The sequence below is a fragment of the Plecotus auritus genome (assembly GCF_963455305.1).
Source record: "Plecotus auritus genome assembly, chromosome: 3".
Classification (NCBI taxonomy): domain Eukaryota; kingdom Metazoa; phylum Chordata; class Mammalia; order Chiroptera; family Vespertilionidae; genus Plecotus; species Plecotus auritus.
Window position 1 is genome coordinate 179,636,752 of NC_137772.1, and position 144,179 is coordinate 179,780,930.

Sequence of the window (144,179 nt, forward strand, 5' to 3'; positions counted from 1 at the left end):
AGATGGATTGAAGAATTAAATGGGCCCTGGCAGGGTACCTCAGTTGGTTAGAGTGTCATCTCCATAGCCAAGGTTGTAGGATTAAATCCCTGGTCAGGAAACATATAGGACTCAACCAGTGGGTGCATGAATGGGTGGAACAACAAATCAATGTTTCTCTTTCTCTGTCTCTAAAATCTATCAATGAAAAAACATTTAAAGAATAAAAAAGAATTAGCCCTGGCAGGTGTGAATCAGTTGGTTGGAGCGCCATCCTTTATACCAGAGGATGGCAGGCTCCATTCCCAGTCAGGGCACATACCCAGGTTTCAGGTTCGATACCCAGTCGAGGTATGTAAAGGAGGCAACTGGTTGGTGTTTCTTTTTCACATCAATGTTTCTCTCTCTTCTCTCTCTCTCCCTACCTTCCTCTCTCTCTTCAATAAAAAAAATATATTTTTAATGAAAAATAATAATAATTAAATGGGAAGAAACCTAAGCCATAAGAAACTAAGGCCAAATTCTGGTAGGTATTATATCTGTGTGGTAAATTAATTTGTAGGTCTAAAAAACCTCAATTTTTTTTTCCAAAAAATTTTATGACTATAAAAATAGAAGGCAAACCAAAAAATAAATCAAGAAAAATTAGCTATAATTATGAGTTTTGAAATACCATCTGTCTCCTCATTCCCACAGTGAGAGGAACAGGAATAGAGGTGATTGATAGCTGCTCCGGTATGGGGTTAGTATAATAAAATACTTTGTGCCTATCAGCTTGTGCTTTGAACATTCATTGCCCAGAGCTCATTTCTGCAAAGTGTGCAAAATATGAACAGATACCATTTATTGAGCACCTATTATGTGCTAGTATTTTGTAGACACTGAGCCACTTGATCATCAGATGGGTATCATTACCCAATTTGGCAACCAGCTAGGAAGATACACGCACAGTTTGAGCTGCATAATGATGCATAAATAAATGTCAGGTAAATTAGACAGTAAGCTTCAGGACTGATCACTGGCCCTGGTTCTTAGTTTGGCTTGGATGAATAAGATTGTATTGTCGACAAGTTATAATACCTGATGAACCTTATTCCCCACTCTTCTAAGAGATAAAATATAAGTGACCCTACAAAACTGACTGGGGCCAAAACCAGAGACAATAGGCATATTTAAAGAGGCCTGTACTGAGATTTTAATTTAAATTCAGTTTATTATCCATGGGAGTTTCTGATCTCCTGCCAGAGCCAATTACAAATCTGGTGAGGTGGCATGTCCATCAGGAAGCTGGAAGAGGTGCCAGTAGGTCCTGTCACAGTGCTACCAAAGGGGTTAGGACCCAGTGCCATGTATCTGCAGAAGGATGACCAAATTACTTTTTGCTGTGGCTGTTTAACTAACTCCTAGTGTCAAAATATTGTCATCTATGGATGAGATCCAAGGAACATTAAGGATGGTAAAAAAAAAAAAAAAAAAGTTACTCAGGCAAGGAAATGTCAAAAGAGAACCCAATAATTTTGAAGACCATTTGTTGTTTCAGGGTAGACCCTATCAATAGGAATAGAAGGCTGATTTCAGAATAAATAACTTACTTTCTAGCAAGGTAAGATTTGTTCATAGATGGTTTTATTGCTTCTGTTACAAGTTTTTTCTACTTATTCAGAAAATAGTTTTGATCCTATTACAGAAACTCATACACAAGAGGTCTGCTAGTATCAGACCAGATTATATGGAAAGCTTTGAAAACCCACAAAGCTCATTTTTTCCGTTAGTGCGCTGCTGGAGGCAATGCTTCCAGCTGCCCTATTGGGTAACTCAGACGGGGAGCCAATGCAAGCCTACAGGGTGAAGCTGGGTTGGCAGCAGGTGTGGCTGAAGCGTAGGCTGAATCCTCTTTGGGATGTGATTGGTCTTTGTTCACAAAGCTGTCCCTCCTTCCTGGAACCACACAGAAAGGGCCTATGGGACTCCTAGAAACTTCCAGGTGATCTGAGGTGATTCAATTCTCCTTTTACAGCACCAATTCCTTCTCCAGCTTCACTTTCAGAGCAGAGAAAGAATTTTTATTTTCTCAGTTCCACAGGGCAGGTCACAATACAACCTGTTAATGTGTCCCGACTACCTCAATACCATTTTGGGAACATTCAATCTATCAACAGTGCCCTTGGAGCTCACAAACCTATTAAAGAGTAAGCTGATTCCCTTGACTCTCTAAACACAGGGCAGTGGTTCACATCTGAAGGCAGAGTGGTCTGGGACCTGTCTCACCTCCTAGCCTTCCAAAGAGGGGTGTTGCAGCATCAGGGAACATTTTATTTTATTTTTCAGCTACAGATTGCATTCAATATTATTTTGTACTAGAGGCCCGGTGCACAAAATTCATGCATGGGGTGGGTGTCCCTCAGCCCAGCCTGCACCCTCTCCAATCTGGGACCCCTCGAGGGATGTCCGACTGCCCCCTAAATGGGCAGTTGGACATCCCTTTCACAATCCAGGACTGTTGGCTCCCAACTGCTCGCCTGCTTGCCTTCCTGATTGCCCTTAACCCAGGGGTGGGCAAACTTTTTGACTCGAGGGCCACAATGGATTCTTAAACTGGACCGGAGGGCCAGAACAAAAGCATGGATGGAGTGTTTGTGTGAACTAATATAAATTCAAAGTAAAGGAGCGGAGGGGAGAGCAAGAGAACCCTCCGCTCTTTCGGCTCCGCGGGCCAGATAGAACAGCTGAATGGGCCGGATCTTGCCCGCGGGCCGTAGTTTGCCCACGGCTGCCCTAACCACTTCTGCCTGCCAGCCTGATCAACCCCTAACCACTCCCCTGCCAGCCTGAATGATGCCTAACTGCTCCCCTGCCAGTCTGTTTGCCCCTAACTGCCTTTCCCTGCAGGCCTGGTACCTCCCAACTGCTCTCCCCTGCAGGCCTGGGTTCCCCGCAACTGCCCTTCCCTGCAGACCCAGTCACCCCCAACTTCCATCCTCTGCTGGCCTGGTCACCCCTAACTGCCCTCCCCTGCTGGCCTGATCGCCCACAACTGCCCTCCCTTGCAGGCCTGGCTCCTCCCAACTGCCCTCCCCTGCTGGCCATCTTGTGGTGGCCATCTGGTGTCCACATGGGGGCAGGATCTTTGACCACATGGGGGCAGCCATCTTGTGTGTTGGAGTGATGGTCAATCTGCATATTACTCTTTTATTAGATAGGATAGAGGCCTGGTGCATGGGTGGGGGCCAGCTGGTTTGCCCTGAAGGGTGTCCTGGAATAGGGTGGGGGTTCCCTTGGGGTGTGGGGCGGCCTGGGCAAGGAGCCTGTGGTGGTTTGCAGGCTGGCCACGCCCCCCGGTGACCCAAGCAGAGGCCCTGGGATCTGGGATTTATTTATCTTCTACAATTGGTAGTGGAGCCAAGCCTCTGCTTGCTCCGTGGCGGCAGCCATTTCTGTTGGGATTTATGTATCTTCTATAATTGAAACTTTGTAGCCTTAAGCGGAGGCCAAAGCAGGCCAGGGCTGCAGAAGCTTGGCTTCCTCCATCGCCGCGGGCAACCCTAGCCTCCTGCTCTCTCCAGCTTCGTGGCAGCTGCCATTTCTGTTGGGCTTTATTTATCTTCTATAATTGAAACTTTGAAGCATTGAGTGGAGGCCTGGGCTGGCAAGGGCAGGCGGATAGCTTGGCTTCCTCCATTGCCAGGGAAACCCAAGCCTCCCTCCTGCTCTCTTTGGCCGTAGCCATCTTGGTTGCGTTTATTTGCATATTTGCTCCTGATTGGCTGGTGGGTGTGGCTTGTGGGTGTAGCAGAGTGATGGTTAATTTGCATATTACTCTTTTATTAGATAAGACTAGTTTCATGTGTACAGCATAGTGGTTGGGCAATCATATAGTTCACAAAGTGATCTCCCTATTATTCAAGTACCCGCCTGGCATCACACAGTTATTACAATATTATTGACTATATTCCCTATGCTGTACTTTACATCCCCGTAACTATTTTGTAATTACCAATTTGTACTTAATCCCTTCACCTTTTTCACCCAGTGTTGGGGAACATATTAGAGTCAAGCATAGAGAATCAGCTTTGGAGTCAGCTCTGGATTCAAGTCCTAGAGGTGCCAATTAGAGCTGTGTGAACTTGGGATATGTTCCTTAATCTCCGAATCAGGTATTAGAATGGTCTGCACTTCTTAGGAATGTTGTGAGGATTAAATGAGAGACCATTTGCCACCTGTATGTCCTCCTTGGCACCTGTATGTCCTCCTTGGAGAATTGTCTATTCAAGTCTTTTGCCCATTTTTAATTGGACTGTTTTGGGGGGTTTTTTGGTGTTGAGTTTTATAAATTCTTTATAAATTTTGGATAGTAACCATTTATCAGATGTATCAGCGAATATGTTCTCTCATTAAGTGGGTTGTCTTTTGTTGATGGTTTCCTTTGCTGTGCAAAAACTTTTTAGTTTGATGTAGTCTTGTTTGTTTATTTTTCTTTTGTTTCCCTTGCCCAAGGAGATACATCAGATAAAAAAAAAATGTTGCTATGATCAACATTCTATTGCCTATGTTTTCTTCTAGAATTTTTATGATTTTGAGTCTAATATTTAAGTCCTTAGTCAATTTTGAGTTTATTTTTGTGTATGGTTTAGTACTCTCCCCCTCTTTTTTTGCACGTATCTGTCCAATTTTCCCAACACCATTTATTGATTAGATTATCTTTACCCCATTGAGTGTTCTTGTCTCCTTGGTCAAATATTAATTGATCATAAAGGCATGGTAAACACACACACAATATACAGATGATGTATTATTGAATTGTACACCTTAAATGTATATAATTTCATTAACCAATGTAACCCTAATAAATTCAATAAAAAATAAATGGGAAACTATGTGGAAAGTGCTTACTCTATTACCCATCTCTCAATAAGCACAAAGTGGACAGTTGTCATCATGGCATTCTTTTCCCCATTTGAGACCACAGCAATTGGGTTTAAGAGCTGAGCTACTTACTGTGAAAACAAGTTTCACCTACAAGTAGTCAAGGAGAAAAATGCACATGAAAGTTGTAGAGAGCACCTGGGAAGGCACATGAGCATTTCTTTAATTATTGTCAGCTGAATCCAGTGGCCATGTTCTGGAAACACACCTTGCCAGAGGCAGGTGTGTTGTCAGCTTGACCTTCAGCTCAGGCGCCAGGGGGTGGGTTTCATTCTCTAAATCCAGCCAAGCACCAGGAACAAAAGCGATTATCCGGGCCCTCCCAGAAGTGACGATTACAAAGAAGCCACAAGAATGCACATAATCTCCTTTTCTTGGGCTTTAGTAAAACTTCCTGGTTTTTGCTGTATAAAATAAACGTGCTGTAGCGGCTCTGGGTAACTGTCTCTCCATCAGAGGACAGCTGTCCCACCTGGCCCCAGCTTTTTCCTTCTATCTCTGTGTCTGTCTCTTTCTTTCATTTTCTCAATCCCCAGCAGCCCCTACTCAGGAACGGGACCACTCTCTAGCCACACTGGATGAGGAAAAGAGAGAAATATTTACAGGAAGTACTTGTCATAAACACTACCTCTTCCCTCCTTACCCCCAATTCTCCACATAGTGACAGTTCTTCATTTCAGCCTCCAGGTTGACATGTATATTGCAGTTACAGGTTGGTTGTCAACTAAATGGGGGTGGAGATGGGGGTGGAGATCCTTGTAAATTCTAGGCCCAAGAATGTCTAGTTGCAAATGGTTATAGCATCATGGTTAAGGCTAAGCATGGACTTTTTGAACTGAGACCTGAACAGGAATCACTTCCCTCACTTCCCCTTTCACCACTTAGTCTTAAGTGATACCGCCAATTTAGCCACTTAGAACTTGCTTTCTTGTTTATACAAAAAGGATAGTACTTAATTGAGTTGTTACAAGGATTAAATGAGAGAATATTTATATCTGAAGTGCTTAGCTGGCAAAGAGTAGAAGCTCAATTCATCACTATTGAATCCAATTCAAAAAATGCCAGGTAACTGCAGTTTTTTGGTGCACTGAAACTAGCAAGTAAGTTAAAACTATAATCAAAAGATAAGCTCTGCAAACCAACATTAGTGAATATACATTCTGCTTAATAAGGTAAACATTTCAACAGGCTTATGGACCTGTGCCCATAGTTTACCTACTTTGCCTATTCAGACTTCTTAGTTTTTTCATAATTATGGTGCCATTCAGGCAAGATGCACACTACTTAAATGAGTCATTTTATACTAAATGAGCTGCTTCTAGGACGGAAAGAGGAGAGGGGGAGAATCAACTTTTTGATAACCTGTAGAATATTACTATGATGTGGGTCCCCTTTTTTTTAACTAAGTGGGGAGACAGGATAAGGACAAAAGTGGGTGAAGGAAGCAATAACAGTCAGACAGAATTTGATGGCAGGTCTGTCTGAGATAGGCTGCCCATCATTTTACCCCCTTCTGTTGGCAATGACTGTTCAGTTTCTCAGGTTTATTCAAAAGTATTCCTCCTAAATGGGGTTCTCAGGAAGCCATTGTTGAGCTAAAGAAGATCATTTACTGCCATTCCACGGCAACAGGATTTTAGTTATGAGGGTTGTGAAATTTGGCTGTCCTCTCGCTTTTCCAGTGGTGCTAAAAAAAAAAAAAAAAAAGCATTAGCCACTCCATTACACTGACTACTGTCTGCCCGCTTGAAACACCCCAGGTGGATTAATTTATGATTCACCTTCCCTTTCCTGTTTTGATGGAACACGGAGACTGAACCATTCCTGTCAATAAAAGCTCGAGTTTCCACCCCGCAAATTCGCTCTATGATGACAGTCTAATTGATGGCTGACGCGCAGGTGGAATTTCCTGTCGCCATTTTAAGGAAACACAACTCCCCTGCAAGGAAGTGCCCAGTCAATGAAAAGGTGCTGAAACAAAGAGTAAGCAAAAGGGAACCGGGCCCAGTTGTCCAGTCCCCTCCATCCTGCTCCCTCGCTCGCACCGCTCCACGGATGTGAAGCGCCCCTGCCCAGGTCCCTCCAGCGTGTCCAGCGCGCGGGGCAGAGTCACGTGGATAGCCAGGCTGGGGACCCGCGCGCCCCTTCGCGCCCAGGCAGGTGCGCGCTGCAAGCTCAGCAAATCCTTTCGGTCTAGTCAACACCCAGTCCCCAAAGCGAAGCTTCAGAGCACTGATCTCCAGCGCTGCAGGTCCCGGAAGAGGGGAGGCCCCTCCCACTGCGGGTTAGAGACAAAGGCTTTCCCAAGGTGCCCCGCTACCAGGACACTTCGGCCCCCTTCACGCCCACCTAGGGGGTCTTGGTGCGGGCCCCGGAGCCATTACACTGCTCCAGCGCCGTCCGCAGCTCCAGGGGCTGCGCGAGGACCAGCCACTCCCGAGGCTATCCTCCACCTGCGCCCTTCCCACAATGCAACTCCCCTCCCTTCGGCCCGGTTGGCTGGACTCTGGCGCGCCCTCCTCTCTTCCTCCTGCGCCCACCTGACCTCCCCATTTCCATACCCATGGGTTCCCAGTCTCCAGCCACCGCCACAGCCAGGTTCTGGACTCGCTGCCGGGCTCCAGGAGGGCGTGGGGGCAGGTGTCCAGGTTGCGCGCAGCCTCTGCTCCCACTGCTACCGTCGATGCGCCCGGCATATGTGTACCCCGCAACCCCTCCCTCAACCCTTTCCCGATGTTCAATCTCCGCCGGCCGCGGCGAGAGGGAGGCAGTGAAAGGTAAAGAATTTTGTTTACTTTATCTTATCTGGGCAAATCCTGAACTTCTTAACTCCAGAGATTAAAAAGCAACAATAGAAAATGGAGCTTCAGGAAAAAAGCAAACCCTAACTGAAAGAGTAAAGTTTTTTTACAGCTGTCCATTTTATCTTAAATCTCCAAGGTCTCCCAGTGATGGGAACGAGACCCTTAAACCTGTCCCAGGAAACAGCACCAAGCTAAGAGCAGAAAGAGCAAATAGTGCTCTGACAGGTAAGAAAAGCAGGACATGAAATTACCGGATGGGACTGTTGACTGAAAACTTAGGCCCTGTCATTAAACGTGTTATTAACGAGCCCTGTTGGAATTTCCTGGCGACTTTGTCCTCTCTTCCCCCCCTCACATGTGTAACCCCCCGATGTATGGTTTTTGCCTATATATACTTGTAAGACTTTCTGCTCGGGGTTCAACCTCTCACTCCATGTGAGTTAGGAGTTGAGCCCCAGCGTGCTGGAATAAAGCCTCTTGCTGTTTGCATCAAGTGACGCCTCCTGCGGATGATTGGGGTTGCCGTCCATCCATCCGTGAGATAGAGTAAGGGTCTCCCTCTGGGGGGTCTTACATTTTTGGGGGCCCGTCCGGGATCTGACGACCCCCCCTCATCCGCGGAGTCGACCTTGGAGGTAAGAAGGGGTACCCCGAGGTTGTCTGTCTTTGTCTTGTGTTTTGCTAGTGAGTCTGGTCCTGTGTGCGCGCTTTCGGTTTTGCAGCCGTTCGGCGACTCGTGAGAGTGGCCGAACAGTGGTTGGTAGACGTGCCTGGAGGGCCACAGGTTGCAGCCCTGGGGGACGCCCCAAGGGTGGAGGAGAGCTAGGGACGCCTGGTAGTCTCCTACTGTAAGGGCGCTGATCGGGTTCTACTGTTGGATCAGAGATTGTCAAAATCGCGCCCATCTGATTCTGTTGCGTGTTTGTGGCGGACAAGGTGGAGTAAGTGGGTCCTTGTGTCTGTAATATTTTTGTTATTTGTGTTTCTGACGACGTACGAACTGACGATGGGACAGACTATGACAATCCCTCTTAGTCTGACCTTAGACCATTGGACTGAAGTTAAAGGAAGAGGTCGCGACCTATCAGTTGAGATCAAGAAAGGTCCATGGCGGACCTTCTGCTCCTCAGAATGGTCCTATTTAATATAGGATGGCCGCCAAAACCGGTTTGGCTCAGTGGATAGAGTGTCAGCCTGCGGACTGAAAGGTCCCAGGTTCGATTCCGGTCAAGGGCATGTACCTTGGTTGCGGGCACATCCCCAGTAGGAGGTGTGCAAGAGGCAGCTGATCGATGTTTCTCTCTCATCGATGTTTCTGACTATCTATCCCTCTTCCTTCCTCTCTGTAAAAAATCAATAAAATATATATATAAAAAAATATAGGATGGCCAACAGAAGGAACCTTTGACCTATCTGTTATTTTTGCTGTTAAGGAGATTGTTTTTCAGAGAGAACCTGGAGCCCATCCGGATCAGCAGCCCTACATCGTGGTCTGGCAGGACCTGATGCAAAATCCACCCCCCTGGGTTCAACCTTGGGTTGTAAAACCCAAGCCCCGGTCGGCCACTCAAGTTCTAGCCGTCCAATCTCCCAGTTCTGGGGAGAAATCCAGTCACTCGGACCCCCCCAAGAAGATTTATCCAGAAATCCAGTCTGACCTCCTTCTCCTTGACTCACCTCCCCCGTATCCTCCTGCCCCGGCTCCCGTAGGGAGTCGGGAAGAGCCAGAAGCACCGCCGGCTCCTGCAGCTGCCCCCTCTGCTCCCCCTAACGAGTCTCTGCCGGGGCCTGCGCAGGGCACCAGGAGCCACCGTGGAATGACTCCCGACACCACCGTCGCCCTCCCCCTGAGGGCTTACGGGCCCCCGCCGGCGGCGACGGATGGTGGACCGGCTCCTCTTCAGCCCCTCCAGTACTGGCCTTTTTCCTCCGCAGATCTGTATAATTGGAAGACTAATCATCCTCCCTTTTCAGAGGACCCCCAGCGCTTAACCGGGCTGGTGGAGTCTTTGATGTTCTCTCATCAGCCCACCTGGGATGATTGCCAGCAGCTACTACAGACCCTTTTCACAACTGAGGAGAGGGAGAGGATTTTATTGGAGGCAAGGAAGAATGTACCAGGAGCAGATGGACGACCCACCCAGCTCCCCAACATCATCGAGATTGCCTTCCCCCTCTCCAGACCTGACTGGGATTTCAACACGGCAGAAGGTAGGGAGCCACTGACAGTCTATCGCCAGACTCTAGTGGCCGGCCTCCGTGGGGCAGCGAGACGCCCCCCTAATTTGGCTAAGGTAAGAGAGGTTATCCAGGGGGCCATGGAACCCCCGTCAGTATTTCTTGAACGCTTAATGGAAGCTTTCAGGCGCTACACCCCGTTTGACCCTACCTCTGAGGGGCAAAGGGCTTCCGTGGCCATGGCTTTCATAGGGCAGTCAGCAATAGATATTAAAAGAAAGTTGCAGAGAATAGAAGGGTTACAAGACTATACCCTGCAGGATTTAGTTAAGGAGGCAGAGAAAGTATATCATAAGAGGGAAACTGAGGAGGAAAAAGAACAAAGAAAAGAAAAGGAAAGAGAGGAAAGAGAAAGCAAAAGGGATCGCAGGCAGGAGAAGAACCTGACACGGATTATGGCCGCAGTAGTAGGTGAGAGAGGCCAGGAACAAACCCAGGGCAGGGCTAAAAAGTCAGGTAACCTGGGCAACTGCACCCCATTAAACAAAGACCAGTGTGCCTACTGCAAAGAAAAAGGTCACTGGGCTAGAGAGTGCCCTAAGAAGAAGAAGAACGGGTCCTCCAAGAAAGTGTTAGCTCTGGAGGAAGAAGAAGACTAGCGGGGACGGGGCTCGGAACCCCTCCCCGAGCCTAGGGTAACACTAAAGGTGGAGGGGAAGCCAGTTGAGTTCCTAGTAGACACTGGGGCTCAACACTCGGTCCTACTCGAACCGTCTGGACCCGTCTCCCACAAGAAATCTTGGGTCATAGGAGCCACAGGGCACCAACAGTACTCATGGACTACCCGAAGAACGGTAGACTTAGGAACGGGACGGGTAACCCACTCGTTTCTAGTCATCCCCAAGTGCCCTGCACCCCTACTTGGGAGAGATCTCCTAACCAAAATGGGAGCCCAGATTACCTTCACCCCTGATGGCCCGGAGGTGACCCAAAGCAAGAGAATGACTACCACCCTGACCATACGCCTAGATGATGAACACAGACTTTTTGAGGAACAGGGAGCAGAGAAAAGTCACATAAATGACTGGCTGAACAGGTATCCGGGAGCGTGGGCCGAGACAGCTGGAACAGGACTAGCTGCAGAAAGGCCACCCGTAGTCATAGAGCTGAAGGCCACTTCGACTCCTGTGGCTGTACGCCAATACCCCATGACTAAGGAGGCCCGGGAAGGAATTAGGCCCCATATCCAGCGCCTCCTTCAGCAGGGCATCCTAGTGAAGTGTCAGTCGCCATGGAACACTCCTCTGTTACCTGTTAAGAAGCCTGGCACAGGAGACTATTGCCCAGTACAGGACTTAAGGGAAGTGAACAAGCGGGTACAGGACATCCACCCCACTGTACCTAACCCTTACAGCTTGTTGAGCTCTCTCCCCCCGGATCATATTTGGTATACTGTCTTGGATTTAAAGGACGCTTTCTTCTGCCTATGACTACACCCTTCCAGCCAGAACATCTTTGCATTCGAGTGGAGGGACCCTGACTCTGGGACTACAGGACAACTGACTTGGACCCGGCTACCCCAGGGGTTCAAGAATTCTCCGACCCTCTTTGATGAAGCTCTTCACCAAGATTTAGCCCACTTCCGTGCCAGCCATCCCCAGGTAACACTTCTGCAGTATGTAGATGACTTACTACTGGCCGGGGCCATAGAGGAAGAGTGCCAACGAGGCACGGGACTACTGCTAGAAGAACTCGCCCGCTTAGGATATCGGGCCTCCGCCAAGAAGGCCCAGATCTGCCAAAAGGAGGTAACGTACCTGGGGTACGCCCTAAAAGGGGGGCAGAGATGGCTAACGGAGGCCAGAAAACAAACTGTGACTCAGATACCCGTTCCTCGCTCACCCCGCCAGGTGCGAGAATTTTTAGGGACTGCGGGGTTTTGCCGCTTGTGGATCCCCGGGTTCGCTACCCTGGCAGCTCCCCTCTATCCTCTGACTAGAGAGGGTGCCCCGTTTGAGTGGGGTAACGGCCAACAGCAAGCCTTTGATGACATCAAGAAGGCATTACTGTCAGCCCCGGCCCTGGCATTGCCGGACGTAGCAAAGCCCTTCGTCCTATTTGTGGACGAGAGAAGGGGAGTAGCCCGAGGGGTGCTGACCCAGCCTCTAGGGCCATGGAAGAGGCCGGTAGCCTACCTCTCCAAGAAGCTAGATTCCGTTGCTAGTGGTTGGCCTGCCTGTCTGAGGTCCGTGGCGGCAGTGGCAGTATTAGTGAAAGATGCTGACAAATTAACTATGGGACAGAAGCTAACGGTCATTGCCCCCCACTCCTTGGAGAGCATCATCAGACAGCCCCCTGATCGGTGGCTGTCCAACGCCCGCATGACACACTACCAGAGTCTCCTACTGAATGAAGACAGGATCCAGTTCGGGCCGCCTGCCATCCTCAACCCAGCTACCCTACTACCTGACACGTCCACCCAGGAGAGTGTGTGTGCTGCATACCTGTCAAGAGATACTGGCAGAAGAAACGGGGACCCGAAGGGACCTCCGAGACAAGCCCTTGCCAGACGCTCAGCTGACCTGGTTCACTGATGGAAGCAGCTACATAATAGAAGGTAAAAGGGTGGCCGGGGCGGCGGTAGTGGATGATGAGCAAATTATCTGGGCAAGCAGCCTACCCGAAGGGACGTCGGCTCAGAAGGCCGAGTTACTAGCTCTGACTCAGGCTCTGCGATTGGCAGAAGGGAAGAAGATTAACATCTACACTGATAGCAGGTATGCCTTTGCTACTGCCCATGTCCACGGGGCCATCTACCGGAGGCGGGGGCTACTAACCTCGGCAGGGAAGGAAATCAAAAATAAAGAAGAAATTCTAAGCCTGTTAGAGGCCGTTCACCTTCCTAAAAAAGTGGCCATTATTCACTGTCCTGGACATCAGAAAAGAGGGTCCAGGGTTGCCGGAGGGAACCAAAGGGCTGACAGAGAAGCCAAGCGAGCGGCTCAGGGACTCAACATCCTATCTTTGTCTGGGGAAAAACCCGGGTCTCACCCTGAGGATGCGGTATATCCCTCTATCAGGAACTTTGAATATTCAGAATCAGACCTTGAGAGAATGGACAGATTAGGATTTCGCCTGGAGACTCCAGAGGGGATCCGGGAAACTACAGAAGGAAAAAGAATCCTCCCTGAAAAGCAGGCTATCATTTTTCTTAGACACCTTCATAAGCTAACTCATCTGGGCCCAAAACATTTAAAAACTATAGTCCAGTCTTCACCGTATTATATCATGAAACTAGGGGAGCTCGAAGATACAACTGTAAAAGAATGCAAGCCTTGCCAGATGGTGAACGCCCAGCCCAGCAAGCTATCTCAGGGCAAGCAGCTCCGAGGAGACCGCCCTGGGAGTTACTGGGAGGTAGACTTCACTGAGGTAAAGCCAGCCAGGTATGGATACAGATACTTATTGGTATTCATAGATACATTTTCAGGATGGGTTGAAGCCTTCCCTACCAAGAGGGAGACTGCTCAGGTGGTGACCAAGAAAATACTAGAAGACATCTTCCCGAGATTCGGGGTGCCCAAGGTAATCGGGTCAGACAACGGCCCTGCGTTTGTTGCCCAGGTAAGTCAGGGACTGGCCAAAATCCTGGGGCTTGATTGGAAATTACATTGTGCTTATAGGCCCCAAAGCTCAGGACAGGTAGAGAGAATGAATAGAACTTTAAAAGAGGTCATGACTAAATTATCCTTAGAGACTGGCATAACAGACTGGACAGTCCTCCTTCCCTTTGCTTTGTTTCGGGTACGCAATACCCCTGGCTCCCTCAAGCTAACTCCTTTTGAAATTCTTTATGGGACTCACCCCCCACTCATTACCATCCAGCACCTCCCTTCCCCAGAATCTTACTCCTCTCAATCTCTGTACACCAGATTAAAAGCCCTTGAGACTGTGCAAAGGGAAGTGTGGAGTCGGTTGGCCGAGGCCTACAAGCCAGGAGAACTGCAAGTACCTCATCAGTTCCAGGTCGGAGACTCGGTGTACATTCGGCGCCACCGTGCGGCCAACTTGGAACCGAGGTGGAAAGGACCATACATAGTGCTGCTCACAACACCGACTGCAGTGAAGGTCGATGGTATCGCCGCCTGGATCCACGCTTCACATGTCAAGCCCGCGCCACCACCAGACCCAGCGTGGAAAGTGGAGAAAATGGACAACCCCCTCAAGGTCCGCATTCACCGTGTTCCTGCTCCTGTTGGCGCACCTCCCCCCGATAAGTAGTCCTAACCCTCATGCCCCCCAACGACTAACATGGCAGGTCCTCTCCCAGACTGGAGATGTAATATGGAGCACCACCAAGGAGAACCCCCTTTGGGCCTGGTGGCCGCCCCTAACCCCAGACATTTGCGCCTTAGTAGCTGGATTAGACAATTGGGATATCCCCACCGTGACCTCCGAGGAGGCCCGCAACCCTTGGGTACCCTCAGACAGGCCTTTTGGGGGAGCAGAATACCGCCTTGTCGAGGGGTATGACCCAGGCTGTAGCTACCCACGCTCCCGTGACACTTTAAGCCAGGCTCCTTTCTATGTCTGCCCCCGGGATGGGAGGTCAAGGAACGAGGCAAGGAGGTGTGGAGAAATAGACCATTATTATTGTGCAGAATGGGGCTGTGAAACTACTGGAAATACTTATTGGCATCCCACCTCCTCGTGGGATCTGATAAAGGTACAGAAAAATCTTACGGCCACCAACTGTAACAGTCAAGGGTGGTGCAATCCTCTAAACATCTCCTTCACGGAGAAAGGAAGGAAATCGCGGGAATGGATTAGAGGGAGAACTTGGGGAGTACGTTTCTATATGTCAGGTTATGACAATGGATTTACCTTCTCTATCAAGCTTAAGGTTGAAACCCCGACCGCTGTCCAGGTAGGGCCTAACCTAGTACTATCTGAACGACAATCACCAACCGCCCATATCAGACCGCCCGTTCCCCGAGTCACAACAAATAGGCCCGATAATACAGCTCGGCTCAACCCAGTTACTGGCCTCCCCAGTCCCCGGACTGCAAGCTGCAGCCGCCACCCACTGGGGCCTCCTGCTGCCTCGGTCCCCGGCCTAGTAAATACACCCGAGATACTGAGCACAGGGCAGAGACTCCTTAATCTGATACAGGGAGCTTTCAGCGCTCTCAATGCTTCCAACCCTAACCTGACTGAGTCTTGCTGGTTATGTCTAGTGTCAAGCCCTCCCTATTACGAGGGGATTGCTTTCTCAGGGACCTTTAACAATGCCACCTCCCATGACTCCTGTAGCTGGGGGTCAAACAGTAAACTTACCCTTACAGAAGTCTCTGGGCATGGCACTTGCTTAGGTACAGTTCCTACAAACCGTAAGCATCTGTGCAATCGGACCATAGGAAGCCCCCAAACAACTACCAACTACTATCTGGTCCCCCCCGTAGGCGGATGGTGGGCCTGCAGTACAGGGCTGACCCCATGTGTTTCCTCATCGGTGTTCAACACCGCCAAAGACTACTGTGTCCTTGTACAGCTGGTGCCCAGAGTTATCTACCATGAGGCAGGCTCTTTCGAGGCTGAGTTCGACCTACGACCCCGTAGACAGAAGAGGGAACCGGTCTCGCTCACTTTAGCCGTCCTGCTAGGTCTGGGGGTAGCGGCCGGAGTAGGAACAGGGACAGCCGCGCTCGTTCAGACTCCTCAGTATATCGAGGGGTTACGGGCAGCTGTAAATGAAGATCTAAGAGCAGTAGAGCAATCAATCACAAAATTGGAAGAGTTGCTGACCTCTTTATCCGAGGTGGTACTACAAAATAGGCGGGGCTTAGATCTCCTGTTCCTCAAGGATGGTGGATTATGTGCTGCACTAAAAGAAGAATGTTGTTTTTACATAGATCACTCTGGTGTAATAAAGGATTCCATGTCCAAACTTAGAGAAAGATTAGAAACAAGACAACGAGATCGGGAGGCACATCAAGGGTGGTTTGAAAGTTGGTACAGCCGGTCCCCTTGGTTCACCACCCTCATATCCTCCCTGATGGGTCCCCTTATTATACTACTTTTAATTCTCACTTTTGGACCCTGCATCTTAAATCGCCTAGTCACCTTCATCAGGGAGAGAATAAGTGCTGTACAGGTACTAATGCTCAGGCAGCACTACCAGTCACTCCGACAGGGAGACAGCCTCGGGGAAGAGTATGTAAAGACAGAAGTTCCATGATTGGAACTTAACAAAAAGCAAATGGGGGAATGAAAGGTAAAGAATTTTGTTTACTTTATCTTATCTGGGCAAATCCTGAACTTCTTAACTCCAGAGATTAAAAAGCAACAATAGAAAATGGAGCTTCAGGAAAAAAGCAAACCCTAACTGAAAGAGTAAAGTTTTTTTACAGCTGTCCGTTTTATCTTAAATCTCCAAGGTCTCCCAGTGATGGGAATGAGACCCTTAAACCTGTCCCAGGAAACAGCACCAAGCTAAGAGCAGAAAGAGCAAATAGTGCTCTGACAGATAAGAAAAGCAGGACATGAGATTATTGGATGGGACTGTTGACTGAAAACTTAGGCTCTGTCATTAAACATGTTATTAACGAGCCCTGTTGGAATTTCCTGGCGACTTTGTCCTCTCTTCCCCCCCTCACATGTGTAACCCCCCCCCCCCCATGTATGGTTTTTGCCTATATATACTTGTAAGACTTTCTGCTCGGGGTTCAACCTCTCACTCCATGTGAGTTACGAGTTGAGCCCGAGCGCTGGAATAAAGCCTCTTGCTGTTTGCATCAAGTGACGCCTCCTGCGGATGATTGGGGTTGCCGTCCATCCGTGAGATAGAGTAAGGGTCTCCCTCTGGGGGGTCTTATGGCAGCAGGCTCGGCCACTAACAGAGACACCATGTGAGGGGCACTGCTCACTGGTACTCAGCTTTGGTTAAAGAGCGGGCGCGCGCTCGGCCACCAACAGAGACACCATGTGACGGGCACTGCTCACTGGTACTCAGCTTTGGTTAAAGAGCGGGCGCGCGGAAGGGAAGGTAACGGCGCGCTGGACAAGGAGGAATGGCTTAACTTTCCATGTTAAACCTTCACAAGCCATGGATGAGCGCGGGCGACGCAGCTCCCAGTAGGAGAATGACGAGGATTCGAGACCCTCAGCTCCCGAGCGTGTCGCAGTAAGTGCGAGGCTGGCGGGCAGTGTGTGTGTGTGGGGGGGGGGGGGGGGAGGGGGGAGGAGGAAGGAGGGGGAGGCTCTGATGCAATCCGCCCCTAAAGGAGGAGGAGAGCTAGGGGAGCGCGGGCTGAGGCAGCCTCGCTGCTGTCTGAAGGTCGCCGGGAACCGCCGCCCTTCACCTTCCTCGGAAATCTGCCATACCACCCAAGGCTCCCCGCCCAGCCCTCGCAGACAGAGGCTACATTTTCCCGGGTGAGGCAGCTAGACCTTGACACAAAGGACATCACACCGCCGGGGATAAAATCCGGAAGGGAGGACACCTTGACTTCTCACCCTGTGACGCTTTTCTCTTTATTGCCCAAGGTAGGGTGATTTTCCTGGCTCGAGAGAGCCCAGGGCGCGGCAGCGGGAGGAAAGGGATGTTGGAGATGTGCGGGGAGGAGGCGGTAACATAGAAGTCCTCCGTGCGGGCCTGGAAGGAAGGGGTGCGCGGCTGTGCCGGATGCATTTGGTTTTTGCTTTTGGGAAAGGAAAAGTCCAGGTCTCCTGTTGTTCCCAATGCACGTGGCAGCGAGAGGAGGCTCAGAGGTTCCTGATTTCACCTTCCCGTGGCGGTGGCTTACTTTTTGGTTCCGTTTTCACGGTGGGAGCTCATGGCACCCGACCTGGTTAAGTTACACGAGGGTCAGGGACCCCTCAGGTCTGTAGGGAGAGCGCAGCCGATGTGAGGGCGCGACTGCATACCCGAGGAGTGTTTGCATCCTGGGCATTTGAGCAATTTCCTGTGTCCGTAGGGCCCAGAGGAGCGTGTGTGATGTCCTGAGGGTGTGCGTGCGGCCGGCTGGGTTTCAAGGACTGGCCTCGGATCAAATTCGCCGCCCCTTCCTCCAGCTCTACCGGTCTCAGTAACGGAGAGGAGTAGGAGGATGCCGGGGGAGATTACTAAAGGATGCTAGCCGTGATCACTGTCTTTTCCCTCCCTGAAGAGGTTCTTTCCCAAATCAAGGAGGGGAAGGAGAAAAGTGCTGTTCTGGGTACCAGGGTCGCTGGAGCTGACGAACAAAAGGCCACCACTTGCGCGTGGCCTGGGTTCGGACTGTCTCTCTTCCACTCCACCTCCTTGCCCCATCCCTTAAAATGTTGCCACAAAAGGCCTTTAAACTGGCCGCGGTGCCGGGAGGAAAGCGCTCCACAGCCCTAGCGTGCGTCCCGCCCCCCCCCCCACCCTCCCCATCCTTCTACCAGAGTGTCGGGCTCCTCAGCACCCACTAGGACCCCACACCATTTGGGGATGCCTGGGCGCTGCTCCCCTGCGGAATCTCCCGCCCTTGGGTTTGGGCAGAATTGTAGTCAGAGAAGGTGGAAGTGCATATGGCGGCAAAAGGAATTTCGCGGTAACAGCGTCCCGGCGTTTCTGGTGCCTTTTACAGGCTGCCTTGAGCTGGGGAGGGTGGTGCTACAATTGAGAGTCCTTTGTGTCTCGCTCTGCGGCACAGACCCAGTTTTTATCGTACCTATGGATTTGACATCTCTGCGGTGGGTTAAATTTTTTTTTTTTTTTTTTGATATAAGGGGGAGGAGAGACTAAATCTACCGTTTGCAGACTACAGGGCCCAGCAAGGCTGTAATTTGTCACCTTGATGGAAGAAATTGTGCAGTAACTCGTGCTTGTTCTGACGTCAGAAAGACAACGGAAAGAAAACCTGAGCTAGGTGGCTGGCTGCCCTCATTGTTACCAAACATCTCACGCAGGGTTGAGACCCTTGAAATCTATGTGAAACAGTCAGTCCCTTGTGGGCCCCCTGGATTTTGGTTCAACCTCAACCTCAAATGGCTTTGCTCTTCAGTCACTTCAGTTCTCGGTATGTCCCTTCGGCATCTGGAAACCCACCTAGTTTGGTTGGAGGTCTTAACCTTGATGAGGTTTATTTCCTTTAAAAACACACACCACATATTCAATAAATACTTGGGGGGGGGGTTGTTTTGTGGCTGGCGGCAGCAACTAACAAGACACAGTTCCTGTGAGGCTTCTATTCTGGGGGCCAGGGAGGAGACAGTCAATATATGCATGTATAAACTACTTCAGATATTTGTAAGTGCACTGGAGAAGTAAAACAGGGTCATGTGGTAGGGGAGGGGCTTGTGGTAGATGACCCTCTAGGAGTGCCTGTGTGAGAGGGTGACATTTGTCCTGAGACTCAGAGGCCAGGCATCTTAGTCTATTGCTAGTCCTGTCTTTTCCTCACTCTGGATGGTACTTGAGGCCAAAACCAATCTTACTCATCATTGTTCCTCTAATGACTAGCAGAGTAGCTGCTTAATAAAATGCCCGTTGGATTGAGATCTTGGCCAATCTTCATCTCATTCACCTCTTTATGCTAGTGTTGACCACCCCTTCTTTTCTACATCTCATTATTTGTTCTCCTTCTCCTAAGTTGGAACATTAATCTTGTTCTAGTCTGCTTCTCTCGTTCTCTCTTACCTTCTCCTCACTTCTGAGCAGCTGCCAGGCCCTTGCAAATGCCCCTCAAACCTGTTTTCTCATCCCCAGTCCCAGTGTCCAAGTTCAAGTTCTCTGTCACCTGACCTAGACATGGCGATTCAAGTAGGGTGTTGGGATACAAGAATCATGAAACAAGACATGGAGGTGCCCTGAAGAAACCAGGAAATCCTTCCTCCGGGGAGGAAGATGGAAGCACAACACGTGGTTAAAAAGTGGCTGTTATATTGATGAGATATAATAGCTTTCTAGTTGGTCTTCTCCATATCAAGCTCCCTTAATTCAATCTCGACACTTCCAGGAGATCTGTATTTCTAAAACAATTTGCATTTTTTACAGGTAACTTTAAAATATAGATAGATAGATAGATAGATAGATAGATAGATAGATAGATAGATTTTAGAGAGGAAGGGAGAGATAGAAATATCAATGATGAGAGAGAATCATTGATTGACTGCTTCCTGCACGCCCCACACTGGGGATGGAGCCCACAACTCAAGCATGTACCCTGACCAGGAATCCAACCATGACCTCCTGGTTCATAGGTCCACGCTCAACCACTGAGCCACACCAGCCAGGCTCAGTTTGCACTTTTTAATGACCTTGCTTCTAAAATCTTCAGTGGGTTCCCATTGCCCACAATTGAAGTATAAAATCCTTAGCCAGGCACTCAGGACCCTCCACAATCTAACTCCTCACCTCTCTCCATCTCTTTGTCCCAGTTCACCTTGTACCCTCCCTGTCACTTTTCTGCCTCAATATCAGTGTTGATTCCAGACTGGAATGCCTACTGAAATTCTATATATTTGTGAAGGCCTAGCCCAATGCCAATTTTCTATCTCTTTGAATGTGTTCACTGATCACCTTTTAGCACTTTCATAAAGATTTGTTTACCTTCTACCATTTGCACTGTTGTCACTCCAGGTGATGGAAGGTGGGGGATAAGGCCACAGGCTTTGAGTAAGAAGTAAATACAGTTGGCCCTTGGTATTTGGCATTCTGTATCCCTGGATTCAACCAACCACAGATAAAAAATACTTTTTAAAAATGTTATGTTGTTGCTGACATGTACTATGTAGTTAAGCCTACCATGGTTGTGTCTGTTTTAAACAACACAGTATAACAATTATTTACATATCACTTATAGGTATTAAAAGTAATCTAAAGGTGATTTCAAGTATATGGGAAGATGTGTGTAGGTGATATACAGAAACTATGACATTTTACATAAGGGACTTGAGCTTCCATGGATTTTAGTATCCACAGGAGTTCTGGAACCAATCCTCCTAGGATACCAAGGGATGATTGTTTCAGGTCTTAACTTACCAGCCTAGGGACGTTGGGTAAGTTGTTTAGCATCTCTAAACCTCAAGGGTATTTTTGGGGGTTTTGTTTGTTTGTTTGTTTAATGGAAATAATGATCATAACGATGAAGGTGGCAGTAGTGCTACCCATCTTATTGAGGTATCCTGAAGATTTAATTAAGATAATGGATGTGAAGTGCTTGGCATGGTGTTCCATATATATTGAATTAAAAGGAAATTTGGGTTTCTCACTTATCATAGGGAGTGGGGAAAGTTGATCAGTCAAGTTCCCCTTACCTCTGATATTCTATGACTCTAATAATTTAAAAATGCTTTTCAGAAAATAATATCTGAGGGAAACTGCCTGAATCTTTTCAGTCTCTGGGAGAAGATGCATCTGTGAAGGGTGGTGTGGGGGTGGGGAAAGTATGTGTGTGGAAGTAAGCACATTCAAAATCACATCATAGATCTCAAAAAAACACACCTTGAAGCACTGACCCTAAACTGAGTCATTGTTATACTTACTTTTGAAATTTAAACACATTATATTAATTGGTTTTCTAGGGACCACCTATGTGTTAGGAATTTAGTGATTACAAATGCCCCATGGTTTGGGGAAACTGCAGGCACTGGGGTTGCAATCAAGGGACTCTGCCTCAAGTGAAGTTACAATGTGTCTTTGCCAATAATTAACTGGGTACACTTGGGCAACTCATTTTACATTTTTATGCCTCATTTATCATCTGTCCAAGGCTAATAATAGTATCTGAGCTGCCTAACCCACAGAATTGTGAAGACACAATGAGAACGGAATCTAGAAAATCCTTGAGCAAGTTGAAGGAACTATAATCACCTGAGGTTAAACACACTGCTAATGTTTAGAAGATGGGTTTAGATTAGTGACTTTCAACTCTGCCTTCACATTGGTCTTACCTGGGGTCTTTTTAAAGCTTTGAATGCCCAGACTCCATTTCCAGAGATTCAGATTCAGTTGGCCTGGGGTAGAGCCAAGACATGAGATTAAAAAACAAACACACACAAACTCAACAAACGCCAGGGGTAATTCTAACATGCAGTGGTTTGGAATTAAAAGCCGACAAAACAGTATCAGAAATTACATGAAGACCTCCATATGTTATTTGATAAAATCTTAGTAATGTGAAAGCATGATGACTTTTCCCTTGACTCAACTAAACCAACCAGTTGTTGACATCATGGAGCCACAGCCTCAGGTTACAATTTATAACCTGAATTTCCCCAGGTATAGAAGCCTGTCCAGTGAGTGATACAGCCACAGCAGCATAAAGATTTAATGTGTGGGATCTCAGTTTCCATCTCTTAGGAGTGACAAAGAAGATTGGGAAAGAACGAGACAATGGAAAGCAAAAGGAAAGGGATAGCCTAGGGCCCAAGGTATGGGGGGAGGAGGGGGGAAGAGGGAAGGGGGGAGGGGGAGGAGGGAAGAGGGGAGGGGGAGGGGTCTGAGTGGGAGAGAGATAGGACAGAGTACAGGGAAGAAGTTGTGTTTGCTTTATTGAACTGGTTTTGTTAAGGTTGTAAACTGGTGGCTATAGAACCAAATGAAGCCTGTGAGTGTGTTTTGTGTGACCTACTGTTTTAAAATTGTGTGGAATTAGTTGTCAACATTTAAATATCAGAATTTCATTTAAAATCTGGATCTCTTGCATTTCTTAAAAAAAGAGAAAAAAATCTGGCTTTTTCTTACTAAAATAGATGGGATACATGTTCTCTAGTTGCTTGTGCCCGATCTGCTTTGCTCACTTATTCTGCCTGGGCCCTGGTTGCATTTGTTTTTAACCCTGAGTCTAAATCTATAGGTCTTAATGCACATTAGAATCTTCTGGAGAGCATTTGAAATATCCGTGCTTGGATTCGATCCTAGGTCAATTAAATCAGAAACGTGTGTGTTGGAAGGGAGCTTATCACTATTATTATTTTAAATCTTTCTCTCTTTTTTTTTTTTACTTTTTAATTTTTATTGGATTTATTGGAGTGACATTGGTTAATCAAATTATATAGGTTTTAAGTGTACAATTTTATAATACATCATCTGTACATTGTATTGTGTGTTCACCACCCAAAGTCTAGACTTCTGTCACCGTTTATCCCCCTTTACCCTCTTCCACCTGCCCCACCCCCCTTACCTCTAGTAAACACCATACTTTTGTCTGTCTATGAGGTTTGTTGTTTTGTTTTGTTTTATTTTGCTTAATTTTTCACCTAGCCCTACAACCCCCCTCTCTTCTAACAGCTGTCAGTCTATTTTCTGTATCTGTTTCTATTTTGTTTATTTTTGTTCATTAGATTCCACGTATAAGTGAGATTATATGTTACTTGTTTTTGTCTGACTGGCTTAATTAACTTAGTATAATACCCACCAGATTCATACGTGTTGTTGCAAAAGGTAAGATTTCCTTCTTTTTTTACTGTGGAGTAGTATTCCATTGTATAAAGGTACCACAGCTTTTTTATCCACTCGTCCACTGATGGGCACCTGGGCTGCTTCCAAATCTTGGCTATTTTAAACAATGCTGCAATGAGCATAGGGGTTCATTCCTTTGAATTAATGTTTTGGGTTTCTTTGGATATATTCCCAGAAGTGGAATCACTGGGTCATAAGGCAGTTCCATTTTTAATTTTTGAGATAACTTCATACTGTTTTCTACAGTGGCAGCATCCGTTTTCATTCCCACCAAAAATGCACCTGGAGAGGGTTCCCTTTTCTCCACATCCTTGCCAACACTTGTTGTTTGTTGATATCTATACTAATAAAAGGGTAATATGCTAATTAGACCGGGTTGACTGGCCATCTTCCCGACGTCCGACTTCCTTCCACACAAAGCCATGGTGGTGGGGGGAGAGGCAGAGGCAGTTAGGGGCAATAAGGCCGGTAGGGGAGAGCAGTTATGGGTGAGATCAGGCTGGCAGGGGGTTAGGAGCAATCAGGCCAGCAGGGGAGGGCAGTTGGGGTGACCAGGCCTGCAGGGAAGGGCAGTTGGGGGCGACCAGGTCGTCAGGGGAGGGCAGTTGGGGGCAAACTGGCCTACAGGGGAGAGCAGTTGGGGGTGACCAGGCCCTCAGGGATCAGGCATAAACTAGCAGTCATACATCCCTCTCGAAATCCAGGACCACTGGCTCCTAACCACTCACCTGCCTGTCTGCCTAATGCCCCCAACTGCCCTCACCTGCCTGCCTGCTTAATGCCCCCAACTGACCTCCCCTGTAGGCCAGTTTGCCCCCAACTGCCCTCCCCCGCTGGCCTGGTCGCCCCCAACTGCCCTCCCCTGCTGGCCTGATCTCACCCCCAACTGCCCTCCCCTGCCGGCCAGTTCGCAGTCAGACATCCCCTGAGGGGTCCCGGGTTGGAGAGGGTGCAGTCCAGGCTGAGGGACAGCCCCCCCGCCGCCCGTGTACGAATTTCATGCACCAGGCCTCTAGTCCTATATAATAATAGAGGGATATGCTAATTAGCCCAGAAACCTTAGCAGTCATGACAGGTCGGGAGCGGCCCCCGGCGGAAGTGGCCACCAGCGGAGGCGTGAGCAGGCACACCACACTGCCTGGCCCGGAGGCCGCCTGGCATGGGAGCGGCCCCCAGCAGGAGTGGCCACCGGCAGAGGCACACACAGGCCTGCGGTGCCGCCCGGCCCGGAGGCCACCTTGCCAGGAGGCATGAGCAGGCACACCGTGCCGCTCGGCCTGGAAGCCACCCGACTTGGGAGCGGCCCCCGGTGGAAGTGGCCACGGATGGAGGCGCAAGCAGACACACCGTGTCACCTGGCCCGAAGGCCACCTGGCCTGGGAGCGGGCCCTGGCAGAAGTAGCCACCAGCGGAGGCGCGCACAGGCCCGTGGCACCGCCCGGCCTGGAAGCCGCCCGGCCGAAAGAGTCACTAGAGATTTTGGTTAAATTCAATAGTTAAAATCACTATGCTCTGTGAGAGCTGACATCCTCCAACACTCAGGACCCTCAATCATACAAATTAATAGGAAACAATTGCATAGTGCTTTGACCTAATTGTACACACTTTAGTATCGTTTAAAAATTATTCTACATCCTTCAAGTAAATTCAGCAGCTGACTGAGGAGAGCCTGCGCTGAGAAGCGTGAGGCCCCAGCTCTGCTATCTTGAGTTTGTGGTTTCCAAGGAAACAGCCAGAAGGGATGATAAACCCTCTGCAAACAGCTCAGCCAGCACCTATCTAAGCGGCAGCAAGCGAGGGCTTGGTTTACATGGAGCCTTTTCAGCAGTGAATGACCCCAACCCTCCCTGGATCAGGCAGGTTCCTGTGGAGGGCAATCTCCAGGCAAACAACTGGGGCCCCAGTTTCATCCCTGGCGATCTCATGCGCGTTAGCTCGGGGCATCGGGGAAGGAAGGGAAAAGGCATCATGTGGGGCAGCTATGGCGAGCAAGCAGAAGGAAACCATGTCTGGCAGACACTCCCCTGCCACCCCCTTCAACATGTAAGAAGAATCAAATAAACCAATACAAACACCCCTCCGCCTCCCTGGAGAGATCCGGGACTGAGGGGCATCCAGCCCAGGCATTGCATATCTGCTTCCCACCCCCTTCATCCAAATGGGCAGATTAGGGGGCTAAGGGGAGGAGGAGGAGCCTCTCAGGAAGGGGATCCCTGGAACCGCACCCCTGCCCTCTCTCCAGACCTGACCTCTCGGAGCGCAGAGCCTGACCCCGCCCCCAGCAGATTTGCATATCCCAGACCTTCTGGTGCTTCAGGCACTGGGCATTCCCGCGTCTTTCCTGCCTCCCAGTCATTGACCCTCACTGTCTCCTACCCCAGAAGCACTCCATCCTCCCCAACTTTCTGTCTTTATAGCCTAAATGCATGGTGGGCTTAGTTGCTTCTCCACGGATTTTATTTGATAAGAACCCAGAGAAGTCACTTAGCAACTGAGCTGCTCAGACTTCATCAGGGACAATGAATGACACACCTTGCTTGGCTTTGATAGCAAAGCATTCTTATTATTTTATTTTTTTAAATAGATTTTTATTGATTTCAGAGAGGAAGGGAGAGGCAGAGAGATAGAAACATCAATGATGAGGGAGAATCATTGATCGGCTGCCTCCTGCACACGCCCTACTAGGGATCGAGCCCGCAACCCAGGCATGTGCCCTTGACCAGAATTGAACCTGGGACCCTTCAGTCCTCAGGCTGAAGCTCTAGCCACTGAGCCAAACCAGCTAGGGCAAGCAATCCTATTCTTAAAGACTTGATTTTTGTCATAAACAAGTGGATTTGAATCATATCAAACCAATATACATTTTTTAATGAAATGTCTCTTAATTTCTACTAATGCAATTCTACCTTAAAGCTTATGTTGTATAATCTATACTAATAGAAGGGTAATATGCTAATTAGACTGGATGTCTTCCGGACATCCATCCGGATGTCCTTCCGCACAAAGCCACAGTGGCGGGGGCCGAGGCAGCGGCAGTTAGGGGCAACCAGGCCAGCAGGGGAGGGTAGTTAGGGGCAATCAGGCCAGCAGGCAGGTGAGCAGTTAGGAGCAGTTAGGAGCCAGCGGTCCTGGATGGCGAGAGGAATGTCCGATTGCTGGTTTAGGCCCGATTGTTTGGATTGTTTGTTTTTTGTGTTGAGTTGTAAAAGTTCTTTATAAATTTTGGATATTAACCCCTTACCAGATATAACAGCAGATATGGTCTCCCATTCAGTGGGTTGTCTTTTCATGTTGTTGATGATTGGTTTCCTTGCTGTGTAAAAGCTTTTTAGTTTGATGTAGTCCCATTTGTTTATTTTGTTTGTTTCCCTTGCCCAAGGAAACATATCAGAAAAAACGTTGCTATAAGAAATATCCAAGATTTTACTGCCTATGTTTTCTTCTAGGGTTTTTGTGGTTTCAGGTCTCACATTTAATTCTTTAATCCTTTTTCAATTTAATCTTGTGTGCTGTATAAGAAGGTGGTCTAGTTTCTTTTTTTTTTTTTTTTGCACCTATCTGTCCAACACAATTTTCCAATACCATTTATTTAATAGACTATCTTTACCCCATTGTATATTCTTGCCTTCTTTGTTGAATATTAATGACCATAAATATATGAGTTTATTTCTGGGCTGTCTAATCTGTTCCATTGATCCATGTGTATGTTTTTATGACAGTACCATGCTGTTTTGATTATTATGGCCTGGTAGTATAGTTCAATATCATTTGCATGATTACTCCAACTTTGCTCTTCTTTCTCAAGATTGTTGTGGCTATTCAGGATCTTTTGTGGTTCCATATAAGTTTTTGGAATATTTGTTCTAGTTCTGTTAAATACATCATTGATATCTTGATAGAAATTGAGTTGAATCTATAGATTGTTTTGGGTGGTATGGGCATTTTAATGATATCAATTCTTCCTATCCATGAACATGGTATATGCTTCCATGTAGTTGTATCTATTTCATTTATTTCTTCAGTGTCTTATAATTTTCCAAGTACAGGTCTTTTACATCCTTGGTTAAACTTATTCCAAGGTATTTTATTTTTGATGCAGTTTTAAATGGGATTAATTTCTAAGTTTCCCTTTCTAATAGTTCATATAGTTTCTTATAGTTCCCTTATTGGTGTATGTATAAAAATGCAACTGACTTCTGGATATTTATTTTGTGTCCTACTACTTTACTGAATTTATCAGTTCTAGTAGTTTTTTGGTGGAATCTTTAGTGTTCTCTCTATATAATATCATGTCATCTGCAAATAATGACAGTTTTACTTCTTCCTTTTCAATTTGGTTGCCTTTCATTTCTTCTTCTTGTCTGATTGCTGTGACTAGGACTTCCAGTACTTTGTTGAATAAGAGTGGTGAAATTGGACATCTCTGTCTTGTTCCTGATCTTAAGGGACACACTGTTCATTTTTGCCCATTGAGTATGATGTTGGATGTGGGTTTTTCATGTATGGCCTTTATTATGTTGAACTAGAGGCCAGGTGCACAAATTCGTGCACCAGTGGGGTCCCTTGGCCTGGCCTGTGGGATTGGGCCCAAACCAGCTCTCTGACATCCCCTGAGGGGTCCCAGACTGCGAGAGGGTACAGGCCAGGCCGAGGGACCCCACTGGTGCATGATCGGGGCCGGGGCCAGGGAGGGATCATCTCACTCAGTCCTGATCTGCCAGATCCCAGCAGCAAGCTAACCTACTGGTGGGAGCGTCTGCCCCCTGGTGGTCAGTGCACATCATAGCAACTGGTTGTGTGGTCGGTTGTCTGTCCCTTGGTGGTCAGTGTACATCATAGCAAGTGGTTGAGTGACCTAAGCATATCATTAGCATATTACACTTTGATTGGTTGAACGGCCGAGCAGACAACCGGAACTTTAGCATATTAGGCTTTTATTATATAGGATTATGTTCCCTCTATTCCCACTTTGCTGAGAGATTTTATCATAAATGGGTACTGTGTATATGTACCATAGTTTTCAAATCCACTCATCTGCTGATGGGCATTTAGGCTGTTTCCAAATCCCAGCTATTGTAAATTGTGCTGCTATGAACATAGGGTTGCATATATCCTTTCTGATTGGTGTTTCTGTTTTCTTGGGATATATTCCTAGAAGTGGTATTACTGGGTCAAATGGCAGTTCCATTTTTAAATTTTTGAGGAAACACCATACTGTTTACCACAATGGCTGCACCAGTCTGCATTCCCACCAGCAGTGAAGAAGGGTTCCTTTTTCTTCACATCCTCGCCAGCACTTATCATTTGTTGATTTGTTGATGATTGCCATTCTGACAGGTGTGAGGTGGTACCTCATTGTTGTTTTGATTTGCATCTCTTGGATGATTAGTGACTTTGAGCATGTTTTCTTGTGTCTCTTGGCTTTCTGAATGTCCTCTTCCAAGAAGTGTCTATATAGGTCCTTTGCCCATTTTTTTATTGGATTGTTTACCTTCCCTTTAAGTTGATTGAGTTCCCTGTAAATGTTGGAGATTAAACCCTAATCAGAAATGCAGTGGGCTTTCTTGTTGTTTTGTTGATGGCTTCTTTTGCTATGCAGGAGCTTTTTATTTTGATGTAGTCCCATTTGTTTATTTTCTCCTTAGTCTCTCTTGCCCTAGGGTCTGTGTCTGTAAAGATATTGCTACAACGTATGTCTGCAATTTTGCTGCCTATGGAGTCTTGTAGGATTTTTATGGTTTCCTGTCTTACATTTAAGTCTTTTAGCCATTTTGAGTTTGTTTTTGTGTATGGTGTAAGTTGGTGATCTAGTTTCATTTTTTTTTACATGTAACTGACCAAATTGCCCAGCACCATTTATTAAAGAGACTGCCTTGACTCCAATGTATGCTCTTGCCTCCTTTGTCAAATATTAATTGAGTATAATGGCTTGGGTCAATTTCTGGGTTCTCTATTCTGTTCCATTGGTCTATATGTCTGTTCTTGTACCAGTATCAGGCAGTTTTGAGAACCTTGGCTTGGTAATATAGTTTGATGTCTGGTATTGTGATCCCTCCAATTTTGTTCTTCTTTCTCACGATAGCTGTGGCTATTCGGCGTCTTTTTTTTTTTTGTTCCAGATGAATTTTTGGAGAGTTTGTTCTAGATCTTTGAAACATGCCATTGGTATTTTAATAGATATTGCATTGAATCTATAGAATGCTTTAGGTAGTATGGACATTTTAATGATGTTGATTCTACCAATCCATGAACATGGTATGTTCTTCCATCTGTTTATGTCTTCCTCTATCTCTTTTTTCAATGTCCTGTAGTTTTCTGAGTACAGGTCTGTTACGTCCTTCGTTAAGTTTATTCCTAGGTATCTTAACTTTTTGGTGCAATGGTAAATGGGATTATTTTTCTTAATTTCTCTTTCTGTGAGTTCATTATTGATGTATAAAAAGGCCATAGATTTCTGGGTGTTAATTTTGTATCCTGCTACAATGCCAAATTCATTTATTAGGTCTAGTCGTTTTTTGATGGAGTCTTTGGGGTTTTCTATAGATAGTATCATGACACATGAAAACATGCTCAAAGTCACTAATCATCCAAGAGATGCAAATCAAAACAACAATGAGGTACCACCTCACACCTGTCAGAATGGCAATCATCAACAAATCAACAAATGATAAGTGCTGGCGAGGATGTGGAGAAAAAGGAACCCTTCTTCACTATGGTGGGAATGCAGACTGGTGCAGCCATTGTGGAAAACAGTATGGCGTATCCTCAAAAATTTAAAAATGGAACTGCCATTTGACCCAGTAATACCACTTCTAGGAATATATCCCAAGAAAGCAGAAACACCAATCAGAAAGGATATATGCACCCCTATGGTCATAGCAGCACAATTTACAGTAGCTAAGATTTAGAAACAGCCTAAATGCCCATCTGCAGATGAGTGGATTAGAAAACTATGGTACATCTACACAATGCAATACTACACTGCTATAAAAAAGAAGGAATTCTTACCATTTGCAGCAGCATGCATGAACTGGAGAGCATTATGCTAAGTGAAATAAGCCAGGGAGTGAAAGAAAAATACCTCATGATCTCACTCATTTATGGATAATAAAGAACATTATAACCTGATGAATAAAAAGGTAGATACAGAGGCAGAGAAGTATCGAACAGACTGTCAAATTACAGCGGGAAGGCTGGGGAGTTTTGGGGAGGAGGGAGGTAAGAGATCAACCGAAGGACTTGTATTCCATATAAGCATAACCAAGGGAAACAAGACACTGGGGGTGGGGAGGTGAGGGCATATCCTGGGGGAGTAGGGGAGACCGGGGAAAGGTCAATGGGGGGAAAAAAGGAGTCATATGTACTAGTATTTGTAATACTTTAAGCAATAAAATAAAATAAAATAAAATAAAATAAAATAAAATAAAGAGTGGCCACCATAGTCACCACAGCTTACAAGAACCAGGCCAGGCACTGCTGTGAGTGCTGCACATGGACCCAATCGTGGAATCATTATAACGACTGTATGAGGCGGGTATTATTTTATCTCCATTTTACAGAAGAGGAAACTGAGACGAAGAGGCGTTAACCTACTTGCCCAGGGTCACACAGCTCTTAAATGGCGGAGCCAGAGTTTGCCAGTCGGGCGTGGTTTCAGGGGAATGATGAGGCCAGGAGCAAGTTGTTCAGACTGTTGGCTGTAAAGAGAGGAGGGGCAGGTGGTAGTTCATGGTTCTAGACATGGTTACTTTCCAGATACAGAGCTGAGAGTGACTGACAGAAGTCGGGGAAGCCAGTAGAGATGAAGTGGCGATACAGGGTCTTAGCACACCTGAGATCACTAGCACTGGTTACGGTGTGAGGTTTGAGTGAGGATAGAGAAAACACCTTTCTTCTTAGATGGCTGACTGGCTCCCAGCCTGTCCACCACCAAAGGCCATTTTTATTATTCCCCACCTCCTAAGGGCCTCAGGTTTTCAAAGATTTTTGAGTATCCACTTTAAGTTTTTATTTTAATTGGAGTGTAATTGATATGTAGTGCAACATCCAGGTCTTAACTATACTGTTTAATGAGTCTTGACTACAGTGTTAATGTATTAATTCATTTTCCATTTTTATTCCTTGAAGATATATAAAATTGCCAGTAGATTCTAGGATTATCACATCAAATTAATGCAATCTACAAAAGCAAGCATACCTGACATTTTAGTTAACCTGTTTAGCCTGTTTGAGGTTTCCCAAAATACAGAAAAGCAGCTCTTAGATCCATACCATTACCATCTAAGAGCCTGTTGATTCAAAGACCCCACGTGGGTAAGGAGGCTCAGTCAATTACTGGGAGAGATGGCAGGAGGAACGGGACCCCCGTGGGCCTTAGAACCACTGCCCTTGCTGTCAGGATTGCTTCTCAGAAGTTGAGCTCGGAGAGGTGTGATTTTATTGGTTCTTCAGAATAAAAAACATACAAACTGATTCATAATAATTTAAAAACTAAGTGAATGTGACTGTATACTTAGTGATATTAAAGAATTCTTGTCATTTTTTTAGGTTTGATAGTGATACGGCAATATTGTTTGAAAAAATAGTTTTTCCCTTTTAGAAATATGTGCTGAAATATTTACAGAGATAGGATATCTGGAATCTGCTTTAAAATAATTCTATGTGATGGTGGGGGTAAAATTTCAACCAGACTGGCTTGAATTGATAATAGTTGAAGTTGGTACATGGGGGTTCATTATTCTATTCTGTTCACATTTACATATGTTTAAAAGTTCCTATAATAAACAATTTAAAAGGGAAGAAAAATAAAATTATGAATATTAGTCAGGGTTTAGTATAACAGGCATCTTTCTATGTGTGTTAAACAAAAGGGATTTAACACAGGGAATTAAGCGCCTGTAAAACTGTTAGAAGAAATGACACAGCAGGTCTAGGTCAGGCCTCTTGGAATAATGGCCAGAATACCACCACGATTCAACTGACCTGCTAAGGAAACTGCTACTTGTGCCTCCATCAGGAAGCTGGGAAACCAGGAAGCTGGTTCCTCATTGTCTCAACTGCATGTTCCAGGAACACATCACTTGAGCCAATCTGATTATCAGGAATCCATAGACACAATTGTTGGCTCCAGTGCTGTCTGCTTCACCTGATGGAATTGGACCAGCCAAATGGATGCCTTGCCCCCAGCACCTTGCTCTCTGATTGGTGGAATCTAAATCAGATCTAAAACCCAAGCTGCAGCCCTGACCGGTTTGGCTCAGTGGATAGAGCGTCGGCCTGCTGACTGAAAGGTCCCAGGTTCGATTCCGGTCCAGTAGGGGGTGTGCAGGAGGCAGCTGATTGATGTTTCTCTCTCATCAATGGTTCTAACTCTCTCTCTCTCTCCCTTCCTCTCTCTGTAAAATCAATAAAATATATTTAAAAAATAAATAAATAAAACCCAAGCTGCAAAGGGACATGGGAAATATAGTTTTCAATTCTCCATCCTCTGTAGTACTGGACTACAATGAAGTGGGAGCAACTATTTGAGCGGACCAATCTACCACAAAGTATATGAGCAACTGAAATTGTATCTCAGCTTACTTATCCCCAAAAGTAATTTTGAACAATGTTTAAGTTACATTACATTCTTTGGTTTGGTTTTCCCTGTAGAATCTTCAAATCAGCTCCTATAAACTATAAGCCTCCTATTCCTCAAGGAACATGTACAGTACCTTGCTCTCCTCACTCTAGCTGGGCTCATCTGAATGGTCTCACAAGGCTGTTCTGTGCACATTTGGTCTCTGTGTCTTTGCCTATGCTGTTCCCAGTACTGTACAAGAAATGCCTTTCCGCGCAGCTGGTTTGGCTCAGCGGACAGAGCACTGGCCTGTGGACTAACGGGTCCCAGGTTCAATTCCAGTCAAGGGCATATACCCAGGCTGCAGGCTTGGGCCCCAATAGAGGGCATGCAGGAAGCAGCTGATCAATGATTCTCTCTCATCATTGATGTTTCTTTTCTTTTTTTTTTTTAAATATATACATATATTTTATTGATTTTTTTTTTTACAGAGAGGAAGGGAGAGGGATAGAGAGTTAGAAACATTGATGAGAGAAACATCGACCAGCTGCCTCCTGCACACCTCCTACTGGGGATGTGTCCACAACCAAGGTATATGCCCTTGACCGGAATCGAACCTGGGACCTTTCAGTCAGCAGGCCGACGCTCTATCCACTGAGCCAAACTGGTTAGGGCTCATCATTGATGTTTCTATCTCTCTCTCTCTCCCTCTCCCTTCCTTTCTGAAATCAATAAAAATATATTTAAAAAAAAAGAAAAAAGACATGCCTTTCCTATCCCCCAGTCTAAATCCTACCAATTTTTAGACATTGTGCAGGTCCTAACACTGTAAAATCTTACCTGATTTCTCAAGGCCCCATTTACTTTCCTTCCTTTCCTGCCTCCCTCCTTCCACCCACCCCTCCTTCCGTTGTTCCTTCCTATATGTACATATGTCTGTCTGTCTGTCTCTGAAATCCTTCTGGACTTATTCTTTGTTCTGCCATATAATTTGGTTCTACCATGCAAATGTTTTATGGAATATTGTCACTTTATGTGGGATGGTGTTGCTTGTTTAAATAGGCTGTAAGCCATGTAAAGCCAGACAAGTTTGCATATCCTCTCCTTTGCTACCTAACACCATGAAGAGCAGAGAATAAGTTTATGTATTTTACATTGGTCGTATTAATAACATGTACTAATAAGCATACTGACATAATAATGTAGTGAAGGATCAGAAATGTCTGTGCTGAGTAAATTGTAATTTGTTACCTAATATAAATGTCAAGAGAGCGTAATTATGGTTGTGTTAACATCAAGATCTTCACATGATGACCCCACTCAGCTTTTTAATTAATTTTATAGTCTGATAATTGCTTTGATCTTTCAATGACACTATAATTCTTTGTTTCTTGAACTCCACCTGTACCTCCTGCCTCTGTGCTGTTGATTATCTTCTCATTCACTGAGAAGTCTCAGCCCAGGCCTCAGCTCTGCCTGTCAATCTTCTGTCCACCAAGCAGTGTAACTGTCCAGTAGTAACATGTTGGCTGTCAATTTATGGTATGGTCAAGTGGCTAAACAGTCATTAGAAGTAATTGTGTAGACCATATCTTGTTAAATGAAAAACATGTTTATTAAACTCTATGGTATGATTTCCATTTTTAGAAATGTATACGTATTTTTCATTTGTATTCATTCTTTTCATTTAACAGGTATTTATTGAGTGCCTACTGTGTACCAGGCTCTATCTCTATGTGCATACAAAAACCCTGGAAGCTCATACTCCAATATATATACAGTGATCGTCTCTGCTTGCTAAGATAACAGGTGACTTTTTTCTTTTTACTTGTTTCCTTCTTCATTTGCAAACTTGCTTTTTACAATTTTTATACAAAACCGGTACTTATTAATAAGGAACTGATATGTTTTTTATTATATGTATTTTTTTTTATTGTTTAAAGTATTACAAATGGTAGTACATATGTCTCCTTTTTTTCCCCATTGACCTTCCCCAGGCCTCCCCTACCCCGCCGGCACATGCCCTCACCCCACCCCCCCAGTTGATATGTTTTTTTAAAAGCACTTCCTCAAAATGCTTACAATATAAAGCTATATAAAAATAGGTTTAAAAAGTCTAAAATCCTAATTATAAGTAAAATAGAAAGAGAGAGAGAGAGAGAGAAGAAAGAAAAAAGAAAAGAGGAAAGACATGAAAATCCAACAGTGGCCATTTTTGGATGGTGGGATTCTCTTACAATGTCTGTTCTAAAGACTCTACAGTGAACCTGTATTAGTTTTAGAATCAGAAAAAATATTTTTTTCTTTTTCAAGACCCAGTGCAAATATGACATTTCTGTAATGCTGCCTCAGACCCCTGAATCTGACTTTTCCCAAACTTTCACATCCCTTCCTCACCTGGCGCGCAATAAATATGTACAGTGAGTGGATTGTGTTTTCTGCATGTGGCCTCAACCTTAGTGACAGGTGTCACTAACTTTGTTAACTTTTCCCATTTTTCAGTCTTCATTTTGAAGAATAATTAGATTTCAGATAGTTTATTTCACACCAATAAATATTTATTCTAAAAAAAAAAAAAGATTAGGGCACACACTCTACATGGACAGAGGAAAGACCATGTGAGGACATAGTAAGGAGGCAGCTATCTGCAAACCAAAGAGAGGGGCCTCAGAAGGAGGTGTGGACTTGATCTTGGACTGCTAGCTTCCAGACTATGAGAAAAAAAATGTCTCTTTAAGCCAAAGGGGGGGAAAAGTATTCTATATGATTAACTTAGTACTGGTATTTGCCCAATACTGACATAATTTTAGTGGCCAGGACTTTCTGTATTCTTTTTATTCTTTTCTCTTTTTGTCCATTTTTAAATGACTGGTTTTATGTATATATGTTTATATATATATTAGAGGCCCATTGCACAAAATTCATGCACTGGGGGGTTGGTTCCTCAGCCTGGCCTGCGCCCTCTCGCAATCTGGGAACCCTCGGGGGATGTCCAACTGGTGGCTTAGGTGGGGAGTGGGCCTAAGCCCGCAGTCGGACATCCTTAGAGCTGCCGTTGAGGTGGGAGAGGCTCCTGCCACTGCCACTGCACTTGCCAGCCTTGAGCCCAGCTTCTGGCTGAGCAGCGCTCCCCTGCGGGAGCGCACTGACCACCAGGTGGCAGCTCCTGCATTGAGGGTCTGCCCCCTGGTGGTCAGTGCACATCATAGCGATTGGTTGATTTGCATATTAGCCTTTTATTATATAGAATATACACTGACTGGCCAGATTATTATGCTTTCAGAGATCATAATAATCTGGCCACTCAGTGTATATTGATATGACAGTTTAAATTCAAACAGTAGACTCCCGATTTATGGTTAGTCAATCTTTCCTCTCCTCAGAAAGCTTTTATCTAGTGCCCTGCTTCCTACCAGTTTATGGAGAGGCAAGGGCTCCTTAATCCAGACTGGAAACACCATCCACTGAATCAACTTCCTACCAGCCCTGTAGCATCACTTCAGTAGCTTCTGAGGGAGCCATATAGGAGAGAGCCAGTGCATTTGTGCAGCTTTCACCAAGGGGGACCAAGGGGTAAGGTGATGTTCAGTTGTCTTAATGCAGTTCATCTTTTGCAAAGTAAAGACAGGGGTAAACCTTGCTACTATGTGAAGACACTAAAAGCAATTAGAAGTGGCCCATCTCTCGTACTACTACCCTGGCTAGAAGAGGCAGCCCCAAGCTGCCAAGTGGGGCTTAGACCAGGAGTTCACAGAACTCACATCTCCCTGCCCCGGCTTCCTGCTTTCCAGGAGAGACCCTGCCTGCAGGAAGGTGAAGCTCCTGGAACCTGAGGTATTAGAAAGTATGTATGTTGTGGAAGTTGTAAAGGATCCCAGAACCAGGGGGGTTTCATTCTAGATAGGAGACTGTGTGAATAAAAAGGAGTAATGTGTGGCCTGGCTGTGTGAGAAGGAGAAGAAGAAGAAAATCCTGGGTAGATATCATTCTAGGGTACTTTCTATGGGTCCTGCACATATTATCAAGTAGCCAAATGCTTCTTGAGATATGCAGGATGTTAGATGGGCACATTGGTGTTTTGACACTGAACTGCAATCATCTTATGGAATTCGGGATCAGAAAAATATAAAAGGATCATCCAATTACCATTGGAGGTAAAAAAAAAATCATTGACATTCTGCTTCATTCCATGGTCCCCATCACCTCACTGAGATTCTCCCAGCGAGGCTCCTGCACATATGGAAGCCTTACTTTTGAAACTGCATTCGCCACTCTTGCCACCTACTTTTTTTTTTTTAAATTCTCACCTGAGGATATTTTTTTCAGTTGATTTTCAGAGTGGAAGGGAGGCGGCAGAGAGAAACATTTATGTGAGAGAGACACATCAGTAAGTTGCCTCCCACACCCACCCCACCAGCAACCAAGATACTTGCCCTTGACCGGGAACTGAACTGGCGACCCTTTGATGTGTGGGCCTACGCGCTAACGGTTAGAGTCTAACCACTGAGCAAACCCAAGTAGGGCACCACTTGCTTTTTGATTTGTGATGCTATGTGTCTGAAACTTGGTTCTCTCCTTGTATACTATTGGTGACCCCTCAGAAATTTAAATCCCAGTCATCCACGTGGGGGAAAATGTGAGCTCTGCAAGTCTTTTGTTTCTGATGAGGAAATGTAGTTTCAGAAGGATTAACCTAAATCCCCTGAGTATGAATTTTTAAATCTCTAATTCCCTGACATGGAGTGATTTCATTGCAGAGATTGAATTAATCTCTTGCAGTTGATGGATAAACTGCTAAATTTCAAAACACAGATTTGTCCTTTGCTATTTGACCTCTGGGTTGGGTAGTTGATCCCTCATGATGCCATTTATTGCATTTTTATTCAACTTGGAATGCTAAATCAGAGGTGCATTTGTGGCTCTGTGGTCTGTACCCAGTTATATGGGTGTCCTACGAGCTGACGCATTCAAGTAACCAACTCGCTTTCATTTTAAACACACTGTTTTATAAAACAGTATCTATATTGCCTGCAGCTGACATGGTATTCCTATAAATGTGAGCATAAAGATTGTGGGACATAACTCATTTTATAGTTAAAAATGGAGGGAGATTTATGAAAGGCATAAAATAATAGAGCCTTTATAACTTGATGTACAAAGATCACTTTAATGTACTGAGTAGCAAAATGTAAAAGTTGCATTAACTGTTTGTTTACTTAAATTATCTTAATCAGTTGGTTATATTCATATATTTAACTATATTTCACTGTGTTACGTTTTAGGGGTGTCAAGCTTATATTTTCGCTGCTATCCAGTTGTAAATACGCTCAGAACAGGAGAGTTTGGACGAAGTTTTTGACTACAGGTACTTTATAAACATGATGCATTTCAAAAGTGGACTTGAATTAACCGAGTTGCAAAACATGACAGTGCCCGAAGATGACAACATCAGCAATGATTCCAATGACTTCACTGAAGTAGAAAATGGTCAAATAAATAGGTGAGTGTTTTCCTAACATTTTCTATCCAGTAAAAGAAATGGCTCTAAAATATTCTGATTTTCAGTTACTCTCTTGAATTATTCATTACTAAAGTTATGCTCCATTTGAAGATGTAATTTGAATTTCTTATGTGACATCTGTTGGGCATAATCTACAATAGCAGATGAAGCAAATAGGAAAGCAATTTATTCATCCTTTCCAATCTTTCAATTGAGTCTAATAAAAGTGTATAATACATTGGACCCCAACCAGCCCTAACTTTTCAGAAGCTCTGTGCTTATGAATTAGACAGACTATTGGCCTTTCACCACAACCCATATCTGAATGTGTCCTGTCGTCATCTGACCTCGCCCACATTTTTAATCAAGAAATGGTCAAAGTCCCATTTGCCAATGTTCCCGTGTTAAAACTACAAATGCACTATTACAAGCATCATTTGCAACATGGATTTTAAATAATAATAACTACAGTTGAGCCCAGATGGCTCTATGAGAAACTGTAGTAGAGAAATAGTACACGTAGCAGAAGAAAAAGAAAAGATGCCACGAGTGAGAGGAGGTAGAGAGGCAGGTGGGAAGAGTGCTGGCCTGGAAGCTTTTGGCCTCAGCATGTCTTTCCAACTCTTGGGTTCTGAGTTTCTTAATTTCCAAGAGTAGGGCCCAATGTCTTTATGTTTTTAATGATGTGGGCATTCTCTGACCTACTGAGTTACAGTCAGCTCGTGTGGATCCCGTAGCAGGAAGGTCTCCAGCTTGGGAGCCAGTGGTGTGGCTTGTTTGAAGCATGATGCCTCTTAAAAGGCTTGGAGAAGTGAGGGGAGTATACGGGACTCCTTACTAGAACAGTAACGATGCTACACTATTTTTCTTGGGGTGGAGGGGTTGTCAGAAGGAAATCGGGGTAGAGGGAGATGACAATATTACATCACCTAACCAGGCATCGTATTGGGAATAGTGTCTGATAGTCTGCTCTATGTTCGGATGTAGTGTGTACATAAATAAGTGGAAGTCCAGCAGAGGTGGTAGCTGCCATCATTCACACATACTCAGAAGTTTCAGCCCTGCCTCTTCTTTTTCTCTTCCTTAAATGTTCTTAGAGGTTAAGTCTCTATCCAGACACTTCCTCATTATAATCCCAAGTATCATTTACTGTTTTGTGATATTTCTTATTGTTGGACTCAAGTTTACTTCTTTTACCTTTTCTGAGTCAAATTATTAATAATAATGAACTTTTCTTTTCTTTTAAATATATCTTTATTGATTTCAGAGAGGAAGGGAGAGGGAGAGATAGAAACATCAATGATGAGGGAGAATCATTGATTGGCTGCCTCCTGCACGCCCCCTACTGGGGATCGAGCCCGCAACCCCGGGCATGTGCCCTTGGCCGGAATCCAACCTGGGACCCTTTGGTCCACAGGCTGACGCTCTATCCACTGAGCCAAACCAGCCAGGGCATAATGAACATTTCTTGACTGCCAGCTGTGTTTACATATATTGCCATTTATCCTTATAACAACATCATGCAAAGCATTCTTTTGCAAATACGGAAAATTTTTAAATTTCCGTGTACAAGTAAGGAAACTGAGGCCCAGAGAAATAAAATAACTTGCTCAAGGGCATACACAGGTTCATCTGAAGTTCTAGTCTTTCAACTCTACCCACCTGCCTCTGCTTATAATGCTCAGGCACTAGCTAGTTCAGTTAAACTCTGCCAGTGCTAATTTATGCTCTGTACTCCTGGACTGTTCTGCAGTCACTGCTGACCTCCACTTAATGGTGCATGGGATCCCAACCATTTCACAAGTAGGACACTTTGGTTTTATAACACAGCTTCAATCCCAAAGCAATGCAAACCTTGAAGACCTTAAATTGGGAGTCAGTTTAATATTCAGTTTAGAGTCTGGACTTGATCTTAAAGAGTTTTATTTACTAACAATATTCAGTTTTCGAGGTGATGACCATTCTCACCCCTGCCTTGGGCACCTGGGCACCTTGCCCAGTGAACTCACTTCTTCTGAGACTATGACCAAGGCAGGGAGCTGGTACAGCAGGTTTGCTGTTGGTGTTGACCCCTTGTTTTGCAGAATTTGGCTCCTTTACTGCACATGCGGTGTGATGCATTTATTTCTTCATTTATCTTACCTCCCCTCTTTCACTGACACAGTTCATGAGCCTTTCTTTAGTTTGGCTCTAGGAAAAGTAAAATTAAAAACAACATATTATGCCAAGAAGCCAAAAAGATAACTAAAAATCAGAAAGGATCTCCACCATGATTGCTGCAAAAGCTATACCTAAATAACTCTCATTCTTATTTATTTTTTTTAAATATATGTTTATTGATTTCAGAGGGGAGGGGAGAGGAGGAGGGAGACAGAAACATCATTGTTGCCTTCTGCACGCCCCACACTGGGGATTGAGCCTGAAACCCGGGCATGTGTCCTGACCAGGAATCAAACCATGACCTTCTAGTTCATAGGTGATGCTCAATTTCTGAGCCACACCAGCTGGGCAATACCTCTCATTCTTCTTGTAGCTTTTTCACATTGATGGGAGGAAGGTAGGCTCAATTATATGCACCTAAGGGAACCAGCCCCTGAAACAGGGAACTTCTGTGTAACAGTTCCTCTTTTTTAGGAAGCTAGAGAAAATGTTGAAAACAAATGTTGATCACCTGGCATCTAGCTTACAGCTTTGCCTGGAAACTCCCCTATTCTTAGAATAATGTTTTAAAGTTTAGGCAAAAATAGAGCCATTTGGGCATTAGAACACCTGCCCCTATTCCAGTTCAGTAGGTTTATTTCATGTCATAATTTTTGGGTTATAGTCATAGAAATCTATACCTGGAACAGCATGTTCAAAATGTCCACTTAGACCAGTTCTGCTAACATTTTTTTTGTTTGTTTGTGGTGTGGTGGGAGTGGTGGTGGTGATGGCGGGGGTGGTGGAGTAGTGGGAGTTCTGCTAACATGTTAATGTGCATAGGAAGTATCTGGAAACCTTGCTAAAATGCAGATTCTGATTCAGTAGGTCTGGGAGGGGGCCTGAGGTTCTAATTTCTAGCAAGCTTCCAGGTAATACCCATACTGCTGGTCCCTGGACCACACTTTGAGTAGCAAGCTCTAGACTCTTCCCTTAGGAGTGAGCTTCCTGAGAGGAGGAATCATTTCTATATCTCTTGCACCTTGAAATGATAGATAACAGTGCCTGATATAGAGTGGAAGTTATAAAATATTTGTTAAACGAGAGAGAAAAACAGAGACAGACACAGAAGAGAGAGCCAGTAGTTAAGTGGTGTGAATTTGGACTTGTATTGAATCCTGGCTCTATCGATAGGTCTTGTGTGATCTTGTCCTTTGAGCTTCAGTTCCATCCCTGTGAGAACTGGGATAGTAAAAAATACCTTACTTGCTGGGAGCGTCGGGGAATAGTAAATGTATTACTGTTTGCAGGTTAAGAACTCAGGCTCTGCCATCAGCCAGTTTAGGTTCACATCCTGGCTCAGTGGTTTTGTTATTAGTAATGTTACTTCGGTCAAGTTACTTAATTTCTCTAAAATGGAGCTAATAATAGTACTGACCAATACAATTACTGTGAAAATAGATGAGAAGATCCATGAAGGTGCTTGGCAAGTGTCTGGCAATAGTAAGCCTTTTAGTGTGAGATGAGTCTTTATCAATAAAAATGCATCTTCTTTCTTTGACAGGTACTTCTTTCTTGTCTACACCAAGGAATAATAATGTTTTAGGGTCTGGATGATTGCTGACTGTTGTTACTTTAAAGCTGTTGGAATATTAGTAGATTATCCTAACTGTATCTAAGCAAATATTCACATATTTTCATATTTATTTACTATTCTCATCTCTCTGAGTGGTTATTGTTGTTGTGACCCAGGCAGCATCTAACAAAGTTTGAGAGTCCCTAGTTAAAATTGTTCTTAAAAGGATTTGGGGCAATTCTTGTCACTACCCCCGGCATCAGCATTTATTTATTTATTTATTTATTTATTTATTTATTTATTTATTTATTTATTTATTATGTCCCTGTATATGCTTCAGAGTTCATGTGCTAAATTTATATCACTTGGGAGAATCCTTGAAAAGGTATCCCTTTTCGTCTTCTAATACCTTTTCTATACCTTAAAGAAGAAGATTCCATCACCTTCTGATGATCAGTTCTTATGTCAGAAAATTCTTCCCTTGCTTTCAGAGATCCTGTTACAACCTGGATTTCTCCTGTTTTCAGTAGAGTTTATTCAACCAGAAAGGCTTTGCTTACCTCTCAGTCTTCTCTTTAAATGCCTGCTGTTTCTTTAAATCTTATGTGTTCTCCAACCTCTTTGTTACTTGCTTCTTTCCTCCTGTTCTCTTTTCCTTTTTTATAGAATGTTAGAATTTCAGGAAAAGAACTGGGAAAGGTCCTCTAAGTACAACCATTGATCTCTTCTGTGTTACGAAACATCAAATAGAACACTGTAATCTAGTAAGAATCTGATTGGTAGAGATTAAACTAGGAAGAATATCTTCCTATTGTACAGCCCATCCTTGTTCGATTGTTGTTGATGTTGATTTATTTTTGGTTTGAAATAACTGCTCTATATTGCTCAGCCTCCCTTCACACCACCTCAGTATAACACCTACTCCTTTTGAAGGCTTTGTCTGTTGAAGGTCACCATGACCGCCACTGTAAGTTTTTGTTTGGTTTTGTTCTCAGAACAATTGGCTACCTAATAGTTGACTGAATTCTTCTTTATGGGTACAGACCAACCCAGTGAAAACTCTTTTTTATAATACTTTTATCATCCTGAGACCACATGTCAAAGGCATCTTCTTCCATAGCCTATTTTTAAGTGAATAAAGAGAAATTTAACTCAGTTTCTTTGCCAGAAGTCCGTGGTTTTTATCACACAATTGCATTTTTTTTTAATGGTAAGATAGCAGAAACTTGTGATAAGCTGTTTGACCTACTTATTTTGAGTGGACTTTTCCATTACTAAAAAGGTTGGTTTCATTTTGTTTAAAAAAAGTTTTCAGAAATACAAAGCAGAGATTTAAAGACTAAAGAGAAGAAAAAGTGGAGATATCATAAAGAGAATAAAGAGGATTTCTTTATTCATTCTTACTGAGTGTTTCATTCTTACTGAGCCGGACTTCCCTGCAGCCTAAGCTACTCCCTAATTCCTAAATAGAAGATGCATTTTCGGTTTATGAAAGGTTCCTCTGAGTTGCTAATGCATGGGCAGGTACATTTAAGAAGGAGCTGAGGGGCTGAGAGCACTATACAGCAACTCTGGATGCGAGATGAGCTTAGTAGCACAGTATGTGCCACAGAAAAAGTAATAAGTAGGTCAGAGTCAGGAAATTCAGCTCAAACCAGAGTATCAGAAGGCTCATGGATGAAGCTTCGAACTGGCAGGAGGTGCTGGCTCAGAAGAGGTGCAGGGTCTCTCTCCCCAGCGGAGGTGGATTCCCACTGCTGCCTTGTTTTCCGTCTCTAGGAATGCCATGGTCTTGTCTCAGTCCTCACGCCCTCTTGGGAAGATCATTTTGAGTAGTGGGAGCTGAGATTGGGACATTGAGGCAAAGTCAAATTCAGCCAGCATCAGGAATTGCAGGGTGAGGGATTACACTTGAAATGGTCTCAGTTGGGGAGCCAGGGAAGATTTTTGGGAAAACCTATTAGGTCTTGCTGCAGAAAGTGCACCGGAAGAGGCAGAATCAGGGAGGCTCTTGAGATACAATATATTTTAATGTGCTCTTTGATAGTTACTCATTTCAACAGCCCTGTGAGTCAGTGTCATCATCCCCATCCTGCAGAAGTTCTGCAGGGAAGAGCCGGCAATCATATAGGAGCCTTATTCTTCCTCCCCTCCCCTTCCTTTCCTTTATCTTTTTTTTTTTTTCTCCCTTTCTATTTTATTCCAACTCCATGCACTAGATGCTACTTTAAAAAGACCCATGTCTTAATACACCACCATTACTCGGTTTGATTCTTTCCTCTTCCTCCCCTTTGGATGCACAGTGTTTGACCCTACTGAATGCCTTTCGTGTTACAGTGACGATACCTCTTTCTTCCCGGCCCACCAGTCTTCTGCCACCAATTCTGGGGCATGGGGCCAGGCCAGGGGCTTAAATCTGCTACAGGCGGTTTGCTAGGGTTTTGTTCAGTTTGCTTGAAAATGTTTAGGCTATTCCATTAATTTTAAAATAACGGAAATTCTCTATGGAAAAGAAGCCCCTCCACAAGAAAAGCAAATGGGGGACCTTCTGAATAAATATTTGATTGACTTGAGTTGATTATTAAAATTAGCCTGATTAAATACAGTCTTTTATTTAATGGCTTTTAAAAATATATATATAAATCCTCACCTGAGTGTATTTTTTCCATTGATTTCGAGAGAGAGTGGGAGGCGGGGGAGGAAGGGGAGAGAGAGAGAAACATCGATTGGTTGCCTCCTATATGCACCCCTACCAGGTCTGAGGCACGTGCCCTTGACTGGGAATCTAACCCACCACCCTTAGGTCCGAGGGCTGACATTCTAACGACTGAGCAAAACTGGCCAGGGCCCAAGTGTATTTTTATTTTGGAAATCGATTTCATTTTGGTGAGTCCAGCACCTGCATTTCCTTGGGCTGCCTGTGTGAAAAGGAAGGCTGCTTTTCCTTGCCTCTCTCTAGCCAGGCCTGTGACCCTCAATTCTGTGGAAAGCTCTAAAACGTTAAGGGCAAGAAAAGGGCCAAACACTCTATAACTGCCAGATTGGTCTCCAAAATATTGCTTTCATCATGTCCTTCTCCTGTAATCCTACTTATCAGGCCTCTGGCCTTAAGTGTCTTCTGGCTAATCCCTTCCAATAATGGTTTTCCCTTCTCTGGATTCCTTATCTCATCTCAATTTTGTGCAGCCTGGCATTCCTATTCTGGTGTTAGCCAGTGTGGTCTCTCCTGTTTCAGAGACCAAGGTTTTTTTTCTTCATCTTCCTTTTGGTCTCTCACAGTAACTGGCCAGGTGCTAGGCAAAGGCAGATGCTGAAGGGAGTAAACCACAGATTGGGCAAAGGCAGATGCTGAAGGGAGTAAACCACAGATTGTGCTGCTTATACCAGGTGATGGTCTCAGGAAGTTTGTATACTGCCTGTTTTTGGTTTATTTTGGCAAAATAATGCAAACTTGGAGAGGTAATGCCAGGGAGAAGCCAGACCCCCTTGGATTAAAGATGAAAAAGATAGGTAAATAAAGCCAGTATTGATGATGGTTTCATTGAAAATGGTTTCTTATGAAACATAGCATTATTCAAAAAAGCATGTGAAAATATAATGTACAGTTTAAAGATGAATGCTTCTTTAAAATAGTTCAGCTCAAAGTGGCTTTACATTCATTAGTGAAACACTTATTGTGATTAGTTTGTACTAAGATCAAATAATTAACTTTCTGGAAGAGGAAACAGCATACCTACCATGTTTTACTAATACAAGCAGCCAACAAATGGACTTTGACAATACCACTAATTTTTTTAATGGTGAATTTAAAAATATATATATAGTTTTATTGATTTCAAAGAAGAAGGGAGAGGGAGAGAGAGATAGAAACATCAATGATGAGAGGATCATTGATTGGCTGCCTATTGCACGCCCCACATTGGGGATTGAGCCCACAACCCAGGCATGTGCCCTTGACTGGGAATCGAACCTGGGGCTTTTCAGTCCGCAGGCCAATGCTCTATCCACTGAACCAAGCCACCTAGGGTTTAATGGTGAATTTTTTTTAAATTAAAGATTTAGGCCATAAAGTTCTGATGTTAATGCTAAATATGGTTCTGAGAGCATTCTGAATTCCTTCTTCTGTGTATTTGCAGACAATTTACTCCACTTAGCCTGCCTGAATCTTTCCCATCCCAGCTCAAGTCCCACGCCCCCATGTTGCTCCTACTCTGTGTCTGGAGCTGTAGTGATGATTTCATTCTCCCAAGAGCACCATGAGATAATGTAATAGTGTTACTCTCCTTTCACAGAGGAAACTGAGGTAGCCTAGGGCCTTGTAGCTGGTGAGGATTCAAACTCACCTTCTAACTCCCTCCCTTTCTTAAAGCCCTAGTTCTGCCCCTACCCATGGACTAATGCCCTGCCTCACCACCATAGTTTCCTCTGCTGAACTCCTATAACTCAGTGGCTGCACCCCGTATTACATACCCTCACGTCTCTCTCATCACCTTGTCTGGTGACTTGCATATGGCAGGTGCTGAAGCAATATTTGATGGAGAAAGAGTCGTTTCCTTTTTTTCCGGGGAGAGGGAATTCCTTTTTTTTTTTTTTTTTTTTAAATATGTTTTATTGATTTTTTACAGAGAGGAAGGGAGAGGGATAGAGAGTTAGAAACATCGATGAGAGAGAAACATCGATTCAGTTGCCTCCTGCACACCCCCTACTGGGGATGTGCCCGCAACCAAGGTACATGCCCTTGACCGGAATCGAACCCGGGACCCTTCAGTCCGCAGGCCGACGCTCTATCCACTGAGCCAAACCGGTTTCGGCGGGAATTCCTCTTTAATAACTTTGTACTCCAGGAATGGGAGCTCAGAAGGAATCCTGCCTCTGCTATTCTTTTACATGACAGCATTAGAGTGTTTTTGACATTATCTGATTTGTAGCTAGAGAAAAATCTACGTAAAAGTTAACTTACATTGCATACAGTGTTTTAATGCCTTCAGGTTGAAATGATTTGAATTAGATTGATAAGTTTTCATGTGTAATATGTTTTGGTAAGTAATGAATCACTTAGATAAAACGGTAAGCTTGAATCACTACCATGATGTTAAATGTATTATACATGTCTTTACAGCAAGTTTATTTCTGATCGCGAAAGCAGAAGAAGTCTCACAAACAGCCACTTGGAAAAAAAGAAATGTGACGACTACGTAAGTGTCATTATAATAAGTACGCTTATTTTTTAATCACATAAATTGGGACAGATGTTTTTAATTCATGGAGCATAGTACCAAAGGCATAGCTCTCTATATTCACCAGGATGTTCCTCAGATTCTATGTATTTTCTCTGGAAACCCATTAAAAATCAACTAACCCACTAAGGAAGGTTTTCTTGAATTTAATTTGTGTTGGTTTCTAATAGTGCTTTAAAGGCTTTGGTGTGATTAACAGATTTGGGGACTGTTTTGCTTAGTGTGAATGTCTGTCTCTTTGTTCAGATTCCAGGAACAACCTCATTAGGCATGTCTGTTTTTAACCTGAGCAACGCCATTATGGGCAGTGGGATTTTGGGACTCGCCTTTGCCCTGGCAAACACCGGAATCCTCCTTTTTCTGTGAGTGTTGACATTGCAGCATTTTTCAATTTTAAACTGTGTTTTCTGTATGTTTCTGTTCAAGCACAGAAGAAATTGGAAATATTTTAAAGTAGTTTTTATTTCTTTTTATGGTTTTACTAACTTTGCTAAGTTACCAGTACATACTTTTGTGTTTTTATTTGAATGATTTTCCAAGATTTACCCAATGTTTATAAGAAAGTGAAAGAAGACAATCTTATTAATTACAAATACCAAAATAGGCATTTATAAAAAGAATTAAAAGCATTTTTTTTGGTATTTTTGAACTTTTCACGGGTCACTTTAACTCTGTTAAATGATCAAAATATTAAGAGGTGTTTAATCCAACCAGTCCACCACTGTAGTATTTGGATTGCTTTGGAACATTTACTGTATCCAAAAGTGATTAGACATTGTTTGAAAAATATTCAAGAAGCATAGAAGTTGACAGTGTTTTGAAGCAGAGAAATTAGCATGTACTTTTCTTCAATTCAGTGAAAAGTAAATGGGCAATTTTCTTTTAAAATAAGTTCATCTCAAACTGTTAAGTGGGACTTTGTGCCAGTGTACAGAGGGCTTATTTTCAGTTGGAACAAGATGAAGACATACCATAGCGTTTCTACCAGGAAAATTCTCACCTCTCAAACCTCAAAGGCGTCTCAGTGGTGCTTTGCCTGATAAGACGTGGAAGGAATTCTCTTCTCCCAGGATCTCGCCTTTCCTCCCCTGACCATACTCACGCTCTTCATTGCCTTGCTCAGTAGTCTTCACTGCCAGATCATTCTGATGAGAGCATCATTACTTTGGTAGCAGTGACCAAGAAGACTACTATTCCTAAAAGTGGGGGGTATTTCTTTAGAAAGACTTAGAAAACTGTGATGGATGTGCATTGCTTCCCATCCTTTTACGCATGGATCAGCAATGCACATCCATGCTGCCTCATATTGATCCAGAGCATTAGGGATTAATATTCTCTCACTTTTGTGTGGAAAGCCACCAGAGGTGTCCTTCCTGTGCAATGCATTCAATGCTTTTTCTTCCTTAATGTCACCCTAACTCAGTAGCTTCCTCTCTTTTTTTGCCCTGAATGGCTCTCTCTCTGTGGCCTTTCTGCTTATGGGTATTTGAGCGCAGTGCCTGGTTCTAGGATATAATCACTGAATGGACAAACTATTTCTGTTGTGGTTTTGTTTGTATGTGTGACCCTCTGAGGCTAGCTGCACTTCTGATTTTTAGTGTGATGACACGAAACATAAATGCCTGTGTAGTCTGAAGCAGGTTAGCCACTCTGAACTTCAATTTCCTACACTTTAAAACAAGAAAATTACACTAGAAAAATCTCAGAACCCTGCCAACCTCCTAAACCCTGTGGTTGTGCGACTCTTTTTAGTCATTCCAAAGCTGGAAGCATGTTCAGTTCAGAAATGTGTTTTACATTGATTTCTTTCTTTTTTTAAGTTATTATAATATGTTAAGTAGTTATATGTTAACATAGAGTAGAGTCAACTCTTTAATAATGATAATACCCTGTAGCTCTTACTTTGTGCCAGGTACTACTCTGAGTGTTTTATGCTGAATCCTTACAAGTACGAGACAGGTACTATTGTTAGCGCCCTGTTCCACAGACAAGGGAACTGAGTCATAGGTAGTAACTTTTATTTTGAAATCTTTATTTGTCACTATTCTGGGAATTCCCTTCACCTCTCTTCTCTGCTAGACTCCTTGTTTCCTGTATTTCATTTCTTCCTCTTTCTGTATTTACTTCCTTGCCTTTGTTGTTGAGAAAGGATGAATAGAAATAAAATGTTTGAGGTCTTCATGTCTGAAAATGTTTTTATTCTACCTTCACCTTTAATTGGTAGTTCTGTTGGATATAGAAATTATAGATTGGCAATAATTTTCCTTCCGAATTTGGAGAGTATTCATTGTTTTCTAGTTTTTTTCTGTTGTGAAGTCCTATATACTATAGTACTTCTGATTCCCGATCTTTCAAATATAGCCAGAGTTTTTGTTTTTCTTTTTCTGAAAACTTGTCAAATCTCTACTCCCAATGTTTTGCAGTTTCCAATAATGTGTTTTGATGTGAGCCTGTTTCATCCACTGAGTTAGGAAGTTGCCACATTCTTTTCTTTTTTTTTCTTAAATATATATTTTGTATTCATTTCAGAGAGGAAGGGAGAAGCAGAGAGAGATAGAAACATCAATGATGACAGAGAATCATCGATTGGCTGCCTCCCGCATGTCCCCCACTGAGGATCAAGCACACAACTTGGGCATGTGCCCTGACTAAGAATCGAACCGTGACCTCCTGGTTCATAGGTCCACGCTCAACCCCACTGAGACACACCTGGCTGGGATGCATTCTTTTCTTTTAGAAATTCATGGTCTTCAGTTCTGGGACTTTTTCCTACATTACTGTGTTGATGAATTCCTTCTTCCTCTTTCTCTTTTCACTCTTCCTGGAACTGTTACCAAGATTTTAAACATTAGAGAACTAGCCCTCTAATTTTTATTCTTTTCTTTATTTTCATTTCTATAATTTTTCACTGTACTTCCTGGGATATGTCCTCAATTTTTTTCTTTAACTCTTTACTAAATGTTTTATTTCTGTTATTATTTATTTATAGGAGCTTTTAAAAATTCTTTGAATGTTTCTTTTTATATTATTTTGTTTCTGTTTTACAATTTTATTGTCTTCTCTGAGGATTCTAATGATATTTTCTTTGTTATTGAAAGTATCAAACATACAGTAAAGATAATATTATAAAAGATTTTCATGTTTTCTTCATTCCATAGCCAGGCTTGTTTAGTCAGTCCCCTTACCCAGACAATCTTGAAGCAAATCCCAGCTATCATATAATTTCATCCATAAATACTTCAACATATTTCTCTAAAATATAAGGACTGTTAAAACAACTGTAATATGTCATATCTAAAAAATTAACAACAGTTTCCTAGTATCATTAAACATCCAACCAATATTTAAATTGCTCTGGTTATCTCAGTTTTAAAAAACCACTTGGATTGTTCAAATCAATACTCAAATAGGGTCCATACAGCACAATTGGTTGGTATGTGTTTTAAGTCTCTTTCAATCTATAGTTCCCTACATTTCTCTCTCCTTTTTTTCCCATGCATTTTATTTAATTTATTTATTTTTTAAATCTTTATTGTTCAGATTATTACAGATGTTCCTCTTTTTTCCCCCCATAGCTCCCCTCCACCCGGTTCCCACCCCACTCAAGGCCTTCCCCCTGCCCACTGACCTCGTCCATAGGTGTAAGCTTTTTGTCCAATCTCTTCTCGCACCGCCCCCCCCACCCTTCGCCCCAAGAATTGTCAGTCTGCTCCCTTTCCATGCCCCTGATTCTATTACTTTCACCAGTCTGTTCTGTTCATCAGGTTTTTTATTAATTTATTTTTAGGTTCACTTGTTGATAGATATGTATTTGTTGTCACTTTGTTGTTCATAATTTTTATCTTTACCTTTTTCTTCTTCTTCCTCTTCTTAGAGAATACCCTTTAGCATTTCATATAATACTGGTTTGGTGGTGATGAACTCCTTTAGCTTTTTCTTATCTGTGAAGCTCTTTATCTGACCTTCAATTCTAAATGATAGCTTTGCTGGCTAGAGTAATCTTGGTTGTAGGTTCTTGCTGTTCATCACTTTGAATATTTCTTGCCACTCCCTTCTGGCCTGCATAGTTTCTTTTGAGAAATCAACTGACAGTCATATGGGTGCTCCCTTATAGGTAACTAACTGTTTATCTCTTGCTACCTTTAATATTCTCTCTTTGTCTTTTGCCCTTGGCATTTTAATTATGATGTGTCTTGGTGTGGTCCTTTGGATTCCTCTTGTTTGGGGTTGTCTGTGTTTCCTGGACTTGTAAGTCTATTTCTTTCACCAGGTAGGGGAAGTTTTCGGTCATTATTTCTTCAAATAGGTTTTCAATATCTTGCTCTCTCTTTTTCTGGCACCCCCATAATTCTGATGTTGGTACGCTTGAAGTTGTCCCAGAGGCTCCTTACACTCTCCTCATATTTTTGGATTCTTTTTTCTTTTTGCTTTTCCAGTTGGGTGTTTTTTGCTTCTTTGTATTTCAAATCTTTGACTTGATTCTTGGGATCCTCTAGTCTGCTGTTGGGTCTCGGTATATTATTCTTTATATCAGTCAGTGTATGCTTAATTTCTGATTGGACCTTTTTCATATCCTTGAGGGTCTCCCTAAATTTCTTGGAGGTTTCTAGAAGATTCTTGAGTAACCTTATAACTGTGGTTTTGAACTCTATATCCAGTATTTTGCTTTCATCCATTTCTTTCATTTGTGAGTTGATTCTTTGTCTCCACATTTTGGCTGCTTCCCTGTGTTTGTTTCTATGTACTGGGTGACTGCTAAGTCTCCTTGAGTTGATAGAGTGGCCTTATGTGATAGGTATCCTATAGGGCCCAGTGGCTCAGCCTCCCCAGTCACCTGAGGTGGACCCTCTTGGTGCACCCCTTTGTGGGCTGTGTGCACAGTCTTGTTGTAGTTGAGCTTTGATTGCTATTGGTATTACTGGGAGGAATTGACCTCCAGGCCAATTGGTTGTGATGACCAGCTGTGTCTACACTGGAAGATCTGTTGTGCAGGAGACACCCTTATGGGGCAGGACTTGCTTCAGTGGGGTTTTGGTGCTCACTGAGTCTGCCCCTTGAGTGTGTCTCTTATGGATGTGAAGAGTTGTAATCTAGTATGGTCTCACACTGACCACTGGGTACACTGGGTCTTGGATCTTCAAGATGTTGCAAGGTCACCTATTGTCTGGGGCCACCCAGCAGGAGCTACAGAGACATCTGCAGACTCCTCTTCTTTGTATGGGGTTTGGAAGTGCCCAGATGAGGCCCAGCTGTAAAGCAAGGCAGGCTGCTGCTGCCAGGCCTTGGGCCTTCTTTTGGAAGCTCTGGGGCTCTCTGACCCAGTTGCAGTTGGGCAGGTTTTTAGGCGGAGAAAGGACAGGCCATTCATCTGCAAAAGCCAATGCGCACAGCTTGGGTGGGGTTGTAAATTGGGTGGGAATAATCACCAGGGCGGAGCAAACAGCAATGGCTGCCAGTCAGTCCTGCACCGGAGAGGTCCCCAGGTCTCCACGTCCCGCGCCCCCACTCAGGAACAATGATCCCTGTGAGCACCTCTGAGAGAAATCCGCACTTGAGTTCCTGTCCCAATGCCAGACAGTCCAGTTTCTCCCCGTATGTGTCTGGGTCCCCCAGAGTCTCGCCTGGAACTGGAGTTCAGAGCAAGCGGGAGCTTGTATCTCCCTCCCGGTTAAAAGAGCAGCACATCCAGGTGCCAGCACTTTCAGCGCCTCTGCACTTCTTACCAGTCTCACTGCGCTTTCTTCACCTCTCTAGTTGTGGAACTTCCACTCAGCCGGCTTTCCCGTGTTTCTGGGTGGTAGTTGTTCTGCCTTTTGTTGTAATTTTGATGTGGTTGTGAGAGGAAGCAAGTATAGGTGTTTACCTATGCCGCCATCTTGGTTCTTCCCTCCATGCATTTTATTTGTTGAAGAAATCAGGCCATTTGTCATATAGAGTTTCCAACAATTTGAATTCTGCTGATTGTATTCCTGTGGTGCAAATTGACATTGTTGTTTGTTTTGGACTCTGTCTTTCATTTTAGAATCTTTCCTCCAATGTCAAGTCATCCTTCTTTGTTATATTCAAGTGTGGGGAGGGAGGACAAAGTTAATTTGAGCCTGATACACACTGCTGGGGCTTGTTGGCACTTGTTGGAGGTGCAGCTAATGGCTCTTTACTTGTGGAACCACCAGTGTCGGTTTCTCTTTGGCTGTTCAAATCACCCAGAGAGCTTCCAGTCACCTGCTGGGAGGGTCTGGGCATTGCTGCCATCTTTCTGGAAACCAAGTGGTGGCAAAGGGTTGGGGTGACAATCTCAGCGTGCATGTGTTGACCCAATCCCAGTGTTCATTATAGTTCCCCCTCCCCCACAAGTTGTGCTGAGTCTCTCACCCGGAGACTTACATTTTATACTTTCCAGAGAATGTATCTTGGGATACGTATCTTTTGCCAGGATGGGAGAGGTGTAGTCACACAGCTTTTCAGAGTAGGTGCCTGGTCTGGGGAATCTAGCTATTTCTTAAAAGAAGTTAAACAGATCCTCTTTTATTTTAGCCCTGCCATTGTTACCTACTTCCAGTAATGCCCCCACAGTCTTTTGGGAATTCTGTGGTATAAATTGGATTAGTCTTGGCTTTCTCCACTGCCAATTTAAGATTCTTCTCTGCTACTTTTCAGCTGTTGAAATTTTGTTATTATTGTCTTCTCTCGTTTTTACTCTCCTATAGGTTTTATACCTTTAAAAAAATATCTCTACTAGGATATCTATGATTCCTGGAATTCAGTTGATTTTTAATTATGCTGGTGCAGGGATAATTGATTTCTTATCTCATGACTCTTTAATTTCTGATTGAAAGCAAATAATTGGATAAAGTTGACTTTTCTAATTGCAGGAAGATTTCCCCTGGATAAAACTATTGTAGATCATTTGGTTATTTGCAAGACATGCGAATAGCAAGCACCACACACCAAATCTTCAGGTTACAGCTCATGAAGGTAGTTGTATATAAAGACCCAAACTTCTAAGTTTCTCACAACAGGTAGAACCCTCCTCCTTCAGAACAAGGACTCACTCTGTGTGTTGTAAAACCAGCTGCTCCCACAGCTGCTCAAAGCCAAGAAGCAGTTGGCAGGATCAAGACATTTCATCTGGTACAGGGCCCTATTCCAGACGCCTATCGGCCAACAAGGAAAAAGAGTCCAAGCCTGTCCAGGCTTCTTTAGAAAAGCAGCTGGGAAGGCTCCTCTGTGTCTCACTGAGCCTGGCTGCGGGCTCTCCTCTGGGCTCCTGTGAAAATTAGCTGGGGTGACTTCTTCTTCTTGGATGACTTTGGGGCTCATTTTTTTCAGCCTAACCATAATGGCTGTCAACCCTGTTCAACACACATCTGATTCAAACAGGGCAGATCCAGTGAATTCTGCCCTGTTGTAAGAATGCTGTGAGGTTTTGTGTTTTCCTGAACTCTGAGGCCTCATAATTCTGAGGAACAGGAAGTGTGGGAGTGAGGAATCCCAGTTTACATTTGATCCGAAGGTTTATGTTCTCTTTTGGAAACAAAATGGGGCTGTATCCTGAAGCAGCAATTTGGGAATATGCTGAGGCACAAATTCCTCAAGGTGATATGCACCTGTTGAGTTGAGTTTTCCTGAGAATGGAGATCCAAGGAAAAGGCAGTGGGAAGAAAGAAATTCCTTCCACTGGGACTGCCTCTTCTTTCGCTAATCTTCTTACACCGCTTTCCCATAACTCCATCAAAGCAAAAATAGGGATTGGCATGGAAGTAAATATTGGCATGGAAGAATGGTGGGTTTAGGTTTGTCTTGTTTTTTATTTACAATACTATCTCCTTTATCCCAGCCCACAATAGGAAAGTTACATTATCTAAAGATTTCTATGAAAGGCATATATTTTATAGAAAATGAATCTTTTTAGAATGTATCACCTCCTCATAGTGCTAGGTAAAAGAGAGGTTTATTGCACCATACAGAATCTGTTAAGCAATAAATACTTAATATTTTTCCATAACTTCTTAGCATGTAATATTATTTATTATTCTTTTAATAATGTAGCCCTTAAGTTTAAAACCACGAAAAAGGAGAATGTAACTCATTACATTTTTGAGAGCTTGAAGAGATAGCATAGTTATTTGTAAACACTGGGTTTATGATAAATCTGTTTGAAATGCTCATTGTGAAACAACACCTGAATAAAACAATAGTTTAAATTTTATTTTGGTTGATTATAACATCAGCCTTTTGTGGGTCTTGTTTTCCATTTTCTATCTCACTTGGGTAGTGTTTGTAAGAATAAAAAAAGTGGTATGCAAGAAGACATTTGTTAATTAATAACCCATAGGGCTGCTATGTATGAGAAGTTAATGGGGCCCTAGCTAGTTTTGCTCAGTGGGTAGAGCATCGGCCTGCAGACTGAAGGGTCCCGGGTTCAATTCTGGTCAAGGGCACATGCCAGGGTTGCGGGCTCGATCCCCAGTTGGTGGGGTGAGGTGCAGGAGGCAGCCGATCAGTGATTCTCATCATTGATGTTTCTGTCTCTCGTTCCCTCTCCCTCCCTCTCTGAAATCAATAAAAATATATTTAAAGAAAGAAAAAGAAGTTAATGGGGGTGTCTGTGTATGTGAGAGAGAGAGAGAGAGAGCACACCAGTAGTGTCTGCTATATGTTAACACTATATGGTAAATGCTTGTTAAAGTATTCGTTAGGTAGTCACTATAATGGTTAAAATTTATAGAATGGTAACTGTACAGGGTGGAGCAAAAGTAGGTTTACAGTTGTGAAACACAGTTTATTGTATTATAATTAATTATTGTATTATTTTCCATAGGAACAACTGTAAACCTACTTTTGCCCTAGCCCGCATATGCCATATTATCTCATTTAGTCTCCACCAGGAGCACTATAAATATCAGTGCCATTTTACAGATGCAGTAACTGAGGCTTGATAATGACTTAGAAAGTAGGGGAGCCAGGATTCCACCCGGACTCTAGAACCTGTGTGATCTAAGACACTACCTTCTTTCAGTGATGCCTTCTTCAGAAACCAAACTTACATTATTTATGTACATCCTGAGGGGAATTTTATTTTTACCAATGGAAACTTGCAAGTTGATACTTTAGCTTTTAAATCACCTTGTATAATCAGTCAGTATTCCTGAATTGTTACACTACTGGTCCACCAAGAACCATCACCTTTATTGTAATGAAAGAGTTTTGCAATATCGAGTATACCAAATTGTAGACAAAGCGGGGAGTGCGGGGGGAGGAGGATGGTGTTCGCGCGCCCAGACACGGCAAGTAGCATATATACCTAAAGTATATTGCAAAACCAATGAACCTTCTGAACTGCTTCCTATGTGTCAGAGCTGTGCCTGACTTTGCCTCATGTGCTATTTAAGATTTCCCACTGACTTCAGGAGCCCTTGGATTTAATTTCTTCTAAGGATTTAACTAAACTTTTGTATTTAAGAATTAAAAACCAAGTAACACCAAAGTCAAATAAAGCCAAGTTTATTATTAGGGAATTGATTCAATAACGATAGTAGTCCCATAAACTAATAGATTTATCTGTACTGGTATGGAAAAAATTTCCCAGGAATATTATGATGTGAAAACAAACTGAATGTTGGGTGAAGTGAGCGTGGGGTGAGATAGTGTACATATGCATAAACTGCAGACTATCTGGGTAGAGAACCCAAGAAAACTGTTGACAGTGGTTACTTCTGGATAGTGATTCGGGGTCTGGGGATGGACTGGGAGTGGAAAGTTTATAGTCTTTAAATTACCTTTTTAACCGTGTGCTATTAGGGAAAGAACTATTGAAAACAGCTGTTTTTTAGAGAACATAAAACCAGCTGTACTTTAGGGAACATAAAACGAGTGCAACGCTTTCCTTTTCCTCGTACCCACAGAAAACTTGAGAAAAAAATATTTTCAGTGTAGATATTTAGACCAGGCATGAGAGCTAGAATGAGAAATGGGTGCTGTACGACCTGTCTAAACTACCTTACCTCCCTTCAGATTGCCTCTGCATCAGCCACACTTGACCTTTTCTCTGTAGGGGCCCCCTGCACCATGCCTCTCAGCGCGGCCTTTCCACCTCCCCAGTCCCATGCTGTGGGGATGTGCAGTCCCATGGTGCATCCTGAAGGCCCTGGAAGGCCCAGGTCAGGGGCCATCTCCAAAAATGTTTCTCTGATTCATCCAGGTGAAAGGCATTATTTAGGTATATATTTAACCTTCCCTATTAAATTGTGAGCCCTATAAAGGCAGGATTAATATCTAATTCTTCCTTGTTGAATTCAATCCTATCCCCCACAACAAGATCTAGAACAGTGCTTGCAATGTAGCGGATTCTCAAGAATGTTTCACTGAAATGAATGAATGAGTGAATGAATGAATGAATGAGTAGGAAGAATTCGACTTTGCAAAACGGAAAACAAGGCTTTTGGACAAAACAGTGGCTCTCATTGTTCTTGCAAACTTATCAGAAGAAAAAGAAATGAACTGAAAGGTTTAGTTCACCCTCAAATTTTAAGTAGGCTGTGGAGATGTAATGATATAATAATCACAAGGTTATTGTGGTTACTCTCGTGGGAATGCCTCCTTTATCTGAAAATTCAAAATAGTTCAGAGTATTTCTGTTAAGAGATTAGTAGATACTGTTTGAGATTAGTATTGCATTGCTAAAAGGGCATTTGTTGTCAAATTGCTATTTGCAAAAAGGATACTAGTTGTCATTGTCAGTTTATAGCAATTACCTTCGCTTTGTTGATTGTTTGCTTCGATTGTAGATGAATTTATTCTGTCTCTCTGTACCTGTCTCGCAGTATTTAGCTTTGTGGACCACTTATTGTTATCCTACTACCACCAAAAATACACAACATCGTGTTGTCTATAATTACAGTGTTTACAAAACAAGCCAGTGAATAGCCATGCCGGTAAGGGTAAACCTAAAAAATAAGGGTCTCTGTAAATTAAGACCAGACTGTCAGGTGCCTTTATGCTTAAATTCAGTGTTTTACAGTTGGGCCTACAATAAGGGATAGACAGAAATGGAATTGGAGCTATAGACCCATCAGCACATAGCTCTAAGTGCTGTTCATTTATTATAGGTATTTGATCATTACTGTTGGGTTGCAGAAATGGGCTTCTCATTATCAAGAGGTTTGTGTTCTGCGTCAACATAGCTTTCTAAAGTCAGCCAATACTACTAAACGGGAGTGAAATTGCAGTACCTTTGTAAATGCTCTACAATAGTCCTGAGCTATGATTGCTATATTACCTTATATATATTCCAGAAAGTTGGAATCACACCCACCAAGATGATAATTTTGCTCTTAACGTAACAAAGATGGTCTGGGTGATATTTCTCAAGTTATTCCCTGTAAATGTTACATTGTCTTTTCTGTGCATTCCTATGCCAGAAGTTCTTTGCCTCCCAAGGAAAGACCAAATTGTCATAAAAACGGGGCAAAAGAGGAAGTCGGTAAGGAAACCCTGCTCTTCCGGATGATCCTAGGAGGTCCATGGGTTGGTTGCATTCATCTTCTGTCTTGTCAATCAGTTACTTGTTTTTAAAATTCTTTGAGTTATAGTCACTGCTCCCTAGAAATGATCTGAAGAGAAAATTGTCCTTCAGCTGGCAGCAAAAATCATGGGCATCAGACTCTCTTGTTTGGGAATAATAATACTGGAAGGGGAGAAATGGCACATTCAGGCTTGCCAACATTTGAAATACATGTAAAAAGGACAGTGACAGTGCCACTGAACTCTATTGAAATGCCCTGGAATAAGAAGCTTTTCAGAAATAGGGAAATGAGAAAGTGGTGAGCGTTGTGCTAAACAAAGTGAGTGCCTATTTTGTAAACAGAAAGAGTTGGCAAGCATAGGCGATGAGTCCCACTCATTGTTTTTTAAAATTGAGCAGCTTTACTTAGTTGGTGAGTCATCTAAGATGTGCCTGATAAGGGGTTCCAAGAAGTCAATTCTCTTGGCCCCAGAGAGGTAGGAGTGTATATCTGCGCGCACATGCGCAAGAGAGTGTACACGGAGCTCAGTCTTATCGGTGTTGAGTTGCATCCGGTACATTTTGGAGCACTGCGTTTTTCTTAACTTGCAAGAAGCAACTTAACTATACTAAGGTTTTAATAGGATGATTCACCTCCACGATGCATAGAATGCCTTTTCCATTCACTGTTCTGGGTTATAGTAGGCCAGGTGTGTATCAGCACAATAGGTCAGCAGAGTCCAGAAGTTTGGATTTTCAAGGTTAACTTGAACTTTATTACTCCTGGCGTGGTAGTTGATCTAGTAGACTCTCGATTCCAATAATTACAGGCTGCTGTTGTTCCTTGTGATTAAGCCCCTATCCCAGTGGTCGGCAAACTCATTAGTCAACAGAGCAGCAAACCGCGGCTTGTGAGCCGCATGTGGCTCGCGAGCTGCAGTTTGCTGACCACTGGTCTAGTAGATTGGGAAAGCTGGCCCTGTGTGGGCCAGTTAGTTTTGTTTTGCTCTAGGGCCACAGGCTTCACCTTACATCAGACAACATGGTATCACTGATCTACATCTGTATCGGCCAACGACAGCCTACAGGCCAAAGCCGCCTGCAGCCTCTTTTTGTATGCCTTGCTAGCTGAGAATGGCTTTTATTTTTTTAAATATGTGTATTTTAAAAGGTAGTTATAAAGTACATATTGTTTCATGGGATCTTTATAACAATCCTATTTATCATCCTCATTTTATAGATAAAGTAAGATTCATAGAGGCTAAGTAATTTGCCCTGGAGGACACTAACTGGTGGTGGGAAAGGGAAGGGACGACAACAAACCCATGGAGTCTTCCTCTTAAACTCTGCCATCTCTCCTTAAATGTGCACCGTTACCATGGAAACAGTAGGAAAGTATGAAGGAAGCCGCAAACCCATCATTCCTAATGGAGTGAAAGTCCAAAATATTCACCAAGTATAGCACATTCCTTTATTTAATGATGAGTATTATGCTAAAAACAAGTGCCTATTTTGTAAACCGGAAGAGTTAGCAATCGTAGGAGATGGGTCCCACCCATTGTTTTTAAAAATTGAGCAGTTGTGCTTAGTTGGTGAATCATCTAAGATGAGTTTGATGAGAAGTCAATTCTCTTGGCCCCAGAGAGGTAAGAGTGTGTTATCTGCACAATCCCACATGGAGTTTTTCTGTCACTGAAGAGGTCCATGTTTACAATATGATAAAGGGGGCATCATTTTAAAATGATGGAAAGGTTCTAGATTCAAGGAGAAGGGAAACTGGTTATCCTTGGGAATGGAAGAAGAGGAAGGACACGTCAAGAGTTATAAATGGAGCGCCCACAAAACCCGCAGCTCTCTACTAAGGACTATAGGCAAAACAGGAAGTGGTGAGGGCAGATGACTTTCTTACTGGTATAACTTCCTCATTTAAACTCAGGCCTCCTCCTAACTTGTTTAACCTCACAAAGTGTCAACTAAACTGACAAATTATATTTTCATCTGCATACCTCTTTTAAATACTTATTTCTTTTTCGGAATAAATATGTTAGATATTATTTGATTTGGTCATCAGCGATACATATTTATTTCTCTAGACAAAATAAAATATCTAACCAACAGTGAGGCTATTTTAAGAGCAGCCTTGCACCAAAGAATTTAGATTTACCTACAAGGAAACACATAGAATGAATTATACAAATAATTGACCACCACCTGTTCCCTGTCCAACCTTTAAAACCATCCTTTCCTTTCCTAGTTCAGTTGGTAAATATTATAAACAGTCACATGCTATCAGATCCCAGGGTGCTGGGTCTCTGACCCTCAGAACATTGAAATTTAGTCAGAATTTAATGACTAAGAAGTCCACTTCAGGGCTGAATGATTATATATTTGCTTCTTTTCGTATTTTGTGAGCTCTTTAAATGAAATAGGGCTTGGAATTTAACCACCCTCCCCAAAAGGGTTTGGAATAATAATATATCATTCGAAAGGCTACTTATAGTTTTTGTCTCAATACTTTTATTGTAAAGGTAAGATAATCATTAAAGACTTTTTTGAAAATGCATGAAATTAATTTAAAAAGTATAAAGAAATCATCCAAAGTGTCACTGTTAAAACTTGAGCTGTTAATAGTTTGATGTATTTTAATCTAAGTTTTTGTCTTCTGCTGTCATTCCTACACATTCTCTGCACATTGCCCTGGGCAGACAACATAGCGTGGTGGTGGTAAGGACTTTGGAGTCCGATTCCCAGGCCTGAGGGCTGTGATAGGGACCTAACATAACGAATACCCCTATATTTAATTTTAGTAAAGATCAAGAAACAAACCCATGGAGTCTTCCTCTTAAACTCTGAATTCCCATTAAAGTAAACTAAAGTTCCAGGAAATGCATTTGTATGTAAAAGGTAATTTTGAAATTTCACATGAATTAGGGACCCAGAACACCTTATCTCCTTCCACTTGAGCTCTCAAGAAATAAACCGTTCTTCCTCTGTGTCCTCTTTCCTCTCCACTTAGCTTCCCACCTGCCTGGCTTCCCTGGGCCAGGAACCACGCTGCACCACCACCTCTGCAATTACCCGACTTCTGACCACAATCTCTTCTACTCCCAGCATCCAGCCTTGCTTACATACTCCCACTGTCTCTGTCCCTGAATGTCACTGAGAACTGCTGGTCTGTGTCTCCTTCCCTGCTCGGCTCAGATGGCACGGCCGCACTGAAAGCCCTCTCTTTTTTCCCACCCGCTAACTTTCCTTTCTCACTGGCTGGCCAGCACACTGGCCCGGGAAACCCCCACATCTGACCATTTCTCAGTTGGGTTCTCCAGGACACCCAGAGCTCCCTTCTTCCCCAGCTAGCACTGCGCGCCGCTCAGCAGTGCTTTTAAATCTTTACTCGCTTCATACAGATGTTTCCCTTGGGAGGAATCGGAGGTGGAGTTAGTGGCAATAAAAGATGAATGAAAAGGTGCAAGAGGGGGAGACAGTTTGGAAATGTAGAAGAAAGGTAAGAGGTAGAAGGGACTGAGGGAGAGGTCACAGCAGGGGGAAGGACTGGAGGATGGTTGGCCAGTAAACAATATGTCTCCTTGTACCGAAGTTTTACATTTTCGTGTAGATTCTTGGCCTCAACCAGCATATATGTCCTTGAGTTTTGGCGTGAGGGCCTGAAGATTGGTAAGAGATGCTGATGGATAGAAGTAGGACTGGTGATAAAGATCACTTTTCCTCCGGTGCAGGGAGTTTTTTTTTTTTTTTAATATATTTTATTGATTTTCACAGAGAGGAAGGGAGAGGGATAGAGAGCCAGAAACATCGATGAGAGAGAAACATCGATCAGCTGCCTCCTGCACACCTCCTACTGGGGATGTGCCCGCAACCAAGGTACATGCCCTTGACCGGAATCGAACCTGGGACCTTTCAGTCCGCAGGCCGACGCTCTATCCACTGAGCCAAACCGGTTTCAGCTGGTGCAGGGAGTTTTTATGCAGACTTTCTGCTCATTGGATTGAGGGTGGTAAAAGTTTTATACCTTTGACCAGGGTTCGAAGAGGAAGAGTTATATAGTGCGCTGAGCCTCATATCCCTTTTGGAACGATAGAGACATGGCTGGTGGACAAGCGGAGTGGAGTTGAAAATAAGAAATATACACCTTGGTGAACATGTATTTTATTTCTAAGTACAAAGCCAGATACTATTAAGACTATGAAAAACTGGCCCGAGGTCATGAAGGACAAAAAGAAGACTCTTTGGTCTGGTGCCCTGGGTCCCAGGGCCTTGCCATGGGAGTAGGCAGGGGGGAGACAGCAGCAAAAGACTCCAGCCTGTTGTGTATGTGAGGGAGGCCAATCTGCCATCCCCATCAGAGGGCCCAGCTCTCTGCTCCTCGGAGCCTCTGGACTGGGGGCTGAGGACTGAGGTTACTCCAGGCCTTTGGCGTCACTGGCTCTCTGGCCTAGAGAGCCCCAGGAAAGGAACGGGCTGGGATGAGGCAGACAGGAGTGGGGGGAAAATATAAACCTTGGTGAATATATACCTCAGGGCCCTAATGCCCCAAGGAAGTCAACCAAAGGAAGTAGATAAGACCTTGCTTTCACACTGAGGGCAGGTCAGTGACTCAGGGAATGATCATAATTCAGTTCTAAATGCAGTCTCACCTGCAGAGCTGTGGGCCCACATTACGGGTAATCGTGCTGTAAAGCTGGCATGGCACCCACCTGCAGACAGTGTGGCAGGCGGTTTAGCCCTACTTCAGTGGTTGTGAGAATCAGAAACACTGAGATGTATATACCACGGGGCCGAAGCTCCGCTTAAATCAGTGGTTCTCAACCTTTCTAATGCCGTGACCCTTTAATACAGTTCCTCATGTTGTGGTGACCCCCAACCATAAAATTATTTTCGTTGCTACTTCATAACTGGGTCTTAGGCGACCCTGCCAGCAGTTCTCAACCACTGCTGTAGAGCCTAAGACCATCGGGAAACACAGATATTTACATTACGATTCATTAACAGTAGCAAAATTACAGTTATGAAGTAGCAATGAAAATAATTTTATGGTTGGGGGTCACCACAACATGAGGAACTGTGTTAAAGGGTCGCGGCATTAGAAAGGTTGAGAACCACTGGCTTACATCCCTGCTGCTCCAAGAGGGGCCCATGGGCCAGCATCCCCGGCATCACCTGGGAGCCTGTTAGAAATGTCCCACCCCAGACCTACTCAATCAGAATCTTCACTGTAACAAGACCCTGACGTCATTCACACACACACTAAACTAAGAAAAGCTGCTTTACCCGTCACTGGCTGGGGGAGGACAGGGAGAGGCGTGCTGGGGAGGCCGGCAAGGCTTCTGTATTTTGAGAGGAGTGGGTCCTGGAAGAGTTGAAAGCACTCACCTGCGTGGCAGCCCCATCCGAGCTATTTCTGGATCTGCAGGGGTGACTGCCACTTCACCTCCACCTCTTCCAGGGGCTCTGCTGCCAGGGCGGGAGTACCTCATATGACCTCATTTTATAGCTAGGCGTGTGTGTGTGTGTGTGTGTGTGTGTGTGTGTGTGTGCGCGCTTTAATTTATATGGGTGACATTTGTTAATAAAATTATATAGGTTTCAGGTGTACAATTCTGTAATACATCATTTGTTTATTGCATTGTGTGCTCATCACCCAAAGTCTAGTCTCCCTCCTTCACAATATATTTGACCCCCTTTACCCTCTTCACCCTCCCTCACCCCACTTTCACCCTCCTGTTGTCTGTGTCTGAGGTTACTTGCGTTTAGATGTCACAATTTCTGTGTCTCTGACATCTCTGACTGGATCCTCAAACTTTTCTAGGATCTATTATAGCCCATTAGACCAGTGGTCGGTAAACCGTGGCTCACGAGCCACATGCGGCTCGCGAGCCGCGGTTTGCCACTCTGTTGACTAATGAGTTTGCCGACCACTGCATTAGACAATGTATTGGTCCTTTCTAAGAATCTACTTTTTAAAAATTTAATCCCATTAATGCTAGGATCTATTACAGTCTAAAGCAGTCTTAGAATCTTACATATAGAATTTGGATCCGCAGGGGTGACCTGATAGAAAAATATTTTTGTTCTTATTTTAGTCTTTGGAGGGAAGATCTGTATTTGGGAGAGATGAGAGGAGAGTCCTCAGAGATTGGGTGACCAAAGGCAAAGGCTATCATACTCTCATTGCGCAGGTCCTCTTGTCTGGGGTGCAAGGTTATGTCTGTTAGGCACATGAACAGGGAGTTGTTCTCATCACTGTGGGAGGGCTTCATTCGGCTGTTAAGTGTGGGGAAGAGGATAGGTGAACTCCCCGCTAAAATCTTCCCTGATCAACACTTCCTTACCTGAAAAGGAAAACGAAGCACCTTGGCCGGTATGCTCAGGGTTTAGCATGTCGGCCCCCACACTGAAGGGCTGCAGGTTTGATTCCCAGTCAGGGCATATGCCCAAGTTGAGGGTTCAGTCTCCAGTTGGGGCTCCTGTGTGAGGCAATGGACCAATGTTTCTCTCTCTCTTCCTCTCTGCCTGGAATCAATGAAAAACTTAACCCTTGGGTGCAGATTAAAAAACACACACCCACCTCCCATTTAAAAAAAAAGAAAAGAAGAAGAAGCAGTAGGAGTTCACATGAAGAAATTCTTTATCTCTTGCCAAGGGCCATAGGCCAGCTGAGCATCATCTGCAAAGAGATTCAACCAAATAGAATGTGTTAAAGTTTCCAAGAAGTTTCCTTACAATATTTCTTTTGCTAATAAGTAACCCATTTGCCGGGACGTAGGGCCTTCGGTTAATCATTACGTAGCTGTTAGTAATTATCCCTTCTGCTAGGCACATAGCTCCTACAAGGTCATACTCTTTGCTCATTAGCTTGGGGCCCAGTGGTAAGTCCCCTCTTCCCCAGGTCAGTCCCAGGAGAATTGACTCAGCAGGGTATGTGGTCACTCTAGCATAGCACATGGCTTATCCTAAAATTGCCTCCATCCTACCTTCAACTGGGGTTCGGTGGCCTGTCACATGCACATGTCACAGTTGCCACTTACTGTTCAGTGCCCCTAAAATCATGTGTGAACTCTGAATGAAACTCAAATCTTACTTCTTCCACATAAATACTGTTTATCTTAAAAGATGAAAGAAAAATCATACCACAACTGTCTCCTATATCTTACTCTGTGGCAGAGCATATCACATCATGTTCCGTGACATATTCGAAAATACTGGAGTGGTTAATAAAACATGCTTGCTCTCAGTTTCTTGTGTCCCTCAGCCAGAATAGATAATAAGGGACTTACCCTCTTTATCACCCTCCTGTTCAAGGATCTTCGCTAACTCGGTCTATGTACGAAGGCACTTCCTTACAGCCATATCTTTATTTAAATTCTCCTTCATTTATTAACCTCCATCCTAAGTGCTGGTGTTTCTATTCTTTCCCCCAGTGTTTGTTTTACTTCTGCTGAGCTCTGTTCCTCTTGTGTTTTCTGGCCAGCTCTGGCAGCCCACCCACTCTGCAGTTGATCATTTTGTACCCCCAGTGGATGTGGGGGAAACAACGTGCCGCAAAACCCGAGAGAGCTAAGGAGCAGTCTTTCTGTCTGGGGCAAGGGAAGGCACCCAAGGAGGTGACATCCGAGCTGGGCCCGAGGGCGGAGGTTCCGCAGGTGTGAGAGGTAGTGAGAGGGTTCGGGAAGGAGGCAGCCCATGCAGAGAGAACGGCAGGTTGTGCCAAGGACCTGTCAATAGCACTTGCTAGAAAAATAATTGCCTTAATTACTCAGACAGAGAATCAATCACAGTAATGTATTATGCTAGGGATGTATTTCCCTACATCAGGAAGTTAGTGGTTTCATCTGGGGGATTGGAAATGTTTTCTTTTTAATAAATAGGCTTTAGTTTTCCATGATGATGTCTGTTTTAACCAAATGATACAGAAATAATCTATGTAATCTGCCACATCATTTTAACTGTGCTTTTTCTTGAGGAGGATTTGATAATGAGCCAGAAGTACTAAAACAAAAACACGAGTTCATCATCCAAAAAAGTATTTTCATTGTGCTTGATTGTCAAAATTTTCCCCATCCATTAAAAGAGGTGCTTATTCTTTCAAGAGGAACCAGGTGCAAAGAGAGTGAATTATCTCAATGGTCCGATCTATAGATTCATAAATAGCCATAGAATAATTGGATGAAAAGAATGTTAGATAATATTTGGCTTGTGTCCTTTATATTATAGGTGAGGGATCTAGGGATGGGAGAAATTGGGCCAGTTGCCCAAAGTCACATGGTCACTGACCTAAGCAGGGTCACAGCAAGCCCTCCCCCAGCCTCCCCAACCCCACACCCCCTCCTCATTCCTTACTCAGAGGGAACAGGGCAGAATCTTTCTTTCACAATGTTGTTTTAGTCATCCCAACTGAAATGATCTCAGATTACTATTTAGGCTTTGAATTACGTAAAGGATTTGAACTGTTCGTTACTCAGATTCTAATGGGTAGTTCTTTATTTGGTGGAACATTCTGATCAAGGATTTTAAAGAAGGGATGACTAATAGATTCCACAATTCGGATGCCATCTACAAATAGTGTTAACCATATAAACAAGCCTCTGCCCTTCTAAAACGTAAGGTCAGAGTATGTTCTTTTATAGTTATGACACGACTTCTTTGCTTTGCTTTAGGGTACTTTTGTCTTCGGTGACACTGCTGTCTATATATTCAATAAACCTTCTGTTGATCTGTTCAAAGGAAACAGGTAAGCTGCTAGTAGGTCTACTTTTGTTAAAGCCAGGAGGAATGATTTTGATGGTGATGGAATTGTAAACAAATGATGCTCTCCCAGCTCAGAAACTTGATTATTAAAGAAAAAGAGTACTTTGACCGACAGTCCCTGGAAGACCTATAGTAGTATTTACCCAGAGAAAAAGATACAGCAACTATAAATTAAATTGTCATGAAGAATGCACAATGGTGTCGTCATTTAAAGTAAACCCTCCATTATACCTCCTTTTTTTTTTTTTTTCTAGTTTAAGACGACTTCATTTTAAAGGCTTTGGTTTTTCCCCAGATCTTTATAAATTCAGAACAAGGATCCCATGTTTTTTGTATTTCAGCCTCCAAGTTCTAAAAGTAAACAGAGATCTCATTCTCTTCCGTGCCTATTTCAAGGAGAAAATGTTACTCTGGAGGGACTATGGGAGTGAGTGTGCTAGGAAAAGATTTCAAGTACTCTGGGCAGTGTAATACCTGAAGTGTTTATTTTCTATTCCTGGGATACTGGGTTATGTTTGTAATACTTTGACTTTTGCATTCGCTAAAACTACATTGGCCGACTGTTATTGTAAATAGACGACTCCATTAACTGGAACATTCTGTAATAAATTGAGGGTCTAACTATTGTCTGGTTTAAACACCAGTCTTATGAGAGATTAAACAAAAGTTTAATTTAGCCTGACCCATATTACTTTCTGTGAACCTTTTAAAAATGTGAGCTGAATTGTCATAAAGAAATAGAAACACTTTTTAAAAAATGAATGGCTTTGAATCTTAGTATTTATTGAGAAAGGCTAGTTGAATACTTTAGAACTTTGCTCTAGCCAAATTATTGTTTAGGTAGACTTCTCGACTACTTTCTTAGGTGAGTTGCTTATTTTTGAACTAAAATTTACAAACAGAATTCTCATGGCGTGACTATTACATGTTTCTGAACTTGTTATTATATTTAGAATACATGAAACATTGATGGAATATGATTAAGATAGTTCTTTGTTAGCCTAAACATTCAGGTTATTAATTCAAAAAGAGCCTTTTATCCCAACTCTCAGGATTTTTATTTTTAAATCAAATCTTTATTTTAATGATACTCACCAGACCTGACAACACTTCAGAGTGGGGGAAATCCCCAGTAAAGTGAAAGGACTATTTAAGGTAGTCAACAATAAGCCTTATGACCTAATGGTTGAATTGTAATGCTTTTGTAGCCAACCTGAGAAAGGAGAATTTGTGGTCATGTCTGACATTTAAAAATGTCAGAGGTTGCTTTTTTATTTTTTTAAATTTAAATTCTTTATTGCTTGAGGTATTACATAAGTCTCCCTTTTCCTCCAATGACCTCTCCCCATCCACCCCCAACCCCCAAGCGAAATAAGCCAGTCAGAGAAAGATAAATATCACATGATCTCACTCATTTGTGGAATATAATGAACAGCATAAACTGATGAACAAAAATAGAACCAGAATCATAGAAGTATCAAACAGACTGTCCAACCTATGAGGGAAGGGGGAGGGGTGGGCAGTGAAGGGGTAAGAGATCAACCACAGGACTTGTATGCATGCATATGAGCATAACCAATGTCCAAGGTTGTTTTATAACGAGAATGCCTTAACCCTTGCAAAGTCAAGAAGGCCATTTGTGTGATTTTGAGAAAGACATGAAATAACTTGGGGAATAGTCAGTAGCATGATGAATCTTGGTTAGTTTTAACTTTTAGAGCCCTGTCATTTCTTGTGTTCTTAAATATGATGTCTAAATAGGTTGCATGGTTTATGAAAAGCTGGGAGAACAGGTCTTCGGCACCACGGGGAAGTTTGTCATCTTTGGAGCCACCTCTCTACAGAACACAGGAGGTAAAAACAAACACAAGTGTGCTTTTATGCTTAACTTTAAGTAGGTGGCCCTGCTGGCGTGATTCAGTGGTGGAGTGTCGACCTATGAGCCAGATGGTCACGGTTTAATTTCTAGTCAGGGCACATGTCCAAGTTGTGGGCTCAATCCCCAGTGTGGTGCATACAGGAGGCAGTTGATCAATGACTCTCTCTCTCTCATCATTGATGTTTCTCTCTCTTTCTCCCCCACCTTTCCTCTCTCTGAAATCAATAAAAATACATTTAAATAAAAATAAAGTAGGTGAACATTATTATGTTTTCTAATTCTGGTGGTTGGGTGGTCACATGAATTTTAACATAATTCAAGAAGTTATCATTCCCATTGCTAAAATGGAACTTGGAAAGTAAAGCGGAGACAGCAGTCACTTATTTAAAACCAAGGAAACTGTGAGAGTATCTAACACTGTCTTTGTGTCTTACTGAAGGTTAGTCTAAGAACAGGCTGGTAACCTTTTATATGGCTTGCAACATGAACCTCAGTATCTTCTTTCTAAAATGTTCTCATTTTCCTCTAGCAATGCTGAGCTACCTCTTCATAGTCAAAAATGAACTACCCTCTGCCATAAAGTTTCTAATGGGAAAGGAAGAGACATTTTCGTAAGTCATAGACCCTTTTTTTTGTAAGATAATTAAAATGTTTTTAATCGAAATGTGGGCTAACCAAAGTTTTTGTTTTATGAAAATTGCTGAAACAAAGTTTTCCCCAGGCTGTTTTTTTCTGTTTGTTGTTTCAACACTTTCTCTGGAGTTACCTAAATAAAAGAAGCTGAGAGAATCCCTTGAATATGAGCATTTCCAAGGCAGACTCATCAGTCAGGCTGCAAAATGGTAGATGCTGCGTTTTCTGAAATGGAACAGATACAGAGTATTTTTTTTAACACAGATATAGAACATGCAAAAAAAATTGAGACCCTTTTTTTAAAGAAGGGACGTAGCATTTTGGAAGCAAAACTTACATGAGCCACCTTCATTAAAGATGTAGCTAACCCTGGAAAACTTTGCATTACATTTGGTACAGCTGTTATGTTTTGACTTTCTCTTGTTTAATAGTCCTTGTGGGTCTTAGTTTCTTTTTTTCCTTTCAAAGGAGAATCATTGAAGCCATAGTCTCTAGTGTTCTATAATCAGGATTTAAGGTCAAATACAAGAGGTAAGGGAGAGGAGCCTGTGGTGACTTGTTTTTCGAGGATATTAGGCAAGCAAAACAAAAAGGAACTTTCTCTTTAAATAATTGATGATACAAGTTGTAATCTGACAGAATGCAATGTGTGCATTCAGCTTTGAAACCACATAAATAATTCAAAGGAATGCCACATTGGCCAATAGAGGAGGAAAAGAGAACAATATCCCTTCCTACATCACATGGGGAAAAGACAGCAGTAAAGGAGTGGTGGTTGCGTTGAAGTGTTTGGATAAAACCTGAATAATGATACAATTCAATAACAATAAAAAATTAGTAAAAATTGTGAAATTTTACTCTTAAGGGGAAAAAAGTCATTTTTCTAAGGAAATATGACCTCCCTGTTGAAATGTCTTTCAGAGCCTGGTACGTGGATGGCCGTGTCCTGGTGGTGATTGTCACCTTCAGCATAATTCTCCCTCTGTGTCTCCTGAAGAACTTAGGTAAGGAAAGATCTTGCTTTTATTGTAGTCTCTCCAGTGCCCAGATAAATCAGAAACCTAGTAAAATGAGCAACTTTGCCCTCAACTTTCACTTGTACAGTAAAGATTAAGTAAATAATAAATTATAAGTATTAATCAGTCTCAACTTGAATATGGGATAAAACCACTGGCCAGTGTGGCTCCGTTGGTTGGGCATCATCCTGTGCACCAAAAGGTTGCCAGTTCGATTCCTGATCAGGGAGCGTGCCTGAGCTGTGGGCTCAGTCCCTGACAGAAAGTGTGCAGGAGGCAGCCGATGGATTTTTCATTCTCTGATCTCTCTCTCCCTCCCCCACCCCCACCCCTTCTCCCTTCCTCTCTCTCTAAAATCAATAAAAAGGCTTTTAAAAACAAAACAAAACACTGTGACTTCCTAAGCTATCAATCTAGGGAGCTATGGGGGTCGGCAACAGACAGTGCATATTTCCAGTAGCACAAACTTACAGGCTATTCTGAGAAAAGTGCAAAAAAATTGAATTCTCCTGATTATTTAGACAATTCGATTTTTTAAAAATCTGATATCAAGACCGAAAGTTGCTTCTATTTATTCCCAAGAGAATCGTGAATTACTCTTAAATGCTCAAAGTCTAACCCATCTCAGTTATTTGCCTCATTAAAGAGAGAGAGAAAAGTGAAAAGTTGAAAGTGGAAAACAACCACTAGGTCACATCCATTTGGTTTTGACCTTTTTGGGTGTGCTTATAATCAGAGACGAGTGTGTCTGATCTTATGGGAGTTTCACACATCGAACGATGTGGCCACACTGCCGTCCAGTCCAAACCTTCTAAAATGCATTTCCTTTCATTCTGGGCTAATTCCCGGCAGACATTTAAAGTTCTTCCCAAAATGATTGCTAACCATGGTTTTTTTTATTTTGTTTTGCATGAAAAATATCCAGCCTCTGTAGCTGTTCTGTATGATCTATAAGTAGACATTTAAAAAACACCACCACACCCAAACTACTTAATGTTCTGGTTTCTGGGTCTGTGTTTAGGCTTTTGTATGTATATACACATAAGTCTTTTCAGCTGAAGCAGATAAGGGCTCTTCTCCCCCAGGGATGAGAATAGTGCAGCCCCCAGGGGCCACTTAACTCTGCCTCTCTGGAGGTCCCGGTGGTTGGAGATCTGCCAGACAATCTAAGGGGAGCAAGGTAAAGATCCCCAGATGCTCAGTTTATCCCTAGAAATCACTCCCTTTCCTCTGTGCATGCCTCTCATTTGGGAAGAGAAGTATGGTGGCTGATAGCATTATGTATACAATAGGTACATAATAAAGAGGAATGGATTTGGCCATAGGTATCCATCAGAGTACAGCAGCAGAATTCCATAACTAAATTTGGGAGGCTCTTTTCCCCTGGATTCTGGGAAGCTGTTCTCCAGTGTGTCAGGGAGAACTGGAATCAAAACGCATAATCATGTTTTTACTTAAAGTCACATTTTTGCCAAATAAAGTAGCACTATCAAAGAATAAATCTTATATTCACATTGGCATGTATATATACTATTTGAACCCCAAACTGTGCTTGAGAAAATGCATTACCTTGGCTGGGGTGGCTATCGTCCTGCGCACAGAAAGGTTGCCAGTTCCCAGGTTGCAGGTTTAGTCCCCAGGATGCAACCGATTGATGTTTCTCTTGCACATTGATGTTTCTCTCTCTCTCTCTCTCTCTTTCTCTCTCTCTCTCTCTCTCTGTCTCTCTCTCTCTCTCTCTCCTTCTCTCTCTCGCCCCCTTCCTCTCTCTCTCAAAACATTTTTTAAAAAGTCATTGAAAGAAATAAGGTGATGGATGAAATAATAATAATTTTAATTTTTTAACTTTTTTTAGGGTACCTTGGCTATACTAGTGGATTTTCCTTGAGCTGTATGGTTTTTTTCCTAATAGTGGTAAGTGTTGGTTGGAATGGTTGGGTTGGTTTTGCCATAGTACAGTGCTGTGTAATAATTATTCCTTAGTTGGCTCTATTTGATATAAAGTCTATATTGTTTCTCCTATGTTTTTTAATATCAGGTTATCTACAAGAAATTTCAGATTCCCTGCATTGTTCCAGGGCTAAATGCAACGAGTGCTAATTCAACAAATGCTGACATGTGTACGCCAAAATACGTTACCTTCAATTCAAAGGTAAGTTTCCTTATCCTTTAAATATAAAAAGGAGCATTTTTATTAAGGGCATTATATTTTTATTCTTGTAGTAAGTAAACTGTTTTGAATGTATTTGATCTCAAAAGGACACAGTCCCCTGCTTCCAAATTCCGCAATCCATTTAGAGACCTTTGAGAAATATACAAATATTATAGTTCACGCTCCCTCTTAACCCAGTTTACATGTAGGACAACTTGAAGCATTCTCTGTGAAAATGTCTTTCTCCATAATTGTCTCAGCTCTTCTCTTTCCTACAGATCTATAAAAAATAGATAGATAGCATCCTCAGCCCACTGCTTCCTATCTGGTGGTGACTGAAAGAAATACCTCCAACTTCCCCAGCTTACACATTTGAAATACAGATGCCACCACAGAATGGTAGTTACAAAACCGTCATACTATTGTGATATTGTTAATAGTATAGGGAGCAGTGGACTGTGGGACTAATCAGGCTTGGACTTGAGCCCTCAAGCAAGTTACCAAACCCCACATGTAAAAACAAGTATTCTGTATCTTACAAGGTTTTTGTTGTTGTGGTGGTGGTTGGCTTTTTTGTTTTTTAAAGAATGAAGTGGGTTCAGTGCTTGGGCAAAGTTAGAGCATGACAAATGCTACCTTTCCTTCCTTCTCTGCCAGTTTCTTTTTGCATAAGAAGTTATGTTGAGTCTGGCTGGCATGGCTCAGTGGTTGAGCCGATACCTAGGAATTAGGAGGTCACAGTTCAATTCCCTGTCAGGGCACATGCCCACATTGCAGGCTCGATCCCCAATGTGGGCCGTGCAAGTGCAAGAGGCAGCTAATCAATGATTCTCTCTCATCATTGATGTTTCTCTCTCTCCTTCTCCCTTCTTCTCTGAAATCAATAAAAATATTTTTTTTTTAAAAAAGAAGTTATGTTGAGTTTTAAAAAGTCATATCTAAGAAAACAGATCTGTCTATTGCTCTCTGCCTCTCTTTTAACTCTTAAGAATGAAGCCAAAGTAGTGAATTTGGAACTAATTTTCTTTTTTAGAAGCCACCTTTTAAGTCTGATTAGATGCAGCCTATATACACTGAGTGGCTAGATTATTATGATCTCTGAACGCATAATAATCTGGCCACTCAGTGTGTGTATATATATATATTAGAGGCCCGGTGCATGAATTCGTGCATGGGTGGGGTCCGGCCAGCCTGACCAAGGGCAAGGGACATGGGTGGTTGGCTGGCCTGCCTGCTGGTTGAACTCTTGGTCGAGGGGACAATTTGCATATTAGCCTTTTATTATATAGGATATACACTGAGTGGCCACCAGATGGTTATGCATTCAGAGATCATAATAATCTGGCCACTCAGTGTATATAGCAAAGAGCAGTCAAATAGAGGTGGAAGTCCGGGGCATGTCGCCTGACCTGCTGGAGTGAGTCAGGAGAACAGCAGTGGCCTGCCTACTGCTCAGGGCTGTTGTAGAACTCCGAGAGATAGTGTAGGAAAAGTACAACGTAACTGGTTAGCGCCATATAAAAATGGGCTATGCTGTGTCTGGAGGATGTAAAATATGCTGTAGGTGAGCTGTGTTTCAAAACCCCTCTGAGCCAAGTGCCTGATGTCTCAAGCTAGATAAACTCTCTTTGGAAAGCTGTTCCTATTTTAGATATCAAAGCCCTCCTAATACCCAAATAATCCAGGGATTCTGAAGAGCTGTCAGATAAAACTACAGCTCAGAAATACTGGAACTGAATAATTTTATGGATAAAAATACCTTTTTTTAATGTTTATCTTTTTTCTTTCAAATAGACTGTGTATGCTCTACCTACTATTGCATTTGCATTTGTCTGCCATCCATCAGTCCTGCCAATCTACAGCGAGCTTAAAGAGTAAGAATTTTTTTATTTACCTTGATCATTTTATAACCCCTCATTAATAGGCAAGCCCTGTATTAAAATAAACAGACTCATGTAATGAACCCCATGGATTCATCACCCAGTTTTAACATTTACTTTCTGCCATTCTTGAGCAAGTTCTGCATTTAAAAAAAAAATAAAAAATGAAAGAGGAACAGAAACCAGAAACCTGCAGTATATTTTGGATGTAAATATATAAAGTGGTACACTATGTAGGCTTTTTTTGGTTAAACTGGTTTTTCAAATACTGTATTCTTAGGAGAGTTCAAGTATATGGGTTGCTTTGTTACTTATATTTCCTTGGCAGGTAGAATATAATGATCTTCAGATTCAATATCTGTAAACTGCTAAACACATGATTATTAATTTCTCTCTCTTTACCGCCTCCAGCACGGCTAGAGATCAGACAGGAGTCCTGAGTAGGGGCGACGGGCGATTGAGAAAATGAAAGAGACAAACACAGAGACAGTAGGGAAAGCTGGGACCGGGTGGGACAGCTGTCCTCTGATGGAGAGACAGTGACCCAGAGCTGGTGCAGCGTTTATTATATACAGCATGATTCCAGGAAGTTTTACTAAAGTGTAAAACAAAGGAAATTATGAGAAATCATGGTTAAAGATCAAGCTATAATTTTTCATTCTTGTGGCTTCTTTGTAATCGTCACTCCTGGCTAAGCCCAGATAATTGCGTCCGTTCCTTGCGCCTGGCTGCACTTAGATAATGAAACCCACCCCTGGCACCTGAGCTAAGGGTCAGGCTGACGACGTATCTGCCTCTGGCACGGTATGTCTCCAGGACATGGCTCTGACAACGCCATTGGATTCAGCCGACAATAATTAAAGAAATGCTCATGTGCCTTCCCAGGTGCTCTCTACACATGATATGTGGTTTGCCTGTTGGTTTAGACGGAAAAGGCTGGTAAATCAGGCAGAGAGAAATTAATGCTAAGATCACAAACTAGACAAAAGAATTTTGTTGGTCATTTTAAATGATTAAGATGATTCTATGGATTCATTTTTGATTGCTCTTCTAGAGAAAACTAAAGGCCTACTTATACATTGCCTCATTGGTTCTCTTTTTAGCTTACTGTTACCAGACTTTATATAAAAAGTCATTGTGGGCATAGTCTTAAGCTCAGAAAAGATATACAATATAGCTACTTTGTATATTCAAAATATACCATTTTGAAACAAAAATAAAGTGGATGTCACTTAGCATTGGATTCACTCATGATTCTTCCTCTTTCCTATTTAATCGAATAGGTAAATTTTGAAATATTTACATTTACCGATATCAATGCTAACTTTATGATCCTATATTTAGGGTATTTAATTATGTCTCTGGCATCTTTTAAATTTTATAGTCCAGCTTTTAGTTTGTAATTTGCTCGTGTGTACAACTCAGTTTTTCTTGTCTTCCATACTCCCTGTTATGACACAACCAAATCTGACTATTGGTAGTCTGTTATTGAGAGCAAGTCTTGTAGACTAATTATTCGGGCAGTTAAAGCAACTTAAAGGTGCATTCAAACCCCCAGAGTAAACTTGACCTCAGAGACAGCCCTTCGTCATCACCTTCTGTGATCGTTTGGGTACTTCCTGCTGTGGAGACATTCAGACTTCCAGGTGCACCTCTGGGACCATTCAGTGGGAAAACTGGAACCTAAGCAACAGCATTAGCAACAGAACACCTGAGGTCAAGTTTCAGCTCTGCCCTTCTTTCCTGTGAATGCTCACTGTGGAGAAGCTACCAAACACAAGTATTAAAAAAAATACCCTCTGCCCTTCAGATGAGAACTCGTTCTTTCCAAAGAATGGGTCAGAGCACTCAAGGAATTGTTAGTTCCCTGGGTCTCTCTCTCACTCAACAGCCATTCAGTGTAAAAGAAGTTATTCTAAACCGACATACTTGCCTGGGGTGATTTCAGCTGGTCAGATCTGCCCTACCCTGATAGACAGTGACGTTCCTATAAACACTTTCGTGTTAACACTGGTCTTTAAATTCAGTAACGTGGTTTTTAATTTTTCAAATACTTTGATCTTTGTTTTCAGCCGATCACAGAAAAGGATGCAGATGGTTTCGAATATCTCCTTTTTTGCCATGTTTGTTATGTACTTCTTGACCGCCATTTTTGGCTACTTGACGTTCTATGGTAAGTAACGTCCCTCAGTACATAAATGTAGGTCATTGTAAGTGAATCGTAAAAATCATTATCAAAGCAACTTTTAACATGATAGTTAAAAAAGCAACGCATCTGTCCATTGATAGTGCTGTCTCTTCTTCTACATAAAGCAAATGGCACTGGCTGTTTTCCATATTCACACACACTGCACAATGGAATAATTACCGAAACAATATCCTGTAATGTTTTTCTCCTCATACTGGCCTTAAAAGGAAGAGCATTTTATAAGCACACCACCTGCACTGAGGAAAGTGAAAACTATATCAGAGAATTTCCTAATTGCTGTGGCGAATGGGGTCAGATTCCATTAATAGAGAGACAGAGACAGATGCTGAACTGGAGAAAGAGCTGAGGGACACACTCACGACACTTCACATTAATTAAAAATAAAGTGCCTAATTTTTCACCAGCGGGGTTGGAGCCTTGCAAGGAGGTGAAGGGATGACATAGAAAGTTAAAGGGACTGAAATCCGAGGGGCAGCGAGAAGCCCTGGGAAGGAAGCGTGAAGCGAGCACTTTCGCTCTCAGGGGCTGCCATGCTAGCTTTGGTTGTCTTGGAAATAACATTTCCTGAGGTTTAGAGCTGAGAAAAGTCCAAAGTGGTACGTAAGCAAAATGCTCTCTTCTTTTTTTAAATAAGAAAAACATGCATGGAAGAAAATTATTTCTTTTGTTTGTTTTTCTTTTTTTTTTTGTTGTTGTTGTTTTGTAGAAAACCAAGCAATAATTTATTGACTGCAGCAAAAAATATTCTTAGGACAGTGAAACAAGGGCATAGAAGAAGCAACAGGAGAGCCCAGGGGGGGCTGCCGTGGCTCACTGGGAAGTCAGAGAAAAGGGGCCCTGGAGACAGGTTCAGGGGGTTAGCCCAGGACAAGTTGCCGCTGCCCATTGCTGGCCTGGTTGCAAGTCTCGTGGGGTCCCGTAGAGGTTAGGGGGATACATGCTAGGGGAGGGGGGAAGAGGAGAGGGAAAAAGGGGGAAGGAGAAACGGGGAAGAGAATGGCTTGGGTGTGCCCCCTGGAGGAGAGAGTGCTGAGAAGAATTTTTTCTTTTCTTTTTTTTAAAGAATTATTTCTTGATGGTGATTAAGTCCCATTGGCACCCCTGCTGCTTGGTCACTGAAAGTTGAGCAGTAAGAGGAAAGTTTGGCCCTAACCGGTTTGGCTCAGTGGATAGAGCGTCGGCCTGCGGACTCAAGGGTCCCAGGTTCGATTCCGGTCAAGGGCATGTACCTTGGTTGTAGGCACATCCCCAAGAGGGGGTGTGCAGGAGGCAGCTGATTGATGTTTCTCTCCCATCCATGTTTCTAACTCTCTATCCCTCTTCCTTCCTCTCTGTGAAAAATCAATAAAATATATTTTAAAAAAAAATAAAGAGGAAAGTTTGAAAGAGGCTCCGAGTGGCCTGCAGTCGACCCATCCACTCAGAATGAGTGGCACCAAGTGGGAGAAAATCTAAATTAAGAATAGTTTTGTGCTTCAACCTGTGCTATATTTAATCCCAATTTACTCCGAGGATTAGTTTAGTATAAATTAAATGTAGCCACTCTGGGTAGCGCCTTCTCATGATTAGTATAAATTCCTTTAGTTAAAGTTTTGATGGATGGGTGGAGCATGCCTCACTCGGGGCATTTCTCTTTTCAACTCCATACGCTGTTTTAACCGACAACCCAGGTCATTGCTTTCCTTGCCCGTCAGCTGACACGTGCGTCGTTGTTCAGGAAAGCTGTCGTTCAGGGATGTGCTTTGCTTCCTCTCCATACCCTCTTCCCCTCTCTTTAGAAAACGTCCGCTCGGACCTGCTTCACAAGTACCAGAGTAAAGATGACATCCTCATCCTGACGGTGCGGGTGGCCGTCATCGTGGCTGTCATCCTCACGGTGCCGGTGTTATTTTTCACGGTGCGTAAAGCCTCGTGTCATCTGAGAAATGCTGAGGTCTCACCTTTCCTTCTGTCTCAGGAGCCCGCTCCAGAGAAAGCCTGTTGCAGGTAGCTTTCCTGTGTCATTGAAACTGCCTCGGGGAAGGAGCCCAAGACACTGTGAAGATTCTGCAGGAAGAAAGTGGGATCAGTGATATGGGGTAGACTCTGGTGGAAGGAATCCTAATTCTAATTGATCTGTCCCCCATTTTTTTATAGAGAAATGCAGATAAAATGGTTGAATCTCAATCATACACAATCAGAGAATGTAGAAGGACCAGGAGAGACCCCTTAGCCATAGAGAAAACAAAAACAGAAATTATTCCCCCTGAGAGAAAACAATCTATTTATTGTCAGGCCGGTGTGGCTCAGTGGTTGAGCATTGACTCATGAGCCAGGAGGTCACTGTTCAATGATTCCTGGTCAGGGCATCTGCCCGGGTTGCAGGCTCGATCCCCAGTAGGGGGTGTGCAGGAGGCCGCCGATCAGAGATTCTCATCATTGAAGTTTCTATCTCCATCTCCCTTCCTCTCTCTGTAAAATCAATAAAAAACATATTTTAAAAAAGAAAACAATCTATAGTAATAAAAGCATAATATGCTAATTAGACCAGACATCCTTCTGGACGTCCTTCCAAACGACCTTCCGGATGAAGCCAGGGCTGCAAGGGAAGCCCGGGTCCCGGTTGCCAGAGGGAAGCCGGTGCCGGCAGCCGGGGGAAGGAAGGCCTACTCTTGCACAAATTTTGTGCATCGTGCCTCTAATTTATCCTATCTAATAAAAGAGTAATATGCAAATTGACCATCACTTCACTACACCCACAAGTCATGCCCACCAGCCAATCAGGAGCGAGTATACAAATTAACCCAACCAAGATGGCTGCAGCCATGGAGCGAGCAGGAGGCTTGGGTTTCCCCAGCAATGGAGGAAGCCAAGCTTTCCGCACACCCTGGCAGGCCCAGGCCTCCACTCAAAGCTACAAAGTTTCAATTATAGAAGATAAATAAATCCCAGATAACAGGGCCTCTGCTTGGGTCGCCGGGGGGCATGGCTGGCCTGCAAACCACCACAGGCCCCTCGCCCAGGCAGCCCCCACGCCCCAAGGGAACTCCCACCCTGATCTGGGACACCCTTCAGAGCAAACCAGCTGGCCCCTACCCATGCACCAGGCCTCTATCCTATCTAATAAAAGAGTAATATGCAAATTGACCATCACTCCAACACACAAGATGGCTGTTCCCATGTGGACACAAGATGGCCACAAAAGATGGCCAGCAGGGCAGGGCAGTTGGGAGGGACTAGGTTTGCAAGGGAGGACAGTTGGGGGCAATCAAGCCTGCAGGGAGGGCAGTTAAGGGTGACCAGGCTGGCAGAGGAGGGAAGTTGGGGGCGACCGGGCCTGCAGGGAAGGGCAGTTGGAGGGGACCCAGGCCTGCCAGGGAGAGGAGTTGGGGGGGACCAGGCCTACAGGGGAGGGCAGTTAGGGGTGACCAGACCTGCAGAGGAGGGCAGTTAGTGGCAAACAGACTGGCAGGGGAGCAGTTAGGCATCAATCAGGCTGGCAGGGGAGTGGTTAGTGGGTGATCAGGCTTGCAGGCAGAAGCGGTTAGGGGCAATCAGGAAGGCAGGCAGGTGAGCAGTTGGGAGCCAGCAGTCCTGGATTGTGAGAGGGATGTCTGACTGTCCGTTTAGGCCCGATCCTACCGGGATCGGGCCTAAACGGGCAGTCGGACATCCCTCTAGGGGTTCCAGATTGGAGAGGGTGCAAGCTGGGCTGAGGGACACACACGCCCGTGCACGAATTTCGTGCACCGGGCCTCTGGTTTATAAATAAAAACACGTTTCCACCTTAAATCAAGCCCCCTGCTTCCCAAACTGTTATGCTATCAATAAATTACAGAACATTTCACAGATCCCTGTGCACTGATATGTCAGTTGCTACTGAGAGCGTGAGTTTGGCAAGCTGCGGGCCCTTATGGAGTCTTCGTTTTCTTTTCCCGCAGGTTCGTTCATCTTTATTTGAACTGGCTAAGAAAACAAAGTTTAATCTGTGTCGTCACATCTTCGTGACCATCATACTCTTGGTCATTATCAACTTGTTGGTGATCTTCATACCGTCCATGAAGGATATCTTTGGGGTTGTAGGTATGGCTTTAGGACTTCACACTTACACTGCAGCAGCTAGTTAAGAAGCTGACATTTCACAGTAGCAATTTCAAACTTTTTTTTTTCTTATTTTACAGGAGTTACATCTGCTAATATGCTTATTTTCATTCTTCCTTCATCTCTTTATTTAAAAATCACAAACCAGGATGAAGATAAAGGAACTCAAAGAATTTGGGTAAGTCTTATGCCGGCCACCCCCATTTTTCTGATTAGTTTTTTGTTTAAATGTGCTAAATAAGTAGTCCATCTCTGCCAACTAAGACTACTTTTAGCAGCCTCAAAGGGAGGCAGCAGTTGTGTAGTTCTCCCCTGTGGGAGATTTAAAATACCTCATCAGAATCCTCTCTATTTCCTCCCAATACCGTTTCAGGTATTACTCTTGCTGTGCCTTTGCGCTTGCTCTGAGCTGGGGCAGGGCCAGCTGGGAGACTGGCTGTTTGTCATCCTGTCTCTGTGAGGGGATGCCCTACCTTTAGCTCAGGGAACATGTGAGGCTTGCGTTAAATGGCTGAGTTAGCGTAAAGAGTCTTTTTATGATTTGACAGAAATGCTTTGGAGCAACAGACCTGGATTCAGAAACTACCTTTCTATATTGGGATTCTTGTTTCCAGGTCTGGTGAAGTTCAAGGGCATCTTCAAGGTGGTGCACTTGGAGACAGTGAGGGAAGCAGGGTGAAGTGGCTGCTGCCTGGGTACCTTCTGGAGCACCATTTTGTTTGGCCTCGGAGAAGGCTTCTCCGCTGCCCTCCCAGATAGTGTAAGACTCCAATCGCACATGTTACCTGAGTCCACAGACCCGGTTAAGAGGTGGAGGCAGGAGGGATCATCCTTGTGCACTGATGCATCTCCTGCCCCCACAGGATGACCCCTGAAGCCATAAATCCCATACCCTTCTAATCCTTACCAGTAGTTGCTTCACCAGGTTAGAGAGGAAGGAGCCATCACTCTGGCACAGTGGTAAAATAGACTAAGATCTGAAAATGGTAGAGGCCTGTTGCCCAGGAATTCTCTGGGCTTCCCCAACCCAGCTCCCATAATAAAATGGTAGTAGGAACTACTGAATAGCGTTAGACAAGGGCTCCTATCCGTTTGAGGACCCACTGGGAGTTAGACCAGACCCATGGTGGTGAGCCCATGTGCATCCCTCCCTCTGAACCCCACCCCCAGTCCCCTCCTGCCCTTAGCCCTTCCTCCAGGCTCCAGGGCAGCCCCCGTGGCTCTCATGATGCTCCCTCCTTCTCCCTGTGGAGTTCTCATTGGATAGTCTCAAGGCCACACAGTTTATAATCTGTGTTCTCCAGATTCTGTATTTAATGATCTGTCCGCCTGTGGCCTTCATGACCCCTTGAAGTAATTTAGATGTTTTCTTTTTCTTTTTTTTTACCTTCATTATTATTTTGTATTAGTTTCACGCGTACAGCACAGTGGTTAGACACTCACATACTTTACAAAGTGGTCCCCCCTGGTATTTCCAGTACCCTGGCGGCCCCGTACATAGTTATTACTGAAGTCACTTAGTTTCTGACAGTGTTTCCTATATCACTTGATCAAATTTACTTTGCTTTTATGTCTTTTTCCACGTTTCAAACAGAAATGTTTGCCTACCATCAATAACCTAGGTTGGTTGGTAAAGAGAGATGAAAGGACCTGTATGTTTTCCAAAGCCATTTTTTTTTTTAAGTCATAATCTTAGTTGGAAAGAAGCTGTAAGGATACCCAGTCGGCTGTAGAGGAACAAGCATGCCGGAGAATCTTTCTCTACTGTCCTCTGACCCATACAGTGCAGAAGGGCCAAGCCTCTCCAATGTGGCTTACAAAGTTAATAACTGAATCTCAGAGCAAATGCATCCAGTCAAAAATCAGAATGTAGAGGAGTCTCTGTGTAGTTTGTTCTTACTTCCCCATCCTCGGAGAATCAGAATCACACACAGTCTCAGAAAGATCCTCACCGTTCTACAGTGGGTGTCCCAAACTCCAAATACACAGGTACTCAGAGGAGAGGGAAAGCATGGGTGTTTATTTCCGAGGTGCATGTGGGAAATGTTTGCTTCACTGAAATAACCCATGCCTTTCTGTTGCTGCAGGCTGCCCTCTTCTTGGGTCTGGGGGTATTGTTTTCCCTGGTCAGCATTCCCCTGGTCATCTACGACTGGGCCTGCTCATCGGGGAGTGACGAAGGCCACTGAGACCAGCTGGGAACCAGCAACATTCCCGTCAGCTGTTCAGTCAAGTCACCAACCACACATCAGCAACCCTCATCCCTTCCTTTGCAAGTTTACAGAAGCAAACAGAAATTTACAGAATACTTAAAATGGAATCCCACTTTGGTCGCAAAACAGAAACCTGTTTCTATACTGGTTCGTGTCCCTCCAAGATCTGGGATCAATTTAAGGATCATGGATTTTTTTTTCCCCCTTCAAATTTCATGGAATCATATTTCCTAGTACTTTCCACAGTCAGTTATTTTTCACTCTCCTAACTCAGTTTTTTGTGACTTCATGGTCTCTTAGAACTTTGAAAACATGATCATCAATCATGTTTGTTTATTATAGATCCAGATTCTGAAATAATTTTCCTACTGATGTTCAGCTCACACTATCTGTATCTTTTTAGAAGAGAAAATAATCTTGAATTGTATATATTTATTTTGCTTTACAGAAGAAAAAAAGGTTTCGTAAATAATTTGCCTATTTTGGTTAACATAGCACACAGGGATCATCATCGGGGAGTCGCAGGGTGCGTGCGTTGCCGGGTCTGAGCACGCCCGGGATTTGAGGTGGCTCTGATCTCTGGCAGGCAGACCAGTGGCCTCCCTGGTACTACATCCACTTCATACAAAGACATTCCCTGGTGAAGTGTTCTCTCAGCTGAGAAGGGGTGGAAATGATTATTACCTTGGTAAACACATTAAACTACACATGTGGGGAACCTAGCAAATTATGTTTTGTTTCCCTCTTGGCAACTTGTGTCAAAGTTACTCTGACCTGAGTCCATTTCTACTGGGGGAGTCTCATAACACCTTTATAATAAATTGAGGAGCAAGAATACTGCAGAAAGATTGTCCAAAATGCCTAAGAGAATATTCCTCTGATGCAGATAGCCTTCAACCCTACACTGGATTGTTGAAGGGAGAAACGTTTTCTTACTAGTAAATAACCCCAGCAGCTTTTCCTCATGTCCACCAGCTTTTTGCACAGGGAATAAGGTGTATCTAACCAAGGATGATCCAAGTAATTCCTGTTTTATATTGGGTACTTTAGGGGGAGGGAGGGTGTCTTTAAAAGACTTGTTTTATACCTATAAATTTAGGTTATTATAAATACAAGATTTTTGTATCTTAAATAAGCCTCATTCCTATTTCTTCTCCATTAACAATCCATCCAGAGTGTTAGAAAAAGAAAGAGAACCCTCAGAGATAGTCTTTGAGGAGAACTTGTGACAAAAATCACAGAGTACCTTCCTTTCCCCCATGAGGACCTCGGTGTCCGCACTGTTCCTCCTCGCTCCTAGCTGAGGCTGGGCCATTTCTGCCTGCCCCATGTACCCCACACAGGGTAGAGCTGCCCTGCACTCATACCCCAGCCCCTCTTCTAAAGGGGGCGGAAGGAAGCGACAGAGACTGATAAAGGAGAGAGTTGGGACAGGTAGTTTGGAAGGAATGAAGACCAGAACCCCAGAACTGCATTCCCCCTGAGCTGGGCCATCACCTGTGGTTGGACTCTCCACGTCACAGTAAGAAATGTGTGTGCTCCGTGAGCTGGTCTCTTGACAGAGGCCTTGTGTTTTCATCTTCTCAAACACAGAAGTTCACCGAGCACAGATTTCTTATCCTGTGGTAAGTAGACTCTAGCCGCAGACCTTGTGTTTTCATCTTCTCAAACACAGAAGTTCACCGAGCACAGATTTCTTATCCTGTGGTAAGTAGACTCTAGCTGCAGACTCTTGGCAAGGCTTCCAGGCACTGAGCTCTGGCTTCTGTTCCTCCCCCATTCACACCCCCAGAAGCCTCTACACTCCCTGGGAGCTCCCTGGAATGGTACCCACCACCCCCCTGCCCCATACACACACACACACACACACACACACACACACACACACACACACACACCTGTCCCATGGAAGAGGCACCATGTTCCAGTCCTCTTTGGGGAGAAGGAAAGGTCATCATAGCTTTAATGTAATGTCCCAGAATCACATTCACATTAGGTCAGAGTTCAGGCACTTAAGACATGAATACCTAACCCAGTGATACGGAAGACACTGATGAAAACGATGTCTTAGGTGAGCTGGGAGAGAAACTGAGCAAAACAAGTCAGTTGGCCCTTGGAGGCTTGTCTAGAGCACCAAGAAATGAAATACCTGAGTGGCTTGAAGCAGGGTCTCCAGCAGAGGAGGGGGAGAGTAAGCCTGGGGCCACCAGAGAACCACAGATAGTGGGATGGCCCTCCATTGAAACATAACAATAATAATAATAGTAATACTTTCATTTCCAGCCATATTTTGCTACTTTCTATTTTCCTCATTAATTTACAACAATTCATCTTACACTCCCAAAGTCAATTTAGAAATGTATCATTAACTCTTGAGGGGAAAAGGATGTGTAATGCTATTTTTGGATCTCTGGATTTTATGTGTCAGTAAAGGAATAATTATTATTTAAAATATATTTATTTAGAGGAGGCACATTAGTGTAGATGTCTAGGATACCACAGGTTTTTAAAATACTCTTTGTATGTTTATCTAAGTTTGTTGTTAACTGAATACAATAGACCCTACTGTAGTTTGTCAAATACCACGGATTATATCATTTGTGTGGGATTAGCTATAAAGTATACTGCTCTTAATCTTGTTCAGAATAGTGAACTGGTAGCCAAAAATACATGTATCACAGATGTTAGGTAGAATTTAAACAACACAGTCAAGCACTATAGACGTTTTTCTGCTAAGTTAGCAGACTAAAGAATAATATACCTTAAGCCACTGGGAGCAGGCTGTTTTTCTTTGGTAGCCAGATCTCAGGACTAGTGAGCAGTGCCAGTTTCATACTTTGGATTGAGAACTGTTCTCTGGTTATTGCAATACAGACTAATGTAAATCCCTGACTTCCTTAATGCTACTCAATGGACGTGGGGGTAATAAAGTGTGCACAGGAAAGAAATTTAGTCTTGTTAAGCAGAGGCAGTCCCCATTTATAAGCTGATCATATTGTGAAACTTCCAGTTGATTATTTGCAACCTGCAATGTATTTCCTGTTACAAACGGGGTTATACATGGTGGTTAGGCCCCCAGACCAGCTAGAAAAGATGATTAAACCCATAGTTTAGCTGAAATTGGATAATATAACAAGGTTGTTAAAGAACCTAACCACTAAACATAATATTGTTTCTAGGGGTATTCGTTCAGTGTTGCCAAGAATATGTCATTCCTGTTGTTAGTGGACTCTGGGTCGCCCACCGCAGCGACACACACCTGCTGGATAATGGGTGTAGGGACACCACCATCTAGAGGTGACCAGAGTGGCCTGAAGCAGGGTCTCCAGCAGAGGAGGGGGAGAGTAAGCCCGGGGCCACCAGAGAACCCAGTGTAAGCAGAGTGAGGAGGAGGAGGAGGGTCCCTGTGGGTTACAACTCACAAGTTGTAACCCACAGGGGCCTTCCTCAGATGATACCTTCTTTTCTCTGGAGGTCACAGGTTTGGCCTGTCTGTTTCTATTATAGGACCTTGTGCTCCTATAGTTCATCTCCTTTCCTGCCCACTGCACACACACAAAAGGATGTTGCTGCGTAGCCTCTCCCACATGCCAGTCATTGGAACCAGCATACAGCACTTGTAATGGGTTCAGTGCTAGCAAATCGCAGGTTCACTGCCCAGTCATCAGCTGGGGGTGGAAAAGCTTTCTACCACTTTCCTTTTTCTATATTTGCACACCCTGTAGAGAAAGGCGCACCTGGGTGATGTAATGGTTACGGGCTCGGGGTGGGCAAAGGCCTGTGGTAGGATTCCCTGGTATTTCAGAGGACACCACAGTTACCCCAGAACGGGAGTTGGACTCAAGCCTCTAGGCCAGTGGTTCTCAAAGTGTGGCCCCTAGAGCAGCAGCACCTGGAACTTGTTGGAATGCAAACTCTCAGGCCCCACCCCAGACCCAGTGAAATCGGAAGCTGGGGGGTTGCAGGAGCTAAGAAGCCCTCCTGGAGATCACAGTAGCACTGAGCCAGTCTGTCTCCCCTTTGTTCTCCCATTAGTCCTACCCAAAGGATGGTTCAGAGGACTCCTGGGACAAGAAATGGGAAGCAGGACTGGGGGCAGGAACCAGCCTCAGCCCCGGAGCCTCCTCCCCTCCCACTGGCCTGGCTGCTGCAGGTGCTCAGTTGTATGGAGGATGCTTGCACACTTGTATAACTTTGGGCTGAGGCATAATAAAGCCACATTTTTTAGAGCTGTGAAAAGAGTGAGGTGTTACTGTGTGTTTTTTGTTGTTGTTTGTTTGTTTTTAGGGGAATTGAAAGAACAGACCCCTTGTAAACGCAGCCTTAGAGGAATTACTGAGTTCATGTCAGGAGTAAGTTCTGCAGAATTTGGGTCGTTGGGTGGTGATCAATCCTGTCCTCTTGTTAAAGTGAATTCCTTGCTGAAAGGTCTGCACTGAATATGGAGCTGCAAACTGCTTTGAAAAGAATACAGAGCTCAGAGTATCAGAATGCTGGGCAGCACCGCTGAGTGGGGTGGGGAGGAGGTCAGTGATGTGATCAGATATTTCATTTTATGCCTTAGAGCAAAAGCCATTAGTTCCTCTCAGTTTATCAATATAAACAGCTTGAGGCTTAGAAAGGGCATGAGGATATAATTCCTCCATTCCAGTTCATAGTAAATTTCCAGCCACTTTCAAAACAAAGGAGATACGGACTCTAGCATTTAGCAATGCTAACAAATGATTTCCTTAGGGATGGCAGATCTGAGAATCCTTTAGCAACAGAACATACTTCTTTTAAAATACAGTTAATTATTTATGATAAAGGCTTTCAGGTAAAACTTGGGGGTAGGGTGGCTAACAACTAAAAAAGTATCACCATATCTAAAAGGGAACGTTCTCGAAAAATATGTCAAATTCACAAGGCTTAGACATTCTCTTTTTGGGTTTTCTCAGAGAAAGGACTGTGAAACTGGGCCCATCTGTGTACAGACTTGAATTTGTGTGTTTAAAGAAGTATCTATGCAGCTGAGGCTTATTGTAGGAAATGCTTCATTTGTATGTAAATATACTGTAAATAAATAGGAGGCTGTATATTTTTGCAGTTATTGATTCACACTGAAATAGAAGTCTCTATTGTCTGCATATCAAGAATAAAAGTTTTCATAGATATTAGTGGGGTTTGGGGGGAATTAGAAAAATTTACATTCTCTGCCAGGTAACATAGTTCTCTCAATGTAAACTTGGAATCTAAAAATCTTTAATTGTTTAGAAAGAGAAGTGTCTAAGAAATAGTTGTGTTGATTTCATTAAGATCAATCATTTAAAAGATATTAAGATCAATTATTTAAAAGCTAGTCCTCTGAGCTACAACTAAGGAATATTTAGACCAAGTTATTGTCTATAGAAATAGATTTACCCAAAATGACACACTATTTCTTCATAATACACAGTATTTATAAAAACAGAAGTTGGGAAGGAGAATGTTTTTATTTTTTTCAAAATTGAATTACTACATTTCCCAAACTTTGGGATCTTAGAAAAGGGGAAAGAATCTGAACATTAACTAGGAGCACAAATTCGAAGGAGGGGAAAAAAAATTACTTTATCAAGCTTTTGAAAGTCTTGCATGTTTGCCTTATATTTTCAGTGTTGACCCCAACATAGACTGTCTTAAGTCATCTTTTCCCCAAACATGTCAATCTTCATCATTGGGATATAATCCACTCTCGAGTCCAGTGTATTTCAGACTTCATCTAAGTCCAGTACATGCAGCACATCACTCTTTCAGTAATGTAAAAACCTTGTAAATGAATTTCAGAGCCATGACTTAAGTGAGTCACAAGTCACCAAACTGCTATCCCTGCTTAATCAAATAGAGGTTTTTTCCCCCCAGGATGTGGTGTAAATAAAGAAATGTAAGAGGTTCTGTTCTATAACTGCTCTATTAACATGGTTTCTAAACATTAAAAAACATGAACTAAAAGTATTTATGAATTTTGTGATTATTTTTTTGGGGGGATGCCGTACTAGAAGAGGGGGCCATGGAGTATTTACTATACACACTATTCAGAGTTATTGGAGACAGATTTGTACACATTTGTCAGCATTCTGAAACACTGAAGCTCCAGAAAACTTATATTTAAAATATACTTCTGATAGTGATCTATCTGGTCTGAAACATATTACATATTTCTCCATAATCAGAGTAGGTTGACCATAGCATTTTAAACTCATGCTCAACTTTACAGGTATCATGCTTTGTGCTATGTTGTAGGAGGGACTCCAGTCTTCCTCTATCCGCATGAAAGCCAACCATAAAACAGGAAGTTCTACCCCCATTGCTATTTATCCAGGAACCATTGAGGGGAAAGCTGCAGCCTGGCCTTTTCTGGTCCATCACTAGCTCCACCCCGTGATCTTAGGAAAGTTTTGTCAGACCAGCAAGGTGGCCAGAGTCTGCTATCCAGAGTCCTCCTGTGGACTGTTAGTGCATGAACAACTGGGCCTTCGTGGCATGACTGGGTTTGTGGCCCATCTTGGCTCTCCCCGACCTGCCCAGGGAGACAGCCCATTCTGCAGGGCTACATTGGTGCATACATGGATCTCCATGGAAATTTGGGGCACCGGAATCCAAGGTGTGTACTCTAACCTAGCGTCATTAGCAATACAGCAGATATTTTTTATCCTTATGTGCCTCCTGTTTGTATTTCCTAATTGACCAAAGCTCCAGGGCCCAAGGGTGCAATTATCACTTTCAAACCCAAGCAATTGTCCAAGTGCATACATCCGAAAGGCTACTGCGGGCTTTGCTCTAAATCAAAGGCCCCCAGTCCTGCTGTGCTTTTGATGGCTCTGACTTCTCCCACTATGGCTCCGTGAGTGTCTGCTAATACTGTTCTACTTGGCCCTGTTTTACACATAATTGTCTGGGTACGGTTCTTCTCCTCCCCTATGAGACAAACTAGGGACTTACTGATAACTTTGCATCTCTGTTACTTCTAGAGTTATAATTGTGTTCTGCCTGGTTAGGATAGTCGGAAGGGTGGATGAGGCCCAAATAATGAGGCCAATTTTTTGTATACCAACGTTCTACCTTTCATTAGTTTAAATTTTAGACTAATCCAAATTGGCAGGACAATCTGTTATTTTTCAGTAGGGTCAGTGCAATGTCAAAATAACCTGTCAAATTATCAAAGTGTATAACACTTAAAACGGATTTATACAGATGTGGAAATAAAAAAAAAAAATAGAACATAATAGAGAACACATACATAAAGGATCCAACTAACACCAGAAAAGTGGTCTTTCAAGTCAACAGGGGAAATAAGGGCTACTCAATGAATGCTGAAAAAATGACTAGCTTTTTGAAGGAAATAAAGTTAGACCCCTATATTGTCCCTTCTATCCAGAGTTCAAACATATTAAAGATGTTAATCATGACACAAAGGTAAATATATATTTTTTTACAAATGTAAAGCTATTACTCTCATACAAAGTCATCATGAGACAAAAGTTTAATTTAGCTAATTATTAATGAAAGAATAAGTAAGATGTTTAAAAATGGTTCAAAGGAGAATTCAAAGAACAGGCACATGTATGAGCAATCGGGAAAGTGAAATGAATTTGCTAATAGATGCCCCCTGGCCTGCCTCACAGCGGGTAATTAATTGCATCTCACCAGACAGACTCCATTTGCTTCTCTGGGCAATAATAATTTCTATCTCCATCATTTTTCTACAATTTACAGAATTATAAAATAACTCAAAAACAAACAAAAAAGGGCAGGGATGGGTAGTAGCAAAATTTGTATAGAATCAGGTAACCCAGAAGGGACATCTAGTATTGCATAGTAAATACACCTAGTAATCTTTTTTGCCTTTCAAAATGTTTTCCATCTCTGCCCCCCCCCCCCCCCCCACTTCATGAATATAAAGTCTCTAGGATTATTCTCAGTCATAAAAAAAAAAAATTTAAAGACTGGTGTCATTAGGTCTGGCCTGATTATTTGCATAAGCTCAACAAGTTTTAATTAACTTATAGGCTTCCTTGAATATTTTTTAAAAGTATATACTGGTAGAAATAAAAGTTCTTGTTGAACCTATGCAAATAATAATATTGCTGTAAGGAAACAAAGATTTTTAATTGGGGGGGGGGGGCAGTAAAGGGAAATTCAGTGAGGAGCAGAAAAAAAATGTTTAACTTCACTTTACAAATGTAGAGTCCACTGAATTGTTGTAGGTTAAAGACAGATTAGGAAGAAAGAGAAATGGTCTTCTATACATCCAGAAAATAGAGCATTAAAACAGCCTCAACACAACAGTAAAATTTCCATCATCAGCGCATTCCCTCCTGTGCAATTCTGTTTTGCTGGATCTTGGGTTAGCATTCTGCTTTCACAAAGTTGCCTGGACTAAGAAGAGTCTTGTGAATCCACACTCACTCCACAAGTACAGCCTGAAAGGTGCCTAAGTAATGTCAGCTCAGAAGCTTGTACCCAAGACTCTATTCTTCGAAATGTCAATAGTTTAATGTACTGGGCACAGTTCTTTTCCATGAGAATCTGGGGCTGTGTGTCTTTGCTAAAGAACCAGAATTTGGCCCAGCCAGTGAGGCTCGGTAGTTGAGCATCAACCAATGAACCAGGAGGCAACAGTTTGATTCCCAGTCAGGGCACATGCCTGGGTTTCAGTCTCAGCCCCCAGTCGGGGCGTGCAGGAGGCAGCCGATCAGTGATTCTCTCTCATCATTGGTGTTTCTATCTCTCTCTCCCTCTCCCTTCCTCTCTGAAATCAACAAAAAATATATTTAAAAAAAAAAACAAACGAACAGAATTTGGCCTGTAGCTTATAGCATAGCCTCAGCCAAGTTTCAGGAAGCAGAAACCTATTTAATAATAATAAAACTGACAGGTTGCAGTTAATTTATTCTGGTAATTAATGGTTACTGGAATACATTCTATCATAGGCAACCATCTCTATCATAAAAACCCCATGGTCATGACGCCGTCATGGCGGAACGACCGAAGACTGGTCACCAGGAGGCTGAGGGTGCGGGCGCTGGCAGAGACTTGATGCAGGCGTGGGTGGACGGGGCTGCGCGATTTCATGCACTGGGCTTCTAGTTCTCTCATAAGTTGCGTTCTATCCTAGGTCTCTTTCCAGATAACCTGGAAGTGCTGTGTAGTATTCCACTGAAAAGTCACCCAGCAGCCTTCTTTGCCCTTTTCAAAGTCTTTCACAATTTTCCTGTCATTCTCTGTATACTAGTATCTATATCTTACATATATATTATCTTGGAGAAGGGGAGGCCTTTCTTGGTATAAAACATAGGAGTCACAAAGGAAGTAACGGATCAATAAATATTTCAAAACGCCATGACTTACCAAAGTGCCAAAATGCAAAAAATAAATACATAAATAAATAAATAAAAATCCAAAACTTCCAAGAGAAACAAAACTAACATTTGCCACATATACGTTGCAAATGGTATATGACCTGACTCTCAGGTTTTAGGTCAAAATTATTCAAAGTATTCCTGCATCAAATTACTAAGATGTCCAACTCCAAATTGCCCATGAACCCTTGGGGCATGTGACTCCAGAGATGCCTGCTTCCGAACTGCAGGCAAAGAGAACCAACTGGTGAGTTTAATCAGCCCACAGCGGGCTTCTCTCCAGCGCAGTGAAGCATCTGTGGTGCCTGCTGCGCAGTGTCACTGATGAACTCTGACTCTGCACAATGTGCTTACATCCGTGTCTACTGCTGCAGTCCTGCCCTCCCAGGCCCACGACTCTACCACTGAAGTGAAGGAGGAAAAATGACCCTCAGCCACGCAGTGCTGTGGTGGCTGTCACCTTAGGACCCCAAGCAAGGAATAAGTTAGCTGGCTGCAAATTTGCTTCCAACTCCTGCCCTCCAGGCTGTCTGGCTCAGGAAGGGCTCCAATGATAGCTGCACGCGGGATCAGAGCCAACTCTCGCTTTCCCCTTCCCAGTTGTGGGCTTTAGATGTCCCCCATTCGAAGTTCCTCTTTGCGTCTCTTAAGACTGTTCCTGCCCCTTTCTGAGATCATCTCTCTAGGTTCTAAAACTAGTAAAACACAAAAGGGAAGAAACTAATGGGAGACTTAATACTATGTTCCCGGGTGCCTCTGCGAATTTGCCTGACCCTCTCAACAGTCATGGTTTCAATACATCAAAGGCTGTTTGGCTTTGCACAGTCATTAAACCACCAAAATGTTCCAGTTACATCCTTCAACTTGGGTTGGTGCCTGACTTTTTGTCTCCTATTTAGAACTTTGTCTCCTATTTAGAGGGGCCCTTTGATAGACATTTCCTTGTTTAAAAGTTACTAAATTGCTTTTTCAAAGAAGGTTTAGAAGTTTCTTAAAGTCCTGCCTACACAGTCCTTGGCTACATAGCCCAGACTAATCTCCTAACAAATTAAGAGCTTTTAAAAAATCACTAAGAAAATAAAAACCCCAATAGAAAAATGGGTTCCAAAAACACAAAGGGATCTACCAGAGAAAGAAACAGACACATAGAAAGATGTTCAATCTAACAAAAATCTAATTTATAAGTAAATAAATGCAAATTAGAACATCGATGTATACCTTTAAAATTTTTTCCTTTCATATTGGCAAAGATTATAGTTCTGGTAAAAATGTAAGAGATAGTCATTTTCATATGCAGCTGATAAGAGTAGAAATTTGGCAATATTTATTAATATTATAAATGCTCTTAACTTTGGTTCCATCAATTCCATGTCTGTGAACTTTTTTAACTAACAAGAAGGTACAAAAACCTATGAACAATATACTGTCAGATTCTCTTCTTATCTCTTCATCTCAATTCAGATTCCGGCCTCTCTTCTTTTACTATTTATTTTCCTTTGTACTGTTTCCTCCTCTATTTTCTTAATAAGCTCTTTTTTTCTTTTTTTTATTGATTAAGTTATTACATATGTGTCCTTATCCCCCCAGTACCCTCCTATCCTCCCCACTCATGCCCTCACCCCCCAGTTGTGTCCATTGGTTAGGGCCTTGCATGCATACAAGTCCTTTGGTTGATCTCTCCTCCTTACCCTCACCCTCCCCTACCTTCCCTCTGAGGTTTAACGGTCTGATCAATGTTTCTCTGTCTCTGGATCTATTTTTGTTCATCATTTTATGTTGTTCATTATATTCCATAATATATGTGGAGAGATCATGTGATATTTATCTTTCTCTGACCGGCTTATTTCACTTAGCATAATGTTCTCCAGTTCCATCCATGCTGTTGCAAATGGTAAGAACTCCTTCTTTTTTACCGCAGCGAAGTATTCCATTGTGTAGATGTACCATAGTTTTCTAATCCACTCATCTGCTGATGGGCACTTAGGCTGTTTCCAAATCTTAGCGATGGTGAATTGTGTTGCTATAAATATAGCAGTGCATATATCCTTTCTAATTGGTATTTCTAGTTTCTTGGGATATATTCCTAGAAGTGGGATCACTGGGTCAAATGGGAGTTCCATTTTCAGTTTTTTGAGGAAACTCCATACTGTTCTCCACAGTGGCTGCACCAGTCTGCATTCCCACCAGCAGTGCACGAGGGTTCCTTTTTCTCCACATCCTCGCCAGCACTTGTCATTTGTTGATTTGTTGATGATTGCCATTCTGACAGGTGTGAGATGGTACCGCATTGTCGTTTTGATTTGCATCTCTCGGATGATTAGTGACTTTGAGCATGTTTTCATGTGTCTCTTGGCCTTCCTTCTGTCTTCTTTCGAAAAGCATCTATTTAGGTCTGTTGCCCATTTTTTGATTGGGTTGTTTATCTTCCTTTTGTTAAGTTGTATGAGTTCCCTGCAAATGTTGGAGATTAAACACTTATCAGTGATAACATTGGCAAATATTTTCTCCCATGCAGTGGGCTTTCTTGTTGTTTTGTTGATGGTTTCTTTTGCTGTGCAAAAGCTTTTTATTTTGATGTAGTTCCCATTTGTTTATTTTCTCTTTAGTTTCCATTGCCCTAGGAGCAGTATCAGTGAAGAAATTAGTTCGGCATATGTCTGAGATTTTGCTGCCTATGGATTCCTCTAGTATTTTTATGGTTTCCCATCTTATGTTTAAGTCCTTTATCCATTTTGAGTTTATTTTTGTGTATGGTGTAAGTTGGTGATCTAGTTTCATTTTTTTGCATGTATCTGTCCAATTTTCCCAACACCATTTATTGAAGAGGTGTCTTGGCTCCATTGTATGTTCATGCCTCCTTTGTCAAATATTAATTAAGCATAGTGGTTTGGGTCAATTTCTGGGTTCTCTATTCTATTCCATTGATCTATATAGTATGTCTGTTCTTGTGCCAGTACCAGGCTGTTCTGAGAATAGTGGCTTTATAATACAGCTTGATGTCTGGTATTGAGATCCCACCTACTTTGTTCTTCTTTCTCAGGATTGCTGCAGCTATTCGGGGTCTTTTTTTTATTCCAGATGAATTTTTGGAAAATTCATTCTATGTCTGTGAAATATGCCGTCAGTATTTTAATGGGGAGTGCATTGGATCTATAGATTGCTTTGGGTAGGATGGACATTTTGATGATGTTGATTCTACCAATCCATGAACACGGTATATTCTTCCATCTGTTTATGTCTTCCTCTATCTCTTTTTTCAGTGTCCTGTAGTTTTCCGCATATAGGTCTTTTACCTCCTTAGTTAAGTTTATTCCTAGGTATCTTAATTTTTTTGGTGAGATGGTAAATGGGATTGCCTTTTTAGTCTCTCTTTCTGTAAGTTCATTATTGGTGTATAGAAATGCCATAGATTTCTCTTAATAAGCTCCTGAACAGTCTTTATGTTAACACTCCTCCCAATTAAACCCAACCCCAATCCCTATTTCCTACATACAGGCTCCCACTTAGCCTAACTCCAAATCACAGATAGAAACTAGAGACATTTCTTGATCATATGCATCAGAAAATTTTAATTGGTAGATCCCTGTTCAACCACAATGATTCTTCATAGTTAGTTCCAAAATGGTGGTGTATATTTTATGGATTTATAATAGCTTTGAAAAATAATCATGCCAGGTTTCTTCTTCAGGCCAATTAATTGTAATCCACATTGGCATAGTCAGAGATGTTTTAAAAATTATCCAAACCTGCCCTGGCCGGTGTTCTCAGTGGTTAGAGCATCAGCCCGCTCACTGAAGAGTCATGGGCTCCATTCCGGGTCAAGGGCACGTACCTGGGTTGCAGGTTTGATCCCTGGCCTTGGTCTGGGTGCGTGCTGCAGGTAACCAATAGATGTGTTTCTCTCACATCGATATTTCTCTCTCTCTGTCTCTCTGTCTCTCTGTCTCTGTCTCTGTCTCTATCTCTCTCTCACACACACACACACATATACACACACACACCCTTTCTCTCTCTCTCTCTCCCTCCCTCCCTTCCAATCTCTCTAAAAATCAATGGAAATAACCTCAGGTGAGGATTAACAACAACAAAAACATTTTTTTTTAATTATCCAAAACTTAGAATTAAGACAAGACATAATATTGGATGGGGACATTATCAGTGCCAGCCATGGATTAATCATCTAGAGGAATGGACTTTTGTTTGATGTGCTGCTTACTATTTAGTAAAGGCCCAGATTTTGTAATAAATCTAAAAGTTGTAATATGTAAATATTATATGTTATAATATTTAAATATAACATATAATTACACATTTATACATGTAATATGTAATATGTAACTGCATAATTACTATATGTACTGCATATAGTATATAAATATTACATGTTATAAAATGTAAACATTAAATGTTCATTTATAGATATTTGTCTGGTTGAAATGCAAATTATTCCTGTTCAGTAGAAATATAACTTCAAAAACTTTGTATCTAATTTATCAGTCTTATTCTATCATTTCTTTTTAAATATTAGTAAACAATCAGTTCTTCAAAATTCCCTTTAGACTGGTTTTACCATTTTACTTCAGATTTGTTGTGTGTTATTTTTGGCTTATTATTTTTATTCAGAAAAATAAAAATGTTTCCTATAGATGTGAAATCTTATCTCTGCTATGATATTTTATGTTGCCATACTCACTGTCCTCCTAGCATATGCTATTAGTTTTTATATTTGGTTCTCAGCCTTTTATTCATAATACTAGAGGCCCAGTGCACGAAATTCGTGCACAGGCAGGCGGGGGCGGGGGAAGTATGTGTTCCTCAGCCCAGCCTGCACCCTCTCCAATATGGGACCCCTCGAGGGATATCCGACTGCCCGTTTAGGCCCAATCCCAGTAGGATCGGGCCTAAACGGGCAGTCGGACATCCCTCTCACAATCCAGGACTGCTGGCTCCCAACTGCTCGCCTGCCTGCCAGCCTGATCACCCCCTAACCACTCTTCTGCCAGCCTGATTGACATGTAACGGCTCCCCTGCCAGCCCAATTGCCCCTAATTGCCCTCCCCTGCCAGCCTGGTCCCTCCCAACTGCCCTCCCCTGCTGGCCTGGTCACCCCCAACTGCCCTCCCCTGCTGGCCTGGTCCCTCCCAACTGCCTTCCCCTGCTGGCCTGATTGCCCACAACTGCCCTCCCCTGCTGGCCTGGTCCCTCCCAACTGTCCTCCCTTGCAGGCCTGGTCACCCCTAACTGCCCTCCCCTGCTGGCCTGATCGCCCACAGCTGCCCTCCCCTGCAGGTCATCTTGTGGTGTCCATCTTGTGTCCACATGGGGGCGGCCATCTTTGACCACATGGGGGCGGCCATCTTGTGTGTTGGAGTGACTGTCAATTTGCATATTACCCTTTTATTAGATAGGATGAACATTCTGGACACACAATAATTTTTGATACATTCTTTGTGGGGAAAATACCTCTTATTTGCAGACAAATATTGCAATTTTGATTTTTAAACATATTACGCAGGCTAAACAAAACATGCCTGAGAGCAGGATGGGTCCCTGACCACTGGCTGGTCCCTTTTTCTCAGTCAGGCAGGTGGAAGCAAACTAGGTCTCCAGTGATGGCTCAGTGCTTAGAAACTGGGCATCAGAGAAAATATTATGTGCTGTCCCTACCTTTTGAAAAGATGTCTCTTCTAAGTAGTTTAAAATCAGTCCTTTTTTGGCTGGGGAAGCAGCTTGCTTTCACTTTTCAAACATCAAAGTTTATATTTGAGGTAAAGAATTATTTTCCTAGGGAGCAGCATGATGATCTGAAACGTACGAAGCAAAGTGTGAGATCTACTTCCCATTATAGTTTTCAAAGACCCCTTTGGCAGTCAAACGATGTCCTTATTCCTGGGTCTTTCCTCTTCGAGACTTTCCACTCTGTGACCTATATGCCTGTGGACTTCGCGTTCCCACCCCCCTTCCCACAGCACTTGACAGTGACTGACAGGGGTGATGAGGAGATAGCTCTGCAGCCTTCCCTGATACCTGGCGTGGAAGGGTGCCCACTGTCTGCACCCCTGTGGGATGGAGCATTTCCCTCAGACTTTCTTGATAACTGCACAATTCCTTCCAAGTCCCACTCCCTGACCCTTTGTGGATTCTTCTTAGAAACACTTCCTAGTAAGTCACTTTCACACAAATTCTGTCTCAGGATTTGCTTCTGGGGAACCCGACCTAAGACACTAAGTTTGCGCCAGCCCACAATGGGTACAATATATGTTAAACGATCTAAATCAGTGGTCATCAAACTCATTAGTCAACAGAGCCAAATATCAACAGTACAACGATTGAAATTTCTTTTGAGAGCCAAATTTTTTAAACTTAAACTTTTTCTAACGCCACTTCTTCAAAATAGACTCGCCCAGGCCGTGGTATTTTGTGGAAGAGCCACACTCAAGGGGCCAAATTTTAGATTCTAAACTTTTTGAGCTTTCTTGACAAGTCAAAATCCTGGGGAGGGGGCTATTTTTTGTTTTGTTTTGGGGGATAAGGGGTCCTATGGGCCTTCTTCCCCTCACTCAAAAATCAAACAAACATTACTCCTTCTGGAATAAAATGTCCTTATCAATTTCCCAAGGTTCTTTCTCTGAGTGGGAGAGCCACAAAACTAACCACATAGAACAGCATCTCTGTCACCCGGGTCCACTCAAATGTGGCTGGGACTTCCAAACACTCTCCATCGTCCCACTCAGCCCCCCTCTCAGCCTGCTCTGAAACTCTCTCCAGATATTTTCAAATAATGTTCTGGGGGACACCCACTATAGTGTTTGTGTGTCTTCTGTGCAGTGAATTGCAAACACTGCACTACCTTTATATTTGAAATGGTCAACTAAATATTCTTCAAGTCATAGGTTAAGTCATAGCATGTCACTGTCTATTCAGGATCTTCCATTGGCTTCCCACATGACTCACAGCAAAAGCTAAAGTCTTTCTCTACATGGTCTTCCCATGATCTCATCCTCTCAACCCATCCACCCACACTGGCCTGCTTGTTCCTTGAACATACCAAGCATACTCTGACCTCAGGGCCTTTGAACTTGCTATTTCTTATGTTGTTACACTCTTCCCACAATTATCCTTATGGAAGTTATCCTCATTGCCTGGAGGTCTCTTCTCAAGTGTCACCTTATCCCTAAGACCTTTTCTGACCATTCTATAAAAATAACAATTCATCTACCCATAACACTCAGACCTCAGTCCCTTATATCCCTTCGCTTGCTTGATTTTTATTGCTAGAACCCATATCTTCATCTGAAATGCTTTAATTGGCGTGTTTATGGTCTGTCTATCTCTATCTAGAATATAACTCCATGAAGACTGGGTCTATATCTATTTTGTTCACCGCTGTATCTCCCAGCACTGGGGACAGGGTAGGCACTCAATAAATACCTGTTAAATGAGTGAATGAATAAATTAAAGAGTTTACATTAAGTCCCTTTCTCTTCTGAAGTGTAATAATCAGACCCAGTATTCAATATCATGTTCCCAGATTTGATTTTCTCCTCCTTTGCACTTTTAAAAATATTTTTCTTTATAGTTGTTTTAAAAATTGTAAGTCCCTCCTTGCAGCAATTCAGATATTACAGAGTTACATTAACAAATGGTTAATAATACCCTGGTCAATGTTCTCAGTGGTTAGAGCATCTGCCTCCACACTGAAGGGTTATAGGTTCAATTCCCAGTCAAGGGCATGTACCTGGGTTGCAGGTTCAATCCTGGGCTTGGTTGGGGCATGTGTGGGAGGCAACCAATTGCGGTGTCTCTCTCACATCAATGTTTCCCTTCTCTTTTTCTCTCTCTTTTCCCCTTTCTCCTCCTCCGTCCCTCCCTTCCATTCTCTCTCTAAAAAAAAAAAAAAAAATCAATGGAGAGGATTAACAACAACAACAACAAAATGGGTTAATAATTTCTTATAATCCAACACCCTGAAGTAGTCACATTGAACACCTTTTTTTTTTATGTGCATACAGATCTACATAGATGTAGAGCTGACTCTGTTTTTTTCTTTTTATTACTAGACCAATACTAAACATCAGAAATGTAAGTTTAAGTTGGTGGGTACACACATGGACTCTAAAGTCAGACTGTCTGGATTCAAATTTATAGACTCTGCAAGCTCAGACATGTTACTTAATATCTGGTTGCCTGGTTTAGCTTTGTAAAATGGAAGTAATAACAGGACCTTTTCATAGACTTGCTGTGAGGATTAAGTGACTTAATTAAAAAGACAACAAAAGCTAGAATAGTATATGTTGTACTGTGGGTACAAAGTAAATTATCTAATTTTTTCCCCACTTAACAATAGATCTTGGCTATATCTCCAACATAGTCCCTATAGATTTAATTCATTCTATGAAAAATTGCATAGCATTTCCTGACATGGATAAGCCAAGGATGTAATTTTTTTCAATCTTTCCCCTATTGATAGACATACGGATTTTTACAGTTTCTACCAGTACATATAGCACTACAATAAGTATCCATGACAACTGGTCCTTGTAATTTGGTGTATTATTTATCTAGGATAAAAATTCTAAAAGTGAGATTGCTGAGCCAAAAGGTCTATGTTTATTTAATTTTAATAGAAATTATAAAATTACTTTATAAACTATTAGTAATAATCCACACACCCACAAATAATATATATCTGCCCCTTTTTTCTGCATCTTCACCAGAACTGGATGCTGTGACACACAGTTTTGCAAAGTGTTTACCCAAAAAATGAGACCTGTTTTTATTTTAAATATCTAAACTATTAATGAAATCGATCATTTTTATATATATTTATTGGCAGTTTTCCTTTATTATGAAATGTCTGTTCACATTCTTTATCTGTTGTTCAATATCATCAGTTGTCTTTTTCTTTTTTTTTTTTTAATAAATCTTTATTGTTCAGATTATTACAGATGTTCCTCTTTTTTTCCCCCTAGCTCCCCTCCACCTGATTCCCCACCCCACCCCATGCCCTTACCCCCCGCCACTGTCTTCATCCATAGGTGTAAGCTTTTTGTCCAGTCTCTTCCCGCACCCCTCACACCCCCTCCCCCCGAGAATTGTCAGTCCACTCCCTTTCTATGTCCCTGATTCTATTATATTCACCAGTCCATTCTGTTCTTCAGATTTTTTATTCACTTGATTTTTAGATTCACTTGTTGGTAGGTATGTATTTGATGTCATTTTGTTGTTCATAATTTTTATCTTTACCTTTTTCTTCTTCTTCCTCTTCTTAAAGAACACCCTTCAGCATTTCATGTAATCCTGGTTTGGTGGTGATGAACTCCTTTAGCTTTTTCTTGTCTGTGAAGCTCTTTATCTGACCTTCAATTCTGAATGATAGCTTTGCTGGGTAGAGTAATCTTGGTTGTAGGTTCTTGCTGTTCATCACTTTGAATATTTGTTGCCACTCCCTTCTGGCCTGCATAGTTTCTGCCGAGAAATCAGCTGACAGTCGTATGGGTGCTCCCTTGTAGGTAACTAACCGTTTTTCTCTTGCTGCTTTCAAGAATCTCTCTTTGTCTTTTGCCCTTGGAATTTTAATTATGATGTGTCTTGGTGTGGTCCTCTTTGGATTCCTCTTGTATGGGGTTCTGTGCGCTTCCTGAACTTGTAAGTCTATTTCTTTCACCAGGTAGGGAAAGTTTTCTGTCATTATTTCTTCTAATAGGTTTTCAATATTTTGCTCTCTCTCTTCTTCTGGCACCCCAAAAATTCGGATGTTGGTATGCTTAAAGTTGTCCCAGAGGCTCCTTACACTATCTTCATATTTTTGGATTTTTTCTTTTTGTTTTTCTGGTTGGGTGTTTTTTGTTTCCTCATATTTAAGATCTTTGGTTTGATTCTTGGGGTACGTTGATCTACAGTTGAGTTTTGGTATATTCTTTATTTCAGACAGTGTATGCTTAATTTCTGACTGGTCCTTTTCCATTTTTTTGGCATTCTCATTAAGGTCCTTGAAGGTCTCATCAAGTTTCTCGGCGGTTTTTAGAAGATTCTTGAGTAACCTTATAAATGTGGTTCTGAACACTATGTCGTCCAGTAGTTTGCTTTCCTCCATTTCTCTCATTCGTGACATGTTTCTTTGTCTCCACATTTTGCTGCTTCCTTATGTTGATGGAGTGGCTTTGTGTGGTAGGTGACCTATAGGGGCCAGTAGCTCAGCCTCCCCAATCACCTGAGGTGGACGCCTTTGGTACACCCCTTTGTGGGCTGAGTGCAAAGTCTTGGTGTAGTTAAGCCTTGATTGCTGTTGGTACACTGGGAGGAATTGAACTCCAGGCCAATTGGCTGTGAGGACCCGCTGTGTCTATAATGGAAGAACTGCTGCACTGGAGACACGCTTATGGGGCAGGACTTGTTTCATTGGGGCTTTGGTGCTCACTGAGTCTGCCTCTTGAATGTGTCACTTATGGATGTGAGGAGTTGCAATCTGGTGTCTCACACTGACCACTAGGTACACTGGCTTCTGGATCTCCAATGGGGTGCAGGTCAGCTACTGTCTGAGGCTACCCAGCAGGAGCTACAGCAAGAACTACAGTTTTCTCCTCTTTGCTTGGGGTTTGGAGGTTTTGGAGCTGTCTGAAGCGGGCTGCAGGTTTGCTAGGTTAAGCTGCGATAGGGCAGGCCATTCATATGCTAAAGCTGCTGCTTGGAGCTTGGGTGGGTTCGTAGATTGTGCAGGGCGGGGTCTCAGGGCGTGACTAGGCTAGGGCGTGGCAAACAGCGATGGCTGTCAGTAAGCCAGCTCTGCGTCTCCGACTGTGTCCCGCGTCCTGCGCCCCAGCACAATAAACAATTGTTCCTGCGCGCAGCCCTGCAAGCAAGCCTCCCTCACTTTCCGACCCCACGCAGACAGTCCAGCTTCTCCCTGTAGGAGTTTGGGTCCCCCGCGTCTCCCCAGAAACGAGTTCGGAGTAATCGGGAGCTTATCTCCCTTCGGGTTGAAAACAGCAGCGCTTTCAGTCACCCGTCGCCAGCCCAATTCGCGCGTCTCCGTAGCTCAGCTTTTCAGCGCTTGTGCACCCCTCAATGCTGTTTGCTCTTTCCTTCTAGTTGTAGAACTTCCACTCAGCCAGCTTTCCCGTGGTTCTGGGTGATAGACGTTCTGTCTTTTAGTTGTAGTTTTGAAATTGTTGTGCGAGGCAGCAGTTTAGGTGCTTACCTATGCCGCCATCTTGGTTTCTCCCCAGTTGTCTTTTTCTTATCAATATGTATAAAAGGGACAAAGGAACACCTTGTTTATTACTTGTGTTATAAAATATTTTTTCTTAGTCTATCATATTTATTTTGGGACTTAATGATATCTTGCATACTTTTTTTTTGTTTTTTTTGTTTTTTTGTTTTTCTTGTTTTTCTTGCATCCGTTTATTTTCTGATTTTATGTAGTCAAATATCACTACCTTTACTAAATAGTTTTAGGTTTTCCTGTATTTATAGTCTTTATAAAGAAATTCTCATCAATCAAGAAGAATCAAAAAACCTGAATAGGCCGATAACTACCGAAGAAATTGAAACAGTGATCAAAAATCTTCCAGCAAACAAAAGCCCTGGTCTGGACCGCTTTACAGGGGAGTTCAAAGAAGAACTAAAACCTATCCTCCTCAGACTATTCCAAAAAATTCAAGAGGAAGGCACACTTCCAAGCTCTTTCTATGAAGCCAGCATTATCCTAATCCCAAAACCAGATAAAGACACCACAAAAAAAAGAGAACTACAGGCCAATATCCTTGATAAACATGGATGCTAAAATCCTCAACAAAATTCTAGCAAATAGGATTCAGCATTACATTAGAGAGTTCATACACCATGACCAAGTGGGATTTATTCCAGGGATGCAAGGATGGTACAATAGCCACAAATCAATAAATGTGATACATCACATAAATAAACTGAGAGACAAAAATCACATAATCATATCAATCAATGCAGAAAAAGCATTTGACAAAATCCAACACCCTTTCTTGATAAAAATGCTCAGCAAAGTGGGAATAGAAGAATCATACCTCAACATAATAAAAGCCTTATATGACAAACCTACAGCCAACATCATACTAAATGGGCAAAAACTAAACTTATTTCCCCTAAGAACAGGAACAAGACAGGGATGCCCACTTTCACCACGCCTATTCGATATAGTACTGGAAGCGCTAGCCATAGTGATCAAACAAGATGAAGAAATAAAGGCATCCAAATTGGAAAAGAAGAAGTAAAACTGTCCTTATTTGCAGATGACATGATACTATACATAGAAAACCCCAAAGACTCCATCAAAAAACTACTAGACCTAATAAATGAGTTTGTCAATGTAGCAGGATACAAAATTAACACCCAGAAATCTATGGCCTTTTTATACACCAATAGTGAACTCAAAGAAAGAGAAATGAAAAAATAATCCCATTTACCATTGCACCAAAAAAATTAAGATACCTGGGGATAAACAAGAACATAAAAGACCTGTACTCGGAAAACTACAGGACATTGAAAAAAGAGGTAGAGGAAGACATAAACAAATGGAATAACATACCATGTTCATGGATTGGTAGAATCAACATCATTAAAATGTCCATACTACTCAAAGCAATCTACAGATTCAATGCAATTCTTATTAAAACACTAATGACATATTTAAAAGATCTAGAACAAACTCTCCAAAAATTCATCTGGAATAAAAAAAAAAAAAAAGACCCCAATGAGCCACAGCAATCCTGAGAAAGAAGAACAAAGTTGGAGGGATCACAATACCAGATATCAAGCTGTATTACAAAGCCACGGTTCTCAAAACTGCATGGTAGTGGCACAAGAACAGACATATAGACCAATGGAACAGAATAGAGAACCCAGAAATTGACCCAACCCATTATGCTCAATTAATATTTGACAAAGGAGGCAAGAGCATACAATGGAGTCAAGACAGTTTCTTCAATAAATGGTGCTGGGAAATTTGGTCCAATACATGCAAAAAAATGAAACTAGATCACCAACTTACACCATACACAAAAACAAACTCAAAATGGCTGAAGGACTTAAATGTAAGACAGGAAACCATAAAATTCCTACAAGACTCCATAGGCAGCAAAATTGCAGACATATGTTGTAGCAATATCTTTACAGACACAGCTCCTAGGCAAAGGAGACTAAGGAGAAAATAAACAAATGGGACTACATCAAAATGAAAAGCTCCTGCACAGCAAAAGAAACCATCAACAAAACAACAAGAAAGCCCACTGCATGGAAGAACATATTTGCCAATGATATTTCTGATAAAGGTTTAATCTCCAAAATTTACAGAGAACTCATACAACTTAACAAAAGGAAGATAAACGATCCAATCAAAAAATGGGCAAAGGATCTAAATAGACATTTTTTGAAAGAGGACATACCAAAGGCCCAGAGACATATGAAAACCTGCTCAAAGTCACTAATCATCAGAGATGCAAATCAAAACAACAATGAGGAACCATCTCACACCTGTCAGAATGGCTATCATCAACAAATCAACAAAGGACAAGTGCTGGTGAAGATGCGGAGAAAAAGGAACCCTCTTGCACTGCTGGTGGGAATGCAGACTGGTGCAGCCACTGTGGAAGACAGTATGGAGTTTCCTCAAAAAGTTAAAAATGGAACTCCCATTTGACCCAGTAATCCCACTTCTAGGAAAATATCCCAAGAAACCAGAAACACCAATCAGAAAGGATATATGCACCCCTATGTTCACAGCAGCACAATTTACAATAGCTAAGATTTGGAAACAGCCTAAGTGCCCAACAGCAGATGAGTGGATTAAAAAACTGTGGTACATCTACACAATGGAATACTATGCTGTTATAAAAAAGAAGGAACTTTTACCATTTGCAACAGCAAGGATGGAACTGGAGAGCATTATGCTAAGTGAAATAAGCCAGTCAGAGAAAGATAAATATCACATGATCTCACTCATGTGTGGGATATAATGATTAACATAAATTGATGAACAAGAATAGATCCAGAGACAAATGGTAGGGGAGTGGGGGGGTTAAAGACCAACCAAAGGACTTGTATGCATGCATATTAGCATAACCAATGGACACAGGCACTGGGGCAGTGGGGGCTTGCCCAGGGTGGGAATGGCTGGGGGGGGGGGGGTTAATTGGGGAAAAAGAAGACATATGTAAAACTTTAGATAATAATAATAATAATAATAATAATAATAATAATAGTAAGAGTAATAAAAGGAAATTCTCAGTAGGTAAACACAGCACTCGAGTCCTCCCACAACTACATCAAAATTACAACTAAACCACAGAAAATCATCATTTTGAACTGCCTGAAATCTGGCTGAACAGAAGTCCTACAACTAGAGAATTAAAAAAGAAAGCACATTGAGACTGGTAAGAGGGGAGGAGGTACAGAATGGGCTGGTCCAATACCCACCTGTTTTTTTAATCGGAGGGATACCTTGGCTGCAGAGGTCTATGTGAGGAGCAAGGGGTCCCAGCCCCACACCAGACCCCTCCGCCCACGGTTTCAGTACCAGGAAGAAAAGTCCCCGTAACTTCAGGCTGTAAAAGTCAGTGGGGATTGTGGCTAAATGACATGGACACTGCTGGAGTCCCAGGTATTCCTCTTAAAGGGCCGGCACACAGATTTACTCAGACTCACTCCCTCTGAGTTCCAGCATTGGAACAGCAGCTTGAACAGATTCAGGGACATATAGGGAGGAACTAAATTGTCTGGCATCAGGGCAAGAACTGAGGGGCAGCTTTCTCCCAGAAAAAAGGGCTGGCAGAGGCCATTGTTCCTATATTTAGACCTTCCCGCTCCTCACAGCTGACTGGCAGGTGCCATTTGTGAGTTTCTATCAACCTGGCTCACTGTTCACCTGTCCTTAGTAACTCCCTGTGATCCCACCCAAATTGCAGCCCCACCCACACTGTTTGTAGTGGTCTTTCCATATGAACAGCCTTTCCTGGATCAGGCTTCAAATTTTCCTAAAATCTCCCTGCGCCATCAGTCGGACATCCCCCGAGGGCTCCCAGACTGAGAGAGGGCGCAGGCCTGGCTGAGGGACCGCCCCCTCCCCACCCCCACCCCCAGTGCACGAATCTCATACACCAGGCCTCTAGTTAACGAATTATAATATAAGAATAAACTGTGTACTCACAACTGTAAACCTACTTTTGCCCTACCCTGTATTGATTACATCTAGACTAGAACCTCATAACACCATTTACTGCAGAGAGGAGCTGGTAAGGAGGGTTCATCTTAGAAGGCAAGTGGGTGAAAGGAGGCATGAACTGACGAAGGAGGCCGTCCTCACTGGGCACTCTCACCTACACACAGTGCCAAAGCACAGCCGCCAAGCAAAGCCTTTTAGCAAACCTCCATGTCATATGAGAACAAGCTGGGAATCATGTCTCCATCCTGCCCCAAGAGGCATCCAGTGTGCTCTGCCTTCTGGGGAACTGGCATGGCCTTCTTTGGGGAGTGATCCTTAAGTGGGTGGGTACAGGCCAAGTTCCATTTTGGGGGAACCAAACTGGCCTCAATAAAACTGTTCAATAGTGTCACCTACCACCAGGTGAGGCCTCAAGACTGGGCTTCCTTCTGCAGAGACTGGTGCCCTGAGCAGAGCAGAGATGCCCCTCAGGCAACTCCCTAAGCACCAATACCATGTCTGACTGGGAGCAAAGCTAGACTCTGGGGCATGTGTGTGAGTGTGTGTGTGTGTGTGTGTGTGTGTGTGTGTGTGAGAGAGAGAGAGAGAGAGAGAGAGAGAGAGAGAGAGAGAGAGATCAGATCTTCTCTTCTGGGATTCTCCACATGGTCCAAGGACAATGGGCTTGCCTAGGAGAAAACATAAGGAGGTAGGAACATGGAACATGTCTTTGGACTCAGACTGATTCTGGAATCCTGACTCAGCCACATACAAGCTAAGTGATTTGAGGCAGGTTTCCCTAGTCTTTCCCAGTCTCAGTTTCCTCAACCATAAAACGGGAGCTCATAGCGATCCCCTACAGTGGCTCTGAGGAGTAAACGGGACAGCACACTGTGAGTGCCTTAGCACAGTATCTGTCACATAGGAAGCCCACAGTAAAGGTTCCCTATTGTCATGATGATCTTATTTGTGGGCCCAGAATCCATGTTTCCTTAGAGTTGATGACAGAAACGGGTAAGGAAACACAACTCAGCAAGTACAAAAATCACTGTTTGGCGCGGGGGCAGCAAGTACAAAAATACTGGTTCGAGGCCAGTATCAATACCAAAAGAACACTGTTGTTAAAAAGAGAGTCCAAATGCAACCCTAAGAATGAATTCCCAAAGGGGCTACTCAAGGTAGAGTTGTCTAAAAACCAAACACACCACATGCTTTTAAAAGGAGGTCTTGGTGTGTTTTTTTCCACAAGAGGAATTACAGAGATTGATGCAGTCAAGAGGCAAAGCAGGGTAGATTGTCATCAGGAAAGTGTGGCCACTACAGAGCCTCCTGGCAGAGGACAGAGAGCAGAGTCTTACATTATAACATCAGATTTGTGGGCTGCCTTGCCACATCAGGCCAGCAGGGCAAAAGCCCACTGCTCAGAACTATTACCGGTGAAATCTGAAGAATAATTGCCAGATTCTATCATTTTCCGTAATAATATACCACCTCTAGCAATTTGCAGATTCCAGGGTGAGATAATATGAAAAGTACTAGATGCTATGCAAATGGCCCCTTCTCCATAACAAGAAATCACAAGTACGGTCATTAGTTTGCAATAACTAAATCTGGGGGCCCCAACACATCAACCTTGTACTTTATGCATTAGACGCTTGAGCAGTTTTCTTTCTTTCTTTCTTTTTTTTTTTTTTTTTACTGTCTTTGGCAGCTGCTCAATAATTCTTGGAGAGAAGTAATCCCTTGCCCACCCCAGAACCTGCCCTGCTCCCAGGTAGCCTGTTCAACAAGCTTGATGAGCAATAAGGGCAGGAAGTGTAAAACCTTCCTCACCTTCAAGTCAACCTTTCCTTGATTGGGCAATCAATTTGCATATTTCCAGTCCTGACAAAAGAGAAATGCACTTTTGACCTTCCTGGAGCATGCTGTTAACATTGCAATTCATTCATCTGGGTTCTGGCTTCTTAGTTACACATACATAACACCAAAGAAACAGGTACACCTAGATGCACATGCTCTTCATCATTTCTCACTTTTTCACCAAACAGAGGTTAAAAATCATCAGCTCAAATACAAAAACACTCTTGATGTTTAAATATTACCCTTTTCCTCATCTCAGAGCCATTCAGATTTGTGATTAAAACAATAGCCAAAGGGGGAGAGACCAACCAAAGGGCTTGTATGCATGCATAACCAATGGACACAGACACCAGGGGGGTGAGGACATGAGTGGGGGTAGGGGTGGGAATTAGGACACATGTAATACCTTAATCAATAAAGAAAGAAAAAAATGATAGCCAAAACTGGCTATTTGTGTGCTTATAATAGCACAAATACGTCTTTTATTTAAAAGCAATAGTGAACTCAAGTGAGACCTTATTGGTGAAGTGTTCTAAACAATTAGTCACAGAAGTTTGTTGACAATGGAGAATTTTGCTCAATTTTTTATTCCCATATACTTGAAGTGGATTTGCAGATTGAAAACTTGCAGACTCCTCCATGGACTAGGGACGGTGGTTCTCAATCGTCTAGGTGTGTGTCCTAATGCTGACCCAGCATCTGATTTTCACTAGTCAGGAGAAAAAAAAAGAGAGAGAGAGAGAGAGAAAATTAAGGACATTATAGTGAGATTTTAAAATATATTTTATATTATTCCATTCAAAGAGCTGATCTTTATTCTAAGATTTCTGGTCTCTGATGCATCTCCGTACTTCTTTTATATTTAATTGTACTTGTCCATGAGCACTAATTCCTGGGAACCACTCCTGGAATGTCTAGAAATATGAGAGCCTGTCAGCTGAGAATTGACTGAGCTCACTGTGTTCATATTGTGCAGGCCACAGAAAGCTGCCAGCTTTAGGTCAATAACAACCTGGCCAATCTAGCTGAATATAGCCAGAGATGCTGTCCAGTCTCTACCCTGCTCCTGGTCCAGTAAATCAACTCCCTCCCCAAATCCTGACCAGCACAATGTGGCTCCAATTTAAAAATCATAAAACCTTGGCCCAAACTCATTCTTTACTTGAACCCAAGAAGGGTGAGTGAGTGCTGGGTAAACCAGGTTGAATCCTGCATGATAGAATAATCCTGAACAATGAAAATGGAGGGAAACAAATATTCTTGCCTCTCTAAAGTACGATGATCACCCACATAAGAAATCCGTAGGCAGGCAGCACCATTTTCATTCAGCTAGACAGTTTCACACGGGTGAGAAAACATTTTGGCAAAGGATTACTTAACCTAGAAGTAAAACACAAATTCCAAGCTTAGCTAAGGCCATCTGTTATAACCTATGTGAAAGTGCACTGTAAGGAAATCTATCCATTGCCTCATAGTATTATCCATAGTCATTGGACCTCAAAGTGAGTCCCTATAAGTGGGGCACATCTTGAGCTGAATTGATTGGGAAATTGTATTCCCTTAAGAAAGGAAAAGCATGAGAATCCTCTGAGGAGAGGGATCCTGGTGGGGATTCTGGCTGGGACTCCAGCCCACATGGATTTCAGATTCTTTGAAATGCTTAAAGTTCTATCCAAATTTTCATCACTGAGGAAAAAGACCTACAAAATACTCCCTTTATAGAAGATTAGAGGCCCGGCGCATGAAATTCGTGCACAGGGGAGGGGGGGTGTCCCTCAGCCCAGCCTGCACCCTCTCCAATCTGGCACTCCTCGAGGGATGTCTGACTGCCCGTTTAGGCCCAATCCCTATCGGGCAGGGAAAGTGTGGCCAGATTGGAGTACAGGCCAAGTTCCATTTTGGGGGAACCAAACTGGCCTCAGCAAAACTGTTCAATAGTGTTCAACTGTTCAATCCCTATCGAGATTGGGCCTAAACGGGCAGTCAGACATCCCTCGCACAATCCAGGAATGCTGGCTCCCAACTGCTCGCCTGCCTGCCTTCCTGATTGCCCCTAACTGATTCTGCCTGCCAGCCTGATCACCCCCTAACCACTCCCCTGCCAGCCTGATTGATGCTTAACTGCTCCCCTGCAGGCTTGATTGCCCCCAACTGCCCTCCCTTGCAGGCCTGGTCCCTCCCAACTGCCCTTCCCTGCTGGCCTAATCATCCCCAACTGCCCTCCTTTGCAGACCTGGTCCCTCCCAACTGACCTCCCCTGCTGGCCTTCTTATGGCAGCCATCTTGTGTCCACATGGGGGCAGCCATCTTTGACCACATGGGGGCAGCCATCTTGTGTGTTGGAGTGACAGTCAATTTGCATATTACTCTTTAGGATAGAGGCCTGGTGCATGGGTGGGGGCCAGCTGGTTTGCCCTGAAGGGTGTCCCGGATCAGGGTGGGGGTTCTCTTGGGGCATGGGGTGGCCTGGGCAAGGGGCCTGTGGTGGTTTGCAGGCTGGCCATGCCCCCCGGCGACCCAAGCGGAGGCCCTGGTATCTGGGATTTATTTATCTTCTATAATTGAAACTTTGTAGCCTTGAGTGGAGGCCAGGGCCAGCCAGGAAGCTTGGCTTCCTCCATCGCCAGGGGCAACCCAAGCCTCCTGCTCTCTCCAGCTCTGTGGCCACTGCCATTTTTGTTGGGATTTATTTATCTTCTATAATTGAAACTTTGTAGCCTTGAGTGGAGGCCAGGGCTGGCCAGAGCGGGCGGGAAGCTTGGCTTCCTCCATTGCTGGGGAAACCCAAGCCTCCTGCTCTCTCTGTGGCCGCAGCTGTCTTTGTTGGGTAAATTTGCATACTCGCTCCTGATTGGCTGGTGGGTGTGGCTTGTGGACGTAGCAGAGGTATGGTCAATTTGCATGTTTCTTTTTAATTAGTGTAGATATTTTCAAATTCAGACTTTCACTAACTCCAAGTTGTTTTACACAGAGGACAACATTACATAAAATGGTTACTTTGATGAAGTTCTAGAATAAAGTGAATATAATTTTATAATCCTATTTACTGAGTATTAATAGCCACCCTTTATATCTCCTCCCCCATAATCAATGATCTGCTGGGGTTAAATGAGAACCTTCACAGTGATTCTTTTGGCTAGGTGTTATACCATAGGAAAGCAGGGTTTCTGCATTTGGCACACACAAAATCTTGGTGCTATGAACTTGATGGAATTGAGAGTAGTGTTTCTAAAACAGAAGTCTGGAGCAAGAGCTTGTGTCAGTCTCCTCTCCCCCATCTTATTCTCCTACTTCTTACTACTCTTCCCCCAACCAACCCTCCCACCCCCACATACAACTAAGGACTGAGGAGGCATTATTTAGTATGTTGATAATGGCTTTAAAAATGTTTATTGATTTTAGAGAGAGAGGAAATGGAAGAGAGTGAGAGAGGGAGATTGAGAGAGAGAAACATCAACCCAGTGATCCACCCATCCATGCACCCATTGCACCCACTGGTGACTCCTGCATGCACCCCAATCAGGGATCAGACCCACAACCCTAGAGCATTGGATGTATGATCCAACCAACTAGCTACCCAGCCAGGGTTGAATAATGACTTTGAGTTGCTCTTTGACACTCACAAAGCACATTCACACTCCTGTTATGTTTCATCATCACAGAACATATGCAACAGATATTCTTACTATTCTCAACTTATTGATGAAGAAGTTAAGGCTCAGGGTATTCTGCAGGCTTCTAGAGAGTAAAAAAAAGAAAAAAGGATAACCTACAGAGGAACAAAAACCATATTCACATCAGACTTCATCAATAATACTGACATGAAGAAAAAATTAGAACATCTCCAAAGTTCTGAGGAAAAAATTAACACTAAAGTTTGACCTTGCTATGCTATAAATCACGTGTGAAAGCAAAGACATTTCTGTAAATATAAGGACTTCAAAAAAATGATCAATTTCACGAATTATCTCTGGAAAGATTAGTAAAGAATGTAATGAAAAATAAACCCAAGAAAAAGATATAGGATAGAAAAAACAGGAGGCAGGAAAAGAAACCAGAGTAAATTATAGCTAAACCTAATTGTTCGGAGAGTGTTAAAAGAATGACAATTACAAATGCAAATCCCAGATGATCTCAGCGTAGAAAATTGCAGCAGAAGTAGAAGGAGCGGATGAATGAATGTACACAAAAGTTCATCTTGTTTTAGGGTTGAGTTAAATGCTAGGTAATTCTAGACAGTGATAGAGAAACATGTTTAAGAGGCATGGTAAACATCCTATCTAATAAAAGAGTAATATGCAAATTAACCATCACTCCGCTACACCCACAAGCCATGCACACAAGCCACGCCCACCAGCCAATCAGGAGCAAATATGCAAATAAACCCAACCAAGATGGCTACGGCCACAGAGAGCAGGAGGAAGGCTTGGGTTTCCCCAGCAATGGAGGAAGCCAAGCTTTCTGCCTGCTCTTGCTGGCCTAGGCCTCCACTCAAGGCTACAAAGTTTCAATGATAGACTATACATAAATCTCAACAGAAATGGCTGCCGCCACAGAGCAAGCAAAAGGCTTGGCTCTGCTCCAGGCTACAAAGTTTCAATTGTAGAAGATAAATAAACCCCAGATACCAGGGCCTCCACTTGGGTCGCCGGGGGGCATGGCCGGCCTGCAAACCACCACAGGCCCCTCGCCCAGGCCGCCCCACGCCCTAAAGGAACCCCCACCCTGATCCAGGACACCCTTCAGGGCAAACCAGCTGGCCCCCACCCATGCACCAGGCCTCTATCCTATCTAATAAAAGAGTAATATGCAGATTGACTGTCACTCCAACACACAAGATGGCTGCCCCCATGTGGTCAAAGATGACTGCCTCCATATGGACACAAGATGGCCACCACAAGATGGCCAGCAGGGGAGGGCAGTTGGGAGGGACCAGGCCTGCAAGGGAGGGCAGTTGTGGGTGATCAGGCCAGCAGGGGAGGGCAATTGGGAGGGACCAGGCCTGCAAGGGAGGGCAGTTGGGGGCAATCAAGCCTGCAGGGGAAGGCAGTTAGGGGTGACCAAGCTGGCAGAGGAGGGAAGTTGGGGGTGACCAGGCCTGCAGGGAAAGGCAGTTGTGAGGAACCCAGGCCCTTAGGGGAGAGCAGTTGGGCGGGACCAGGCCTGCAGGGGAGGGCAGTTAGGGGTGACCAGGCCTGAAGGGGAGGGCAGTTGGGGGGGACCCAGGCCTGCAGGGGAGAGCAATTGGGGGGGACCAGGCCTGCAGGGGAGGGCAGTTAGGGGTGACCAGACCTGCAGGGGAGGGCAGTTAGAGGAAAATAGGCTGGCAGGGGAGCAGTTAGGCATCAATCAGGCTGGCAGGGGAGTGGTTAGGGGGTGATCAGGCTGGCAGGCAGAAGCAGTTAGGGGCAATCAGGAAGGCAGGCAGGTGAGCATTTGGGATCCAGCAGTCAGTTCTGGATTGTGAGAGGGATGTCCGACTGCCCGTTTAGGCCCGATCCCACTGGGATCGGGCCTAAACGGGCAGTCGGACATCCCTCGAGGGGTCCCAGATTGGAGAGGGTACAGGCTGGGCTGAGGGACACATACCCCCGTGCACAAATTTCATGCACCGGGCCTCTAGTCCTATATAATAAAAGGCTCATATGCAAATCGACCAAACAGCAGAACAACTGGTCGCTATGACACGCACTGACGACCAGGGGGCAGACACTCAACACAGGAGCTGCCCCCTGGTGGTCAGTGCACTCCCACAGGGGGAGCGTCACTCAGCCAGAAGCCAGGCTCATGGCTCGCGAGTGCAGCGGTGGTTGCGGGAGCCTCTCCCCGAGGCAGTGCTAAGGAGCAGTAAGCCCAGCTTCTGGCTGAGCGGTGCTCCCACAGGGAGCTCCCGTGGGGAGCGGGCTTAAGCCAGCAGGCGGACATCCCCACGAGGGTCCAGGCTGGGCTGAGGGACCCCCTCCCCACAGTGTACGAATGTCGTGCACTGGGCCTCTAGTATAAGAATAACCATGAGAAAAGTAGAACTAGATTGTGCAAGTTCCAAGCAACCTGAGAAATAAATATAATCAAACAAAACAAATAAACAAACAAAAAGCTTCCATTGAACAAAAGACCAAGAAGAGAATACCAATGATAAATACAAAACAGGATCATAGGAAATTCAAACTGAGGTGCATTCTGTGACAAAACTGACTTACACTTTTCAAAAAATGTCAAAATCATGAAATAAATGGTAAAAAAATATATAGGCTAAAAAATGTTCCAAAGTAAAGGATACTAAAGAAACATGAACTAAATGCAATGCACAATCCTGGATTGGATACATGGGTGGGAAAAAAGTGTTGTAAGCCACACTATTGAAAAAAATTAAAATATGGATTGCAGATTAGATAATAGTATCCCTGCAAGGTTAAATATCCTGATTTTAATGATGGTACTATGGTCATGTAAGATAATTTTCTTTTTCTTAGAATATTCACACTGAAGTTATAGGAATAAAGGGATATAATTTTTATAATGTACTTTCAAATGGTTCAGAATTAAAAAATAATTGTGTGCATATATAACTATTAATGTATAATACATACATCTGATGTGTGTATATATATATATATATATATATATATATATATATATATATAGAGAGAGAGAGAGAGAGAGAGAGAGAGAGAGATTATATGTACATACATGATAAATAATGTGGCAAAGTAGTAACAATTGGTGAATCTGGATGAAAAATATATTGACATCCCTCATACTAGTCTTATAAATATTCTGTAAGTATGAAACTATTGTTAAAAAGTACAAATAAAATAATATGGCAGAAATAAATATAATAATCAATAATCATGATATATGAATAGATTAAATTCTTTTATTAAAAAGCAGAGATTCTCAGACTGCCTTAAGCAAAACAAAACAAAGAAAGAAACCTTAACTGTATGTTATTTGTAAGAGACATACCTGAAACAGAACGGGGCGGGGGGGGGGGGGGGGGGATGGAAGAGGGGGGAGGGGGGAGAGGGAGGCATTTTCCAAGCAAATGCTAAGAAATAGAAAGCAAGTAGCACTATTCATATCAAGCAAAATAGAAGTCAAGGTGACATCATCAAGAAGGAAAAAGAGGAACATTTCATATTGATAGAACAATTCATTAAGAGGGTAGAGGAATCATAACCCTATGTCCCTAACATTACATCCTATATAATAAAAGGGTAATATGCAAATCGACCAAACAGTGGAATGATGCCCACTGACCACCAGGGGCAGACGCTCAACACAGGAGCTACCTCCAGCCCGCAGGCCCCGATCACCTGATTGGGGCCTGCTGGCCAACCTCTCAGTCCCTCCTCCTCGCCCCTCCCCCACTGGCAGGCACTGATAGCCCGATGGCAAATGGGGAACCAAATGGGGAACTGGGGGTGGGTGGTGATGGGGGGGTGGGGCCGGCTGTCGGCAGCCTGGGAAGATGGCCCTGATCGCAGGCCAGGCCTAGGGACTGTATCTGTACACGCATTTTGTGCGCCAGGCCTCTAGTCATTAATAAACAAGGGAAAGGCTGTTGGGCATGCAAAGAGATAGCCAAAACTCACAATTTTATTGGCAATCTCTAACATACTTCTCTTAGAGGTGGATAAATCAGGTAGGCCAAAATAAATCACATAGGCTTTGAATCATGGTTAAAAAGTAGGTCTAATATATATAAAGAAGTTTATGCTCAGGAAGCAAAGATTATGCATTTTTTATGAACCTACTGGGGATTTTGAGAACAATGAAAATGAGCCTTAGAAGTTTCATGTCAAAATACGGTATCCTAGATGGAAGGACTCCTTGATCTTGTACTTTTGTTCCAGGAAAGGATAATATTGAACCCAGGCCTGTCCAGAGCATCTTAAAAAGCCAAATTACTGTTTTGTATGTTTATACATTCCCTTCTCACATTCCCCACAACATGTTATACATAGAAAAGCTCTAAGATCATGCTGCACGCTGCAGTGCCAAGGAATGCCATGCCACTTTAGAGTGTATGCACACATGTCTCTATACATGTATGTGGATATGTAAATATATATGTGCTTTACATATATACATGTTTTTAAAAACAACTTTATTGAGATATAATTTATATACTACAAAGTTCACCCATTTAGAGTATACAAGTCAATGGCTTTAGTATATTTTCAGAATTGTGCAATCACCACTGTAATTCTAAGACATTTCTTCACCACCACCACCCCCCAAAAAAACCCTTATATCCGTTAGCAGTCAATTTCCATCCCTATCCCCTGCTCGCTCGTGTTCCCCCATCCTCCCGCCCTTGACAGCCACTAATCTGCTTCTACAGAGTTGCCTACTTAGTGCATTTCATGTAAGTGGTATCACACAGATGCAGTCTTTTGTGAGTGGCTTCTTCTACTTAGCATGAAAGTTTGTTTTCAAAGTTCATCCATCAGCTAGCCCAGTGGTCGGCAAACTCATCGGTCAGCAGAGCCAAATATCAACAGCACAACGATTGAAATTTCTTTTGAGAGCCAAATTTTTTAAACTTAAACTTCTTCTAACGCCACTTCTTCAAAATAGGCTCGCCTGGGCCGTGGTATTTTGTGGAAGAGCCACACTCAAGGGGCCAAAGAGCCGCATGTGGCTCACGAGCCACAGTTTGCCAACCACGGATCTAGAATATACCCGTACTTCATTCCTTCTATGGCCAAATAATATTCCATGGCATGGACATTTGGATTGCTTCTACTTTCTGAGTGTTATGAATAATGAAGTTTTTGTGTGGACATGTGTTTTCATTTCTCTTGTATAGCTACCCCGGAGTGGGATTTCTGGGTCTTCCGTTTAATCATTTGAGGAATGGCAGGCAAGCTTTCTTCCAAAGTGGTTACGCCATTTTACATTCCCTTCAGCAATGTGTGAAGGTTCCAATTTCTCCACATCCTTGCCCATAACTGTTATCTTCTGTTTTTTTATTACAGTCTAGTGAATTTGAATTGGTAGCTCATTGTCATTTTGACTTGTATTTTCTTAATGACTAACAATGAGATCTTTGCATGCGCTTATTAATCATCCATAAATCTTCTTTGGAGAAACGTTTATTAAGTCCTTTACCCATTTTTAAATTGGGCTTTTTATTTATTTATTTATTTTTTATTGAGTTATAAGGGTTCTTTATTCTAAATGCAAGTATTTTATCAAATATATGACTTATAAATATTTTCTCCCATTTTGTAGGTTATCATTTTTTTTTTTTTTGGTAATTTTCTTTTGATGGTATCCTTGAAGCACAAACATTTTTAATTTTGATGAATTCCAATTTATCAATCTTCTCTTTTATCACTTGTGCTTTCAGTGTTGTTCCTAAGAGATCACAACCTAACCCACAGTCATAAAGATTTACTCCTGTTTTCCTCTAAGGGTTCTGTAGTTTTGGCTTTTACATTTAGAGCTATGACCCACTAGACTTTTTATTCTAAGCACTGCCAGACAAACAGCTTGGGATTTGGGGAAAGGGGCAGTGAGGTTTGGGTGGTGTGATGTGTTGCTGGTTAGAGGTGGCCCATTCGCTTTTTTCCAGCTCTGGTCGGAAAAATTAGGAAGCTGTGAAAGAAAAGTGAGGTAGTGACTGACGCATGGCAAACCTTGTGGTTATGATGCTTACTTAATACAGTGACTCACTACAAAAGTCAGAGTACCTTAGGCTTGGGGAAACAAGCTCAGTCCCATAACTCCATAGCCTAAGTTTTGCTGATTGTTTGCTGAATGAAGATCCGTCCGTTTTCTAACTGATAAAAATCTCTTCTGTAATGTATTCCTCATCAAAGAAAATTAGTTTTCCTTCTGTTTACACATCTCCCCCTTGCCTGCTATTTCCCCCTTTTCAATACCTAACCTATTTAAATTAGTATATAACATGCCCCTGTCAATCTGTTCTCTCTAAGGGGGGCAGAGGGGGTGATGCTAAATGGGTCCTTAGCTTAATTTTCCTGTAATTCAAAAATTGGATCCCCTCAGGCGCATTATAAGAAAAAGCTACCATCATTTCATTCAAATGCTAGTTTCTTCTTTAAAAAATCCTTTTATTATTTATTTATTATTTTATTGATTTCAGAGAGGAAGGGAGAGGGAGAGAGAGATGGAAACATCAATGATGAGAGAGAATCATCAATCAGCTCCCTCCTGCATGTCCCCCACCAGGGACCAAGCCCACAACCAGGAATCCAACTGTGACCTGCTGGTTCCTAGGTCGACACTAAACCACTGAGCCACACCAGCTGGGCTCAAATGCTGGTTTCTTTTCCTTATTCCTTCTCTCCCCCTTGCCTGTTATTTCCCCCAGTCGGTTTTTTAACTGATAAAAATTTCTTCTGTGATATATTCCTCATTTTAGAAAAATTAGTTTTCCTTCTGTCTACACATCTCACTCTGTGCATAAATCATGCTGCATTCCAAAGTAGACCTTTTACCTGGAGTCTGAAGGGCAATTGTGATATTTAGTCCCTTCTCTCCCTAGAGAACTCTGCTGCTAACCAGGGGCCTGCTCCTCTGTAGGCTCTTGTTCTGCTAGATTCTATTTATATCTCCACATATGCTCCCTATAGTAACTCACCCCAGTCATTTGGTCTTATGTCCCTATAAACAACTAGTTTGACACCCTTCTATGAAACTCAAGATCAAACACTCCTGGGGAGCATTTCAACTTGTCAAAGTTCTATCTTATTTCTGACATGTCTCAGATGATGAATTGTTTTCTCTGAACTTCTCACATCTGCTTTTTTCAAGCCTCATATGCAGTTTAGCCATGCCCAGCAAGTCCTTATTTGGGAATTAAAACGTTGAAATGACATAACTCCTTTCTCATAAGATCCTTGCTATATCACCTTAACAGATAGGTTTCTTTTGGCTGGTCAGAATTCAGGTCAGGATAGCCTTTGGGGCCTCCATTAAAAATCAACAACAACAACAAAAACCGGATCAGCAAAGGAAGTAAAAGATGGACCCTAGTCTCTTCATTTCTATAATATCATGCTTTAATTTTGGTTTAGTAATTTATAGAAGGAAAACATCATCTATTCTTTCCATCTGGCAAGTAAGTCCTTGGCCTTCTGCCACAACAATTTTCTACTCCTGTTTCTCTTGATTTGATGCGCACCAGATGATTTTCATTGTGTTCTACCCTAAAATTCAATGTTATTCAACAAATATTTACTGAGAATCTACTGTACACAAAGTACTACTCCCTGGAGAAAATCTGCATATAAATATACTAGTATTACTTCTCAACATACTTTTAACTTCTCACCACTTCAATTAGGTCCTTCCTTTTTGAACAAGGTACGTGTCACAATCTGCTCAAAGAAGAGACTCTAGATACTTTTTACTTCTCTTGCTAACCAGTTTTGTCTCTTAAGCAGCTCTGGCCAACAAGTGATGGAATCTACTAGTATCCTATCTAATGAAAGAGTAATATGCAAATTGACTGTACCTCTGTTACACCCAGAAGCCATGCCCACCAGCCAATCAGGAGCAAGCATGCAAATTAACCCAACCAAGATGACTCCAGCCATGGAGAGAGCAGGAGGCTTGCGTTTCCCCATCAATGGAGAAAGCCAAGCTTTCCGCCTGCCCTGGCCTGCCTTGGCCTCCGCTTAAGGCTACAAAGTTTCAATTATAGGAGATAAATAAATCCCAGATACCAGGGCCTCCGCTTGGGTCGCCAGGGGGGCGTGGCCGGCCTGCAAACCACCACAGGCCCCTCGCCCAGGCGGCCCCACGCCCCAAGGGAACCCCCACCCTGATCCAGGACACCCTTCAGGGCAAACCAGCTGGCCCCCACCCATGCACCAGGCCTCTATCCTATCTAATCCTATCTAATAAAAAAATAATATGCAAATTGACCATCACTTCAACACACAAGATGGCTGCCCCCATGTGGTCAAAGATGACTGCCTCCATGTGGACACAAGATGGCCACCACAAGATGGCCAGCAGGGGAGGGCAGTTGGGAAGGACCAGGTCTGCAAGGGAAGGCAGTTGTGGGCGATCAGGCCAGCAGGGGAGGGCAGTTGGGGGGAACCCAGGCCTGCAAGGGAGGGCAGTTAGGGGTGACCAGGCCTGCAGGGGAGGGCAGTTGGGGGGGACCCAGGCCTGCAGGGGAGGGCAGTTAGGGGTGACCAGGCCTGCAGGGGAGGGCAGTTAGGGGTGACCAGGCCTGCAGGGGAGGGCAGTTAGGGGTGACCAGGCCTGCAGGGGAGGGCAGTTAGGGGCAAACAGGCTGGCAGGGGTGTGGTTAGGGGGTGATCAGGCTGGCAGGCAGAAGCGGTTAGGGGCAATTAGGAAGGTGAGCAGTTGGAATCCAGGTGCAGGCAGGTGAGCAGTTGGGATCCAGCAGTCCTGGATTGTGATAGGGATGTCCAACTGCCCGTTTAGGCCAAATCCTGGTAGGGCAGTCAGACATCTTGAGGGGTCCCAGATTGGAGAGTGTGCAGGCTGGGACACACACCCCCTCCCCCTGTGCATGAATTTCGTGCACCAGGCCTCTAGTACTACTAATATGTGTACCTGAGAAAATGCTTAAAAAATTTTTTTGAGTATAAAATTATATTAAAACTTTAAGGATTGTATATAATCAAGGCTTTCTATAAATATATGTACATATATTACAGCATCATTTCTGTGATAATTGTGCCAAAAAATGCATTACCAGAATCCAATTATATGGAAACATCAGACCACTCAAATTGAGAAGTATCCTACAAAAGAACTGACATATAATCTTTAAAGGAGTCAAGGGAAGACTGAGGAATACTGTTCCAGATTGAAGGACACAATTACTATAACACGTAATTTTTTTTCTTTATTGATTAAGGTATTACATATGTGTCCTTATCCCCCCATTGTCCCCCCCTCCCCCAGCTCATACCCTCACCCCCCTGGTGTCTGTGTCCATTGGTTAGGCTTATATGCATGCATACAAGTCCTTTGGTTGATCTCTCCCCCTTACCCCCAGCCTCCCCTATCTTCCCTCTGAGGTTTGATGGTCTGATCGATGCTTTTCTGTCTTTGATCTTATTTTGTTCATCATTTTATATTGTTCACTATATTCCACAAATAAGTGAGATCATGTGATATTTATCTTTCTCTGACTGGCTTATTTCACTTAGCATAATGCTCTCCAGTTCCATCCATGCTATTGCAAATGGTAAGAATCCAATCAGCAGATGAGTGTATTAAACAACTGTGGTACATCTACACAATGGAATACTATGCTGCGGTAAAGAAAACACACATGTAATCTTGACTTGGATCCTATAGCTGTAAAGAACATTATTGGGACATTGGGTAAATTTGAATAGTTTCTGAGAATGAGGTGGTAGTAATGTATCAGTGTTAATTTCTGATTTTGATGGATGTATTGTAGTTATGTAGAAGAATATCCATGTTTGTAGGAATTACACTCTAAAGTATTTGTGAGAAAATACTTTGTTGCCCCGTGTTAGCAACTTAAGCCCAAATGGTAATGATAGTGAGTTATTTGTATTATTCTTGCCTCTCTCCCTCCCCCCATTTAACATCTGAAGTTGAGTAAGTGACTCATAAAAGAGTCACACCATCATTGATTAATAACATCTTTTATGGGTACAGGATGTTAGTACCCATACAATATATTTCTGATCCTAACCTATGGGCATGGTGACATCGCATAATTACTTAGCAGTATAGCTGGCCCTGTTGGTTGCCTACCCAACTGTCATTCCTTCCTCTTATTCTTTCTTGCTAATAGAATCTCAATTTCATTGAGATATGAATATCTGGGTTCTTTCTACTTCCAGGAGGTAAATTTTTATTGGTCTAAGCCAGTCATGGCTTAGGCATAAGCGTGTGATATATAATTTTGGTTAATAATGCATGATACATAAAAGCAGGTCTGCTGGGGTTCAGGTGGGGGTGCTTCAAGGAAAGATTTTCCTTTCCAATAACAAGAGACCCACAGAATGAAATGGTTCCTCTTCCTCTATTTGATGAGGTCATGTCTACATGTAACACCTGGAACTATAGCAGTTATCTTGCAACCATGTGGCGATAAAACGAAGGACATAACTAAAGACAGCGAAGACAACAGAACAGACAGACAGAAAAGAACTACATCCTTGATAATGGATAACTTAGCCTTGACTGATAAATTAAGCAACCCTGTAATCACCCTATCTGCTTGCCTGATATGTGAAACTAGAGGCCCATTGCACGAAGAGATTCGTGCAATAGGCCTTCCTTCCCTTGGCTTCCAGCACCGGCTTTCCTCTGGCACCAGGGACCCAGGCCTTCGCTCTGGCAGAGTCTGCCATCTTCGCCTTTGCTGCAGACTCCGGAGTCTGCAGTGTTGTCTTCACTGTGGCACTCCACTCCTATAGATCCCTTTGCCCCCCACCCTCCCTCTCATAGCAGGCGTCCTGCCCCACCAGGCCACTCTGCACCAGGAGCAGCTGGGCAGCCTCCATCTTTGGCCTTCTAATTTGCATAATCACTCTGATTGGCTGTGGGCATAGCGGAGGTATGGTCAATTTACATTTTTGTCTATTATTAGGTAAGAAAATAGATTTTTGCTTTTTTGCTTTTTGTTTAAATATGTATTTAATATATAACTAGAGGCCCAGTGCATGATATTCATGCACAGGGGTGTGTGTCCCTCAGCCCAGCCTGCACTCTCTCCAATCTGGGACCCCTTGAGGGATGTCCGACTGCCCGTTTAAGCCCAATCCAGGTCTATTATTATTACCTAATAATAGGCAAACATGTAAATTGACCTACCTGGATCGGGCCTAAACGGGCAGTTGGACATCCCTCTCACAATCCAGGACTGCTGGCTCCCAACTGCTCGCCTGTCTGCTTTCCTGATTGCCCCTAACCGCTTCTGCCTGTCAGCCTGATCACCCCCTAACCACTCCCCTAACAGCCTGATTGATGCCTAACTGCTCCCCTGCCAGCCTGTTTGCCCCTAACTGCCCTCCCCTGCAGGCCTGGTCACCCCTAACTGCCCTCCCCTGCAGGCCTGGTCCCCTCCAACTGCTCTCCCCTGCAGGCCTGGGTTCCCCCAACTGCCCTTCTCTGCAGGCCCATTCGCCCCCAACTTCCCTCCTCTGCTGGCCTGGTCACCCCTAACTGCCCTCCCCTGCAGGCCTGGTCACCCCTAACTACCCTCCCCTGCAGGCCTGGTCCCCCCCCCCCAACTGCTCTCCCCTGCAGGCCTGGGTCCCCCCCCCCCACCTGCCCTTCCCAGCAGGCCCAGTTGCCCCCAACTTCCCTCCTCAGCTGGCCTGGTCACCCCTAACTGCCCTTCCCTGCAGGCTTGATCGCCCCCAACTGCTCTCCCTTGCAGGCCTGGTCCCTCCCAACTGCCCTCCCCTGCTGGCCACCTTGTGGCGGCCATCTTTTGTCCACATGGGGGCAGCCATCTTTGACCACATGGGGGCAGCCATCTTGTGTGTTGGAGTGATGGTCAATTTGCCTATTATTATTTTATTAGATAGGAGGATTAGATAGAATAGAGGCCTGGTGCACAGGTGGGGGCTGGCTGGTTTGCCCTGAAGGGTGTCCCGGATCAGGGTGGGGGTTCCCTTGGGGCGTGGGGCCTCCTGGGCAAGGGGCCTGTGGTGGTTTGCAGGCCAGCCACGCCCCCCGGCGACCTAAGCAGAGGCCCTGGTATCTGGGATTTATTTATCTCCTATAATTGAAACTTTGTAGCCTTAAGCGAAGGCCAAGGCAGGCCAGGGCAGGCGGAAAGCTTGGCTTTCTCCATCGCTGGGGGCAACTCAAGCCTCTTTAAGAGGGTACCTGCATTTCTAGTCTTCTCTGGCTGGCAGACAGCAACCCTGCTGCTTTTCACAGCCAGAGGTTATGTGGGCACCTTTCTCAGTTCTGGTGCTTGGGGTTTGGGAGCCCAGCTTGGGGATTAGACCCCAGAGTTCTCAGTGGGAACCCCCCACAGCTGAGATATCCCTCCAGACCTTTAGCTGCTGTCTGTGGGAGCCTGGCCAGCCCTTTCACACCTCTGCCCTTCCTACCAGTCTCTATGTGGTCTCTACTTTCCATCCTCGGTTATCAGGGTTCTTTCCAGCTAATCTTCAGTTGATTTTTCAGGGTGGTTTTTCTGTATTTTAGTTGTATTTCCAGTTTGGTCCTGGGAGGGTGTCAGTGTAGCTTCCACTTACTCCACCACCAATTTGGAATCCATAGTTATAGACTTAGAAGTGGCCTTAGAGGTCATCTATATTCTACTAGCCCAACCCTTTCATTTATTTATAAAGAACAGCTTAGACAAGTGAGGCACTTTGCCCAAGGTCAAAGTTTGTAGTTGATGAGATTCTAGAAACCAATTTCTTGAATTTCTTTCTGAGTCCATTGTGTTGCCTACTCCTCGACAAACAGAAAATAGTTTTTAAACACACACACAAAACTTTCAGAACATTTTCACTGAGGGGAGGAGCATCGGGTGTCTAATTTCCTGACCAAGAGAGATTGATTTTCACACAGTGAGAGACCTGTTCAATCATTTTAAAATATATATATTTTCATTGATTTCAGAGAAGAAGAGAGAGGGAGAGAGAGAGAGAAACATCAATGATGAGAGAGAATCACTGATCGGCTGCCTCCTGCACGCCCCACACCGGGCCGAGCCCACCACCCGGGCATGATCCCTGACAGGAAATCAAACCATGACCTCCTGGTTCACAGGCCAACGCTCAACCACTGAGCCATAATCATGTTAATATGGGCTCTGCCAGGGGAACAATTTCCATGCCAGAGACAATTCCTTGCCCAGATTCACAGAATTGCTGCAGACCTTTCACAAAAATCACTTGACTTTTATCTAATTTAAGTAAATATGTAGTGATATTTTTCCCTTAAGCACCCACAGGTATTCTGAGTGCCATATATTGGTATTCAGGCATTATTTCATATAGGAAATTTTATAGGAAAAAAAAAGAAATCTTTATCTCTCGGGAAGTGACTTTTAAAAATAAAAACTTGTAAGTACTTACTTTTATCTCCTTATGACTTTCACACCAAGGAGACCAAACTGAAAATACAACAAACAACCACAAAACATTATCTACAGTAAAAGCAATGCAGTTGGCAGTTCTATATTGTGTAGCTTTAGCAGCCTGCATCCTTGTTCAAATTTGAATAGCATTGCCATTTTAACCACCTTAGTAATGGTTTTGTCTTGCATTTTGCACTTTTTCCACAGGTTTTTATATCTTCACAAATGCAGCATTGTGTTTTGCAAAGATAAGGGCATTCTCTGGACATTTGGCTTTTCAAACGCTGGGAAGAATGGTGACACACATTCTTACATTACTGCCTACTACACTTACCACTGTCTTTTTGCTAAGTACATTTCTGATTAATTACTATAGATTAAAATAATCCCAAATTGGCAAATGGTAGTTTTTAAAGGTTAATAGAATTTGTACCCATATTGTGCTGTTGTTTTAACAGCTTAATTTGAATTAAAAAAGTAATTATAATAATTTACCTCTTACAATGTAAAACAGACATATAGAATGAGAATATTTTCCTTGATGAAAACAGCACCACCATCTGGAATGCTACGGTCTGTGCAATGAAAGAATCAAACTGCAAGGTTTCATTTTGTTGTGTGTTTGCTGGAAGAGAAGTATAGTAATTTGTCTCTTTCTGAGAGGTTTTACAAGTTAAAGTAATGCAGAAACAACATTTTAAAAATCAAGTTAAAAATATTGTATTATTCTCCCTTCTCCCTGCCCTACCACAAAAAAACCATGTAATTTGTGTCCTAAAGAAATCAATCAATTTTAATGGCATCAGACTCACATGATTTCTTTTATAGCTAACGTTATTATAAAATTAATATTTTGACAAGAATCTTATGTATATGCCATTCTGACTATGCATTTTCTCTATAATAGAAAAATACTTTTTCTTTAACCTGATATGAAATAAGTTTGATGTTCCAATTTCTTACTTTTTTTTTTCAAGAATAGAAATTAATTGGGGCACATGATGAGCAAACAAATAAATAAAACCAGTCCTCAAAAACTGAAAATTTGTAAAAGAATTTTTAGCACTATACAAGTGTACAGAATTATTATCATTATCATTAGAATATAAATTCAAGGGACCATTAATAGTATGGCATCTATACACATGTGGATCAAATATAGCTCTGTGTAAGTTTTACTCAACTGTATATAAAATTATGCAAACTTAAAGTTCTTAAAAAATGGAAAACTCTATGTAATATTGGTTAATATATCTGCTATTCTCATGAATGGAACAAAGCAATTTATTCCAGAGTCAAAAATCATGTCCAACACTCTAAACAATCATTTTCTTGTATTGTTGTATTAGGATGTTAAAATCAATGGCTTTATTTCCACTGTGTTTTCATAAGTCAGCCTTAAAACTGAACATTCCAGTGTTCCATTCAGTTGCCAAAATCAGTCTCATCCGCACTGAGCCATGTGCATCCTCTGCAGTGGAGCCAAGAACAATTGTGTTTCCGGAAAACAAAGGCAAAGAGTCTCCAGCTATGTCAGATGAACACCACAGATAATCATGGTTTTACATCTATTCCTAATGGAAGTTTGCATTTCAGTTCTCTAGTCTGTGAATATGTTACCAATCAGCTCATTTGATAATCTTTTCTCCTTTACCAGTATCACTCTAACAACGCTTAACCTAGTGGCTAACAGTTACCAAGCACTTACATTGTACCAACCCTGCTCTGAGTGTTTCATATGTACTCATTTATTCTCATTAAAATCCTATGAAGTGGCCACTATTACTTCCCCCATTTTGGAAAGTGAAGAAGGTGAGGTCCATGGAAGTTAAGTAAATTTGCCCAAAGGCACACAATTCAGAAGAGACATACCATGGAGGCATTCCAGTCTGGTTTCAAATGCCCTAATTTTGTTTTTGTTTTTTTAGAGTTTTATTGCCTCTTTTTTTTTTAATATTTTAAAAATTGTTGACAGTATCACAGATGTCCCCCACTTTCCCCACTTTTGCCTCACTCGGCCCAGCCCCTGCCCTAACCTCCAGGCCTTCACCACAATACCATGAGCTATACATGTAAGTTCAATGCCCTAATTTTAACCACTCTAATGCTGCTTCTCAGTCAGGGTGTGGTGGCAGGGTCACCAGTGGTCTTTGACTTTCGCTCCCACTTCCACTTTTTAAAATTTAATCCAAGCTCATCTTATTTTGGAATAAATATCAAATCAATTTTCCCCCAGACATATTAGTATTTATGTTTGTCTACACATGTTTACTTTGCTCTCTTCAAAAGTAATTCAGAATTCAATAACAGTTTATTGAATTTCAACTATATAATTTATAAAATATTATTTAATTTTAAAAATTGATGATGCTACTATACTAACAGAGGAGTAGGATTTATGGCAAACAGTAAAAGAGAATTTTCACCCTGCACCCTATTTCCTGCTGGGTTGTTTCTTTTACGTTGTGAGGCTCTGTATTACTTTTGTAAAAATACTTGTGGTTATGGGCACAGAAGAAAAGCCTGAGGAATATTTATTGTTAAAATGCTGACTGTATTAGTTACTAGATAATAAGATTCCAGGTGAATTTTACTTTCTTCTTTATGAATTTTTGCACTGTACGTATTTTAAAAAATAATTAGGTATTACTTTTATAGCAAGTTTTAAGAAAATTATACTTTCCATTGGGGAAATCAAAACAGAAAGAAAACCCTGGAAGATGAATATGATATGATATACCCCCTTCCTACTGCCGTTCAGGTCTGTCAGCAATGTTTGTATGTGTTTGGCGGGCATAGGAGTGAATGCAAAGTAGGGAGAAAATCCATTTTTATTACGACTATAAATACGTGATATAAGGGCTTGTCCTCTCAAGGCTAATTTAAATATAACTATCCTAGGGAATTTTTTTTCCACTAAGGTTCAGCAGAAGAGAGTTTATCATTTCCTTCATCATCAGGTTTTTTAAAAGGTTGCTGACTGGAACAATGATATTTTTGAACAGCACCATAAATAGGCTCATGAACTCCACCAGACAAGGTAAGTCTCTCCTTCAAAGAAAGAACACGGATTAGCCCTGGCTGGGCCAGAGTTTATTTCCTAAGTCATGAAACACAGCCTCTACCCTGGGAAGGTTCACTGTGTAGCTGAGGGCAGACAGAGAGGTAACCCTAACACACAGTGAACTCTGATAGGTGCTGAAGCCACAGGAACAAACAGGGGCACGAAGGAAGCCACATGCGCAGCAAGTGAACAAGCTTTGTCGTGGGAGAACCGGCGCTGGGCCTGGAGAGATGAAAATATTTGTCTCCTTCAGTGGGGAAGGGGAAATAATGACAGAATACCAGCAGCACTCCAAGGCATAATGAACGAAAGATGAAAGTGGCATCAAACTAAAAATGACCTAGTTAAAGTTATTTTGCCAGGTCTTATCTGTCTCTCAACATTTCTGGCATATTCATAAGAAGTTGGTGTTTCAAGAAAGCCTATACAGAGCACTCATTTTCCCTGCCAAAGTTCTAAATCACTTGAGAAATAAGACCCCGCCAGAATTTTTTTGAAATATATTTTTATTGATTTCAGAGAGGAAGAGAGAGTTAGAAACATCGCTGATGAGAGAGAATCATTGATTGGCTGCCTCCTGCACGCTCCCCACTGGGGATCGAACCTGGGCATGTGCCCTTGACTGGAATTGAACCCAGGACCCTTTAGTCCACAGGCTGACGCTATGTCCACTGAGTCAAACCAGTTAGAATGCCAACATTTTTTTAAGGCAACAAATAAAGACCAAGATATCAACATTATTAGCAAAGTCGCGATCATAACACATGGCTAAGACGTGCAGCAGAAATGGGCTTCCTAGTACTGAAACCCAGAATTAGAGTTACCATTCCCCACAGATAGCATTAAATAACCCCATTCCTTCACTCCTGGGCTCTGCCCCTTAAACATACAGTATGGAATGTGTTTCCTGCAGCCAGAAGCCTTCCAAGAGAAGGGAAGAAAGATGGGGTGAGATTCACATGCCCGCTTCCTCCCCAAATCTTAATATTCACAAAATAAGAAAGAAAGGAAAGAATAAACAACTGAAAACGCCTACAATCTTGATGAGATTCTGTTGATGAAACTAGTCTTCATCTGGGCAGAGACTTGGTCTTATTTACCACTATGTTCTTGGCACCTGAACCACTTCCTGGCACTTAGAGAAGCTCAATATGAGTTGAGTACTTATAAAAGGAAGTAAATAAAACATAGATTCATGTTAGCCTCTTACAAGTTTTCCCTGAAAGTAGCTAACTCAGAATAAGTAAGCAAATTGCTTAGTTACATAATTTTTCCCACGAGAAAGATCACCAGCAAATCGCACTATTTACCCCGAGGAGGGGGCACTCAGCACAGCTCCTCTTTCACCCCTCCCTCTCCTGCGGCCAATGAGCATCATTACACCAAAGAGGACCCACAGGTTTTCAGAAAACCTTCTTCTGGCCCAAAAGACCCTGAATTGCTTCTGCCCAACCAATAGTCTCATGCTTGCTAGAGATTTAGCCACTTTATAAAGTATAATTCAACAGATTTTTTGGTTCTTTACCTATTGATCACAAACAAGAATGAAAAGCATAGGCAAATGGAAAGGAATGAAAAGTAAAGTCTTTTTTTGCACAGCCTCTAAAAGAACTGAAGATATTATAATGGTAAGCCTTTATTTAAAAAAAAAAAGAAAGATGAAAAATACATCCCTATTACAGCGTTTGAAGGAGAGGGTTGTTTTTTTTTTTAACTTACAAAGTAATATGTCCTTGTAACAAATTAAACAATAGAAAACACCTAATTTAAAAGTCCAAAACATTCACTACCTTCCTCTGTTCCCATCCCTCCATTCTCACTTCCTAAGGTAATAGCATTAACAGCCTTTCACACTTTCTCCATCGAATACATAAACACACCTACAAACGTTTTATTAGCTTGCTTTTGGTTTGCTTTACCTTGGCAAATATGGAATCACGCTGCCCACATGATTCTGCAATTTTCTTTTTAAAATTTATTTAATAATCTACACAAGGATATCTCTCTGGGACAGTGAATATAGATCTGGTACGTTTTAAAAATAACAGCCTCGTCTTGCAGACTGTGCCATATTCAATCACTTCCCTACTGTTAGACCTTCAGCTGGCTTTCAGGTGAGAGGGCTGCCTAAACAGCTAATGAGCTCGCCCTGTCATCCTTCCTGCAGCTACGCCCACTCAGCTTGCAGACAGCACTGCCAGTGCAGCTGAGTTTACTCCCAGAGCTACAGTTGCTGCCCATAGAAACAGTTCCTGATCAACAAACAGTTGAGCTCCAGAAATTCATTCACAGCTAGGTGTTAGAACCCACACATGATTCCCAACTGATGATGAAGTGCCCAGACCAGCCAATACAAGCCAATTCAAGTCCTAGCCGGCTTGGCTCCGTGAATAGAGCGTGGGCCTGCGGACTGAAGGGTCCCGGGTTTAATTTTGGTCAAAGGCACGTACCTCGGTTGCAGGCCGGCCTGGGCCCTGGTCAGGATGCGTACAGGATTAAACCAATAGATGTGTTTCTCTCACATCAATATTTCTGTCTTTTCCTCTCTCTTCCACTCTCTCTAAAAATCAGTGGGAAAATATCCTCAGGTGAGGATTAAAAAAAAAAAGGCAATTTAAGTCATAAGATAACTGAGATATAGTACTAATAAGGCTGTTTTGACATAATTTAACCCCATACATTCAACATTGTACAAATGCAATTCTGAACAAATGCAAAAACAAGAACACGTCATGTCAGGGCCCAACAGGCTTCCTAAAGAGTGGCTCCTAAGGGGATTGTTCCACTTATCTGTTCTGTTCCTGGGTAACAAACTGTCCCAAAACACGTGGCTCACAACAAAAGCCATTGTGTCTCATCATGATGGCATGGATTTGAACAGATTTGAAGAAGAAACTGTCTTCACTTCTACAGTTCCTACTTGAAAACTTTTCATTGAAAATGAGGTGTTTAAATATGAGCCAGGATAATTGAAATGGCCTGGAAAACAATATTTTTGAGGGACTCGGGGGGATTTGCCTGTTGCTTACATTGCTGCTGGAGGTCATTCAGTGGTCAGGGGGCAGGTGATGGGTTTGGAGAATCCAAGCTGGCTCATTCCCACGACTGGTGCCCATGCAGGGATGTCGGGAAGGCTGGACTCCGTGGGACTGTCCACCAGAGCACCCGCAGGTGGCCTCGCCAGCATGGTGGTCACAGGAAGAGAGAATTCTTACGCAGCATCTCGGGCCTCTAAGAGGAAGTCACACATGTACATCCTCCTTTCATGGCTAGGGAGTCACAGACCTTTCATGGCTAGGGAGTCACAGGGGAATATAGAGGCCACCTCTTCATGGAAGGAGGGTCAAAGAATTTGAGGCCTTGTTGTAAAACTGCTAAGGATGGAAGCCACTGAAGGACAGAGGCACATGTACAAAGCATGGAGCTTGCCCATTCCATGTATTTTAGATCCTAAACAAAGGGGCCTTTGCAGACGTTTGGGTGTAGGCAAAAGGCAGTTGCTCTGCGGAGACAGAGGCATTCTGAGCTCTCCTGGTACCTATTGATTCACATGCGCCAATGGTTGGTTAAATGTGTTTAAGGAAAACATGGCCCAGATCTCTTTTTTTATTCTAAAAGATATTTATATATTTAAATAGACAATAGCATATTTTTTGAAGTACCTCCAACACTTTGAAAATAATTTTACCTAATTTTTAATAAGGAGTGATTAGGTAATAACATGACTGAATTAATTTTTCACAGTTCATGTTTTCTTTATATTTGAAAGAAATCCTATATAATAAAAGGGTAATATGCAAATAGACAGAACGGCAGAACAACTGAACAACCAATCAAAATGCAATATGCTAATGATATGCTAAGGCTGCCCAAGTTCTCACTATGACATGCATGACCACCAGGGTGCAGACAGTCAACTGGTGGACCAGTCGCTATGACAAACACTGACCACCAGGGGGAAGATGCTCTGACCGGTAGGTTAGCTTGCTGCTGGGGTCCAGCCCATCAGGACTGAGCGACACTGGCTGGACATGCCCTGGAGCCCTCCCCTGGTCCCTCCCCTGGTCCCTCCCTGGCACCAGTAGGGTCCCTCAGCCTGGCCTGCATCCTCTCACAATCCAGGACCCCTTGGGGGATGTCGAAGAGCCAGTTTCAGCCCAATCCCGCAGGCCACTCCCCTTGGGAGGGCACCAGACACAGGGCTTATGGCTGCTGAGGCAGCGAGAGCCTCTCCGGATTGAGACTGATTGGGTGTGAGCCCGTGGCAGGCACAGTGGGGCCGGGATGAGTGGAAGCAGCAGGGAGGAGCTGCAGGCGGCGTTGGACTGCAGGTTTCCCTGCAGGCTACCCAGAGGGACGAATGCGTGCACCAGGCCTCTAGTATAAATATATTTGGCAAAACACAAGCTGGGGTGGTGGTGGTGGTGGTGGTGGTGGTGGTGTGTGTATGTGTGTGTGCTCGCGCTAGTGCGCCCATGTCAGTGCTTTCTTTCCCTTTGGTACCTTTTATTACCCTGAAAATGAAGTTATATATAATACTATGTAATTGTGGAGAAAATACAATTTGGAATTTGGTTTTTAAATTTAGAACCTTAGTCTTTTTCTCTTTTACTCCCATTGGTTTGTTAAGGGATTTATTTCTTACGTTTGTCACGGGGGTGAATTCCAAGTCCGGTTCCTGGGCAGGGGGGTTGCTGTCATGGTTAACAATATCTGATGTTGTACAAGCAACGTACCAGAGAGAAGTGCCTTATGTTGCACACCCAAGAGGAAGGCCTCTTTAACTCTGAGGTGGCTGAGGATGGCCCTCTGTAAGAACCTTACGGATGGTATCCCTCTTGCTTTCGACAGACAAGGATAATGTGCCCTCGAGAACAATGTGTACTGGCTTTACAGATTTAGGGTTCCAGTTTGAAAGAGAGTTGAAACAACTAAGCAAATAGTGGATCCAGTATGAAGGGCGTTTAGGCAGGTTTGAGATGGGACTGGAAAAACAAAGTAAAAAAGATTTGATCCAGGGTTTAGAGTTCTTTGCAGTTTGGGAGTAGAGGATTCTTTAATATTCATATCAAATCTTGATTGTGCTAGGCCTCCACTAGCTAGTTTATAAGGGAACTTCCCTGTGAGGTCCTTTAGGAGCCCATGGGAGTTCTCAAGGATGGTCTTGTACACACTTAAGAATCAGTCTGGCCCTGGTTGGGTGGCTCAGTCAGTTGGAGCATCGTCCTGTACACCAGAAGGTGGTGGGTTCGATTCCTGATCAAGGCACATACCTAGGTTATGGGTTTGATCCTTGGTTGGGGTGCATACGGGAGGCAATTGATCAATGTTTCTCACATCGAAGTTTCTCTCTCTCTCTCTCTCTCTCTCTCTCTCTCTCTCTCTCTCTCTCTCTCTCTCAAAATCAATAAAAACATATCCTCAGGTGAGGATTTAAAAATTATATATATAAAGAATCAGTCTGGACCACTATGTGCCCTGGTCTCTCTGACCATTTCATGCAGTATGTGTGAGGAACCTCAGACAATGTTCAGAGATGCAAAACTAGATAGAGAGATAGAAAGAAGAAGGTAGTTATGGGCAACCAAGCCATCCAGGAGCACTGGTCTCAGTCACTCCAAGCCCTACGGAGATGCAGTTTGCTACTGGCCATTGCCTTTACTACTGATGCTACATATCTTCACCCTGCTCTGACTTCTCTGCAATCTCTTGCAAAATAACGAGGATGTATTTTATTCTTCATTGTAGATTATTTATAGGGCCTCACTGCAGAGGATTGCTTAAATTCCTTGTGTGTTTAATTCACACACAGAGATCCAGGGATGCTAGAAAGGTTAAATGAGCTCAGAGCCCTCTTTCATGTCATATATGAAGCAACTCCATCCATCAGTTAGTCCTCTTGCTAAATCTGGCTCATCATACCAGAGTCCACCTTCTTGCAATATGGCTTCTATCATGTCCCCTGACATACTTCAAATGGGGGTGACATACACTCACACCCATAACAAACGTTTGATTATGTCTACATTCAGTGTTAAACACACTTCCAAGTTTTTCTCCATTTCTTGGTGTGGATAGACGCTTAAGGGAAAAAATGTTGCCTTGTTTCATACTTTATATATAGTCAAGATTCAACTGCAACTCAACTAGGATGTCTATTCTGCCCTTATTATTACCCTTACAATTCAGTATCATAGCTCCTCCTTTACTCGTCTGTCTCCACATCGAGACCGTGAGCTGCAAACAGGGAGGAGACTAAGACAAATATCCAGGTCCACCAGTACCAGCTTACATTCCCAGTACCCAGCATGTTAGCATGTCCCTTGGCACATAGCAGGTGTCCATAAAATATATATTGAATAACTGACAAAGGAGAATTCAATATAATGCCACAGGCCTATCAAATAGCAAGAGTTCCAGTCATTTAAATAACCGTCAACAGTCATTTTTAAATAATAATAACCATTTAAGAGTTTCTTCAAATGACAATGTATCTTCTTTAGTAAACATGCAATAACAGATAACAAATCAGCTGGAACTCCAAGCACAGCCTCATCAAAATGTGGTATTTCAATACTCTATTCATCTTTCATCATCTGTGAAATGTCAATGTTTTATACATATAATCAAAATCCTTCCTACAAATGATATTTTTTCCTTTGAAGTGAAGAAGACAGAGAGTGTAGGGAGGATAAAGTGTAAAAGAAATGGTGTTCGCCTAGGCCGGGTGGCTCAGTTCATTGGAGCATCGTCCCATACACCAAAAGGTTGCAGGTTCAATTCTGGTCAGCGCACACACCTAGGTTGCGGGTTCAAATCCCCTGTTGGGGGAATATGGGAGACAACTGACGGATGTTTCTCACATCAGTGTTTCTTGCTCTCTCTCTCTCTCTCTCCTTTCTTCTCTCTCTAAAATCAATAAAAACATATCCTCAGGTGAGGATTAAAAAAAACTTTCAAATATATATATATAAAATAGAGAAATATGCTAATTAACTGGGACGCCATAACGGGTCGACCGGACAGGAGGAGGTTGTGTGCACAGCATCGGGGGCAGGGCGGCAGGGGCCTCCGTGGGCCTGCGCTGGGGGGGGGGGGGGGGGGGCCTGATTAGCAGTGGCCACAGCTGCTTCAAGGGCCGGAGAGGGAGGCAGGGCAGGACTGGCGACTCAAGGGTGGGTGGTGCACGCGATTTCAAATCGAGTGCTGGGCTCCTAGTAAATAAATAAAAGAAATGGTGTTCTGGAGGGGAAGGAGTATTAGGGTGTGAGGAGGCATCTATGATTTTTTACTATAAATGAACAACATGCAAATTTAATGCAAATTATACACAAACCAGAGTCTATTATTTCCAGTAAACATCCTATAAAAGTGCTTTCTCTAATAGGAATGCTGTCGCAAAATGACAACAACAGTAGTAATAATGCATGCAAAATGTAATCAATATGTAACTTTTTTCAATGGAACTTGGGGAATGATACATTCCCTAAAATGAAGAGAAACAAATGAAAGGCAAAATGCATCAGTTCTCCTAAGTAACGTGTGGGCTTGAGTTTGTGAACAGTTCACTGCAGAGCAGAGGTGCCCTGTACTGTTCATCTTGGGGCCCACGCACAGGACAGCAAGCCTCCTTGCAATGGTGCATCAGTGCTTCCTCCCCGGCCCGGCACAGAGAGGGCGCCTGGCGATGATGGCCCTGGCCCTGGCCTTCCGCTGGGCTTGCCAGCAATGGTGCCACGCGGTACCAGCTCTGAGGCCCTGTGCTGCTGAGAATGGACATCTCATTTCCTGTGGAAGATTGTGCAGTGTCCACGCTCAAATCACCATCAACCTGGCTGGATTTTGACAAAACCTAGAGATCTCCAACGTCAGCCTTTCAGAGAGCACGCTGCTTAGATGACAGTCATCCTTCAAAGCACGCGTTTGTTAGACGAGTCTAACATAAAGAGTTTCTACTTGGTATTTGACCTGACTGGACCTTAGCCGAGATTATTTTTCCCAAAGGAAAACACAAAGCTCAGTACAAGAGATAATGTGTCATCGTTAGGATTTAAACAAAAATATTTGGATTGTGCATTCTTTTAAACATTTCCATGTGAAACTAGAAATGTAGACAAAATTTTATTATGCTGATTTGACAGAGAGAGAGGCTGTCTGTCCCTGCAGCGCTGCTGACAGGACTGATGTCAGTTCTTTAAGCAGCTAGCCAATTCACTCAACAATAAGTCGTTTCAATAAATGCTTGGTCTCATTATCTTGTTTTCAATGAATTAACTGCTTGCTTGATGAAAATGCTCCAAGGGGTTTGATATTTTAACATTAGTAGATACAAGTCAAAAGTCTTTGACTTTTTATTTTATTTTATTATTTTATTTTATTTTATTTTAGAGAGGAAGGGAGAGGGAGAGATAGAAACATCAATGATGAGAGAGAATCATTGATCGGCTGTCTCCTACATGCCCCCTATTGGGGATTAAGCCTGCAACCCAGGCATGTGCCCTTGACCAGAATCAACCCCAGGACCCTTCAGTCCACAGGCCAATGCTCTATCCACTGAACCAATCACTGGGCTAGGGCTGCAGTGACCCTTAATCGGGTTTCTGTTGATTGCAAACTCAGCAGGGAAAGAAAGGAATGTAATAACTGGAAAATGCAGTACTTTAAACTCTAATTGTCTATTGTAGTTAATATTTTGATTCTTCATTTGACTTTCTAATTTGGCATCAGATTAATACTAAATACAGGTGAAGCTTTGAATGTCTTATCTGCAAATAAGATTGACATATTGGTGAACATTCAACAACCAGCTTTCTGGGGGAAATAAGTGCTGGTTTATAGTATTTTGTCATTTCTACAGTGTAAATACTGCAACTGTGGCCAATTCCAAGTCCCCAAAGTGAATGTCACTGCCGCCCTGTAGGAAAGAGAGACCCACAGTGGGCTCCCAGCTCTAACTGGCCATTGCACCCCACCGTCTCTAAAGGAGGCAGCATTTCTGTTACTTCCTGAAAATTAGATTCCAAGGAGTATTGTGCCACTTTCACAGACACACTACTATTTTATCACCTATTGAAACTAAGAGGTGACTACAACACTGATTATCCAGCTCCCTGTGAAAGAAGAAGAATCATCCAGTTCAAGTAAAATGCCATCAGCTGAATCATCCCTCCCTTCTTCCCTACATTTTTTTCTTTTTGCCTTCTCTCTTCTTTCTTCTACAAATCAGACTGGCTGTCTGCAGTGGCAGGAGAAACAACCCTTAAATATAATCTATATGCTCTTAAAAAACAAAACTCAACTGAATACATTTTAAAGATCTTGTTGACTTCATTCAATGATTCATAAATCAAGCAGCATCCAATCTAGCAGGTAGGAAGGAGCTTCAAGGAGCTATGCAAAATGAAAGACATTGGCAGAAGGGAGTTGGAACAAAGAAGTTATATTAGGCAAAAAGCAGATTGGTTATTGCAAGGGTCCTTCCCTTTGGGGGATAACAGGGGCCTATCAGGCCATTCCTGACTGGTTGGTTGAAGATCCCATTACTGGGAGAACTGAAACTGTAAGTAAGTTAAATCTTGGTTTGGTAACATAGGACTTAGCATAAGTGACTCCATTTGGGACCTGTTGCCTTGTTGTTTTCTGGGTTTGGGTTTTATTTTTGTTGTTGTTGTTAATCCTCACCCTAAGATATTTTTCCATTGATATTTTTAGAGAGAGTGGAAGGGAGGGGAGAGACAGAGAGAGAAACATCGATGTGAAAGAGACACATTGACTGGTTGCCTCTCACAGGAGCCTCTACCAGGGCCAGGAATCGCCAGGGATCAAGCATGCAACCAAGGTACATGCCCTTTGACTGGAGTCAAACCCAGGACTCTTTCCGCTGGGCCAAACCAGCCAGGGCTGTTGCCTTGTTTTTTTAGTAATGCTAACAACTCTGATTCCCTTGTGAGCTCCAGATCCAAATAGCCAACCATGTGCTAGATGGTTGATCCAATCAGTCACTGAATCCCATTGAATCCATTTTCAAATGATTCAAAAGCATTGAATCCATGTCCAATGCTTACAATCCTAGTTAGTAACCTAATCAAATTATGTTACTATCCCACAGAAAGCCCCTGAGTACTGCCCATTGTGCTAATGATGACATCCCACCCTAGGTCAATTAAACCACAACCTCAGGGGACTGAGCCCGGGCCTAAATGTTTAAAAAAATAATAATTCCGCCTGGCCAGTGTGCCTCAGTGGTTGAGTGTCGACCTATGAACCAGGAGGTCATAGTTTGATTCCTGGTCAGGGCACATGCCTGGGTTGTGGACTCAATCCCCAGTAGGGGGGCGTGCAGGAGGCAGCCAATCAATGATGCTCTCTCATCATTGATGTTTCTATCTCTCTCTCCCTCTCCCTTCCTCTCTGAAATAATAATAATAATAATAGTTATTATTATTCCTGGGTAACCCTAATATGCGGCTATCATTGAAAAGTATTAACCTACCTTGTTGAAAGTCCAAGTAAAACTTCTCTCATCAGTGGAAGGACCTTGGTGGTCCACGCATGGGCACTTTCAGTGGCTGGTGGGGCTGAAGCCTGCTGGGAAGGAGTCCAAGAGTGAATGAAAGTGAGGAAGTGGGGACCAAATATGGAGGAAACTTTTCCCAGAAACATGGCTGAGGAGATCAGAGCTACTGAATGGTAACTAGAGGTGATTTTGTGTTTTGGTTTTTTTACCTTTGGCTATTTTTACCAGTGCACCATCAGTTGAATTTTTCATTAAATAAAAGATTTTGGAAAACTACCTGGTAGAAGGCAGTGTGGCACAGCGGGAAAGCGTGGGTATGTGTTCAGAAGCTCTCCTGGCTCTGCCACTTCCTAACTATGGACAAATTACTTAAGCTATCTGAGCCTCAGCTTTCTTCTCTTTAAAATAATGTTAACACATAGCTCACAGAAGATTGTCATATTTCATGAAATGATTTGTGCAACGAATGTGTAATACTGCACGCGGCAGTTCCCAAGTTCTCCCGTAGTCCTCTAGCGCCCTCAAGTGGCGTCCTGGATGGCCTCGTGCCCCTGCTCTGCAGCCCATCACACAGCTCTCCTGGGCGGCGGAATCTACACTGAGTGGCCAGATTATTATGATCTCTGAACGCATAGTAATCTGGCACTCAGTGCATTTGTATCTCACATGGGTACCGAAAGTATTCTAGACTTTTGCTGGAGATCAACCACCTATTTGCCCTGAGCTTTCTATCAGCCAGTGCAAAGGGGAAAACTGATCAGGTGCATGATTTATAGTATCTTTGATATCAAATAAATGAGGTACTCAAGAGAAGTACACTGAGTGGCCAGATTATTATGCGTCCAGAGATCAGTGTATCTTGATCTTTTCCTGAGCCTCTCCTCTGCCACCAGACTTCACAATCTCTTATCCGTCGCTTTACTCTCCAATCTTAATCTGGCTGGAGATACTTGAGCTGCATAAACTGATGCCAAAGATGACATACATCAGCATCGCAGATAACAAAAGTGCGTTGCACATGGGATATTCCAAACCTTAATATAAGGGTTGACAAACAAGAGAATGTCAAACACCAAGACCAGAAAGAGATGGTTACTAAACTGATGGAACTGTTGAGCACCTCCAAAATTATACCAGGAAGTAGTGTCCCGAGCTCCTAGGTCTATCTCACATTTCCTGACAAATTATCCTCTTCTCTCTCTCTCTCTCTCTCTCTCTCTCTATATATATATATATATATATATATATATATATATATATACACATATATATATGTATATGTATATTTCAGACAGCAAGGAAGAGGGAGAGAGAGAAAGAAACATCTATGATGAGAGAGAATCATTGATCGGCTGCCTCCTGCATGCCCCCCACTGGGGACCGAGCCCACAACCGGGGCATATGCCTGACCAGGAATTGAACCGTGACCTCCTGGTTCATAGGTTGACATTCAACCACTGAGCCATGCTGGCCGGGCCCCTCTTTAACATAGTTCCACTAGGGTTGATTCTTTCTGAGTCACAGCTCCAAACACATCTCATTACTCCTTGGCTCAAAATCAAAATCACTTAGAGGCTCTTCTCCTGCTCCCATCCTACCCTCCTTCAACTGGCAGAACACTCCCTGGGGTGGGGAGTTGTTAGGACCAGGGAATATAATATATTCTCACACTCTTTCCTTCCTATGCAGAGATTACAGAATAATTTTCTGCCTGGGAATCTGTGGATGCTCCAAAAGTAGAGAAAGAGATTCACTATTTTCATGGGGGGGCAATATTTTTCCTTTTCATTTTTAATTGAAATGTTTGAGAAAAATTGTAGATGCACATTTAGTTGTAAGAAATATCCCTTGTACAGTTTCTACCAATGGTACATTTTGAAAAACTATAATGTAGTTTAATATTCCAACCAGTATATTGACATTGACACCATCCACCTATCTTATTCATATCAGATTTCCCCAGTCTTACTTGTACTCATTCATATGTGTCTATATGTGTGTGTGTATATCTGTGCATCAAGTTCTACACAATTTTATCACCTGTGTGGGTTTGCATATCCACCATCATAGTAAAGATAATGAACAGTTCCAATAACACAAGGATCCCACATGTTGTCCTTCTGTAACCACACAGACCCTCTTCCCCCTTCCCCAATCCCTAAAAAAAATCCCTAGAACCTAGCAATCACCAATCTGGTCTCCATTTGTAAAATGTTGCCTTTCATAAATGTTATATAAATGGATCATACAGCATGTCACCTTTGGGGATTGGCTTTTTGGCTCAGCAAAATTCCCTTGAGATGCAACGAGCTATTACATGTTTCCACAGCTCGATTATTGCTTAGTAATATTCCATGGTGTATGTATTGCATTTTGTTTAACTGGTCACCTGTTGAAGGACAAATGGATTGACTCTAGTTTTTAGCTCCTACAAATAAAACTGCCATGAACATTCATGCCCAGTTTTTGAGTGAACACGTTTTCATTTTTCTGGGGTGAATGCCCAAGAGTACAGTTGCTGGTTTGCATAGTAATTGCATGTTTAGTTTTTTAAAAACTGCCAAACTGCTTTCCAGAGTGACTGTGTCAGTTACCTTCCCACCATCAACATATGTGTGATCCACATTTTTACTTTCAGATGCCCTTTTTGTCCTTGTTTAGCCAAGGTGCGCTCATCAGAACGTAGGCGGCTCTTTCAGGCTTTCATTCATGAAATTCCCCGTCAAACTCTGCAATCAGGAGGATGAACAAAAGGAAACGGTTCCTCTTTTGGATTATCGTAGCTGCTACTAATTGAGTGCTTACTGTGTGCCAGGCATGGTGCTAAAGCCTCCCTATGTGCAAATCCATTAATCACTCACAACAGCTTTATGGGCAGCTTCCATTGCCATCCGTTTGGAAGCTGAGGCTTTGAAATGCTGTGCCTTGTTCCCGGTTACACAGCCAGTCCAGTGGCAGAGCTAGGATTTGAACCTGGGTCTAACCGCCACATTATACTGCCTCCTGAGTGATAGCGAGAGAAACGTCTCTGTCTTCAGAAGCAGTTGTGCAGTTTACATTGTAGCTAGGACAATGTTTTTCTTTTTAAATATAAACATAGATTTTGCCATCTCTGGGAATTAAAGTATATCATCTCTCTCTCTCTCTCTCTCTCTCTCTCTCTCTCTCTCTATATATATATATATATATATATATATATATCCTCTGTGTGTGTGTGTGTGTGAGAGAGAGAGAAAGAGAGAGAGAGAGAGATCCAACAGGAATGAATTGATTTTCCCCTCAAGGCTGTACACAACCCCAGCTGATGTCTATTGCCCTCCCCTCCCTCACTGCACACACCTCAGGCAACAGAAAATTAATACAGCATCCTGGTCCTCCTCTGCAATGTAGTGGGAACAATAACATATCCTAGTCAGTATGGGAAGGAAATCAAGAATTTACCCATGCCCTAACTGGTTTGGCTCCGTGGATAGAGCGTCAGCCTGCAG

The 144,179-nt window shown here is 43.1% G+C and overlaps 1 protein-coding gene across 2 annotated transcripts; it reads left to right on the forward strand.

Moving 5' to 3' along the window:
- The first annotated feature begins 16,877 nt into the window (after positions 1–16,877).
- SLC38A1 (solute carrier family 38 member 1) lies at positions 16,878–84,382 on the forward strand. Of its 2 annotated transcripts, none has more exons than XM_080660575.1 (17): positions 16,878–17,067; positions 34,567–34,681; positions 38,155–38,372; positions 47,207–47,282; positions 47,571–47,686; positions 67,503–67,576; positions 69,355–69,447; positions 70,002–70,083; positions 71,027–71,109; positions 72,977–73,035; positions 73,160–73,273; positions 75,068–75,147; positions 77,226–77,326; positions 79,141–79,259; positions 81,283–81,424; positions 81,523–81,620; positions 83,530–84,382. In XM_080660575.1, the coding sequence occupies exons 3-17, from the start codon at positions 38,251–38,253 to the stop codon at positions 83,629–83,631; spliced, it is 1,461 nt and encodes a 486-aa protein (XP_080516701.1). In that variant the 5' UTR covers positions 16,878–17,067; positions 34,567–34,681; positions 38,155–38,250; the 3' UTR covers positions 83,632–84,382. The 2 variants fall into 2 exon arrangements, with proteins under 2 accessions (XP_080516701.1, XP_080516700.1); XM_080660574.1 differs by lacking the exon at positions 16,878–17,067 and adding an exon at positions 17,164–17,429.
- The last annotated feature ends 59,797 nt before the right edge of the window (positions 84,383–144,179 follow it).

What these genes read in the sequence shown, in the direction of transcription:
- SLC38A1 (XM_080660575.1), top strand. Translation starts at nt 38,251, where the DNA reads ATGATGCATTTCAAAAGTGGACTTGAATTAACCGAGTTGCAAAACATG. An exon ending in GAAAATGGTCAAATAAATAG is followed by an intron (nt 38,373 to 47,206) that starts GTGAGTGTTTTC and finishes ATGTCTTTACAG; the next exon opens with CAAGTTTATTTCTGATCGCG. An exon ending in GATCTGTTCAAAGGAAACAG is followed by an intron (nt 67,577 to 69,354) that starts GTAAGCTGCTAG and finishes ATGTCTAAATAG; the next exon opens with GTTGCATGGTTTATGAAAAG.